Genomic DNA, 121,896 nt, shown 5'->3' on the forward strand with positions numbered 1-121,896 from the left:
CCTTCACATTTTATTTTCAGTTGCTCTGTTTCTTACATCTCTCACTCTAGCAAGCTTTGCTTCAGGTGTGCATAAGAGTTAGGCCTGGGGCTTCCCTCATGGCACAGTGGTTAAGAATCTGCCTGCCAGTGCAGGGGACACGGGTTCGAGCCCTGGTCCAGGAAGATCCCACATGCCACGGAGCAACTAAGCCTGAGCGCCACAACTACTGAGCCTGTGCTCTAGAGCCCACGAGTCACAACTACTGAAGCCCGTGCACCTAGAGCCCGTGCTCCGCAGCCACAGAAGCCATAAAGGAAGGAAGGAAGGAAGAAAGAAAGAAAGAAAGGAAGAAAGAAAAAGAGGCCTTACATGAGGGGGCCACAGCACTCTCCAGGGTGCCCCACTGTGAGTCAACAGTCCCACTGTGGGAACGGACCCCCTGGTGCCTGATGCTCTGGAGTCCCAGCCCTACCACTTCCCACTGTGTGACCTTGTGCAGGTTCCTTAACCGCTCTGAGCCTCAGCTCCTTCATTTGTAAAATGGGGACGATGGTAGTGGCTACCATGTGGGATTGCTGGGCATCGTAGATGAGGCAATGTGCATAAAATAATTTCATGCAGGACATGCCACATTTCTGTATTATCATTCTGGAGGAAAGGATGCTGTGAGGAAGGAGGGATGGACACTACTGCCCCTCGAGGCTACTTCTACGTGCTCCAGGCTGAACAGGCAAGAAGGACGTGACTCTCCAGCGTCACAGCGATCTTTCTGTCTCACATGCCTCTCTTTCTTTGTCTCTCTCCCTCTCTCCCTCTTTGTACCCACCTTCTCTCCATCTCTCTAGCTACCCCCCCCTTCTGTCTCTCCTCTCCATCTCTTGGTATGTCTGTTTCTCTTTCTGTCCATCTCTCTCTATCTCACCTCTTGTGAAAACACGGCCACCTCCTAATTTATCTCTCTTGGAAATCTGGTCTTGAAGGTACCTTCTTTCTTAAAGTGAGGCCTATGGGAGCACCGTGCGGTCAGCCTGTCCCCAAATAGGAGATCTCAGCTCCTTTCCTGTTGTTACCATTGTGTACATGTTTGTGTGTTTTTAAATAAAATGTTGACTTGGCCAAAAAAAAAAAAAAAAGAAGTCTCTCTGTATCTCTTTCTGTCTCTCCCTGTCTATCTCTTTACTTTTGTTCTCTCTCTGTGCTCCCTCTGTCTCTCTCTCTTTCTGTTCCTCTGTAACTCTGTCTGTCCTCTCGCCTTCTCTCTCTTTAATCTCTCTTGTTATCTCTCCCCTCTCCATCTCTCTGTGTTTCTCTGTCTCTCTTTACCTCTCTTCCTGTCTCACCTCCCTCCGTGTGTCCCTCTCTCTGTGTCTCCCTATCACTGCCATCTGCTCTGGGTAATGACCTGCTCTCTCTGTTCTGTCTTGGACTGTCTCTCTCTCCCCTTTGTCTCGCTGTCTGTGCATCTCACTGCTCTGGACCACCCCCCGCGCTTGCTCCTGGCTGGCTGGCCCTTGTTACTGCCTCGTCACAGCCACACCTGTAACCCATCTCTGTGTATCTCAGAGAGACTGCATTTCACTGTTTCCATCTTCTGTTCTGTCCCTTCCTGGCTGCTGAGAGCATGTTCTTCTCCCAGCCTCCGTCTGTCAGTTTCAGCCTCTTTTTGGTTTATTTCTCTACCTCTCTCTTTCTAAGTTTCATCCTCCAAATATTTATTGAGCAGCTGTTCCATGCTAGGCACATTTTGAGGTACTGGAGGTATAATGGTGACCAAGGCAGTGCACGTACCAGCGCTCAGGGGGCATTCTTTCTAGTGGGGAGACAGACAGACAGACAGAAGAAGCGTGACCCTGGCTGCCTGGCTTTTCTCCCCGGCCAGAGGAGTGCATCAGCCAGCCCAGGGGCAGGGACTCGGGCCTCTGAGGTTAGCTGGCTCCGCCCCGTGCTGGCCCTGATGATTCACTGCCCCTAAACAGGGACTGGGGGTCACTCAGGAAGCTAGACTGGAATGAGTAACCATTTGCTCACGCAACAGCATTCGTTACGCGCCAGGCTGGGGGAGACGAAGGAGAGTGGTCCCAGCCTGAGTGGGGCTGCAGTTCAGACATGCATAGCGTCTGCCCAGGTGGAGGAAACAGCTGTGGGGCGGTGATTTACCTCCACCCTTCCACTCCCTGACTCTGGCCTGCACACCGTGAAAAGCTACTGGAGCAGCTGTGGGATTTAAAAAAAAAAGTTTTTTTGAGCCAGCATCTGAAAATAGGGATCTTTTCTATAAAACTCGGGACTCCCAGCTTCTCTTGTAAAAATCAGATCAGGCGACACCTGGCTCGCTCACACAGGGCCTTAATTGGTTGCAGCTGTGTCAAGGCTGTCCTTAGGTGGAGCTGTGGCTTCCAGGTCCCCGTGGTGCCCACCAAGTCCTCTTGTCTGGCAGAGAGCTCAAGGTCTAGCTACCCCCGTGTCATCACAGAGCTTGTGCTGTGGCTCTACTTATATTAGAGAAATATTTCCCCGTAGTGTCTCCATCAAAAGTGGGAAAATGAAGGACACAGCAAAGGGATGTAGCAGCGCTCCGGCTTGCGAGCTCACAATCCTGATGAGTAGAAGCCCTCAGGCACATCCATCCAGCACCTCTGCCCTGCCTGCTATGCGGGGGGCCTGCTGCTCGAGGCCATCCACCTCCCTCCCCTGGGCTTCAAGCCCCCTCTGCCCGGCAGGCTCAGGAGCCAGGCCTCAGACAAACAGGCCATCCTCTCCCCTCCCTGGCCGTGGGGATCTCCTTGGGGCTTCTCTGGGGAAGCCCAGTGGCTCTTCTTTTCTGCTGCTACTACCCAGGGCCCTGGCCTGGCAGGACAGTGGCCAGCTTCGTGGGAAACCTATAGGAGGAGCAGGTGTGCCCATGACCACTGACTTAGGACAAAAGAAGAGGGGCAAGGATGAGCGCCCACCTTAGTACCAGAATTCCCAGCAGCCTTGGGCTTCCCACCCAAGAGGCTCCTTCCTCTGTCCCTTCCCCAGCTCTGCTGAGAGCTGGCCCACCAGCAAAGCCGGGCCGCGATGAGTGCAACCTAGCGGAGAGTGGGGGTGAGGGAGCACGTTTCAGACAAGTGACAGGCAAGAGACAAGTGGCAAGGGGATGAGTGACTTAGAAGGAGACACAGGGGCCGAGGAGGAAGCAGTTCTTAGCCATTTTCGGCAGACATTTATTAAGTGCTTACTGTGTGCCAGGAAGTAATCCAGGTGCTAGAAACAGCAAAGGGCCAGGAAGAGTCAGGGTCAGCTGCTGAGCTGTCAGTGACACTGCGCTGACCCTCGTTGACACAGGAACATGTTAACCCTTCAGGCACCACTCTGAGAGCCTGGGCTGGGTCCTTGGACGGGGCCTGCCTAGGCCCTTCCAGCCACCAAAAGGGATTCAGCCACGTGAGACCCTCTCCCTCTTCGTCCAGGTAGACAGGCACACAGACAAGCTCCCACACAATCCTCCAAACACATTCACACCTGACGTGCCTGGAACACACCTCAGACTTCGACACACGTGTGCACACACGCACACACACAAACACAGAGGCGCAGCCAAGCAGTTTCACGAGGAGGTGGCATGGAGGTACTGCCTACAAGCCGTGCTCTGAGTCACCCACCTCAGCATAAAACTGTCAAGAGCGCCCGGACATCCACCAGTTAGGGGTTAGCTTGAGAAGCTTTGGCCAAGTCTCTTAACAAAACGTGAAAAACGTAAAACTGAACAAGGGGACAACTGCTTAAGGCTTTTGCTTAGAGAGGGGGTTCTGAGAGGGGTAGGGGTCAGCAGAAACAGACCTCACTTCCTTTACTTGGCCACAAGGCTGTCCCGGTCAGGGCTGCCTAAAGTCTGTCCTGTTATATGGGCGGGGGAGGGTGGGTGTGGGTGGTCCTCATCCCCTGTGCTCTCTGCATTCCTCCAGGGTCATAAAAATAATGCTATCGCTTGTTAAGTGCCTATGAAGTGCCAGGTGCAACAATGTGCGACTGCTTGACGTCCATGTCCACCTAGCCTCCCGGGGAGAGTATTATTGCCATTTTACAGATGAGGAAACTGAGGCTCAAGACTTGCTTCAGGTCACGAGATAGTATGTGTGGTGGGGCCCCTAACCTCTGCCCTTCCCTCGCAGCCTCCCCAGCACAGGGAGATGGTCTCACTCTGGGAAGGGCTGAGGGGCTGGGAGCGGCCAGAGGCCCTGGTTTGGTCTTGGATCTGCCTGGGAGGCTGAGAAAGACTAACTTCGGGGCTGGACATGCTGCCTGCAGAGACCAAGGGCCCAGGCGGTGGTTGTGTGCCAGCGGCGGGAGAGGTCTGCTTTGCGGCGGGCCGCCCACGTGGAGGACGATACGCACCTCCTTCCAGACACCAGGTCCTCAGCCCAGGACTCTGGCATGAGGCAGGGCCTGGGTGGGACAGGCTTCCAGAGCCCTCCGGCTCACCCTGACCCCACCCCCACCCCAGGGGAGTGCTGCAGCCTGTGGAAAACCCATCCCTTCACTTTGGGGGTCCTGGGCTCCTAATCCTAACCCCACAGATAAGGCGCCTTACTGTCCCAGAGCCCACGAGAATGCACCGTATTAAACAGCCCCGGAAGCCTGACTCTGCTGAGAAGACTTCTCAGGGTTCTCCGACAGGAGCCCCTTACCATAGGGGATCCACAGCCTCACCTGCCCCCCGGTGGTGTGTATCTGTTTAAATTCGTGCAGGCTGATGTGCAAATGCATCGAAAACTCCACTGGGCTTTTTGTGCCGCTGTCTGGGACAGTCCTGCACACATACCCCCAATACTGGATGGCTCCCCATTTTCAGTGTGCTTGGGGCCCAGGGCAGCGGGATGCCCTCCTCACACTGCACAGCCCAGGGCCAGGACAAGGAGGGCTTGAGGAGAAGTTTTCACCAGGCTGACACCGGGTACAAGAGGAATAAAAAGAGAAACAGAACGGAACTCACAACCTGCAGCCCCATCTATGGCCTTTACGAGAGTGGGAACCTTCCCTAGTACAGGCCCAGGTAGCGAGAGCCACAGGCAGAGGCCAGGAGGGCTCGGAGGAAGCTAACCACAAAGGAACACCTGGACTCAAGTACAGGGAGACTAGAGAGGAGTGGGGCTCGGGGCCATGCTCCTGAGCCCGGCCTGGCCGCGCTCTTCACTCTGATTGAGCCCGCAGGGCTGGGCACGACTTCCAGCTCCTTCCCACCAGAAGCCTGGAGGAGGAGGACGAAGATGGAGGGCCGAGGCCATGTGGTCCCTGCCCCACCCCAGGGCACTCCTCTCAGGGGTTGGGGCGACCAGAAACTTGCTCCCCCAGGCTACCATCAGCCTCTAGGGCCAAGATGACTCTACTAAGTAGAGCTCACTCCACTCACTCCAAGGAAGCTCTTGGCTCCAAGAAACAGACACCTCGCCTGTGTTTGCTTCCCTTAGGCTGTTTCGCCCTGATCTCAAGGCCTGGTGGCCCCTGGGGCTGCTGCTCTGAATGGAATGTCCTGACCCAGAGGCTAAGAACCACAAATGAGTCCTGGCTCTCACCTTGGGCAAGTTACTCCACCTCCCTGGGCCTCAATTTTTCCAGCTGTAAATTAGGGAGGGTAGTATGAACTCCTGGCTTGTTAGCATGATCCAGTGATGGTAATGGGAAAATATGTAACCCATCAACCCTGTACAGTCAGAGCAAAATGACAGGCAAGGGAGTGGGGGGGCACCTGTGGTCCCCAACCCACCTGGTACCCTGCTCCCATTTTCATGCCTCTAATCCCCACGCACTATTGGCCCTAGACTATCTCCCACCCTGAACTCTCGTTTCTTAATGCCTGCTTCTTCCCCTAAAGTGCACACACCCTGCAGGTGGGTGGGAGAGAGGCCGCAGCTCCCACTTTGGCTGGGCTGGGCACTGCTGGGAACAGCACAGGCCATGTCTGTACAAGTTCAACATATCTCCCAGCTGGAAGGGCCCTTGCTAGTCAGCGCTTCCCCAAACTGCACTCCTTTATCAGTGGGTCTCAAATGTTGGGGGGGCGGGCGCCAGAACCACCAGTTGGGGCTTAGCAAAGTGTAGACTTCGGTTTCCCTCTAGGTCAGAGGCAAGTCCCAGAAGCTGTTATTAACCAGCACCCTGAGAGCTCCTGCTGCTCGTCGTCATTGGGCCCCATGTGGAGGACGGCTGTGATGGTTAAAGCCATCGCTTAGTCACAGACCACACCCCCCTGGAGAGGCACACAGCCCACCAGTGCCGCTCATTTGACCTTATCTCAACATTTCCCGAATCTGACTGTAACGCTGTTTTAAAAAATGAGAATGACCTTGACATCTCACAGAACTAGCATGCTGAGGAATGCTTTGGGAAATGTTGACCTCAGGCTCTTTTTTAAAAAAAAGTCTGTTTAAAACAAACATTTGCTTTTGAATATCTGAGTGGGTGAAGCCTAGGGAGATTAGGTGCATTCAAGGGGCTCGGGCCTGGGCCTGCCCCTGCCCCTTCCTGTTGCCACCCGTTCCTCCGCCACATCCTGCCTCTGCTCTCTTTGAGCCTGCGGCTCTCCTGGGGTCACCCTGTGTCCTGAACTTAGGAGGAACCCTCAGCATGGTTGACTGGTGACAGGAAGTCTGAGCAGGGATGAAAGGGGGTCAGGATTAGCCTGTCGGGCTGGCATAAGCAGCAGAGGAGGGGATGGCCACACTTCTAAGGTGTCTGCACAAGCCCCATTTGTTTGGGGGTGGGGCGGGGGAGGAAGGTCTTTTCCTGGCCCACTGCCCCTCCCGAGACAGCAATCACACCCAGAGAGACGGTGAGTCGCTGGGTACGACTGGGGCAGAAAATCTTGTCTTGCCTTTTCTTCTCAAGCTCAAAACAGGCACATGTAGTCATTAACTGATATGCTAGAAGGGGCATCCCTTACCAGGAGGAAAATGGATTTATTGCTTTATAAAAAGGAGTCTGATAAAACTTAAAAGGGGAAAAAAAGAACCAACCAACCACCAAAACAATTCACCTAAAAATCAACCCACCCCTCTCAGAGCTCCCAGGAAGCCTCAGACACATTTCTGAGGGCAGTCAAGGTGGGTGGGTTGGCAAGCCAGGCCCGCCTGGCGGAGGAAACGGGGCCTCGCCCGCATAAACAGCTCCAGGGCCCTTGGGAAGTCTGCCAGCAGGGGGCGCTGTGGCCCTGCAGCCTGGGACAAGCTCCCAACCCTGAGCGGGGCTGGCTCCCGGGCGCTGGGCTTGCTGCGGGCCTGGCTGGCTCCGCGGTGTCTCCGGGAGGATCAGGGCAGACCCCCAGCGCCCACATCCCACCCCCATCCCACACACATCTCTCATGCACAGGACACGCGCGCACAACCCACATGCACACACACCCCTAGGTCTCTCACAAATCCACCTTCCCACCTGGGCCTGGACCTCCACGTCTGTCAGCCACATCTTCACTTCCACCCCCACGAAAACAGCTGTGTGTGTGTGTGTGTGTGTGTGTGTGTGTGTGTTTGTGTGCGCACACATGCGCATGAGTGTGTTTGTGTGTGGTGCCCCTTTAATTCCCTTCAGGTCACAGACTGGACAGAGGGTGGCAGTGGAGACATGCCCCCGGCTCAGGCCCTCAGGGAGGAGGGAAGGGACTGCTGCTCGGCCCTGACCACAGCTCCTGAGCCACATGTGACCATCCAGCCCTCCATCCCCTCCCCAGGCTTTAAGCCAGGGGGCCTTCTCTACAGGCCTCGAACAGGAGGACAGGCCACAGGGGGCTGGAATCACAAAGGAGTTAGCACCAACAACAGGAAGCGGGTCCTTCCTTCCTCAGGCAGCTCAGACTGGCCGGGGGAGGAGGTGAGGGGCCAGGCGAGGCGGGTACAGACAGTGCAAGCCTTTGTCCTCAGCAGGCGTGGCTGGTGGACATGCAGCCGAGGGGCAGGTGGTGGGCAGTAGACGGCAGGCTCCTCTGCTTTGGCAAGAGGCGGAATCTCGACACACTGGGGGGAGAGGGCCTGCCTGCCCGGGGTCCTCCTGTCTGCTCCTGCAGGCACCATGGAGCCCCAAGGCTCCAGGGCCCCTCGAGGGTGGCTGAGCGAAGTCCGCAGCGCCTCTGCTTCCAGCAGGAGAAGCGCCTGACCGGGCCCTCTCCCATCCTTCCACCGCAGAGCTCCGAAGCAGGACCAGGGCCCTGGGAGGGAGCGAGGACTCCAACATGGTGCAGGACAGGATCCTAGGGGTGCGTGGAGGTCCTCTGGGGTGGGGAAGACACCGCTGAGTCACTGAAGCAAGGGCGGGACGCCACAGTTCCGAGGTGGTGGGCACTACACAAAAGCCTCCCGGTTGGACGAGCCATTGAGCTTGAGGAAAAGCTTGTCGTCCTCCCTCTTCTGCTGCAGCTGCCTCTCCAGCTGGCGCCGGTAGCAGATGAGGTAGAGGGGAAGGCAGAAGCCCAGCATGCTCAGGACAAGCAGCCCCACATTCACCTGGGGAGGCAGGGATGAGAGTTGAGAGTCGCCATCAAGGGCAGGGGGGAGGGAGGGAGCAGGCAGGGGCTGTGGTCTTTGCAGAGCCCAGTTCCAGCCCCTTCCTCGCTCTCAGGTTTGGGAATGGGGAGAAGGTCACAGGAGAGGAGAGGAAAAACAAACAAGGAGTTTCAAGAGGTTGGAGGGCCCGTCGTTCCACATTCCAGCAACAGAATTCCCCAGCTGTCCACAGGCCGGGCCACCATACTGTACTCATCTGAATCTCTGGGGGGGGTGGGGGGCGGGATTGGGACAAGCTCACAGCACCTGGTTAAGAATCTGGGCCTTTGGCAGGAGGAGCAGGGACAGCAACTTTGTTCGATTTACCCCAAAATCAGGTCCAGAAAGGACACTCTTCTCTTCTTGTCCCTCCTGCCCATTCACAAGGGGTCCCTGAATTGATCCTAACCAAAGTTCCAAACTGCCTGTCCTGGGGTTCTAGAAGCCCCCGAGTGATGCCTCCCAGCTCCCAATCAGCAGAGTGGGGCGGATGCCCATAACCCCCTGCACCCCAATCCTTCTTACCCACAGAGGGTCTCCTTGGAGGGGACCCATCATAGCCAGAAACAGGGGCTGCTGCAGGAGCGCGAAGAGTGCACTGACCAGGGACTGCAGGCCTGTGAGGCTGCCAAACTGCGTGGAGGGGTACCTGCCAGGGCAGTAGAGAACCTGTCACCACAGGGGCCATGCTCGGCTCCCCACATGCTCCTTCGCAGCCTGGCCCCAGGTGCTGGTGCCCCCAGGCTGCACCTCCGGTGGCAGAGAAGAGGTGGGAATGGGGTGTCCATCCTTGGACTGCTTTCTGCTGAGCAGATCTGCAAAGCGAATTTGTCTTTTGGACCAGCATGAGGCCCCGGAGCCCATGGGTGTCTGGCCAAGCCAAGCGGAAAATGTGGTGCCAGCAGGAGTCTGCAGCTTGTGAGCCAGGCCCAGGGAGCAGGTTGGAGGCTGGGCCTGGCTTGGCGGCACCCTCCACCAGAGGAGCGTTGTGTAATCACGGAAACATAGCATCACAGCCCTCGGACGAGTCCCTCAGACTCTGCCAGGGCAGCCACAACTTCCTCCAGGCCTGGGGGGTAGGTGGGGGTGGAACAGGCAGACCTGGAATGACCCCCATGGGATACTGTTGAGAGAGGGAGAGAGTTCTGGCAAAATCTTAGCCAGATTTTGCCAGAATTCTGGGGCCACGTCAGGTATCGTGGCCCCAGAGGTGAGAAGGGACTCCTAGCAAGGAACGGCTGGAGGAACGGGCTAGTCTTTGGTCAGAGGGAGACAGTGGATGGTGTTTGGGTTCCAGTGTGTGAGCCAAGGCCCGGCCCAAGGAGAAGGAACAACTATGGTTCCTTAGGCATGTGTGGCCTCTTGGAAAAGGAGGCAGGTTTCATTTTAGCTGAGGCCTAAGAAGGCTGTGGACAGAACCAGCCCTTTGAGGCCCTGGGTGGGATCTGTCAGGCACATCCTGGGCTCAGTTATTCACGCCACTGCTGCCGCTCAAGCCCACTTGAAGGTCACCGTTGAGCTGTGGGCAGCTAGAGCCCACCCCCCTGCCCTTCCCATGAGCAGCCAGAGGCAGCCTCAGAACCCGAGTGCGCAGCAGTCCCCGAGGCAACGACGAGCGGCACCTTGGCTGGGGCAACTGACTTCGTGTTAAATGCCAAGGCTTGTGGGCACCCAACTGTCTGCCCACTGACCCGCTCCTGCCAGGTATGGCCTTCCCCTGACACACCCGACAGAAGCCCTGGTACCTAAGGCCAGAGGATGAGCCCCAAGTGAGCAAGACGGCCCCCTTCAGGCCCTCAGTCCCACCAGGAACCTCCCTCAGGTCATTCCCTTACCCTCGGCCACCAGGCCACCCACAGCTCCCAGGACTTACACAGCGGCATAGAGGCCCCCGACGGCAGAGTGGATGAATCCTCGCACGATCGTGTGCAGGATGAAGGAGAGGATCTGAGGGAGGGAGAGCAGAGTTGAGCAAGAGACATGGAGGGCCTCACCTTGTCCCCTTGCCCCACAGCTCCTGGGGTCCTGAGCGGTGGGAGTACTGGCGCCCTGGAGTCAGCTTGTGCCAGCTTTCCAGGGCCAACTCCTGAACTGCCAAGAATTTTGAGCCGATTTTAAGTTAAACACAGTCACTACTAACAGTTCAACTGTAATAAATGTACAATTCAACAAATTACAGTTGACCCTTAAACACCACAGGGGCTAGGGTGCCGACCCTCCGCGCAGCCAACGATCCACATATAACTTAGAGTCGGCCCTCTGTATCCACAGTTCTGTATCCTCGGATCCAACCACCCACGGGTCACGTGGTACTTAGTATTTACCACTGAAAACCACCTGAGTATGAGTGGACCCACGCAATTAAAACTTGTGTTGTTCAGGGGTCAACTGTACGTTGAAAACAAAGTTAACGAATACTCAAAACCCAGCACATCCTAATTATTTTATTCTGTTTTACCATTAGCCGTGCTCTTAAGGTTTTTTTGTTTTTTCAAAAATTTTTTTAGTTTTGGCTGCACCGCACAGCTTGCAGGATCAACCGGGGATTGAGCTTGCGCCCTCAGCAGCGAAAGCGCGGAGTCCTGACCGCTGGACCACCAGGGAATTCCCGCTCTTAAGGTTTTTTGCTCTACTGTAAATATCGTATGATGGTGTGTTACTGTGTCTCTTTCCAACTCCACAGTTAGCGACACCGTATTGGCTGATGTCAGCCACGACGAGAGCACTTGCACCGCGGAAATTGGCAAACGCTAAAACCCAGGGCTCCCCCCATCCCGCCCCCGTCTAGAGTCTGCTTTTAAGTGTACGTATGGACATAGCACTAAGCAGGAGGTCACTAATCACCACTCCTGCCTTCGCGGACCTGAGGACTGTGCCCAGGTCTCCCTGCCTGGCCACCCAGGCCCTACTGGTAGATGGCTGTCCCTTTCCCCTCTAGCTCTGCTTTCCCGAGGAAAGGTCACTGCTGGCAAGCTTGGCAAGCTTAGCAAGCACTTGTTAACGATTCCTTAGAGCCACGAGCTGTCTCCTTTGCTCCCAGGACCCTTTGTTTGCTCTTTGCACACAGCCCTGCCATCGGGCTCAACAGCCAAGACCCGTTTCCGGGAATGTGGGCAGTGGAGGTGGCGAGGGCTGCTCTCTGCCGTGCTGCGAAAGGTCTGTGCCTGAACGTGCACCCATCCCTCGGCAGGCTCCGCTTTCCGCTCCAAATGCCTTGCTGCCTTTTCACAACTTGCCTTTCGATAAGAACTGGATAAAACACAAAGCAGATGACTGTCCTCACTGAGCATTGCCCCGCGACTGGACAAGGGTGGTCAGGGCAAGGGTCTGCCGGTCTTGCGGAGAGGGCCACCACCAGGAGGCCGGGAGGGCACCAGGGATGCAGCAATACTCCCATCTGGGACCGGTAGAGCCTCCCATGGTTTACTCTGGCTGCACGCGGTGTCGGCACAAACACATGGTAGCACCTGTGGGTGGTGCACACCTGGATGTTCAATGAACTTCTACGTGCGGCCACTTGTAGAAAGGGACTCTTGCTTTCCTCCTGGACCTGGTCCAAGATACCATCTGGACTTGGGTCACACCCATCTGGAAGCAACGCCATCCCTTTTGTCCCTTCCAAGTTCATACATTTGGGGATTAGAACTAGAACACTTCTGTGGACCTAAGGGTGGAGCCAGGCAGGTAACAAAATCTACCTTTCTCAAACTCTCTGCCAAAAGTCAGGTTCCAGAGGCACTGGAAATCTTGTGAGAAGGAATTAAACTTTTGAACCCAGATGCCAAGGGATCGTCGGTCTTGCTCCCCTGTACTGGAGGAGCAGACGTTCCCACCAACGCCACAGACTAGCCAGAGTTCTTTGGACATCAGACTTCAGCTGTTTGAGCGCATGCAAAACAAGCAACCACACAACTACACCACATGGTTCCAGAAATGGTAAGATGACGGTACTCGTGGTATGCAAGATGCCTAAGACGGAGAAGAATGATGCACTTTCGCAGACAAGAGTCTTCTGTGAAAGGCAATCTGCGTTTCATTTACACCTTGCTCCCAGCATCACGCACGTACAGAGCCTGGCAGGTAGGGGGCCCTTTGGTAAATCACAGCGGGCCGGTTGATAGGTTGGTTGGTTGAATTAGACAAATGAAAAGTCACTGTTCTCTTTGCTGAGCGAGCACTGTTCTCTCCCCCATGAGACATCATGCACCTTTCAGTCTCATCACCCCATCCCCCACCTGGCTTCTCCCTCTCCCCATACCCACCTGTAGAGGCAGGTTGGGAATGAGGCAAGTCACCCCAAAGCCCACGAGCAGCAGGTTTGTGAAGGCGAAGGCCCGCATGGCGTTGGTGATCTTCTGGATCTGCCGGTCCCGCTTCTTCTTCTTCTCACCTCTGTGGAAACGCAGAGCACACACCGGAGCTGGGGGCTCCCTGGAGGATGGGCTCTCCCAGGAAGCCAGGTCCCGGGAGTCACGGCTTGTGGACAGCGCAAGACTCAGAGACCACCCGCAAGCATGTGCTAGGGACTGTGGGGGCTAGACCAGCACGAGGGACACTCCCCACTGCACCCCCTGGACTGAGTGCGGAGTGTCAACCTCAGTGGAGAGGTCGGACGCGAGAAGGCACGAGGAGATGGGCGTCAACGCCCTGCGCTGCTTCGGCGAAGACTGAGGCCCGATGATGGGGAGGGAGAAGGAGAGTGCACCCCGGTCAGGATGTGGCAAAGCCTCCTTCACTACTGGCTCCAACTTCACCTGAATCCTGCAGGGAGCTGACACTAAGCCAGACAATAAGCCAAGAAAGGGAGTGAGTGGGTTTCTCCTTGGGCGGCAGGAAGGGGTGAAGGAGAAACGAATATGCGGCAGATGGAACTGGAATGGGCACCAACAGCCTTCTGGCTGTAGGACCTGACCTACATAACAGAGCATTCTCTGTAATTATTTCCCTGTGAATTCACTATGACTGATTCCAGCCTCAACACCCACAAAGATACCCCACGGACAACTGTATGACATCCAAGGGCTCAGAGATGCGCAGGGAGGCCCAGACCCACCACTCTCTCCCTATGTGACCTCAGGCAAGCCACTCGGACATCTAGCTTCAGTCCCCTCATCTGCAAAATGGGTCTAACTCATCGAGGTGCTGGGAGGCTTACCTGAGGTGTTGTGCATTAAGGGCTTGGCACAGGGCCTGATACAGTAAAGAGGAGCTTATGGTACTAAGGTGGAGTCAGAGAAGACAGCATTTAACTCATCCTCTGATCTTAGAGCCCAACCCTTCTGTAAAGTAGGTCCCTTGCTTAATTCTCACAGTCATGAACAGATCTATTGACATATATTAAGGTTATAGCCGTTTACTACTCACACCCAGTGGAGCAGACCTTGCAGGCAAACAGGACCACTCTGAGGATGTCTGCCGGTGTACTACTTGGGCTAAGGACAGGAGAGCAGCCCTAAAAGCAGGATGTTTGATAGCTGTCTGCACAGACCTTCCTCTGGCTTCTCTCCTCCTCTCTTCGAGCTCCGTGCCTCCCCAACTTTTGCATACAAAAGACTTTCCTTACAGAAGCAACAGACCAAAACGTGTGCTGAGCTGAGGGCGGGCAAGAGCAGCTTTGAGCACAGCCCTCTTTCGCCTCTCCTGCTGACTTTAAAATCTAACCCACCCACCCTGATGCTGCCTAACACCTGACCAGTGGGCTTCTCCCTCTGGGGGCTGGGGCCCGGGGCACGAGCTCCGCCTACGCACTGGTTGGCGTCTTTCTCCTCGGGCTCCTCAGGGGCATCTTCACACTCCTTCAGCCTCCAGTCCATGATGTAGCCAATGACGGGGGCTGTCAGCAGGCAGAGCAGCTGGAGCACACCGAAGATGGAGGTGTAGAGGCCCACTGAGGATAAAGACGGGCTGGGTCACGGGGGCTGCCGGCAGAGGCCTGGGGTGGGCGCTGGGCAGAGTCTGTGACCCCACAAGCCCTTCTGGGATCTTCTCCAGAACCGCCCCCTTGTCACTGTGGGTCATGAGGGGAGCCTGGAGACCTTAACCTCTGAAATCAAAGCCACCCTTTTCTTTTCTCCAAAGTCCTCGCCTATTTCCAAGAAACGGCTAACGAAATGCAGTATGTCACAGTGACTTCCCCAGAAGCTCCAGGAAGTCTCTCTGACTTTGGGAACCACAAAATTACCAATGCCTGGGACTGAGGTTTTGTGTGTGACTGGCCGTCAGTTTTCTGCCTCTAGAAATATACCAGGAAGGCACCACTCACAAGGGCACTGACGTAAGGGCTTCAATCTTCAAAGAGCCTTAAAATTATGATGGGATTTCTCACAGAAGCTGAATGTTGACCGCCCCACCCCCAAACACAGGTCTGGCCCAGAGGGATGTCTGGAGTTCAAGGAGAGGTGTTTCTCAGTTGAACAGAGACCGGCTAGGAGAGGATGTCATGTGTTCCCTGACAATCCCCCGTCCCCCGCCCCCACTGGCTTACCGGTAGCCATCACTGCATCAAGAAAGCAAAAGTGAAAAAGCAGAGAGGAGTGAGGTCAGCAGCAGAAATGTCTCAGGTTATTACAGGGGGATGGAGCATGGAGGCAGGCTAGCTCTGGGCCCAGCTCACATGCCATTTCCCACCAAGCCCCGACTCTCAAGAGTGCCCAGCGCGGGTGTCTGCGGACGTTTTCCTGCCGGCTGGGGCCTCACTCGTGTGCAGCTGGTGCCTCCTTACAAGCGGGCTGGTCAATCAGGCCTGTGGTGTTTGCGGGGGACCGTGATGGGGAAGCGGTGTGGGTGCAGAAGACCTGGCAGAACCTGGGCCTCATTGCCCTTGTTCCCTCAGAGGGCAAAGAATCTACCCCACACCCAGCCCAAGTATCTCACTAACCAGCGCTGGTCTCCCGTCCACCTACTGGCCCCCTGACCCTGATAGCCAGACATGTGTGTGTGCGTGTGTGTGTGTGTGTGTGTGTGTGTGTGTGTGTGTGTGTGATGTCAGGCACAACTGCTCAGAGGAGCAGGATGGGGAAAACCAATGCCCTGTCAGCTGCAGACCGAATTCCTGGCCCAACTTCCTCTACTTCTTGAAATTGACTTTTTGAATGCGGGAAACAGATGGAAAAAATGCCTCTTGAGCAGCAAGAGTTCTCAGAGAGTAAAAGGCCATGACTCAGCGGCAGGGAGATTTGCCTTCCAAGGGCCAGTGAGGGCCCTTCTCTGTACCCGTCAGAGTCTCCACCTGTCTGGGCCTCAGGGTTTACAATAGAGGGCAAATAGACACGCTAGGTCATCTCTCCCCAAAGTGTGGCACACAGATTTTAATGAATGTTACATAATAAAAGGGTTCCTGGGGTAGAAATATAGGGGGATATCATTGGACGAAACAAAGCTAAACAGGTTCTTTTTCTTCCTATCTTTGCGTTTGCTACAAATTTTTGCGAGGGCACGTGATAGGATTTTCCCACATTGCTTCACGTCCGAACACCCATTTTTGGAGTAGCACCTGCATTATCTGTGCCTCTTTGTTACCTTCCCCTTTTGCTAAGGCCAGGTTTCTCATCCTCTTTAAGAATGTACAGTGCCGGGCAGATCTTCCCGGGGGCGGGGGGGGGGGGGGGGGGGGCGGGGACGGGGGGGGGGGGAACCAACCCAAATGTTGCACACTAATGAGACAGCCAATAAAAAGGATTTACCAGATGTGTTTGTCCCGCTTAGGGATAACTAAAGCTGACTCAGCTCAGGCCCTGAGGAAGTAATGACTTTCTTTGTAGAATCAAAACCTCTAATCAGCTTGTGTGTTCTCTTGGAAAAGTGGCCCGTGGGTTATCAGTTCTGTTTACCAGAAGTAACAAGCCTGGACTGGATTACCCACGAGGAAGGCTCCACCTGGCTCTGCTTCCCAGTTCAGGGCACAGATCCTGTGCAGGCCCAGGAGCCCCAGTCTCCAGCCGCAGTAGCCCAGCCCCCATCTCGGCCCCCAGCCTCTCCACGCGGCACCCCTGCAGTTTCCTGGAGAATTCTTGGCGTTGGGTTTGACTGATAGCCTTTCAACAGGCTCTCAGGTGGAGTACCGTGTTCTGTGCCGTGTTTTCATTTACGAACACACACGTCAACCGTCCCCCTCAGGCAACAAAAAACACATCCCCACACCCCAAACACACGTAGTTATTTTAGTCCTCTCCTCCCTCCTAAACCGGGAAACTCCGACGGGGACATGAAAGGACAGTTGGGCCCGGCTGTGATGAAATGGCTCTGACACACAATCAGGCCCTTGGATTCTGCCATCTCACGGCCCTGCTGGTCCAGCCCAGCCGGGCAGTGGGCTGAACCTCAGGCGGGCAGGAGTGGCCACCGCTCATGGGCTGCGCCCCGGGGCCTGGAGGCCACCTACCTGCGTCCTGGTCGCCGCTGACCAGGAACTGGAGGATGTTGTTCATGGCACCCATGTAGAAGATGAGGCGCAGCTGAGTGACGCACATGGTGACCAGGCTGAGCAGCAGGATGGGGCTGAACACGCTCTGCATGAACGACGGGGCCGCTACGGGGAGAAGAGGGTGCTCAGGGAGAACCGGGCGGTACCGCCGTGGCCACGGCCCACCCGCCACCCAGGGGCTGGGCGCGTGGGGCTGAGAGCCCTGCTTTGCCGACCAAATCACGCTGGATGAGGTGGACGGCTGGACGCAGGAGTTAGGTCACCCAGCCGTACGAAACAAGCTGGGTGAGTCCCTCACGCTCGCTGACCCTTCGTCTGTACGGCAGGCTGGATGGTGCCACCGGCTCTTTGGGGATGAAATGGGGATTAAGGGAGATGGTACCCACAAAGCCCTCAGCGGGAGCTGGTCCCCCCGAGGGGGCTGCAGCTTCCACATCTGGACCAGCCTCCCCCTCCTTGTTGCTGGGGTGCGGGTTCAGGAGCCCCTGCTGACGGCTCAGGCAGGCTTGGGAGGTGGGGGCCGCACGCGGGTACCTGCGGCATCGGGCTGGCACTTGACCTCCAGGTCGACGGTGGACAGGCACAGCTTGTGGCCCTCCTGCAGTGCCGCCTGTTCCTTGGCGCTCCGCATGGAGCTGCCCACGCTGAGGCGGCGCCCGACCGTGGTCACCTGCTTGTAGAACTGCTTCCCAGTGATCTTGTGGTCGAAGCCCAGCCAGCTGAACTTGATCTTCACCCTAGAGGCCACAGGAGAGTGTCTGTCGCGCTGCCAGGGCCCCTCGCCGGCGTAGGGGTGGGAGCAGACCGCACGTCCACTTACGTGTAGTCCATGTCCTCTGGGCCCGGGAAGGGCTCCAGGGGCCAGTTAAAGAAGCAGTTGAGGAAAACCAGCCCGGAGCAGCCGGCCCAGACCACGAGCATGACGATGAAGGAGGCACCGAAGTCGTAGATGACCTGAGAGGCACAACGGGGTAGCGGTTGGAGTCAGGGCAGGGCGGCGGGCAGAGTTAGCAGAGGGAAGCCGGAGCGGGCAGCGGGTAGGGGCACCCAGCAGTCCTGCTCTCCCTGCGCTCAGCTGCGAGGGGAGGCATGGCCCCATCAGCCTGGGTGTTTGGTCGTCAGGCACCTGCATTCCAATAATCTTAGCTCGCCCTGGACCAAATGTCATCTCCTTGGAAAGGCCCTCCCAGACCACCCATCACTGTCACATCACTGGCTCACAGTGAACAGCCCTGGCTGAGGTTTTTGACTTCTTGATTTATTTCCTCATCTGTTACTAGGCCAGCTCCCTGAGAGGAGCCTCCAGCCTTGTCCACTGATGTTTCTCTAGTACCCTGAAGCATACACACGGTAGGTGCCAAAAAAATACTCAAGGAATGAACAGTTGGAAGTCTCGCTTTGCTCCTCTGTGAAATGGGTGTGACACTGGCATGTACCCTCATGGTGTCAAGGTGGGGGTCAAGCGGGTAGAGGGCTCAGGACAGGGCCTGACAGGTGAGAAGCCTGCAAGCCTGTTAATGTCATTATTGCCATTGATTTCCAGCACAAGAGTCCCCAGGGTAGCGGCAGACAGCAGCCCAGCTACCCAGGGAGGGGACCAGCAGTTAGACACGGAGAAGAGGAGGAAGGGGAACTTGTAGGCTCCTCTGTACTCCAGGAACTCGAGGATCCCTAAAATCCACAGACGTCTGGCCCCAGCCCCTCCAAGCACCTCGAAGTCCAGGTGGCCGGCCCATGTCTTTTTGTTTTGTTTTTTGGCCGTGCTGTGTGGCATGCAGGATCTTAGTTACCCAACCAGGGATCGAACCCGTGCCCCCAGCAGTGGAAGCGTGGAGTCTTTACCACTGGACCCCTAGGGAAGCCCCTGGCCCACGCCTTCTGTGACTCCTCCTCCTCTTGCCCTATGGCCTCTCCCCCTTGGACCTCTCAGGAAAGGGGATTTATTTGGTGCTGGTGCCACAGAAGGGAGAAGCCCCTTCTGAAGCCCTTTCAGGAGCAACAGGATTTGGAGCAGGAACTGGGACTGATGAACAGTGAGGTGTTTGCTCCATCCTGACCCTGTGTGACTTCCACGGGCTCAGAATCCTGCCTGGGAGGGAAACAGCTGAACCAACTTGGCTGAGAGCAGCGTTCTGGCAGTGGGGAGCAATACAGCCCAACAACAACAGACCTGGGGGTGGGGGGACTAGAGTTAGACTCAGGACTGGGGACAAACACTCACCCCCTTTCTGTCCCCAGGCCTGAAACGCAAAGGCAGCCTTCAGTCACACCTTGCAGTGATATGCTTGCATTTCCCAACCCCCCCCGCCCCCCCCACACAGCAGTTTTCTTTTCTTTTTTTTTTTTTTTTTTTTTTGCGGTACGCGGGCCTCTCACTGTTGTGGCCTCTCCCGTTGCAGAGCACAGGCTCTGGATGCGCAGGCTCAGCGGCCATGGCTCACAGGCCCAGCCGCTCCGCGGCACGTGGGATCTTCCCAGATCGGGGCATGAACCCGTGTCCCCTGCATCGGCAGGCGGACTCTCAACCACTGCGCCACCAGGGAAGCCCCATGTTTCTTTTCTTACCTCCATGGTGCCCAGGTGCATCCTCCCCCAAGATGGGGCTTGGGGGAAGGGGGGCCCAAGCACCCACAATGACTTCCCTCTTCTGGGAGCGCTGAAGGAGTCTTAAAAGAGGCCTCTGCTCAGACACTAGTACACACGCTCACCTTGACTCCTGGGAAGGTGACTGCTGAGGAGGCATAGGATCCAATCATCAAGGCAATAAACGTGGACCGAAGGTCACCAAACATGTTGGGCAGCTGAAAGATAAGAAGCAAGGGAGACTTCTGCTGAGAGAACAGACAGGGGACGGATGAAGGAGGAGGGGAAGAAAGAATCATGGCATCCTCAGGCACCATTTCTTATCTGCTCTCCTCCCTGTGTAATTCACGGGGGCATCGGTCCAGGGGTCGTCGCAGCTAACTGAAAGTTTTTTCTTCCCAGACTGAGGTTGATAAAGGAAGGGAGGAGAGTAATACAGAACTCAGACTCTGCACATGAAGACAGAGCTGGTAGACTTCCTGGTTGGCAAGCATCTCTCCTCTCTTCTCCGGCACAGGCCAGGTCCTTCCGCCTTTGCAGGGTTACAAGAAGATGCCAGCAAGCACAGCTGGGAGCCTGAGGCAACCCTCAAAGGGAGCAAGCCTGTTAGGAGTAAGAATCTATTTGAGGATGAGATCATTTTATAAATAAAAATATCCGTGTCCCAAAAGGACCAGATGTCAGCAAAGGCTGCTTTTCTTGCTGAGAAGAGTAGGTCTCTGGAAGGTGCCAATCAGAATTCTACAGCCCCCAGGGCGGACGAGGGGGCTGGCCCGGAAGTCCTGTGTCTGAATTTCTAGGTCCAAGGAGGGCCCTCCCCTTTTCCATCTGGAAAGGGTAACGAACGGCAAGAGAGGCTCAGGCTCTCTTCCCGGTAAGGCCGCTCTTCCCGTCTCACAGCAGCTTGCTCTGGGCCCGTCCAACACGACTGTGAAACTAAAACCCCCAGTGATTCCATACAAATCCAGACGTGGCATAACATGGCAACTCGGTCATGGATCCAAACAGACATGGGGCAAAGTGCGTCCTCCTCAAACGGCAGTCCTGGGCGTTCTCGCTAACCTCAGGGGCGCTCGTACCGTGTGCTGAAGGTTTCCCAGCCACACCCACAAGGTCCCTGGCATTGAGAATCGCTCCCTGGATCTGCCAACCTGTTCCACTGAACTCAGGTGTTTCTATGGACCTAATATATGTTCCCCTCCCCCTTCGTCTGGAATCATTTTGGGGTTTTATCAAACACGGACCACGTGATGGCTGCCCGCAAGCTAGTCTGCTGTCGCTGAACGGAGGCGGTTTGAATGTGTTTATTTACCTGCCCCTCATCATTTCTGCCTGTTCTGACCACAATGAAAAATGGAGGAGGGGCATCATCAAAATTTAAAATGTGCTTCAAAGACACCATCAAGAAAACGAACAGAGGCACAGAAGAGAGAAAATTTGTACAAATCATCTATCTGATCGGGCACCTGTACCTGCAGTATATAAAGAACTCCTACAACTCAGTAAAAAAAAACCATATATAACCATTTTTAAAATGGGCAAAATAGGGCTTCCCTGGTGGCACAGCGGTTAAGAATCCGCCTGCCAATGCCGGGGACACGGGTTGGAGCCCTGGTCCAGGAAGATCCCACATGTCGCGGAGCAACTAAGTTTGTGCACCACAACTACTGAGCCTGCGCTCTAGAGCCCGCGAGCCACAACTACTGAAACCCACGTGCCACAACTACTGAAACCTGCGTGCTACAGCTACTGAAGCCCGCGCGCCTAGAGCCCGTGCTCCGCAACAAGAGAAGCCACCGCAATGAGAAGCCCGCGCACCATAACAAAGAGTAGCCCCCGCTCGCCGCAACTAGAGAAAGCCTGCGCGCAGCTGTGAAGACCCAACGCAGCCAAAAAAATAATAAATAAATTTATTTTAAAAAATGGGCAAACAGACATATATGAATAGACATTTCTCCAGAGAAGACGTACAAATGGCCAATAACCGTATGAAAAGATACTCAGTATCATTAATCATAGGGAAATGCAAATTAAAACTACAATGAGATACCGCTTCACACCTCCTAGGGTGGTTATAATAATAATAATAAAAAAAACACAACACGTAATAACAAATGTTGGTGCTGATACAGAGCAATCAGAACCCTCCTACACTACTGGTAGGAATGTAAAATGGTGCACAGCCACTTTGGAAAACACTGGCAGTTCCTCAATTAAACACAGAGCTACCATATGACCCAGAAATTTCACTCCTAGGTATATATATACCCAAGAGGGATGAAAATATATGCCCATGTGTACATGAATGTTTATAGCAGTGTTTTTTGTTTTTTTGTTTTTTTGGCTGTACCTTGTGGCATGCAGGATCTCAGTTCCCCGACCAGGGATTGAACCCACACCCCCTGCAGCGGAAGCGCCGAGTCTTAACCACTGGCCTGCCAGGGAAGTCCCCATTCTTTATAATACACAAAAAGTGGAAACAACCTCCATGCCCATCAATGACTGGATAAGCAAAATGTGGTATATTCACACAATGGAATATTATTCAGCCACAAAAACAAATGAAGTACCGATACATGCTATGAATACAACATGGATAAACCCTGAAAACATTATGCTAAGTGAAAGAAACCAGTCATGAAAGAGCAAAAATTGTATGATTCCGTTCATATGAAATGTCCAGAATAGGCAAATCCATAGAGACAGAGAACAGATTAGGGGTTGCCTAGGGTTGGGGTGGAAGAAGCTGGAAGGAATAGGTAGAAATGCTAATGGGTACAGAGATGTGATTTGCGGGGATACGATTGATTCTGGTGATGACTGTGTAACTCTATAAATAAACTAAAAACCACTGAATTGTATACTTTAGGTAAATTGTATGGTATGTGAATTATGTCTCAATATCACTGTTAAGAAAAAAAAAACATGAATGAGAGACTTGAGATGTTTTGGGATCCCAGGATTTAAAAGGAACGTGAATTAATCTATAGTGTATGGCCAACAAAGCCATCCTATGGCATGAAGCCAGGGTGGCTCTCCAGCCTACCCGAAGAATCCCCAGCACACAAAGATCTCTTCTTCCAGCCCCCTGTGTCAACTCAGTCTTCTCAGAGAGGGATAGAGGGAGAGAGGGTTAGAGCATATGGAAACTCCCCCAGGCAAAGACAGAGGAAATGTGATGTGCTCATGGGGGCCCAGGCACATCCAAGTGAGCACTAAAGGTGCACAGTCTTACTCTTTGCACACCTGCCTCCCAGGTATGCTGTGGTTCAGAGGACATGCCTCGGTTTCTGAGCTCACATATTTGGGCTGTGCCACGCTGGCTACTCCAGCAAGGCAGCCTCAGGCATTTCTGGGGCTACATCTGCCCCAGGCAGAATCCAAAGATTAGTTCTGCTTGTAAGGAAAGAGGAAACTGTTCTAGCCTGGGATGCCACTCCAGCCTCCACAGGGCATGTGGAGGAAGAAATGGGTCAAAGAGGGCTTAGAACCCAACCAGAAGAGCAGATGGAGGACAAAAGCCACTCGGTGCAGTCAAGCCAGGAAACACTTTTGTTGCAGCTGTCACCTCTGGGTAAAAAGAGTGTCCCCAACTTTTTGACAGGGCGAGGGGATACTTCTGAAGAGCAGACTGCTTGCTAGGCAGCCCTTTTCCTTCTACCCTAACCCAAGCTAGAACAGAACAACAGGGGCTTGGGGCTAGTGGGCAACTCTGACCTCATCTTCTGGAGTCTTCTCCCCAGAACTGGATCCAGGACAGGCAAGAACGGGAAGCTGGGAGAGGAGACTGACTTGACATCTGGTCCTGGATGAGACACTTGCCCTCATGCCTGGAAAAGGGCAGTAACCTTGCAGCTGCCCTCCTTGCTTCCCTGCCTCTCCCTGCCTTGAACATTCTTTGCAACACCCTGAAAATTCTCCTCCCTAACATGTTATTTTAGTCAGCAGGGCCATTCCTAGGGTGTACAGAGCCTCAAGGCAAACCATGCTATGCAGCCTTCTTACCAACATGTACATCTTGTATTTAAATTACGATTATTTTTCCTGATTAGAAGAGCAATGCGTGTCCATTGTAAAACATCTGGAACAAAGTACAAAAAAAGAATGAAATAAAAATTCCCCTGATATAGCCACGTTACCATTTTGATATATTTCCTTTCAATCTTTTTCCCATAAATACCTATAGCTTTGTAACCAAACTGGGATCATATGCTACATATTATTTTATAAACTTTTTCTTTTTTTACTTGATATATTATAAATATTTTGTAATTTACTATTCATCTTCAACATAATTTGTAACAACTGTCCGGTATTTCCTTTTCTGGATGGTCTATAATTTATGCAACCATTTCTCTGATGTTCTCAGAGCCTTTATAATTTTTATCATAAATAACATTTTAATGAACATCCTTGAAGATAAACATACATGCATATAGCTATGATTTCCTTAAGGTAAATTCCCAAAAGTAGAATCATTTGGCAAAAGGGAATACACATTTTTAAGTTTTTGTGATACTCTGTGCCAAATTGCCTTCCAGAAAACTTACACCAGTTGAAATTGAAAAAACTTATATTTATTGATTGTTAATGACTTTGAACATTTTTTCTACCGTTTTTAAAATCAGTCATTTATATTCCTCATTTATATTCCTATTGTCCTTTCTTCCTATGAGGATGTTAATTTGTTCATATTGATTTGGCATAGGCTCTTTATATATTAAAGATCCTCACTCTTTGTCCATATACTGTAGGTATGTTTTCCTAGTTTGGCCTTTAACTTCTTAGTTCGTGGTGGGTTGTTTTTTTTTTTTTTTTCACCAATATAAGTGCTTAAATAGGTAGTCAAAGTCTGTTTCAGCTTTTAGGGACTACCTGTGTGTCAGATGAAATCTCTCTGAAAACAGTATCAAGGATGACCTTGACCAGCGAAAAACGCAAAGCATAAACATCCTGGCAGTAGTCAATGTGTGGTCACAAAATAGCAAGCACAGGAGACAAGAAGGTTTCCCTGGGGGCATTAATTATTTTTCATATGTTAATACTAATTGTGTTTTATCCTTTAAGCTACTTCCTTCCCTTCCTCCCAAAGCTGTCATGCCTGCCAGAGGAAATTTCCCCCATTTGCTGTGCCCAGGAGCAGCTCGATCAGAGGATTTTTCCTTATTATTAAGTTGTATAATAATGTAACATAGTTATGTTAATATACTAAATCATATAATAGCATTATTATTATAATAGCAACTATTATTATCCTAAAAGCCCTCAAAACATCCTTACCAGATAGGTGTCACTTTAAAAAAAAAAAACTTATTCATTTATTTATTTTTGGCTGTGTTGGGTCTTTGTTGCTGCGCGCAGGCTTTCTCTGGTTGCAGCGAGCAGGGGCTACTCTTCGTTGCGGTGCGTGGGCTTCTCATTGTGATGGCTTCTCTTTGTTGCAGAGCATGGGCTCTAGGTGCGTGGGCTTAAGTAGTTGTGGCACGTGGGCTCAGTAGTTGTGGCACGTGGGCTTAGCGGCTCCGCAGCATGTGGGATCTTCCCAGACCAGGGCTCGAACCCGTGTCCCTGGCATTGGCAGGCAGATTCTTAACCACTGCGCCACCAGGGAAGTCCCAGGTGTCACTTATTATCCTCACTTAATGGTATAAAACTTTAGGATTAGAAAAGTCAAGGGACTCCCCCAAGCTGGTAAGGGTCAAATTTGGAATTCAAAGCAGGTCAAGCTTACGTGCATAGTCACTGGGTTACTCTGTGTCTTGGAAAACTCACATGGCCCTTGGAGGGTACACACTTGATTTGGGGGACCAAGGCAATTACCCTTACCTCTCACACCTCTCTGCGTCCCTTATTAAGCATTTGCTCTCCCCACTAGAGATTTCTTATATCCTTTCCGATGCTCCTTTTAGACCTACGTGCCTCCTTCTCTCCCCTTGACCTTCCTTGGCCGACCTCCCCACAGTCCAGGGCCACACCGTCCGGTGGACTTGCATTTGGCTGTAGACTCTCTCTTTCATCTTCTTGTCTGAGTCTCCTCCCGCACTGGTCTCCACGTGACCCTCCCTCCCTCCCTCCCTCCTCCCTCCCTCCTCCCTCCCTCCCTCCCTCCCTCCTCCCTCCCTCCTCCCTCCCTCCCTCCCTCCCTCCTCCCTCCTTCTGCCTCTGCCTGACCTCAGCTGCTCATAATGGCCACTCAGAAGCCCTGGTGATAGAGTGAGTGGCGGCTGAGTACTGAGCAGAGCGCCCTAGTACCGGCTTGAGGGTCGGGCGGAGGGGCAAGAACCATGTCTTCTGCCAAGTAGGAAGCTGTAGCTGAACTGCAATGACAGATGCGGGGAAAACACTCAGCAGGGGCGGCTTCCTGACCCTGGGCTCACAACTGCACTTGCAGGTGGGGGGGCGCAGGCCCCCTCCCGGACTCTGTGTGCTTCCCACCACCACCCCTGCTGCCTCGGGGAGGACTAGGGCTGGAAAGGGCTCAGCCAGGCAGAACCGGCCCTCCGTGCTGGCCTGGCTCACACGGGGAGGCCATCCCTGCGTGAGCCGGTGGTGACTCATTCTCTCAGCCCCTGGGCTGGACTGTAAACAGGCTGTGTGACCTTCCCAGAGGGGAAAACAGCAGCTGCAGATGGCCCCTCCCCTGCAGTGCTGGCCACAGAGGCTGCTACTGGATGAGAATCACCAGAAGCCTAGGCTCCAGCACGGTGAGGGTGGGCCGTCCTCCTTGGAGGACCCTCTTTAAGATGCCTCTCTTCCCAGGGCCCCCCAACTCAGGCCTGGGGCTTGCTGGCAGGCGGGACAGAAAAGCCACTGTGTAGCCACCCGGCACCAACTTTCCAAATCAGTGATCTCCGCAGCCCGCCAGCTGGGGGCTCCCCCTGGTCCTCAGGGAGCAGCCGCAAGCCGCGCCGGGTGGGCGAGGGGCTGGCATTCTGGTCCTCAGGCCCCTTCCAGAGGTGAGCCTTGTCCTCAGGTGGCGGCGGTACACACGCAGAGCTCTGTGCAACCTGAACAGGCCAGGATCCAGGTGCCAGTCTGGACAAGCGGACTCGGCAAAGCCGGGCTCTTTTCTAACCCTTCCCAGCCAACAGCTCCAAGCACACACTGCCCGGAGGTCCTGCGGTCACCTTTCCGCTCCACTGCCGAAGGGGTGAGGCGGAGGGGCTCCACACCCCCAGTCACCTCATCCGCTTTCCCAGCCAGGTCCATCCCCGATGTCCCCACGACACGTTCTGTCCACCCCTGAACGAGTCACGTGCTGGGGCAACTTCGGAACGTGGTGCACTCTGACGGGTGAATTTTTCCCAAGCCAATGGTGATCAGCTGACTGCTTTGGGTTCTCAAGGCTCAGAACAGAAACCCAGAGGCAGAGCTGGCTCTGCGCACTGGGAGGGTCCTGCTCACCTGGCACCTGGGGCACGTAGGATGCCTTGGGGACCCTCTCCTGGCCTGAGCAGGAATGCTAAACTCCCACACACACCCCCAGGGGGCATTTGCTTCACTGCTGTACCCAGAATCCTCTCCTTCCCCTTCTCTCAGGTGTTTGAAGAGGGATATTTATTTCTCTTCACACCCAGATCCCAACTCCCGTGGGATCACTTCTTCCTCAGGTTCAAAGTAAGACTTCAATGAATCAAACAGGGAAAGCCCACAGAGAAATTTTTCATTAAGGAGCCTGGCAACATTTTGTCATCACTTTTCTGGGAGGGTTTCAGCTCAGAACTCCCCGTCTCACCCACACTGACAGGGGTCAGAGGAATGAAGTGGAAATGACATGCTCACAACACTGGCGGCATCTGTTCCCATCTCTAAGCAACCCTGGCCCCGGATCGTCGGATGGCGGCCCAGAGATGCCGCCTCCGCCACCGGCTGGTGTTTTCCTCGAGCCAATGAAGCGAGTTAAAGACCTGTGCAAATGCGAGGCCTTGAGCAAACAGAGCAGAGTGTGCTGTCCAGATGTCCAGGGGGGAGGCTGAGGCTCGGCACCTCGGGGTGTGCCCTGCACCACCAATGACCCGCACCCTCCTCCTCTGAGGGTGTCGCATTGCCCGGGGCCCTCTGCGGCAGGGATCTGGGAAAGCCAGTTCTAGCCATTAGCCCACCTGGCATGGGATCCAGTCTCTGCTCTAGGGGATGGGATCACCTATGAGTACACACCTCTCCAGCTCTGTAGGGAGGTCTACAGGCCTGTGGGGAAAAGGCATTCTGCCAACTTGGGGCCCCCTCTCCACCAATGGGGGTAGCAGCTCACTGTCTCTGGTCATCTTTATTTATACCACAGCCCATGCAACACAAAACCCCTTGGGACTCAGAAAAGTCCCCCAATTAAGATTTCCCTGGCAACATTCCCCCCAGATTCCCAGGTTATTACGGAGTGATTACCCATGGACCCAGAGCTGCTGTAGGAGATTTGATTTAGGAAGCTCCTAAAGGCGACCCTGAAGACTCCTTTGTCCCCCCAGTTAGAACATGGGTGGGAGACCCAAACAGAAAGTACCGTTGTGCTGCTAGCTCGGCACCTCCGGGAGCCGATCCTGACAGTTCTGCTTTCTCAAAGGCCTGGGCTGTGTCAGAACTAGATCCAGCTCTGCTCAGCAGAAGCCTCGGCCAGCCCAGGAACATTGCCCAAGAGCTCCAGCCCTGCCCTCACTGACCTGCTTCTCATTCCCCTTTCGGGGTCTGTTCTGGAGAGGCTCCTTATCTGAGTCCTCACAGGACAGAGGAATGCCCAAGGAGGTCCCTCAGGCCAGGGGCAGCGTGCGGAGGAGGAAACAGATGACATAAAAAGTGCTTAGGGGGCTTCCCTGGTGGCGCAGTGATTAAGAATCTGCTTGCCAATGAAGGGGACGCAGGTTCGAGCCCTGGTCCAGGAAGATCCCACATGCCTCGGAGCAACTAGGTCCGTGCGCCACAACTACTGAGCCTGCGCTCCAGAGCCCGCGAGCCACAACTACTGAAGCCCGGGTGCCTAGAGCCCATGCTCTGCAGCAAGAGAAGCCACCGCAACGAGAAGCCCGCGCACTGCAAAGGAGAGTAGCTCCCACTCACCACAATTAGAGAAAGCCCACGCAGAGCAACAAAGACCCAACGCAGCCAAAAAAAACCTTAAAAAAAGGTGCTGGGGCTTCCCTGGTGGTACAGTGGTTGGGAGTCCGCCTGCCGATGCAGGGGACGCGGGTTCGTGCCCCGGTCCGGGAAGATCCCACGTGCCGCGGAGCGGCTGGGCCCGTGAGCCATGGCCGCTGAGCCTGCGCGTCCGGAGCCTGTGCTCCGCAACGGGAGAGGCCACAACAGTGAGAGGCCCGCGTACCGCAAAAAAAACAAACAAAAAAAACAAACAAAAACAGGTGCTTAGGGAGTTGGGCCATGAAACTAGAAGGGGAGGGGGCAGGGGCTGGGGTGGGCATCAACCCTGCTTTCCAACAGGGGATTGTGATTGAGCGGCTTCTTGGTGCCTCTAGACCAAAGGTTGTTGGACTTCTTCTGTAAAGGGACAGAGATTAACTATTGTAGCTTTTGCAGGCCATGTGGTCTCTGTAAAAGACTTCACTCTGCTGCCACAGCACAAAAGAAACAAGTGGGAGTGGCTCTGTGCCAGCAAAACTTTGTTTACAGAAACCTGCAGTGGTCTGGATGTGTCCCGGGGGCTGCAGTTTGCTGACCTCTGCTCTAGATCCAAGAATGGGGACCTTAGAGGACGAGCCACCAACATCCCTTAAACAGATGCCTGCTAACCAAACGCTTCAGGTGATGATTAGATGGTTTTCTTGCCTGGTCACTATCCGGCCTGTGCAGCCTTTACCTCCCTCTGGAAGAGCCAAGAGCTAACAGGAACACTCCTGCTGCAGTGCGTTTGGCTTCACACAGACCTACTAGAGGCTGATGAAAGCAACAGACCCTCCTCCAGAAAAATGCACCTGCACGGCATGTGCGTGCACGTGCAGACACACACACACACAATTTGCTTGCTTGCTGAGAATCTCAAGGGAGTGCCCAGCCCTCCTGAAGCTTATTCATGGACCACCTAGAGGCCTAAAAAAACCTAGGGTAGGGCTTCCCTGGTGGCGCAGTGGTTGAGAGTCCGCCTGCCGATGCAGGGGACGCGGGTTCGTGCCCCGGTCTGGGAGGATCCCATGTGCCGCGGAGCGGCTGGGCCCGTGAGCCATGGCCGCTGAGCCTGCGCGTCCGGAGCCTGTGCTCCGCAATGGGAGAGGCCACAACAGTGAGAGGCCCGCGTACCGCAAACAAACAAACAAATAAACAAAAAACCTAGGGTAAGACCCCTTGCTCACTCAGAAACAGAACTAATTTTTTTGTATGTGAGAGAGGGCTCAAAAGCACACACAAAAGAGAGAAACAACCCTGTAAAAAAAGACAAATGACGCAAAGAAGCAATCACAGAAGAAATACAAATGATCACAAAAAAGAGGTGAAAAGATGCTCCATCTCACTAACAAGGAAAAAAATTTTAAATCATAGTATGTCAGTTTTCACCACATTAGACTGGCAAATGTCTGCATGATTAATGACAGGGCATCGGAAGGGGTGTGGAGGAAAACCTCTCAGACATTCTGGAAGGCTAGCATCTGTGTATAAACTTTTGGGAAGACCATTTGACAATCTATATTAAAATTTAACACATGCTGACCCTGGGGCCCAGCAATCCCACTTCTAGGAATTTATTTTACAGAAATACATGTACAGGGATGTTTACTTCGGCAGCATCATAAATCAGAAAAATTGGAAACCAACCCAAAAGCCCATTAGCGGGAAGCTGGTTACATAAATTATGGCACATCTGTATTATAGAATAACATGGAACTGTTTAATAATGAGGCCAATCTCCATAGTTTAAAATAGTAAGGTAGATTTCTAAGCACTGGCAGGAAAAGACATAAAAGATACGCTGTTAAGTGGAAAAGGCAAGTTGTAACAGTATTTCTTTTAAAAAGAGCAACATTAGTATATCCAGATTTTCTTATTTTTTTCATAATGGAGAGTTACATTCTAAACTGATGAAGTTAGGCTTATAGGATTTTACAGTCCATATTTTATATTTCCAAAATAGTGACTTCTTACTTTTTGTTTTATAATCATAAAAAAGAAAAGAAAAAGAATCCTTATGAGCCTACTAGCCTCCCCTAAAGGTTTCTTGGACAATAACTATGCACTCATTTTAAAGACTGTCTTCTTTTTTTTTTTTTTAACATCTTTATTGGAGTATAATTGCTTTACAATGGTGTGTTAGTTTCTGCTTTGTAACAAAGTGAATCAGTTACACATATACATATATCCCCGTATCTCCTCCCTCTGCGTCTCCCTCCTTCCCACCCTCCCTATCCCACCCCTCTAGGTGGTCACAAAGCACAGAGCTGATCTCCCTGTGCTATGCAGCTGCTTCCCACTAGCTATCTATTTTACGTTTGGCAGTGTATATATGTCCATGCCACTCTCTCACTTTGTCCCAGCTTACCCTTCCCCCTCTCCGTATCCTCAAGTCCATTCTCTAGTAGGTCTGCATCTTTATTCCTGTTAAAGACTTTCTTAAAGGGGATTCATGGTGTGGTGGTTCTTGTCTATTTGTCTTAGGCTTTATTACAATAAAGCAGCTTTCTGTATTTCAGAGCGTAAACTCCTCAAGGACCATCTCCTTCTTTTATCCCGAAAATCAGAACTGCCATCACATAGGCATAGTGTGGCTCAAATAACGGGGGTGATGCCAGATTTTTATTTTTCATTTTGATGAAAGAGGTGGTCGTGTTCACACTATCAAAAAACAAACAGAACCACGGCTCCTGCTTCACAATTTATACAACTTAGTGGAATCTGTGTACGTTTGACAGTTCTAACATATTTCTTACAGTTTCAACATTTGTTTTCCCCTGGGAATTTGAGAAGGAAGGAGATATATCCACTTTTTATAAATCTACCTGGTTAAAAAAATAAAAATAGGGACTTCCCTGGTGGCGCAGTGGTTAAGAATCCGGCTGCCAACGCAGGGGACATGGGTTTGACCCCTGGTCCAGGAAGATCCCACATGCCGCAGAGCAACTAAGCCCGTGCACCACAACTACTGAGACCACGTGCCGCAACTACTGCAGCCTGTGCACCTAGAGCCTGTGCTCCATGACAAGAGAAGCCACCTCGATGAGAAGCCCACACACCGCAACAAAGAGTAGCCCCCGCTCGCCTCAACTAGAGGAAGCCCTAGCAATGAAGACCCAACGCAGCCAATAAATAAATAAATAAATGTTCCTTCAAAAAAGTTAAAAAGAAAAGAAATAGTAGCTTTAAAAAAATAAATAAATAAAAATGTACAAAAGAGTACAAAGTCAATCTCCTTCACACCACCAGGGGCAAGGCAACCAGAGTTCCCGGATACGTGTGTGTCCCCCACTCCCCAAGCACAGCACATATGTGGTCCTGGGCCGAGCTTCTCTCACCTAACACAGACCCCACCGAGTGTTCCATTTCCATGGACCCAGACCCAGGCACTTCATCCTTCCCACCGGGTCAAAGTTAACACAGCAAAACGCAGGAAGGGTGAACAGAAGAGGCACTGGGCCAGGCCTGGCCTCTGGCTCACAGCCTGTAGGAAGGGGTCACAGAGATGTCGGTAGCTCTTCAAGCTCCTTACAAGAAGACCAGCAAGTCCCCAGAGCTCCCTCAAAGCTAAACGAGGGCCCTTCAACAGCATGACTCCTGACTCATTAGTGGAAAGAGAAAGCAGAAGTGAATGCATTGCAAATAAATAGTGATGGGAGGTATTGTTTCATTAATACTTTCTCAACGGGAAACTGAGACAGTCCAGACCTTCCTGTTGGACAGAGAAATCTCTCTGAAAGCCCAGCATTCTCACTTCTTTCCCAATGGCCAGCTCTGAAAGGCACGCCTGCCTGACCAGGTGAACCTGCACACAGCTCCCTTCTTCCTCCTCCTTTGACTTTCTTTTAACCCAGACCTTCCTGCAGCCTCTCCCATTTCCAAAAGAAGCACATTCTGTGGTGTTCTGGTGCTACCATAGAAACCCTCCCCAGAAGGGCTCCCTGTGCCCAGAAGGGCTCTCTGTGCCCCAGCATCTAGAAAACCCAGCAGAGAGGCAGCCTATGTGTTCCCCAGAGTTTTTCATTCAGTCCCGAACAAAGCAACGGTCAGGGGCAGGGTGATTCCAAGAGAGGTGTGTTTTAAGGTTGCACTGTTAGCAAGAAATCTCTTGCCGCAGAAAATATGAGAAAAGAAAGCAGGCGGCAGGTTTTCTCTCCCGGGTCCCGCCTTCTCTAGGCACATGGCTCCCTCGGCACCTCAGTCATGGTCCGGAGGCAGGGGACCGGCCACTCCGTGAGTCCCGCTCTGCTGCCTTCCTTTCTGCCTGCAGGACCTCCCCAGCTTGGGAGGCCGAAGCTGGCTTTGCTGCCACAGCTTCACCACCGATGACCCTCTACTGCTTGGGATATCCAGGCAGAGGCAGGCAAATGGAAAGCAAGGAAATCAAAGCCAATAAAAGCTGCCTCAGGTTCACAGAAGATGACTGAACTAGGGATCTTCCTAAAATCATTGGTACTTACTGTTAATGAGGTGAATGTCATGCACATCCCACCAAAGCCATTCAGAGCCAGGGCGATGAAGATGAGCACGGAGAGGGCTGGAACGAAGCAGAAAAGCTCCTAAGTGGGGAACCACGGCTGAGCTTCAGGGAGGCCGGGGCCTGCCCCAGTGCCGGGTAAGGAGCCGGCTCCGAACAAACGCAGTTGAGTGCCTGACAAGCCATCAGGCGTTAGTGCCGGACACCTGGGGAGCTGGCCCAGCCTCTGCCTCATCCTCCTCTTGCCTATTTTATGGAGCTTGGGCTCTTGCAAAAGCTGCATCCCCGTCCTCCTTTCTCCACTAACCTTAGCAGCAAGGGAGAGGCCTAGAGAAGCTGCTTCAGTGAAACCAAAAGCACAGGTACCCAAGAATCAGGAGAGGAGCTGGATAAGGTTTTGGTGAAACTCAAATCCCATTTTGGTGTTTGTTCTAAAAGTCCCTGCAGCATCAGCTCCACCTGAACAGGGTTAGGGAACAGGCAGCTTCCAGGTTATTTTTAAAGTGCTGGCCTGGGCTGCCCCAAGGGGCTCAGCTCGTGACCTCCACACAGGCCCCTGCAGCTGGCCTAGTTCTCCAGTTGGCATCAATGAGGCCATGGGGGACTGGCCTGGCTCGGCAATGAGATGGGTGTTTCTCACCCCCTGGGAGCTTCTCTCAGACCTCTGTCTGGGGCCATTATTTGGTTATCCAGCCACCCATCAGAGATAAGTCACTGGGTAAAGGCCTAACAGGTGTCCCTCTAATGTGAGCAGTGAGCACCAGGCCTGGCCCAGCTTTCTAGAGCAGGTGGGTCTACAGGCACCTCTGGGCACTCTCTCCCCAGTCCCTGACAAAAGGGTAGAGGAAAAGCTTACTCACAGTTTGGGTTACTTGCTCCATATGCAATCAACAAGCAGGAGACAGCAAAGCAGGCACTAAAAAGAAACAGAAACAGTACATTGTTATTATTAATATTGCTTATTTGGAGGTATTGGTTATGTGTCAGATGCTTTCAGAAAATTCATATACATTCTTTCATTTAATTTAACAATTCTACAGAGTATAACTGGCTCCATTTTACTGATGAGAAAAATAAAACTCGAAAAACAAAAACAAGACAATGAGGTCCTACTGTCTAGCACAGGGAACTATATTCAATATCCTGTGATAAACCGTAATGGAAAAGAATATGAAAAAGAATGTATATATATGTATAACTGAATCTGTTTGCTGTACAGTACAGTAGAAATTAGCACAACATTGTAAATGAACTATACTTCAATAAAATACATTTTTTAAAAAACGGGTATTCAAATACTTGGAAAAAAACAAACACAAAAACTAAATTCTCCAAGGTCTCCTAGCTAGCAGGTGGCTAAGCTGGAATGCAAGCCCCAAAGCCAGATCTGGTAAACACCCCGCTGCACTGCCCCCTCCATTCCCCAGACTGGAGCGGGCCAAGGCTGTGAAGCGAGAGAGGACACAATCCATTCCCCAGGCTCCCATGCCCGCTCAGCAAAAGGGGATGGACAGAACCCCACCGGGCAAGGGGCGATGAATGGCAGCTTCCAAATCCCCTCTGCCTGGCTCTAACCTGGGGACCAAGTCTGCTTATGCTCCAAAGAATGAATGAAACTGGTCCCCCACTCATTCCCTTCAGGGCTACAGGCCTCGCTCATTGCAAACCACTTCCCTGCACGATGCTCATTTCCAATGGGACTGGCTTGGGGAGTACCTTGGCCAGAAAGGGCCAGCTGCTTGGTGGACTGACCCTGGGACTGGCAATCTGGAGCTTTATAGCCCAGGAACACATCCTAGGAGGTACATAAGATGACCCACTAAGGTACCAGAGGTAGGGAAATACTATTTTACAATTTTATAATTTTAGAAATTTTATAATTTTAAATCTCAGCCACTTTAATTTATATTATTTGTATATGTATCATAAGGCACATAAAACGCCATATGAGACGATGGATGTTCCCTAACTTACTGCGGTCATCATTTCATGATACATGTGAGTCTGACCATTATGCTGTACCTCAGTCTTATACAAGGCTGTACGTCAATTATTACCTCAATAAAATTGGAAGAAAAAATAAATTACATAGAACATTAAGGATGACATATGTGGGGGCTTCCCTGGTGGCGCAGTGGTTGAGAGTCCGCCTGCCGATGCAGGGTCTGGGAAGATCCCACATGCCACGGAGAGGCTGGGCCTGTGAGCCGTGGCCGCTGAGCCTGCGCATCCGGAGCCTGTGCTCCGCAAGGGGAGAGGCCACAACAGTGAGAGGCCCGCGTACCGCAAAAAAAAAAGAACACTGGTTTCCAGTCTTTCTGATCTTACACCTCCATGAGAAGAAAGAGTTTGAATACATACCTCTAATATAAGCACATGGAGTTGTCAATGATATACACGTACATCATTCTTTTTTTGTTTGTTTGTTTGTCTGTTTTGCAGTACGCGGGCCTCTCACTGCTGTGGCCTCTCCCGTTGTGGAGCACAGGCTCCGGACGCGCAGGCTCAGCGGCCATGGCTCACGGGCCCAGCCGCTCCGCGGCATGTGGCATCTTCCCGGACCGGGGCACGAACCCGCGTCCCCCGCATCGGCAGGCGGACTCTCAACCACTGCGCCACCAGAGAAGCCCCAAAAACCAGTGTTCTTAATGACAAGCGATTCCAGGCCCTCCAGGCAGGCCTGAGCCCTGTGACATTCATGCAGATCGGCACAATGCAAGGGTCACAGTAGCTATTGATTTGGTTGCACGTGGGGTAGGAAGCCCGTCCTGGGCAGGCCTTTAGGGAGCTCCACAGTGCACCTGAGAGCAGGTACCAGGATTACCCACAGTGGGGAATCTCAGCCCAGGGGTCCCACCTGCCCACCCCCACCCCTAGAACTGACCTGCCCAGCAGCCTGAGCTTCCTTGGGCCGTACTTGTCCATGACGATGCCCAGAGGCAGGGTGATGGCACTGAGCAGGAAGGAGCCCACGGTGAAGGCCAAGTTTAGCATCTCATCCTGGGCCTTGCAGCTGAGCCAGCCATTCATTCGGCTCACCTCCTCGTGCTCCGGCTCTGCTGTGCCCCCCACTGTGCCATTGGTGACATTCTCTGTGTGTAGAGGGAGGGAAACCTGACCACAGGGTCGTGGCAGCGATCTCCAAAGATCAGAGGGGCAGATGCCCACCCGGAGTCAGCCCACTGGGAATGCCAGGGCTGAATCTGGCTACCCCCCAGCAGGCTGGGATGTCTATCTGGCCCAAGCTCCCTGGAGCCATAATGCAGAGATTCTTCACTTCTGAGTGGGGGTCACAGATGCTTTCGAGAATCCAATAAAGGAAGCTCCGCTCCTGCTCTTTAGAAAATGCACAAAGTCTTGCCCACAGTTTCAGGGCCTTCAGGCATCCCCTGCAGCACCCATGAGCCCCAGGTTGGGATTCCCATTCTAGAGTAACCGACACCTAGAAGAGTAGGCCTCGGGACCCAACCCAGGCTGTGAGTGGGACCCCAGGCTGGCTAGAACCTCCTCTGCAGCTCTGTCCATGGAAACAGTCTGCAGCCAGTATACAGGAGGCCAACCCTAGACCACCTGGGAAGGATAAGCTGCTGGTCTCACTGCGCTGCCCTTGGTCAACCGAGGGGAGGGGTGAGTAGGCCTCCTTTACTGCCCAGTACGGCAGATTCCTTAAACACACAGCCCCTGTGCTCAATCCTCCCCGATGTTCTCACAGCATCAACCACCACATACACTGTGTCATGGAAGCCCTTGGGAAGGGTTTTTGTTTTGTTTTGTTAAAAAAAAGAAAAGTCCCAAGTAATTTGCTTTCACTTGTTGAAGTGCACCTTTCTTCTTCTCGCTGGGGTCATGATGTCACTGTCCCCTGTGGCCACGCCTGTGCTGTAATCCCAGTCCTTAACGATACCCTCCAAAGTCCACCTGGCACCAAGACAACGAAAAGACGGAGGAAAAAGTGCTGCAGCAGCGGAGGGTGGGAGGGTAGAGGATAGGCCGCCATGTGGCGGAGGAACCCTCTCGTCTTGGGAACTGCTAGTTAAGAGATGCTGACTAATCCCGCAGAGGGAGGAGCAGCCTCTGATGAGAGGTGAGGTGGCGCTGGGAGACTCAAGGAAATACCTCTCTTCAGATAACTGCGTGCCTCCTGAATGCCGCCCTCTGGCACCAGGGTTATAAATCTGAGGTGTGCAAGGCCTGCCCGGGTCTCTCTCGGGTGTGACCCAAGGTTACGGGAAAAGATGCACCTTGGGTGAATCATGCTATATGCCAGCCTCTGACCAACAGGCCCTGCAGGGGGCACGTTGAGGGTGGGGTGCAGGGACCTGGCCTCTGGGTTCCAATTTTGGTTCCTCCACTTCCTATCTGTATAACCTTGGAGAAGTGATTTCGTCTCTACCTCAGTTTCTTTATCCGTAAAATGGGCAGAATATAAAAAATCATCTACCTTTCTAGAGTTTTGAGGAAGATAAAAGAGAAATCCAGATAACATTCTAGAGCTCACATAGGCATAGAAAATGCTCAATAAACAATAGCTAAAAGTTGTCATTACTACTATTACTACTCCTCTCGTTGGCTCGGAATGGGGGTAATGGCTGGCAGCACAGCTGGACACACTACTAACTGGGAGCAGAGTTCTGTAACTGACCATTCATCCACAGCATGAATTCATATCTAGTCTCCCACTGGGCTGGGGGCCCTGAAGGACAGGGACTGTGTTCTAGTCACCTGTGTCTCCAGCACCTCCCCTTGGTCCTGGTACACAGCAGTTGTTTACTGAATGAATGAAAACAGTGGCATCAGATCACATTGGCCAAAAGGATCAAGAGAGAAGAAATGAAACAGGACACATGGAACCAACCTGAAGACAGAGGGGATCGAAGGAGATTATAGCCCCAATGTTAACCTCCTGAAGCCAAAGACATAAAACCTAACAAGCCAGACTCTCAGCGCCCCCCACCACTTTCTCTCAGCTTTCCAAAAGATGCCCCACCGTGCTGGCAGCCAAAACACATGACAAACAGGGTCATCTGAGCCCATTAGGATCCAGCTCAGAACCGTCACACACACTGCCTTAGCCAGCAGGCCTGAGCTGCTTGAACACAGCAAGGCCGCTTCTGGAAAAGCAGAGCTGCTTCACAGGTTGGCACTGGTTTCGGGTGTCAGCTCTGCCAGCAGCAACAGGAACTGGAATGTAAAGCGGGAGGACAGGGTGTCCGCAAAGCAACGGCCACCTCCAGGTTGGTGTGCAGGTGCAAACAAACAAAAGAGGTGCGACAGAGTGGATGGGGGGGGAAGGGGGCACCCCCAGGTCTGGGATCGCTGGCTTGTGAGAGCACTAGAGGACGCGAAATCACTCCGGGCTGGGAGTGCTGTGGGATCTGCTGCTACAAGCAGGGAGCCATGATCGGATGGAGAGCAGAGGAAGCGAGGCAGCACGGGATCTGAGGAAAGGCACAGGGTGTTCTGCTCCCAGCTGCCCCAGAGAGGAACCACAGCTGGACCTAAATCCATGACCGTACTCCCCGAGAGAGAGAGAGAAGATGAAATCCCAAGGCAACGTACATATGCAAGGCAGACTCCCTGATTTGCTCTAAGTGAAGATGGGGATGAAAACATCTTGAATTGTTTAGAGATCTGGTCACCCTGTACCTAGACAGGGGGGCTCAGGGGGAGAGAAGTTAGAGTGGAGGGAAGGGAATCTGTCTCTCCCATCTTTCATCCTAGAGCCGCTATAACAGAAGCAGGGACCTTACACTTTTGGCCACCAACCTTCTCTTAAATCCCTGCCAATGGGGCCACCTGGCCCTCTGCCCTCCTAGCTCCCGGCAGTGATGTCCAGCAACAAATGAGCTGGGGGTGGAGGCGCCCGGGTGGCCTCTCATCGGCCCAGGGAGCAGTGCGAGAGTGCCCCTCGCCCCAGAGGGAACCAAACCTTCTGTGAGCCTGAAGCTTTGTTGGCAGTAAACAGCCCACACGAATTATCACAGATCCAGCAAATGCCCAAACACAGTCACACCCAGGCTGCTTCTGTCAGCTCTGCTCCCACCTGGGCCACTGTGGGCCAGACAGACCCAAACAGATAAGCACACAGGAAGTGCCAAGCCCCCGGGGTGCCCCTCTGCTCCCAGCCTAGACCTCAGGCCTCACCCCGGTCCAGGCTGCTCTGTACCTCACCTGCACCGGCTTATTACAGGTGCGGCCAGAGTGGCCCGTTCCGGCCCAGCCCAGCCAGGGAAGGTGAACCAAGAAGACAGGCAAGGAACTGGCGTGTCCAGAGTGTGCAGAGAACAGGCGTAAGGCTGCTTAGGAGGAGACCCGGGGCAGGGAAGAGAGAACAATGCCTGCCCTGTTCGGCCCCACTCACAGAACTCACACACGAAATCCTTACAGAGAAAGCAAGGGAGAAAAGAGGGTGCTGTGGTCCCCCTGAGGCTCCCCTAACCTCCCTGGATCAAGGAGGGGGCTCCCCTGACCCCAGGGAAACAACCCAGAAGAGCTGACCGTACGATGCTCAAGGGAGCAAGGGGCACCGGGTTGGAGGCCTCTGCAAACCCGAGCTGCGCCCCCAACCCCCAGAGCGCAGGCCTCTGGACGCCCTGCTGTGGTCTCTGCCCCAGGATCTCCTGTCTCTCTCAAATCCTTAGTCTATCCGGCAACAGGAAGCAGCATCTCAGTCTGGCAGGGGGTATGTAGGTAAGAGGTCAGCCTCAGACACAGCAAACCGAGGCAGGACACAGTCAGAGGACCATGCCGGGTAGGCCAGGGCCCAGCCCCCACGTTGTGACCGCAGAGTGCTGGCGTGCGCTGGCCACTGTGCTCTGCGCTAGTGGTTCCTGGGTCACCGAGCGCCATCCCACCCTCACCCCATGTTCCACATCCAGATACCAGGAGTGTCAGAGCAGATGAGTGTTTCCCCGAGGTCTCATAGACAGTATATGGGGAAGCTGGACTTGAATCCAGGTGGTCGGACCTCAAAGCTCCTGCTTTTAACCTTCAGGCTGTGCTGACGCTGTACCACCTGGGTTAGAGGCATTTCAGAGAGAAGATGCTGAGGGAAGAAAGACGCACAAGGCTATCAGTGTCGGGGCAATGCCAGGTGGCCCTTAATGTCACCTAGTGAGAATGGGACTGCCCCCAAGATGCTCCCACGAGGTCCCTGAAAGCCAACCAAGCTGGACAGGACCTTAATGGGACACCAAGAAGCCAGGGAGGGCCAGCAGATGTGGAAGAGGGAAATTAGGTCATGGAAAGGAGGCAGGCAGGGTGGGTGGGGAGGGCCAAGGGCACCAGCTCCTTTGTGACACGTCCCGAGGCTGGAGGGCCCAACCTGGATCCCCAAGTACCGAGTTAAAAAAAAGAAATCCAAAATAAACTGGGGGGAGAGAGTGAAAACAGTCCTATTCGCAGCAAAAAAGTGAAAGGACTTCCCTGGTGGTCCAGTGGTTAATACTCCCCAAGCTTCCACTGCAGGAGGCATGGGTTCGATCCCCGGTCAGGGAACTAAGATCCCGCATATGCCACGCGGCGTGGCCACACACACACCACACACACACCACACACACAATGTGAAACGATGGGTTTTCAAAAGCTACCACCAGTGGCCTTTGAGGGTGGGAGGAGACCATAAAAAGGGAGGGCCGTCAAGTGGCACGGACCATCTCCTGTCCACATCTGCAGCCTCGGTCCGGCCTGGTGGGGACCAGGCCTGACCCTGCTCTCTCAGGGTCCTGGGGGCCAGCTTCCTGCTTTGTTTCAGTGAGGGGTGCCACCCCCCAGCCACCACAAGCAGAATAACTGTGGTAGTCAAGAGCACAGAACTGGGGTCTGCCTTGGGGTCCATGGCTGGGCTGGACCGTGGCTTCCTCGGGCAGAGGCCACGTCTCCCCCCTTCAGGACGCCCACCCAACCCAGCACCTGGCGTGTGGCAAGCCCTCAACAATTCATGAGAGGCTAACAGGTGAATCTGACCATCTCTTCTGCCTCAGGGGCTTCTTCCTGCCTTGAGAATAAAATCCAGTCTCCCCAGGGGCCTGCAGGCCCTGGCCCCTTCCCAGATCTCCAGTAATCTCCTGCCCGCCTGTCACTTCTCTCCTCTCGTTCAAAACACAGCTTACCCCGGAGGCTCACTGCCCGCTCCTCTCCTGAGTCACCCCTGTGGCCCTCCACGCTTCTGCCTAAATATCACAGAGCCCCCCCCAACCAAGTTGAACCAGATCCCCACGGTGGCTCTCACCCCAGCACCCTGCTCTCTGCTGGGGTCGGACCACCACTTGGAAGCATGTAGGCCTATGTGTGATGACTCTTAGATGCTGGCAGACTACAGACGCCCTGAGGGCCCGGATTGCTCTGCACCCAGCAGAGCCCCTCAGAAAATGTTTACTGAACGTATAGGTCAGATGAAAGAGGAGATTAAACATCCACAGGTAGCACCAGGCCCCTGAGCTGACCCTGTTGAAGTGGGCCACCGGTTGACAGAGGAAATGAAGAAAGAGTTTGGGTGTGGGTGGTGACAGCGGCCATCCGGCGGCCAAAAGGACACAGTTCTGGAAATGCCGGGGCTGGGAACCCAGTCGGTCTCCTGTCCATTCCAGCGGGGAGTGGGGGGGCAAAGCCAAGTGCCAGGCCCAGGTCCCCAGCCCCAGTCATCCATCCTGACTGTCCGGGAGACAGGGATAAAGAGCTGAGGGGAAATGGAAAACCCAGCTCTTTCTTTCTGTCTCCCACCTCGACATGCTGGAACCGGACACCGTGTCTGTCGCTGGATTCTGGCTGGAGTCCCGAGAAAGAGTTCTGAGAACCTTTCAACAGGTTCAGGCAAATTTTCTTTCGAGAACAAACCAAAGCGTCAGTCCTAAAAGCAACAAAAAGCTGACAAATTTGCATTTCAGTCAGCTGTAGACTGGTCAGCTTTTCACAAGCTGAAGTCAATAAAGGTAATAAATGGCCTAACCGCTTCTCTGCACTTCAGCCGTCCCCCAAGCATGAAAATATTAGGCCTAAGCAGAAATCTTGATCCTAAATCCTCCGGGCACACCCAGCCAGGCAAGACACAGGGACTCCTGGCCCCAAAAGGCAACAGGTTACTCCAACTCCAAGAAACAAGGAGCAAGGAGGCCAGAGAGATAAGCTGTGTGGAATCAGCAGGCCTGCCCGCCACGGATGCTGGGTCAGCGGGTTTGCCAGATAGTCAGAAAAACCAAAATCAGAGGCAGGAACAAAGGCACGGGATAAGAAGTTGATGTTCAACCCACAATCCTGACCCTTCACCTTCACTTTGGTTTACAGGAGGGACCAGGCAAGCCTCTCAAGGGCTTAAACACCAACTCAGCACTACGTCGGCACAATCTCCGGGACTCCTCCCACTTCAAAGAAGGAAGAAGCCAAGGCTGAGGCAGGAATGAAGTGACCAGCCCCAGCGCTGCCAAGACCATAAAATAAATTAAATCAGTGGACAATGTGGGGGAAAAAACACTAGAATCGGACCTTCTGATACCACAGTAGGTCCAAAAAAAAAAAAAAATTGACTACAATAGTCCTCCAGTCTGGATGAGATGCTAAAAACTTCATCTGGGGGTGATGCTTCCTTCTGTTTTTTAACCCCTCTGTGCAGCCTGAAAGAATCCATCAGAGGCAAGCAGGAAGGGCCATGAACTACAAGGAGAGGAGAGAGGGAGGGAGAGGAGGCCCCTAACACTCCAATCTGTTCCCTTCCTGAGTCATTAATCTCCTAACATCTCTTGAGCAAAGCAGAAAGCTTGTTTAAGGAACAAGGTCTGAGTGACTCTCCCATCTCCCGAGATTTCTTGCTGATGTGGGGAAAGGTCTGCCAAGAACCCTAAGGTTATTAGGAAATATTTCTGAGTGGCTAAAGGCTAAAGGTTATAAATGATATACTCTCTGCCCTCAGGCAGGCTCAGCATCCCCTCCCTTTCTCCTGTCCTTAACCTCTCCCAGCTGAAGCTTCCCTAGTGACTTGGAACGCTCAGGAATCTCCTAGGAAGATCAGAGTAGGAGACCAGGGAGGGTTCTACACGGGCTGACAGGCAGCATGAGCGGGTCCAAAGCTTTCTCTTCCCTCAAAGTTAGAACTCTAGAGAAAAAAAAAGGCATGCTGGGCTTCCCTGGCGGTGCACTGGTTAAGAATCCACCTGCCAATGCAGGGGACACGGGTTCGAGCCCTGGTCCGGGAAGATCCCACATGCTGCGGAGCAACAAAGCCCTTGTGCCACAACTACTGAGCCTGTGCTCTAGAGCCTGTGAGCCACAACTACTGAGCCCGCATGCCACAACTACTGAAGCCCATGTGCCTAGAGCCCGTGCTCCACAACAAGAGAAGCCACCGCAATGAGAAGCCCGCACCACAAGGAAGAGTAGCCTCCGCGCGCCGCAACTAGAGAAAGCCGCACGCAGCAATGAAGACCCAATGCAGCCAAAAATAAATTAATTAATTAAAAAAAAATTTTTAAAAACGCATGCCAGTGGTGTGATTCAGGGAGTCAGATATGGGCTATTTCCATCCAAAGGAACTTGGGCAGGGGCTGCTGACAAAAGTACTGGGGAGAGACATTACTGAGTTCAACCCTTAGGTAGTCACTGATGGGGACAGAGAGCAGAGGAAAACATTTCCTATCAAGGTTGCCTTAGGAAGGTGGGTAGCAGGGTAGTGGGTGAGAGGCACTTGGGTCCCACTGATTGGCTGAACCCCACTGACCTTCAGCATTCAGAATCCTTTCACAAGGTCATCGGGTGTGAACATAGGGGTGGGGGTTAGATTTCTTGTAGACAAGCATCCTCAGCCTTCATTCAGCAACACCAGTGTGTAGCAAAGGGAGAGGACAGACCTAGTGTCCTTTCCATAAATATCCTCCTTACCTCTCTCCTCCCCCCACCCCCATGGGGGTAGAAGGCCACTGAGATGTTCTCACAGCCTGTGGGAGGAAATGTCCTTTGGAAAATCATAAAGCAGCAAAAATAGACAAGAAATTGTATCCGAAAAGCCTTTTAGAGACTCCATGATGGCCTGACAGAAAAACATCTAGATTCTAGATGAACCTTCCACCGGCTGGAGGCCAAGCCACTTCCTCTCTCCTGCTGCACCCCAGCTACTGAGTCAGGAGTTCCTCTTTCTTACAGTCAGAGAGCAACATGTTTACTGCAAAGCAAGTGATGTGCCAGGCACTGGGAGGAAAGGAGTCCAGTCATGTTCCCAGGTGGTGGAAAGAACACCCTGGACTTAGGGATTCTGGATCTATTACAGTCTACAGCTGTGCGGCCTCAGACAAGTCAGAAGATCTGAGACTCAGTTTCTTCAGCCACAAAACAGGGACAGTGATGTGTACCCAGCACACACTGTGGGTGTGTGTGAGCTGGGTGAGGATCAAATGGGCCTTTTGCTAACTAGGAGGTGCTGCGCAGTGAGGCGGTCTTGCTGGCTGGGTCTACACCGCCATCCCCCCCCTCCCAAAGCCCCCACTCCAGGAACCACCCCGAGTTCGAACACCCGGCTCACCTGGCTCAGTACACAGGTAGGAGTAAAAACCCTCCGACTTGAGCATGATGAGCAGCGAGCCCCAGCCCAGGAGGACTGCCGAGAAGAGGAGGTTTTCCAGCACGGCCGTGCAGGCCATCCACCAGCGGCGCCGATGGGCAGTGGCCAGGGTGGGCGCCATGGCGAGGCGAGGCGAGGCGAGGCGAGGCGAGGCGCGGCGGCCCGGCTCCGGCTCGGGCTCCGGCTCTGCAGCCGCCTGCGCACAGACCTCGGCGTCAGCGCCCGGCACTATGCAGCCGGGTCGGCCAACCCGGGCCGCTGCCGCAGCGCGTGGAGCTTGTCACCCCTCTGCGGCCCGGGAGGCAAGTGCGCGCAGCAAGGAAGCCCCAGCCCTGCCCGTACTCTGGGCCACCCTCTCCGCCGCTGGCTCGGCCGCCAGCCCGCAGCTCCAGGAGAGCCGCCCCGGCCAGACAGGGAGACTTCTCCCTCGGCTCACTCGGAGGGAAACTGAGGCATGGAAACAAGAAGGGACTAACGTCTGCTCAGGGACGTGGACTTAGTCCTGGCTCCCAGAAGGATTGACACAGCCTGGGGGTTGGCAAGGGAGGCAGCCTGAGGTCCGGATACCTGGGCAGGTGCATACCTGAGGGCTGCCACTCCCTAGGGCCCTCACTGGCGCCCGCCCGCCGGCTCTGGAGACCCTCTCCCAGACGGGGCTCCCTGAACCACAAGATCAGCGCACGGAGTTCCAGAACGGCCCGCCCACGGCCCGCTCATTGGCCTGACGGCACAGGAACTGCCGCGCCATTGGCGGCTGTCTAGGTCGCTAGGCGCTGCGGCCACGCGAGCCCCGCATGGGAGAGGAGAAGCCGGTTCAAACCGGCGGCGCGAGTCTCTCGCGCGACCCCGATCCGGGACCGTTTCCTCGGCAATTAGCTCGTTTCCATGGAAGTGGACCCCCGTCCCTCCATCCCCCAGCTCCCTCCTCGATTCGTCAACTCTTTCCTGGAGGCTCCTCATCCATTCAGTCTCTCTCCTTTCTCCTTTCCTCTCTTCTTTACATCTTCAACCTACGCCCTTATTCGTGCGCCTTCTGCCCCCCAGCACCCAAGCCCGGGGCCCAGGTCCCCCGGATCCAGCTCACCCGGTTCTTACTGGTGTGTATCGGGCCCGGCCGGCGCCTTTTCTGCCCCCCTTTTATTCCAGCCCTTTTATTCCGACCCCAAGATGAAAACACTGCCACACGCTGATTGGCTGAGTGGGGGCTGGAAACAGGCTTTATCCAATCAGCAGCTACCCGCCCGCCCCGCTGCGAGCAGAAGCCGGTTCCGGCCGGACTAGGAGACAAACAAGGGAGCTGGGGGTGCACCGGGACCTGCGTTGGGCGGTGTTTTTGGTCTGGTACTTTAAGCTGGAGTCACAGCCGGGCCGGGAACCCCCAGAGGCATTGCCCCATCGCCTCTCCAGAGCCTCGCCCCGAAGCCCTGTCTCTGGATTGGGTCCCCTGCTCGGCGTTCCGGCTCCCTCGGACTTCCCCTAGTTGCACGCCGGTCCGCCTCGCTCACCTAGCTTAGCTCCCGCACTCCGCTCTCCTCCGGCCCGCTTCGTCTTCCCCAACTTCTCCTGTGCCTTGGGCACCACGCCCGATGCTCTGGCGCCGCATGAGTCGTCCCGCTCCCGCCACTTCCATTGCCTCCCCACGCAACGCTGCCATCCTGTCTGTCTTGGGCTTTGTGTCCTGAATCCTGGCTCTCCTGCCCCTAGTAACCCTCATCCAGGCGCTGTCTGCGCATTCTGGATCCCCTGACCTCTCTCTATCCAGGCATGGTGTGCCTCTTCCCTGCTCTCCTGATTCATCGACCCCATTTCTGGGTGCCATCTGCCCGGTCCCTAGAAGGTGTCCCTCGGGGATCCCCACGTGGGAGTTTGGGGCTTATCTGCCTCCTAGAACGTTGTTTCCTCGGGTGCCGCATCCAGACTCTGACCCCCCGACCCCACCCCGTTCCCTCTCTCCTTGGTCCCCTCGGGGACCTTCACCCAGACCGGTCATCTTGGTACTCCCTGCTGGAGTTGACCACCCCATTCCCACTGCCCGGCACCACCTCCACCCCCTTACTCCCCATTCCCTGACATCTCCTTCAGGTTAGGGCTCTCCCTGCAGGTTGACGCGGTGGGCAGCGCCAAACTGCAAAGCACAAGTCAGGTCTCCCGGAAAGTGCGCGTGGTCGGGAGGGCTCCAGCCTCCTGCTCTGATCAGCGACCTGGACATGCCCCGAGGAACTGCCAGGGCAGGGGGATGGAACCTAGGCCCTGGAGGTTCAGCTCCATTTGGAGGATCTCCCCCATCGGAGGCACTAGGCCAACAACTTCGGAAGGCCTTCGGTCTCCCGCAGATTCAGCTTGGTCTCTCTGGCATGCTCTGGGAGCTGGCCTTGTCATCCCAGGGCTGTGGGAGACCCAGCAGCCTCCTGCTCCACGTCCCTGAGTCCGAGTGCGCCCCCTGCCGCCGTGAACCCACCGTTGGCAACCTTGCTCAGACCACGCCTGACATTGTGGGCTTGGGGGATCCTGGCTGGTTACCTATCCCGTTCATCTCACCCGCTCGCAGGGTTGTAACTGTCTCTTGACTAACTTCAATCTTTCCCTCCCTCCCTCCTAGAGCCGCCTGCCTGAGGGCTGTCTCCAGGCAGTTGTTCCATACACATTTCTAAACTGTTTCAAACACATCTCTGAAATAGTTCACTTTCTCCACCCCCACCCCCCAAAACTGTTCCTCCCATCCTTTTTCAGATAATAGCATCACTACCTACTGAAGTCAGATACCGTGAACCACCTTTTCAACAAATATTTGTTGGGTACCTGCTGTTATTCTCCCTCTCCCTCCCACCCCCACCCCACCCAGACAATCCGTATCTCCTAAGTGCTTATCTAATTTGCCCATGTATGTCTATGACTGCAACTGCTGTTCATCCAGGTTCCAATCTCAGCCACTCAAATCCATCTCTCCACCGCACTCCATCCCAGTGAGCTATGTAAATCTGACCTCTGCTAAAATGCTTCAGAAACTCTTTACCATTTGTCCTGCAGGATAAAGTTCAAGTTCTCCAACCTGACCTACACAGGCTCCTCCCCCACCCTGGCTGACTTAAGATGTTCCAGTCACATGGAATTGCTTGTAGTTCTGCAGGTGCTGTTCTTTCACCTCTGACCCTCAAACGTACTCCCTTCTGGAACAGCACCTCCTCCAGGAAGCCTTCCCTAACTACTACTCACGATATTCTCCATTATCTTTGTCCACTGATTGCTTTGTTTTACAATCTGTTCATCTGTTTGTCTCTCCCTTTTCCCATTGACTATGAACTCTTTGGAGGCACGAACTGTGTCTTATTCAGCTTTGTATTGTATTATATTGTATTCTGTATTAACCAGCCCTTAATACAGAAGAAAGCACAAAGCAGATGTACAATATGAGTTTGTTGAATGAAAACATGAATAAATGAAGAGGAGAAAGGTGTCAGCTTCTAGGGACAAAGGACTCAAAGCTGGGAGAACGATGTAATGCCAATAATAATGAACCTTTATTGAGAGTCAAAAATTTACTAGGTGCTTTACATACTTTGTCATTTAATCCCTACTATAACCTGGGATATAGCCATATCTGCATTTTTCAGATGAAAAAACAAGTTTTAAGTAACATTTCCAAAGTCACAAAACAAGTATGTCAGAACTGAGATTTGAATCCAAGTCTAATTTGAATGAAATTCTGGGTTTTTGTTTGTTTGTTTGTTCTGGCCGAGCCTTGTGGTTTGTGGGATCTTATTTCCCCAACCAGGGATTGAACCCGGGCCAGGACAGTGAAAGTGCAAAGTCCTAACTACTGGACCACCAGGGAATTCTCTGGGTTTGGGGTTTTTTTCAGTCTTTTTGTCAGCAGTGTTAAAGGCAACACACCAGCACTGCTGGCAAATCATAAAGAAATAAATTATTATGTATAAAATAAGCTACAAGGATATGTTGTATCAACACAGGGAATGTAGCCAATATTTTATAATAACTATAAATGGAGCATAACCTTTAAGAATTGTGAATCACTATATTGTACATCAACTATACTTCAATTAAAAATTCATAAAGAAATAAAACCACTAAAGTACTAAAAGAAAATGTAGAAGATTATTTCACTGATTTTAAGGTAGAGAAAGCCTTTCCATCTTTCCATTATGCGTGACATTAAACCCAGAAGTCAAAAACAAAAAGACTTGTCTAAATTTAAACTTTTAATTTCTATGGAGAAAAAGAAGAAAGAAACTATAAACAGCATTAAAGACCAATTACAAACTGGGCGAAGAATTAATATCCTTGAGCAGAAATAGAAACGCAGATGTAGAGAACAAACGTATAGACACCAAGTGGGGAAGTGGGGGTGGGATGAATTGGGAGACTGGGATTGACATATATACACTAATATATATAAAATAGATAACTAATGAGAACCTGCCTGCTGTATAGCACACAGGGAACTCCACTTCGCTGTACAGTAGAAACTAACACAACATTGTAAAACAACTGTATCCCAATTTAAAAAATTAAATAAAAATAAAAAAGAACATCCTTGATATAAAGGCACTTATAAATCAATGAGAAAAAAATGAACACCTCAATTGAAAATCGGGGAAAGGGCTTCCCTGGTGGTGCAGTGATTAAGAATCTACCTGCAATGCAGGGGACACGGGTTCGAGCCCTGGTCCAGGAAGATCCCACATGCTGTGGAGCAACTAAGCCCGTGCACCACAACTACTGAGCCTGCACTCTAGAACCCGCGAGCCACAACTACCGAGCCTGCATGCCACAACTACTGAAGCCTGCACGCCTAGAGCCCGTGCTCTGCAACGAGAAGCCACTGCGATGAGAAGCCCGTGTACCGCAACGAAGAGTAGCCCCCGCTTGCCGCAACTAGAGAAAGCCCGTGCACAGCAACGAAGACCCAATGCAGCCAAAAATAAATTAATTAATTTAGAAAAAAAGAAAAAGAAAATTGGGGAAAGAATATAACCAAATAATCTATAGGAAAAATACGAATAACTTTAAAGATATGAAAAGAAGCTCAGTCTTAAAATAATCATAGAATTCACATTTTAATGATCTTATTTTTTTCACTTTTTTTAGTGATTCAATTATATATATATATATTCTTTTTTTTGGCTGTGCAGCACGGCATGTGGGTTCTTAGTTCCCTGACTAGGGATCGAACCCCTTGTCCCCGGCAGTAGAAGCGTGGAGCCGTAACCAGTGGACCGCCAGAAAATTCCCAATATATATATGTATTCTTTTTCAGATTCTTTTTCACTACAGTGTATTACAAGATATTGAATATAGTTCCCTGTGTTATTCAGTAGGACCTTGTTGTTTATCTATTTTATATATAGTAGTGTATATATATTAATCCCATACTCCTAATTTATCCCTCCCTCCCTCCCCTTTGGTAACCTTAATCTTGTCTTTATGTCTGTGAGTCTATTTCTCTTTTGTAGATAAGTTCATTTGTATTTTTTTTTAGATTCCACATGTAAGTGATCGCATTTGATATTTTTCTTTGTCTGACTTACTTCAATTACTATGATAATCTCTAGGTCCATCCATTTTGCTGCAAATGGCAATATTTCATTCTTTCTTATGGCTGAGTAATATTCCATTGTATATAGACCACGTCTTCTTTTTTTAAAATAAATTTATTTATTTATTTATTTATGGCTGGGTTGGGTCTTCCTTGCTGTGTGCAGGCTTTCTCTAGGTGCTGTGAGAGGGGGCAACTCTTCGTTGCAGTGCGTGGGCTTCTCATTGCGGTGGCTTCTCTTGTTGTAGAGCACAGGCTCTAGGCGCACGGGCTTCAGTAGTTGTGGCACGTGGGCTCAGTAATTGTGGCTCACAGGCTCTAGAGTGCTGGCTCAGTAACTGTGGCTCATGGGCTTAGGTGCTCCATGGCATTTGGGATCTTCCCGGACCAGGGCTCGAACCTGAAGTCCTAGGCCACACCTTCTTTATCCATTCATCTATTGATGGATACTGATGTTGCTTCCATGTCCTGGCTATTGTAAATAGTGCTGCTGTGAACATTGGGTACACGAATGATACCATTTTTGATAGTTAAAAAACACAAACAGGCATTCCCTGGTGGCGCAGTGGTTGAGAATCTGCCTACCAATGCAGGGGACGCACATTCGATCCCCGGGCTGGGAAGATCCCACATGTCACGGAGCAACTAAGCCCATGTGCCACAACTACTGAGCCCACGTGTTGCAACTACTGAGCCCGCATGCTGCAACTACTGAAGCCCACGTGCCTAGAGCCCGTGCTCCACAAGAGAAGCCACCACAATGAGAAACCTGCACACCACAAGGAAGAGTAGCTCCAGTTCGCCCCAACTAGAGAAAGCCCACACACAGCAATGAAGACCCAACGCAGCCAAAAATAATAAAAAAAAGAAAAAAATTAACATTATATATATAAAAAAAAGAAGATACTTAATAACAACAGAAACCCCACAAACAAAAAACTTTTATCTGGGGCATTCCCTGACTGTCCAGTGGTTAGGACTCTGCGCTCTCACTGCTGAGGGCCCAGGTTCAACCCCTGGTCAGGGAACTAAGATCCCATAAGCTGCTTGGCACGGCCAAAAAACAAAACCCAAAACTTTTATCTGTACAAAGAGTTTAACTTTTTAATAATTAAAAATGTTATTACTTTAGTTATTTTTTGTGCGTGCTAAAATAATGAGATATCACTTTTAACCTATCAGATTGGGTGCGGGGAATAGATGCCAACATAATTTATGAGAACACAAAGCCATTCAACTTTTTCTGGAGGGCCAATTGGAGTAAATACTCAAATGTTTAATTTTCTTACCCCATAACCCAGCAATTCCACCTCCAGGAAGCTCTTCTACAGAAAACCTAGCACTGATGCAAAAGGAAATGTAGACCGAGTTGTCCACTGCATCATTTATTGTATCAAAACAATTAGAAACAACCCACATCCCCATAGGCAGGGGATGGTTTAAATAACCTGTGTTATTTCCACATGATGGAATCCCATGCAGCCATTTTTTATAAAAAGAGGTAGCTTTATATTTACTGACATCAAAAGATAGCCAGGTTATATTGTTAAGTAAAAAAGCAAATTGCAGAACAGTATGTTGTTTTATTTTCATGCGCACAGAAAAACATTTGAAAGGAAGCATCTAACCTGTTCATGAGATTCTCTGCACACTGGGACGGAGGGACTTGCTCTTTATTTCCTGACTGGCTAATACAAGTATGTGAGGAAAGTATTCAGAACTAGACCAACAGGCACTCCGTGAAAATTAAGTCTGGCCCCTCCCTCATCCCCCAGAATCCTCTGGGGAGAAGAGAAATCTCATTTTTACTCTAGACATGTCTATAATGTTAGTACTTTTTATTTTTAACGAAGAATATTGCCTATTATAATTTTAAATATTCAACCCAGTGAGAAAGGTAAAAAGAACGTTCACTGTAGAAAATTTGCAAATTATGCAAAAATTTAAGAAGAAAATAAATATCTACCACAATCTCATCTCCCAGAGAAAAATGCCATTTGGTGCCTTTCCCTCAAATCTTTTTTTGTTTTAATTTTTTTTTGCGGTATGCAGGCCTCTCACTGCTGTGGCCTCTCCCGTTGCGGAGCACAGGCTCCGGACGCGCAGGCTCAGCGGCCATGGCTCACGGGCCCAGCCGCTCCACGGCATGTGGCATCTTCCCGGACCGGGGCACGAACCCGTGCCCCCTGCATCTGCAGGCGGACTCTCAACCACTGCGCCACCAGGGAAGCCCCTTCAAATCTTTTTTATGCACATACATCTTTTTTAAAAAAGTCTGTAAAAGAGTCACAAAATAAACACCAAATGGAAGAATTCTAAACGTATTCTGAGACCAAAAGGAATGAAATTTGTAAAAAGAAAACTTACTTTTTACACGTAGCAGGATAGTGTGAACATGCTCCCATATTAAATATTCTTACACAACCTGATTTATTATGGTTGTTTAGGAACCTTTCATAAGGAATAGCTCTTTAATTAATCTTTCAGCATCAAACATTTAGGTAGTTTCCCATTTCAGAAAAATGTTTTGCAAATGAAGGAAAGAATAGCCTTTGGGGGCAAACAGAGTACAGGACAACAGAGAAAAAGTCCCTGCAGCCATCTCTTTCCCCTTCCTGACCCCATCCTGTGGGGTCTCTGCTCAGGCCTTCCAGACCCACTCCCAGAACATGGCCAGGGCCAGAGCCAACTGGCCTCCAGCTCTGACATGTCCCGGTGGAAGTGCAGGGGCTCCAGCGTGTCTTTCCTGGCCCTGGGATCTTTTCCCAGCACAAAACACCATCGAATTCGGGGCAGTTCGGATGCCTAAGCACCATCCAGTCTTCCCACTCACGAAATTCAAGGTCCTCAGGGCTCTGGTGGCCCAGAGATGAGTACGACATTCTCATACTGGGGCTCCTCCTGCCCTTCCTCGTCAGCCAGCTTCTGGGGATCCTGTTCTAGGGGACCACCCTCAGGGACCAGCTCCTGGCCCCTCCCTGAGCTCTTGATGCCATCCCCTAGCCCCCTGGCCACTTCCTCTGGCCCAGTCCCTGCAGACTCCAAGGCCCCAGTCAGCTCCTCACTTGGGGCTGAGCTGGAGCTCTGATCGGCAGAGCCAGAGGCCAGCCCGGGGCTGCCCTTGTTCCGACTCAGGGCCCGGCGTGGAGGCTTGGGGATGGCACTCTTGACCTTAGGCTCTGCCTGGCCTTTCTGGAAGCTACCAAAACGGCGGAGGACAGACCGGACGGGGCCCTCAGATCCCCGGGGTGTCCCTGCCAGCATGTAGATTGTGGTCACAGAGCCCGCACTCTCCTGGACACTGCCCTCAATGGCTTCCACGCGTTCAGCCACCGTCCGGCCACTGAGCGGGAGCCGGTGGCGGCCGGTGGCTGAATCCCTGGGGCTGGTGGCACCAGAAGGGGCCCCGTTCATTTCTGCTTGCTCTGGGCCTGTGGACTCCTCGGCCTCCTGGCTTTCAGGACCTGGCTGGCCCCCCCGGGAGAGCCTCTTGGGCTTACGGAGAGGGCTGGAGAGCTCCCCGGAGCCTCGGCAACTCTGTGGTGCAAACTTGGTGCCTTCAGCAAAGGAGACCGATGGCCGCTTGGCCCGAGCTAGGCTGGAAGTGCGCGGGATGGCAAACGGCGTGGAGGCATCCTCGGGGGGAGGGAAGGGACCTCCGGTCAGGCTGGCCTCTGGTGACTCTGCTTGGGCCACAGGGACCATCCCTGGCAAAGGAGACAGAAGAGCTTGGCCAAACCTGGGCTGGCTACCCCAATCCATCCTGCTTACCCAGCTCAGCATCTTCTGGGAGGCCCCTCAAATGGGGCAAGGGAGAGGGTGAGGATGCAGAGAGGCAGGGGAAGGGCCTATTCAGGCAGGAGCTACTGCTTCTACCCTCTTTTCTCACCACCCACCCTACTTTGCACTAATGTCACACCCTAACCATGCTAAAACTCCCTCAGCGCCACATGGCCATGTCCCTCTTACCTCTGGGCCTCTGGGTATACTGTTCGCTCTTCCTGAAACATCATTCCCAACTCTCCCTAACTTTCCCAGGGCTAATTCCTACTGATTCTGCCAGGCTCAACTCCAATACCACCAACACCGAGACATCTTCCCTGACTCCAGTCATCCCTGACGTGGCTGGATTCCGAGCCCCGACCTGCATGTCCCCCATGAAAGCATGTATCACTCTGTCCCACATGTGTCTGATTACTGCCCACCAGACTGCAGGCTTGGGGAGGACAGGAATCTATCTTGTTCTTTACTGCATCCCACTGCCAGGAACTGTGAAGGGCATGGAACGGGAGCTTGATACACGTTTGTTGAAGGAATAAAGGAGAGGCTGTGATGAGCAGGGCTGCTCAGGGGCTGAGTGGGCTGTTTGGGGGCTACCTTCTTGGGGTGGCACGCAGTAGGCAGGATCCTCATCCTCTTCTCCAGACTCGGGATCAGTAGAGAAGGAGTCGTCTGAGGCCCAGCCAGCCGAGGGCGGTTCGATGAAGCTATGGTTGAAGGGGATCTCCGGATCATGGTGCGAGACTGAGGCGGCAGGGGGAGGCTCTAGGTCAGGCGCAGAGCCCCAGGGGAAGCCCTGTCCCCTTGCAGCCCCTGACCCTCAGCACCCACTTACCTGTCACCCAGGGAAGCTTGTGGCTGCTGAGGGAACCGCAGGGCAGTGCAGAGCCCAGGCTGGAGGTCAGTGCCCCCCAGACCTGCAGCTTCATCCTGGACATAGCGGTTCCATCTCTCGCTGGCCTGAGGGCACGGGAGAGTCATCAGTGAGGGAGACCCCGGTTGGGGCGGGACGGGGGCAGCAGAAAAGGGCCAGGACCATTCTGGTCCCGGGATTTGTGTGACAGAGTGACCGTGTCTACTTCACTGACTCTCTGTGACTACAGAGTAAAGTCCAAACTACTGACCCTGAGATCTGGGCCTGTCGCAGAGGGCAGCGTGGCTCCAGAGTCACGAGGCAGCAACTGTGGCTCACACTTTGCCTCTCTGGGCCTCAGCTTCCTCATCCGTAAAATGGGGACAACTGCTATCTATCAGAACTTCTTTTTTTTTTTTTTTTTTTACGGTATGCGGGCCTCTCACTGTGGTGGCCTCTCCTGTTGCGGAGCACAGGCTCTAGACGTTCAGGCTCAGCGGCCATGGCTCACGGGCCCAGCCGCTCTGCGGCATGTGGGATTTTCCCGGACTGGGGCACGAACCCGTGTCCCCTGCATCGGCAGGCGGACTCTCAACCACTGCGCCACCAGGGAAGCCCTCTATCAGAACTTCTTTCAGGACCCAGCACAGCACCAGCTACCTGGTGGGGCTGCCCCAAAATGCAGCAGTGTGTTATTATCATCCCAGCTGAGCCCAGCTCACCTATCTTTCTGGAAGTGACACCACCTCCAGGAAGCCCACTCTTGTCCCCGCCCTGAAGCTGGAAGTGACAGCTTCAGTCATTACCATTCCTCAGACAGTCTGTGCACATGTCCTGGTCTTCCTGTGAGGGGCTTCTCCCCACCTCCAGGCTCTATGCCCCGGGGTTGCGGGGAGGCTACTGGGTCTGCTGGTCTGAGGATGCCCCACAGCACAGAGGGGGACATGATCAAAGGGTAGTGCGTGAACTAATACGAGCGCACAGGACAAAACCAAGAGTCCAGAGAACCGGCCACGGGCTCTGCGTGTGCCAGTGACTAGCTGGGTCACCTTGTCCTCCTGGGAATTGAGAATGCTAATCCTCCTGCCCCACGTGCCCCGCTCCAAACCTCCATGCTGCTGTGAGCCTCCAAGGTGCTGAGAAGTATGAAGAGATTTTGTAAAGGAACAAAGCTCTGTGCAAGGAATATTCCCCGCTTCCCCACAGCAGCCTGCAAGCTCAAGTCCCTCCTCGCCTCTCCTTTTCTCGAAAAGCCACATTCTCTGCTAAACCACTGCTCGGGCTTTTATGGCACTCTCCCTTCTGAGGCCTGGTCTCTTCCCCTCCCTGCCCAGAGCTGTCCCGTTGCTTCTGCCTTCTGCCATCCTGGTGCCCGGGGCCCCCTGCTCACGCGTGACTCAGAACCTCCCCCACTGAAGGCTTCTGAGGAGGGCAGATGGCTGACCTGGTGTCTCCAGGCCACAGCCACTGCCAGCTACCTCGTTACCTCTGACCTACGTGTGTGACAAGGCCAGCCCATCCCCACCCCTGAAAGGAAACCAGATGCCACCTTGCTTCCACCCATGGCCTGAGCTGTGGAATCGGGAAGGAAGGGGCCAGGGTTCACCTGTCCTTGGGATCCAACCGGGCAGCCCAGCAGCAGCAAGCACAGCAGGCGATGGCCAGGAGGAGAAGCAGCAGAGGCACAAGAATGCCCGCAAGGAGGGCGGCATCCTGACCATGAGATCCTAGGGAGAGCCAGGGACGGGCGACTCTTCAGGGCCATGTTGTCTCCCATACATCACGTCTCATCTCTAGCTCTGAACTGCCTACTCTGGGGAGATCCTGGGAACCTTCCACCTGTGGGCCCCTCCCGCTCTTCTAAGAGATGTAGACTCTGCTCAGCCTGGAGGCCGCCTCCTCCAGGCAGCCTCCCCACTGGTCCTCTCCCGACGGTCCACGGCCTCTTCCGCAAACTCTTGCCCTCAGTTCTCGGGCCTGATGAGACATCCCGGTGTCCGGCCCTGTCCGCTCATTTCCTGGGTGCTAGCCTGGTTTCCCAGGGGACAGAGGCTCTGTCACATCTTCAGGGGGCCCCAAAGCACCCATACAGATTTCAAGTAAAGAGAACCCAGCCTCTCTGGCAAGTAATGAGGCCCCGGAGCCCACGTAAAGGGCCACTCTTTCCCCGGTTACTTCTCCCTGTGCCCTTCTTTCCACCTTACCCAGCTGGCAGGCCCCAGAGATAGGGTGGCAGCTTTCCTCTGGACATTCGCAGGGAACAGAGCAGTTGTTTCCGTGGAAGCCAGATGGGCACGAAGTGTTGCAGCTTTGGGGTGACAGGAGAGACAGGCTGAAGGCTGGGTGAGAAGGCGTGGAGGTGGGCAGGGCACAGGGGAGGGTAAACTTCTGGGCACTGCTTCCCACCCCCTGCCATACAGACTTCCCTGGATGATGTCCACGCGGATTCCCCTGACCTCTCAGCCACATTCTAAGCACCCCTAGCAGTGTTTGGAAGAATCCCTTAGCCCCCAAGCCCATCTTCCAGAGAGACCACCCACAAACTGCCCCCTGGCTCCCAGGCCCCCCAGGGTGTAAGCCTCAGTCAGGGCCCACCTCTCATGAGCCTCATCCCTTGCCCACCTGGCACTAGTGTGAAATAAGCAAGACGCCAATGGAATCCAGAGACACTTCCTCAGGGTTTGGAGGTCTGAGCCATCCCCAGCCCTGCCCCTAACTCTCTGGGCCTCGGTCCTCTCCTCTATAAAATGAGGTCTCTTCCAGTTGATACTACATTCTATCCTATAGGTGGGAAAAACCTGACATTGGAGATAGTGACACTGATTATGTTTTTGCCACCTGAAGACCTTAGGGAAACAACAGTGGGGTTTGGCGCCCTCCTCCTAAGTAACTTCTAGTTCAGGAGCCAGGCCTTTTAGATTAAGCATCACTCTGACCCTCCTTTGGAAGATGCAGGCCCCACAACAAGAGGAATAACTTCTTAGTTATGAGGATGCTGGGTGGGAATCTGGGAGATGGAGAAGCCCAGGAAGGGAAGTTTGGGAAGCAGATTGCACAGAGGCCCGACCTAGGCCCCTGCCTCCTTCCAGGGCCCCAGTCCTCACCTGGGCCCCCAGTAGCCGGCGTTGCAGACACACTCCCCAGTCACAGCATCGCAGGCCCCCCAGACACAGGTGGGGCAGGTAGAGCCACAACCCTCCCCAAAGGTGCCAATCGGGCAGGGGTCTTCACACCTGAGGTGAGGCAAGACTCAGAATGGGGAGCAGGGCAGGCCTGGACCCCACAGAGGGGCCTCACCCATCTGCCCACACTTGTAGATTCAGAGACCCAGTTGTCTACTTTTCAGCAGTGAAGCTCAGGTGCAAACAGGGCCTTGAATTTGAGGCCAGACCCAGTAGGTGACAGACTACAGATCCCTGGACGAGAAGAGGGCGGGAAGCCTGAGTGGTGAGGGAGCTGGAGGAAAACTGTGCCCAGGGCCCCATTAGCACCCATCTCTCGCACCTCAGTCTTCCCCAGGAGGCGGGCCCCCAGGGCTGTGTGAATGTATGCGTTGCGGGAGGAGGCCACTCTCCCTGAGGGAGCCGCTGCGGTGAGGATCTAGAAGGAAGGTATACCCTCACCCTGAGCAGGCTGGCCCCCTCACCTGGGCCCCAGCCAGCCAGGGTCACAATGTCGACAGTGCCCGGTGTCTGGCTGGCAGGCCTCCCCAAGCCGGCAGTGGGGGCACTGCTGCCTGCAGCTCTCGCCAAAGGTGCCAGGAGGGCAGGGCTCGTGGCACTGAGTCCCATTCCAGCCGGGCTCGCAGGACTCGCAGCTACCTGTGTCTGCAGAACATGGCTCATTCTGCTTGCAGTGGCCACAGCTGGGAAGAGAAAGAGTGCATGCAACACTAGGAGAGCCTCCCGGTGCCAGCTGGGCCACTCAGGCAGGTTCGAGCCTCAGCTGCCCCGTGTTGTACAACAAAGAGGCTGGGCAGACTATCTCTGTGGGCTCTAGTAGGATTCCAGCCTTTTCCTAACCCCTGGTTCTGAGCCCCATCCTTCCCTGAGTCCCAGAGTCACCAGGAGCTCCCAGCCCAGCCAGGGAAGCCAAGTTACGACCTCAACCTCTGCTTCCCTTCTGCCCAGGGTTCCCCTCCTCCCCTTTTCCCCTTCCCCCATTCCACCCATGCCATCTCGGAGGTCTGGCGTGAGCAGTTTTCAGTAGTGTATCTTCTATGCCATTTTATGCATTATGAAAACGCATAAAATGTCTGTTTTCACCACTAGAATTTTATCTTACATTTTTCCAGTTTTATTGAGTTATAATTGACATCTAGCATTGTATAAGTTTCAAGTGGTCAGCATAATGACCTCCTCACGTATACACTGTGACATGATTACCACTAAAAGTTTAGTTAACATCCATCATCTCATATGGATACCAAAAAATGAAAAAAAAGGTTTTTTTCCTTGTGATGAGAACACTTAGGATCTACTCTTTTAGCAACTTTTCCAATAAGGTTTATCTTATCTTAATATCTCATTGATCCTTACTTGAAGTTTTTCCCTCCAGAGACTTAATTATCTGGGATCACGTGCTTGGATCAGACTCATTAGTAGGGTGAGGAAGGGAGTTCATAAAATCAATTTAGCAGATCCTGACCAGTATTGAAAGAAAGAGAGAGAGAGAGAGAGAGAGAATAGAAAACATTTCGGTGTACATATGTGTGTTGTCTGGTTAAGTTTTTACTTCAGTTAATATATATCGCATCATATATTATATATGAATGGGAGGTAAAACATTTCTTACTGTGGGTGGAACTGGTCAAAGTTTGAAAGCCATTGAGTTTCAGAGGGACCTTGCAATCCTTTTGCCACAATGTCGATTCTTTATCTGTTTCTACGGCTTGCTAGTAGTAGTATTTTGTTTAACAGTAAGCGGATGAAAGCGGTGGGCGAGGCTGGACTTTAGGGCGTCGAGGGACTCTTTTTCCCCTTTCACCCCATCCTTGTCTGTTTCTGCGCAACATTCTCCCTGCGCCCCCGGCTCATCCCCTTTCCCTCCCGTTCTCTCCTCTTCCTTCTCACGTCCTCCTCCCTCCCTTCTCTCCCGCATCCCCCGTTGCCCCGGCTCACCTGTCGCGGCACTGAAGCCCGTAGCGGCCTGCGGGGCAGGGCAGCTCGCAGCGCGCGCCGCGGAAGCCGGGCGGGCATGTGCACAGGCCGGAGGCGGCGCTGCAGCGGCCGCGCACGCACTCGCAAGGCTGCCGGCACTCGGGGCCCCACCAGCCGGGCCGGCAGGCGCAGCGGCCCGACTCCTGCGCGCACGGCGAGCCGTGGCAGGCGCAGCGGAAGCTGCAGCGGCGGCCCCACCAGCCCGGCTCGCACAGGCAGGAGCCGGTGGCCTGATCGCAGCGCGCCGCCGCCGGGTTGCACTGGCACGGGCGGCGGCACGTGGGCGACCACCAGCCGGGCTCGCAGCGGCACGCGCCGGTCTCGGGGTTGCAACGCCCGTGGGGGCCGCAGGCGCACGGGAACTCGCAGCGGTCGCCCCAGCGGTCGGATTGGCAGTGGCACACGCCCGTGGCCGGCTCGCACTGGCCGTGCGGGTGGCAGGCGCAGCTCTCCCGGCAGTCGGGGCCCCAGTACTGGCCCGGGCAGCCTGCGGGGTGGGGGGAAGGGAAGGGGGTCAACGGGCTCAGGGTCAGGCGCTACGGATCCTCGCCCTGCGCCCCCTTCCACAAGGAAGAGGTGGGGAGCCGGGCCCGCCCTCTAAGAGCCGGGGACAGCCTGTCCTCCTGGGGCACAGCTTGCTTCCTGCCCCAGACTCTGAACTACACAAATCCTTACCACTGGCCCAGCCTCCCACTTCCACATTCCAGAACACACTTAAAGATCACGAGTGGATGGGCTTCCCTGGTGGCGCAGTGGTTGAAAGTCCGCCTGCCGATGCAGGGGACACGGGTTCTCGCCCCGGTCCGGGAAGACCCCACATGCCGCGGAGCGGCTAGGCCCGTGAGCAGTGGCCGCTGAGCCTGCGCGTCCGGAGCCTGTGCTCCGCAACGGGAGAGGCCACAGCAGTGAGGGGCCCGCGTACCGCAAAAAAATTAAAAAAGAAAAAGATCACGAGTGGCAAAGGGCCTTGCCCAGAGTCACCCAGAAGTGGGTGTGCCTTCATTTATGCCCCTCCTCCCCTTCATTGGGTTCCCCTGTGTCTTCCCCCGCCTGGATGCTGCCCATCCGGGTCGAAGAAGAAGCCACATTCCCCCCAGTGTCTCCTCTCAACCCTGACTCCTAGCCAGGCTGCCCTCTGGCTAAACTGCCCACCAACCCCTCTCCCATGCCCCACTTTCTGCCAGAGAGGAAGGACATTCCAGTCACCCTCCACACGCGCATACGGGGAGACCAAGAATGCATCCATTCTGCAGTTAACGGGGATCCACAGCATCTTTCCGGAAGTTGAAAGGGAAGATGAATGGCCCAGAACTGAACCTGTGGGAGGGCTCTGTGGGTGGGATAAAAACCAGATGACTCAGGACATCCCCTTAGAGTGCGTCACTTCCTGTCTCGACCTCAGTCTCCTCAGCGAAGCTTGGGGGGGGATTCTGGCCCTGCTGTTCTAAGATTACATTCCTACAAGCTTTGCCTCCCCTCTCCCCCAGTCCTGCCCGGCAACCTCATCCTTCAGGAGAGACTCAGGACTCACGCGAGTTGCACCGGGCCCCGAAGAATCCAGGTTTGCATCGACAGAGGCCTGGTTTCACACATACCTCGTCTTCCCGGCAGACATCCAGCCCCTCGCAGATGGCTGAAAAACACCCCACCCAGGTTGGAAGGACTGGGGTGCGGCCAGGGGACACTCTGCTCCTTTCACTGACTCCCGGTGGCCTGTCCCCCTCAAGAGCTGTTTCCCCAGGGCTGGGGGGTTGGGTCACGGCATGGACCCTAGCTCTAGGGCTCAGGAGGGCAAACAGACCCCAGGAGGGTAGGAAGGAAGGGTCACTGGGCTCTGTCCTCCCTTCTCCTCCGGTGGGGGGTGCATCCTGGCTACTTACGGGTGGTGCATTCTCGATCATTCTGCCTCCAGCCTGGGCAGCAATGGAGCTCAGCAGAGGGGCTGTGGGGCAGAGAGGGGTCAGCCGGGGGGCAGCCTGGCTCCGCAGGTGGATCACTGTCTCCCTGAGACATGGGATGCTGCCTCAGCCCCATCGGGCAGGCCTGGCCAAGGGTCACAGCCCCCGTGTCCCCGACCCCTTCCCGCTCTGTCCCTGGCCATCCCACCATCTGCCCCCACTACCCACTAGGCTGTCCCCGAGCCCCTCTCGCTTTAGCCCCTCTTTCCTCATGTCCTCCTCCCCCCCATCAAACCCCCAGAAGACCCACCTGCTGGCCATGCAGACGTGCCGCCCATTGGGGTCCAGCTCAGACCCCTGGGTCCCCCGAGTCCAGAGCAGCAGCAGAAGGAACAGGAGCCCCAGCCCCATGGCGGCCAGTGCAGTGGGAGGGCTTGGGTTAGTCTGGCCCCCACAGCTCCCAACCCCCTCCCTGCTTCCTCCCAAGGCTTTTCCTGAGGAAACCAGGCCGGAGGGGCGGGCTGCCATGAGGCACCTCCCTGAGAAGTTGGGCAGGCGCAGAGAGGACCAGACACCAGCGTACAGAAAGGAAAAGGAAGGCCAATGGCGAGGGCTGAGCAGGGGCTTCAGGGTCTGGTCTCAGTCTGGTCGGGGGGCAGGAAGATAAGGCTGTAAGTTACGGGTACTGGGATAGGCGAGGGGGTGAGCCATGGATACCCACTAGGTCACACTCCCCAGTGGAGGTCCACGCTGGGAGAAGCCTCCCCAGCCAGTGACAACCAAGGGGAACTTCCTGGCAGAGCTGGGCAGGGGCAGACCACTGACAGACAGACATGGAGCAGTTTCTGGGTATCACGGGCAGTTGCTTTATTACATTAGCTTAGGCCATCCGTACAAACACCTGGGAGGGAGGTAGTCAACTCTCCATTTCGTGGATGGGGAAACTGAAACTCACAGAAGCAGCACTTTTATCTGGCCCTGGAGGCTTGGCACAGAGATACAGGAAGGAAGGTAGGTTGAGCTCCCCGTCACACCCTGGCTCAGGCCAGGGTTAGAAAAGAGCCTGGGGAGGGGGGGGAAGGAGGGAGCCCTGTCCTCATCTGAGGTCACACGTCCACCCCCAGACAGACTCCGGAGTCAGGCAGGCCTCTGGGGCAGCTGAGACCCCTCATGAAGATACTCATCGAGAGCAGAGCAGGGCCGGTCAGGAGTTGGGGGCTGTCAGGCTGCCCCCAGGCTCCACGGGGGTGGCTGTGGAGCCTCCTCCCCTCCCCGTATTCTCGCTGGTAGCCGCAATGCTGGCCTCAGCCTCAGGGGCCTCTGTTCCACCCAGACACCACAGGCCCAAGCTGGGGGGAGAGCCAAGAGGTGCTGTGAGCCTGGATGCCAGGGAGGTCAAGGATAGGGGCCGAAGGCAGAGGGTGCTGTAAAAAGGGGACTCAAGAGGACGACAGGGCAGCATGAGGCAGGGGGAGGTAAAGGGGCCACCAGAGGAGCGGGAGGGGACGGGCATGCTCAGAGCTCAGGGCGGCTGGGTGAGCCGCAGTGGAGCGGGAAAGGTGGGGTCCCTCCACTCCCACCACATTTGTCCTTCCTCTTCCCCCAACATACAAACTCTGTATTCTGGACTCAGGGGGTGGGGGCTGGAGGTGGTCTCCCTTATCCCTGGAGAGCAGGAGCCATGAGCCATCCTCATCGTCACTGAGGCAGAGGAGAGAGGAGTTGTGAGGGTCATTTGTCAAGGCCCTGAGGGACAGCGGGACTCCAGCTATGTTCAGCCTTCTGTGCAGCCCCCAGGAGCAGGCAGGGGAGGACAAAGAGACTTCAGGGGCCCCAAAGCTAGAGACAAGGAAGAGCAGGGGAGACGGAGGACAACTAGAGGATTCTTTTTCTTTTTGGCCGTGCCCCACGGCGTGCGGGATCTTAGTTCCCCGACCAGGGATCGAACCCGTGCCCCCTGCAGTGGAAGCACGGAGTCTTAACCACTGGACCGCCAGGGAAGCCCCCTCCTGAGGCTTTTTATTTTCTAGCCTGACACACAGCAGGCCCCTGACAAGACTGCAGATACAGCCTTACCCATCTGAGAACGAACAGATATGCAGCCAAGACAAGAAACCGAAAACTGACTGTGGAGAAGCAGAATCAGCAGGTTTCTTCAGCAGGATGTACAGGGAGCACGGCAGGTGGGAGCAGTGCGATCCAGAGAGAAGGGTGCTGGGCTCAGGACGGCAGGCTCAGGGGATGACCAGGCCAGGTTAGGTTCTAGAAGTGACTAAGCTAGGTGACAGGCTCAAGGTGTGACTAGATTGGGGTGACAGGTACAGTCTGAGGCAACAGGCTCAGAAGGTGACCAGGCTCAGTGGGAATGGAGGCAGGGACTTACCTGCTCTCTGCTTCCTCTGGGGTCCCTAACATCTTGGCCTTGATCTTCCTTCGTTGCTTCCTGATAGCCACCTTCATGGCTTCGAGCAGAAGCCCGGGGACCCGGTGGTCTGTGAGCAGCTCCCTACAGAGGAGGGGGAGGGGCAGAGAAAAAGCAGTGGGGATGCCAAGAGTAGGTCTCGTCCCGACCTTAGTTTAGATGTCACCCCTCCTAGGAATACTTCCTTGATGGCTGCTGTGACCCTTTGCAATGGCCCACCCCGTGTGGAAGAAGTTCCAGGAGGGCAGGGGCTTTGCGATTCTCGTCCTCCAGTGCCCAGCACAGTGCCCGGCGCACGACAGGGTGGATATATCGATGACCCAAAGAATGAGGAGCGTGAACCGAGGCCTGGGAACAGGTGCAAGTGGTGCCCCCGAGCCTCCCCACCCCTGTCCTGAGCCCTCACCGCTGGAAGTAGGCCAACTCCTCCTTCAGCAGGAACACATTGGCTTTGAGCTCATTCCTCTCCTGAAGGATCTGTTCAACCTCCTCTCGACTGAAGCCGCACTGCCCTACCTTGGGGGGGCGTCCTGGCGACGGCAGGGCATCCGCCTGCGGAAGGACAGGCTTGGTCAGGGGGGCGCCTCGGTTGGAGAGGGACGCTAGAGGGTGACTGGCAGGGAGACTTGGGAGGCCAGGGCGCTACAATAGATGCCAGACCGGTGCTCTGGCTGAGACTGGGGGCGGGGGCCGGCTGGGGGCGCACACTCGTGCCACCTTCCAACTTCCCGGTGGCCCTAACTACGCAGCACAGCAAACCTTTCCCGAGTGCCGGACCGGTCCCTGACCTCATCCGGCACTCACCCGGTCCTCAGGGGTCCCCGGGGCTCCTGTGCCCGCGGCTGCCGTCTCGGGCTCCTGCCTCTGCTCGCACCTGGGCGCCGCGGCCTGGCCGTGCGCCTGCTCTGGCGCGGGCTCCAAGGTCGCTTCGCGCCGCCGCTCTGATTCGCTCTCGCGGTCCCGCGCGGCGCGCAGCTGGGTTTGTACTGCGGCCAGCTTGTGCCGCAACTCCGCATTCACCAGCAGGAGGCGCTGCAGCTGCTCCTGCAACTGTGGGCGGAGCAAAGGGGGCTGGTGGGCGGGGCGCCGGAGGGCCGGGAAAGCCCCGCCTCCGCACGTCGCCCCGCCCTGCCCTCACCGCCTCAGTCTCCTGGCTGCGCTGCCGCAGGTCGCGGTTGTGCGCCCGGAGTTCGTCCCGTTGGCGGTCGGTCACCTCCTTGAGCTGCCGCAGCAGAGCGCGCTCCTCTGAGGAAGGGGCGTTCTCAGCGGCGGCCCGCGGGGAGAGGCCCTGAGCCTCCCCGACCCCGGTAGGCCCGCACTCACCCTGTGGCCCAGAGCGCAACTCTCTGCAGAGGCGCTCGTTCTCCTCCCGCAGCTGCCGCAGCTCGAGTTCGGCCTGCTGCGCGGATACCTGCAGCTGGAGAGGCCGCGCCGTCAGGGCCGGGCCCCACCAGCCCGCGGGCGGCTACGGGAGGGCGCCGTGACTCACCGAGTCCGGGGCGGGCCCCACGGCCGCCTTTTCCAGGAGCTCCAGCGCCTGCACCACCAGCGGCACGAGCCCGGCCGCCGCCTCCGGCCCGAAGCGGCGCGCCAGCTCCTTCAGCTCAGTGCCCAAGGCCCCCGCTAGGTGGTACACGAGCTCCGCAGCAGTCCCCGACCCCGCGGCCACCCGAGGCCCCCAGCAGTGCGCCCCAGGCCCCACCCTCCTGGGCTCCATGTCCCCCGAAGGCGACTAGGGCTGCTACACCCTCCTCCCCACAACTGGGGAAGGAAAAGGCCAACCAGTCCTGGCCCAGGAAGCAGTTTAGGACGGCAGAGGGCGGGGTAGTAATTAAGGGGAAAAGGCTGGGGAAGGAGAGTCTCAGTGCCCTGCTCCCTGTCCTGTTCAAGCCCCCAAGGTCACAGGAAGCAGGACAGCCAACTTCCAGCCAGGTGTCCAGGAGCTGAGGCTCAGGGCTGTAAGTGGTCACTTTCGACAAGCCCTCCCCACAGTGCCCACACCAGGCTCCACCCCTGTGTCTGGAGTCATGGGGCCTGACTTGGCTGCCAACTCTCCGGGCAAGAGGTCAGAGGTAGGAGAGCTGTCACTGGCCTCAACCAGACGCAGCCGACTGTCCAGCCATGTGCCTGTTTCCAAGACAGATTGAGAGTGACACAAAGCTTAAAGGGCTAGGCTGGGCACCACAGCTGCAGACTGCTCCAAGAGACGTTGGAAAGTGGTGAGTGTTCCCAAGTATTTTGGAGGGAAATTGGCAAATGTCGTCATGGCAGCAGGAGTGTGAAGGCCCAAGTCCCCTTCAGTTCTCTGAGTTTAGAGAATATTTACCCCCATAGCTCCTGAATATCAGGGGGCCTCAAGGATCAGTCCAGCAGCTTGCTGTGAACAAGTCTGGCCTCTGCCACCCTTACACCCAGAATTCGAGCTGTAATTCGAGGGAAAAAAAAAAACCTCAACAACTCCTATTTATACAAAATTTATTATACTTTGTTCAGAATTACAAGTCACCACGAGGTCAACAACATAAGCACAAAATAGAGGAAAATGGGGCCAAGCTGTTGAATGTCACCAGCTTGTCTGTGAGGGTAAAAGGCTCTAGCCTCTGGGGAGTCTGAAGCAGGAGGTGAGGAGACAACTAGGCATAGAGGTCCTCTCGGTCCGCAGAGTAGACCTCGCCCTCCTGCAGGAGAGCAAAGTTGAGGAAGTGGGAGGGTCTGTGCACCTCGTGGTAGAACTCTTTGGGGTTTGCCAGCTGTAGCTCATACTTCATGTTGGGATCATGCCGAACACCTTGGAGTAGAAGGAAAGGGCCAGTGTTGACAAGGTCCACCTGCCTCACCCTGCTGGGTCCTGGGCCATCTCCAAACCAGAGCCCGGCCCTAAGTGCTAAGGGTGATGGCCTAACCCCAAGCCCACCATCCTGTGTGCCCCGCCACCACCCCACACGCTGCCTCACATACCCATAAAGTTGTAGTTCCACGAGGACTGGGCAGGGACCATAAAGAAGCCAAGGAAGCGGTCTGACAGTAGCATCTGGACCCTCTCGTAGTGCGAGGGTAGGTAGCCCTTGGGGTTGTTGCCCTTGTCTGTGTTCTGGCGGCCCCATTCATAGCCACTGGGGGTCAGCTTGTAGGCTGTCAGGGTGCAGGAGCCTGGTGTGAAGCTGGAAGAGGAATGAGGACAGAGTCAGCACTCAGGCCACCATTCCTGGGCCCTGGCCCGCAATGCCTGCCCCATCGTACTTCCTCCCAAGGCGGCCCAACCCCACCTGCAGGTGATGATAATGGTCTTCTCGCCATCCCAAGATGGGTTGTCAGCCATGATCTTGGCATGGGTGGTGACATCCTGGGGTGACAGCTGGGGGGACTCATTGGGCTGAGTGTGGATCCAACCTAAGGGTTCCATCTCCTATGGGCAGAGCAGTGAAAAGCTATTTAGAGCCCCGTCTGCAGACAGGAATCCCACCCGTGAGAGTAACACCCCTGCTTTCCCTCCACCACCTTGAGAGCAGAAAGCCCCGGTTCTCCTACACCCCCGCTAACCTTGAGGTACTCATGCTGGGGCAGCTGGCCAGGCAGGTGCACAGTCTGGTGAGTGCCCCACTGTGGTACCATCACGATGCAGCGGATCTCCTTCACCTGGGGGTTATCTGGTGGGCTCACCCCATAGAGGTACCCTGCAATCTGGAGACAAGGGGGTCAAGAGCCAAAGAGATTCTTAGTACCAGCCCAGATTTGGGGCTGTCAGCCCTGTGTTTAATTCCCTTCTCCGAGAACAAGGACAGAGTTTCTCAAATGTGGCCAGAATGTCCTGCATCAAAAACGCCTGGGGGTGCTTATTCAAAACGTTAAAACACAGACCTCACCTCAGACTTAGCACAGCAGAATCTCAAGCGGGGTCCAGGAATCAGCACTGCTCACACATTCCCCAGTTGATTATTTAAGTATTTAAGTACAGTGTCCATAAACAAATGAGCACACAAGCACAGAGCTCATGCATTTCCACAAACTGAACACATCTATAAAATCAGCACTCAGCAGTACTTTAAATTTTACATTGTCATGAACAAAGTAAGAAAACTTGTGTTCCTATAAACTCACCCAACACAGGATACTAACAATCTTCAAATTCACCAAACTGAGGCCACAAGTTGGTGTTTTATAAAAACATGATTCTCCCTGATTACTAGTAAAGTTGACCATCTTTTCATATATTTTCCAACTTCAGTTCCTTTTCTGAACTACCATCATACTCCTTTGCCCATTCTTCTACAGTTATCTTTTATAAAAATCAACTCTGAGAATTCCCTATTCTAGATCCAAACCCACTATATCTTAAGAGTTATGCAAATATTTTCTTCCTGTTTTTAGTTTGTCTTCTGTGGTACCCCTTTGTCACACACAAATTATTAATTTTGATGATGGCTTTGTGTCTTGTTTAAGAAGGTTATCCTAACTTTAAGACGATAAATATTTTCTTCTAATATTTTACTACAGTTTAGTATTTTACGTTCAGATTTGTACTCCACCTGTATTTGACTTCTGTTAAGTGCTATGAGGCAGGGATCAAGCCTCCTTTTGCTGACTGTTTCAGTATCATAAGGCACGCTTAATCCCACAGATGAAGTGGGATCCTCAGGTGATACAACACATTTATTATATACACATGAATCTGTTTCTATATATCCTCTTCCAATAACTTCTAGGCCAAAAATACATCATTTCTCAATTGCCATAGCTTTATAATGTTTTGGTATCTGGTGGGGGCCGAAACCCTCCTCCCTCCCTGTTTTGGCTATCCTTGTATATTTACTCATCTATCAATTTCAATAACAGCACCTCCAGTTCCAGGAAATCTCAGGTGAGTTTTAGGCACATAAAATGTTTGGCACACACTGTGGCCTAGCTGAACAAATACATACTCACTTGGGCCCGAAGGTCAGATATGCAGATAAACTTCTTAAGCACGTTCTTGGGAAGAATATAGGTATAACCAGTCTCCTTGATGTCATCAGATGAAACATAGATGTGATTGGTCCTTAAGTGCAGGTTGGCGGCAGAGATGGCCCTGAAAACAGGTAGGGAATGTTGGCATTTCTCAACTCAAGCACCTCAGGTAGCACCAGAGGCCTTTCCATCCCTACCCCTCTTGCCCCTTATACTACCTGACCCTCCATTCAGTCTTAGATGAGAAAGTCTGGGTCTCATAGTTGCTGGTGGTAGAGGTGATGATTTCGTCACCATGCTTGTTGACAGTACGAGTCTGGGTTGCAGTCAGCTGTGACTGTTCCTTGGTCTGCTTCTCAATCTCAGCTATCTGCTGCCGCTGCTGTGATGGTGCAGAGATCTCCATACCCAGGATGATGTCTCGAATTTCTGATTGTGTCAGTGATGCCACATTCACACTGTGGGGACAGTGTGGGTCACACCACAAGGATCCCTTCCCCTTGGTCACTTACGTCCCAATGGCAAGGTGTAACTTGGTGGGACAGGAGAGCCCATACTTTGACCCCAGATAATCTTCAACTGACACTTGAAGTATGAGGTGGAAATACACTAATACGGATAAGATTTGTCACATCCCAGGCTGGCCCTGTGCCTGTACACCTTTCAGCCATGCTCAAACCTGCTCAGCATCCGTACCTCCCACTTCTCCTCAACAAAAAGTGCCCTGGAACTGGAAAACTCTCAAAAACGGAAATCCTAGAACAAGTTCTCAATCACAGTTGATGTGTCTGCACCCTTACTGGGTGAACATTTTTGGTTGCCACAATGACAAGGAAGGAGAGAGAAGGAAGGTGTCTGTGTGTGTTATTAGCTGTGTTATCTGGGGGTCTGGGATGTTAGAACTTCCTGCAATGTATGGACAGTAAGGAAACGCCCTGCTCAAAATGGCAACAGTGCCTCTGCTAAGGAATAGCGCCCAAGTGTCAGCCTGAGCCCTGAGACATGAACACTTCCTATACCATCTGAAGACACTGCCTACCTACCTCTCCTCTGTAGGCATCTCTAGGACAATTTCTTGAGAAACTTCTGAGCTTAAAATGTTGCAAAAAACCAAGAAGGCATATACTGAGCCACCCATTTTACCCTTTTTGGATCTCTCATCTGTATCCCCACCACTGCTCACTTGTTTTTCTTGCCGTAGTCAGCCAAGATAAGGTCCTTGAGCTGCACCTCCACCTTGATCCACTCCTCGTCAGTCAGAGTGGGCCAGATGTGGTGTGGTTCTGTGATCGTAGTCTTGTCTGGCTTCAGGATGACCTTCGCCCGGTCGTTGTTCACATGCAGGGCACGCAGAATCAGGATGAGGCGGGAGAAAGCCTAGGGAGAGATGTGGCAGCATGGGAGGGGGTCGGCTACTTGATGTTCTTCCCCTCTCCTCCAGCCTATCCTTTCAGGAGACCCAAGGACCCATTTCAAACCCTACGGTGCTCCCCTCACCATGAGTCAACTTGATATGCAGAGTCACTGGCCCATGCACAGGCTGAAGATGTGAAAATGGCCCCATAAGAGGCCTGTGGGACAACCTAAGGCACAGAACCTTCCTGTGACCCCAAACCCACTCCTCTTAGAGTGACCCTCCCTCCTCGTGAGGTGGCTTCATACCGTGTAAGATGAGATAGTCTTGAGCCAGTCATCATAGAGGTTAAAGAGAACCATCTGCGGCTCAGTGGCTTTAAGGATGAGATCCCCAAACTTTTCCACCTTGAGACAAGCCTGGAAGGGGAGCTGGAGCTCTGATCCTTTGATCACAATATTGGGGAAGTCCAGCAAGTGCACCTGAGACAAGATCAAGTCCAAGTTTAGAAACAGAACCAGCAGGTCTCAGCCCTCTTGCCTTCTACCTCATTCACCACCTCTCACCTCCAATGGATCGAGCATGCCTTTCCTGGTGACAATGATCTGCTTGGGCTGCTCCTCCACTGGTAGAGATCGGATCAGGGCAGCCACCTCCTCAGCTGTCTTCCACTTAGCCAACTAAAAAGCAAGAGCGAAGAACATGGAAACTGAGTCTCCACCCTCCCAGGTCAACTAGAACAAAAAATTCTAGTCTTAAAATAATTAGACTATGTTTCTATCACACACTGCTGTTGGATGTTAGGTACTTCAGAGGTATAGAAAAAACGTCCAATGGTCTTGCCCCAAAGGGTGTTTCAACCTCGCTGGCCAGACAAAGCTCACACAATGCCACGAGCTAGTATTTGATTATATACACGCTATGTCAGGGACAAGAGAAATTAAGGCTAAGGTCATAAAAAGCTGCACAAATAAAGAAGTCTTAAGGGATGAGTAAGACAGTGATTAACAGAAGAGAAGAGTTCATTCTAGAAGCAAAGACCTATAAGCAAAGCCACAGAGGTGGAGATGCTCATCAGGGTTTGGGATACCAGGATCCTGGACTGACTGCCGGAGGAAACATGCTACAGAGGAAGAGGAACTGTGGCTGGACAGGTTACAGGCCAACCAGATGTTAAGCATCTAGGAAACCAAAAAGTTAATTCAGCAAAAAGAAAGGGGCTGCCAAAGGCTTTGAGGAGGAGAAGAGATTTGGTGAAAATGACATTTTAAGAGTGCTTGTTCCCTTTAGAAAGATGATTTTTCATAGCCCTCTTCAAGATAGGTTAGAGATGGGAGATTCAAGAAGCAGAGACGCCAGCTTGTAGGTAATGAAGGACCTCAAATATTCTTGGACCTCTTATAGAAGAACACTTCCCAAGTTAAGTAATTCAGGAAAAAAGTTTAAATGAGATGTCCTGAATCTTACAAAGAGAGAGACAGGAGATTCTCTCTCTCATATACACACCCCCCACATACCAAAGAGTAAGAGGCAGCAAAGTTCGACAGCCTCTCTACCCTTTAACATGCTCACCTGCCCCAAACGCTTCTGTCCAGCCCACACAGATGTGTGAATTATCTTGAGAAACAGCTGCCCTGTGCGTGGGTTGAAGATGAAGATGGCCCCATTGATGGGCTTGGTGGTCAGGTTCCCTTCAAAGGTCTAAGGAATGATTACATCAGTTAGCACAGTCTAGACACAACCAGCCCGCCTTCCTCGCAATATGCACGCACTTGCCCGGCCACCGAAACGCTGCATCGAACAGGCATACACAGAGCCCCACACCCACACGCTGCATCTAACTCTCACCTTATGGATAGTCACTCTGTAGACATTCGTGTCATCCACAAACCAGATAATCTGGTTGGAAAAGAGTTCACCATAGTTCTGAGAGGACAGATAGGGCTCAGTGGGCTCAGATGAATAAAGCTGCAGCCCTTTACGGATCCGTTCACGTAACACATACAAGGCAGGGTTTGCCTTCATGATCTTGGCCATGGCCTGCTGTATGAGGGGCTTGCTGCCAGGGAACCAGTTTCCATAGGCACTGTGAGGGTGGAAGAGGCAAGAAAGGTTAAGACCAGGCTGGCAGTCCCAGGAACAAGGCAAACTGCGACTCTACAGAGGAAGAAAAGGCTGTTGGTCAGGCTGAGAATGAGTGCCTGCTCATGTACATAGAGGCAGGGAAGAAAGAGTCAGTGACACCAGTGGAGGAAACGGCCAACCTCACCTCACCTGGGCAAACTAAAAAAACACGTGTATATTAAAGTACGGGGCAGGGGGGAGGGATAAATTAGGAGGTTGAGATTAGCATATACATACTACTATATATAAAATAGATAATCAACAAGGACCTACTGTATATAGCACAGGGAACTCTACTCAATACTCTGTAATAATCTATATCAGAAAAATATCCTAAAAACAATAGATATATGTATACATATAACTAAATCACTTTGCTGTACACCTGAAACTAACACAACATTGTAAATCAACTGTACTGCAATGTAAAATAAAAATTAAGGGACTTCCTTCCTGGTGGTTCAGTGGTAAAGAATCCGCCTTACAATGCAGGGGATGCAAGGTTCGATCCCTGCTCCAGGAATTAAGATCCCACATGCCACGGCGTGTCTTAAGCCCGTGTGCCACAACTACTGAGCTCTCACTCATTCCTTAGACCTTTGAAGGGAACCAGACCACCAAGCCTCTCAATGGGGCCACCTTCATCATCGAACCTCAACTAGAGAGCCTGCGTGCCGCAAACTACAGAGCCCACACGCCACAACTACAGAGCCCACGCACTCTAGAACCTGCGTGCTACAACTAGAGAAAACTCGCACACCACAACTAGAGAGAAGCCCGCGTGCCACAACGAAGAGCCCGTGTGCTGTGACTAAGACCCGACACGCCCAAAAATAAATAATAAATAAAATACAATAAAGTGTGGGGCTGATGAAAAATATCAATACATGCTTCTGAGCCTCAACTTACCTATGCAGGTTATAGGCCAGGTCGATGGCAATGAGCACACCTGTGGGCGAAGGGTAGATACTCATGTTGTCTGTGGTGTAGTCCAAGAACTTGGCCCGGGCGTAGCGCTCAATGTCATGGGAATCATAGTCCCCCCAGCGCAACTGGATGTCAATCCAATACTTCTGAGTGGTGGTGCTGTCCATCACATCCCTGAGGGTGGAAAGGGGTCAGGAGTCTAGGCTTCCAGGAAGACACTGGCACAACCAATATCCCCAGAGCCACAAGAACTCTCAATCACTACGTCTAAATCTCAAAACCAACCCCTCTGCCTGTTCCAGATCAGCAAGACCCACCAGAGAATTAGCAGACCTGGCTGAGGGTGTTAACAGAATCAGGGGTAGAACTTGTTACAAATTAGAAAGAAAGGCAACCAGGGACAATTTCTAAAGTAGTGCTGCTAGAATAGTAAAACTAAGCTTCTTAGATGCCTAGGGCTGGGTCGTAAGGCACTTACTTAGAGTCTGCCAGCAATGAGGGCCGGGAGACATTCCACTTATAGGAGGCAAAGAGCAGGATATCTGCACAGGAAGAGTTCATCTTATAGGACTTTCGGGGGTGGATTGTCTCCTTTTGTACTGTCTCAATTTCCAGTGCATCCAGTTCCTGATCAAACACCTGGAGGCAAAGGTGGAAAGGTTATGACTGGTCATGGAAGCCCACTTAGAATGCGGGCTTATAGAACTTAAGACAATGTGGCACCTGGGACCACAACAGAAGTCTCATCCTTGGAGCTCTGAGGGTGGATTTCCCATACCCAAAAGAGAGAGCTGACCTGACTTTTCGTGGCATGCTCTCCCCTCAATTCTAGCCCACCTGACACAAGTCCATAACGATGCTCTCGTGGATCTTCTGCCACAAGTGAGCTCGGAAGATCTGGATGAGAGAGATCTTCAGTGTGGGGATCTTGCCGTGCATGAAGATACCTGTCAGGTCCAGCTGCACCTGAAAGCCTACGTATACCTGACAGGAAAAAGAGAGCGACACTAGAGACCGAGAGGTTCTCAGGACATAATTAAGGAAGTAGAAACTCTTGTTTTTAGCTTCCCATCTCCCATGTCTATCAATCACACTCACGTTGGCTCGGTTGATGGTTGGGGACCACCAGAGGGTGAATCTACGATTGGGAATCTGGTTCAATCCTGATCGCTGAGCATTGGTTAGTTTCTTCCACTTCATAGACTCCTCAAAACCACTGGCCTTCTCCCTGGGAAGCAGAAGAGACCAGGTAAAGTGACGTCCTGCCATCCCCCAGAACACTGCTGACCTCCTGGGGTGGCTGTGTGGGAAACACCGCAGTAGAACACAAAAGCATATGAGGGATGAGCTCAGAGGGCTGTGACCTGTGAGAGGTCACTGTAAGGGGAGAACAGAATCCTCACCAGAAAAGCCCCTCCCAGGTAGGGAAGTAAGTGCCCTTGAAGAGAGTGTGTTCCAGAATGCCTTCCACACCACCCAGGGCCTGGATCATGTCTGTACGGTAGTTGTTCAGGTTCCAGAGCTTTCCATCATGCCGCTGGTGTGTCCACCAAAAAGGGTTCTGCTTCAAAACCTAGATGGCAAGGTAGGTATGGTGAAGCTTCTGGGTGCCCACTGTTCCAGGTTCCCAGCATGGCCACAGACTCTCCTAATTCAGGGAAAATCTCTCCACTATCCCCTCCACGTACCTGGTACTGCTTAAAGTCAGTTCTGACACGCCAACCCTTATCATAAGCCAGTGTGTGCCGGTCCTTCTGGAAGAGGGTGTTGATTCGAGGAATGCCACGATCCCATGAATCCTCTAGATCTTCTAGGGTCAGTCGTCTGCCAAGGAAAAAAGATCAAAGTTAAAACAAATACTCATATGAAGAGTTCAGCATTCCTCCCTGGCCAAGGATAAACAGGGTCAGACATACAACCTACTTCCTTGACTCCATAAAAATACGGCATGCTCTACTCCTGACCTCCAGGCAGGACTCAAAGGTCACACCACTTAAAAGGACTGCTATGCCCTCCTGGATGCCCACCTGTTCTGCGCAATGGCCTCTTGTCTCTTGAGTGCATACTCAGCCCAGACCCGCTGAGAATCAATGAACTCACTCTCCCAGGGCTGTATGTAGCGATACAAGTTGGGAATCAGCTGGTCTTCTTCATGGCTCATTCCTGAACGAAAGTGTGTGATACCTACATCTGTCTGCTTGGACCACCTGTTTGGGGACACACCAAGATTAGAGAAAAAATAAAAACTGAAAATAAAGAAACATCTCCTTCCCTCAGGGTCTAGCAAGATTTTCAGCCAAGTCCTACCTGAGGTCAGATTGGGGGATGAGCACATGGCCCATTGAGAGCATGCCAAGTCCACCCAACTCCTTAGGGGTGTAGAACACGACAGGGGGGAAGCGACTCGGCATCTTGGAGTTGAGGCCAATCTTGATTCGTGTCTGGATCTTGTTCTCACACTTCACCAGCAAGTCCAGGAGCTCCTGGGTGTTCACCACAGCCTCCCGAAAGTATGTCATAAGGCCAATAAGAGCTGTGTTCCACTTATTCACAATCTGAAGATAGTGAAAAAGAAGTAAATTATAGATAAATCATTGCAGGGACAGGGTGTGTGGCTAGGAACCACCAGATACAATTAGTTATATTCTCCCTAGTTCTCAAGAAAGATTTGAGCTCAATGTCATTAGGGAAGTGTGTATAAATCAAAATCACTATGAGATACTACCTAACACCCACTGCAATGGCTATAAGATAGTTACAAGGATGTGGAGAAAATGGAACTCTCATATACTGCTGGTAGGAATATGAAATAGTGCAGCCACATTGAAACAGCCTGGCAGCTCCTCAAAAGGTTAAAGAGAGTTACCATATGACCCAACAATTCTACTCCTAGGTATATACCCAAGAGAAATAAAAACATGTCCACACAAAAGTATGTACACAAATGTTCACAAAAGCATTATTTGTAATAACCAAAAAGTAAAACAAATGTCCATCAACTGACAAATAAACAAAATGGTGTACAGCCATATTATGGAATATTATTTAGCCATGAAAAAGACTGAAATACTGATGTATGCTACAACATGGATAAACCTTGTAAACATTATACTAAGTGAAAGAAACCAGATGAAAAAGGTCACATACATGATCCATTTATATGAAATGTCCAGAAGAAACAAATCCACACAGACAGGAGGTAGATTAGGGGTGGCCAGAGGACTGGGGCAGGGAGGGACATGGGGAGTGAGTGACTGCTAATGGGTATAGGGTTTCTTTGTGGGGTGATGAAAATGTTCTGGAATTAGTGGTTATGGCTGCACAATTTTATGCATATAATGAAAACCACTGAATTGTATACTTTAAAAGTGTGAATTTCATTTCAATAAAAACATAAAGTTGGGCTTCCCTGGTGGCGCAGGGAAGATCCCACATGCCATGCGGAACAGCCAAAAAATTAAAAAAAAAAAAAAAGCTGAAAGAATTTCCTTTAAGATCAGAAACGAGACAATGATGCCCACTCTCACCACTTTTATTCAACACATTATTGAAAGTCCTAGCCACAGCAACCAGACAAGAAAAAGATATTAAAGAAATCCAGGGACTTCCTTGGTGGCGCAGTGGTTAAGAATCTGCCTGCCAATGCAGGGGACACAGGTTTGAGCCGTGGTCTGGGAGGATCCCACATGCTGCGGAGCAACTAAGCCCATGTGCCACAACTATTGAGCATGCGCTCTCCAGAGCCCACGTGCCATAACTACTGAAGCCCGCAGGCCTAGAGTCCGTGCTCCATAACAAGAGAAGCCACCGCAATGAGAAGCCCTCACACAACAACAAACAGTAGCCCCCGCTCGCTGCAACCAGAGAAAGCCCACGCGCAGCAACGAAGACCCAATGCAGCCAAAAATAAATAAATAAATATATTTTTAAAAAAATTCCAAATTGGAAAAAAGTGAAACTGTCACTGTTTGCAGATGACATGATATTATACATAGAAAATCCTAAAGACACCACCAAAAAGCTATCAGAACTCATCAATGAATTCAGTAACATGGCAGGATACAAAATTAACGTAGAGAAATCTATTGCACTTCTGAATACTATCAGAAAGAGAAATTATGAAAACAATCCCGTTTATAATTGCATCAAAAAACCAAACCAAACCAGGGACTTCCCTGGTGGTCCAGTGGTTAAGACTCCATGCTTCCAATGCAAGGGGCACAGGTTTAATCCCGGTTGGGGAACTAAGATCCCACATGCTGCACGGTACAACCATGGGAAAAAAAAAAAAAAATCTAAAAAACAAAAAACCAAAAAAACCCAAACCAAACCAAACAACAACTAGGAATAACTCAATCCAAGGAGACAAAAGACCTGTACTTGGAAAACTGTAAGAACTTGGTGAGGGACTTCCCTGGCGGTCCAGTAGTCAACTCCACACTTCCACTGCAGGAGACATGGCTTCGAGTCCTGGTCTGGGAAGATCCCACATGCCACGGAGCAACTAAGCCCGCGAGCCACAACTACTGAGCCCACATGCCACAACTACAGAAGCCCATGTGCCTAGAGCCCATGCTCTGCAACGAGAAGCCACCACAATGAGAAGCCCATGCACCGCAATGAAGAGCAGCCCCCCACTCGCCGCAACTAGAGAAAGCCCGTGTGCAGCAACAAAGACCCAACACAGCGAAAAATAAATACATTAAAAAAAAAAAAAAAGAATATTGTTAAAATGACCACACCCTCAAGTCCATCTACAAATTCAATGGAATCCCTATCAAAATAGCAAAGACATTTTTCACAGAAATAGAACCAATAATTTTAATATTTGTATGGAAACACAAAAGACCCTGAAGAGCCAAAACAATCCTGATAAAGAACAAAGTAGAAAGTATCACACCTCCTGATTTCAAACTATACAAAGCTACGGTACTCAAACAGTATAGTCGTGGCACAAAAACAAACCCATAGGTCAATGGATCAGAATAGAGAGCCCAGAAATAAACCCATGCTGTTATGGTCAATTAATCTACAACAAAGAAAGCAAGAATATACACTGGGGAAAAGACAGCTTCTTCAATACACGGTGCTGGGAAAACCGGACAGCTAATGCAAAAGAATCAAACTGGACTTTCTCACAACATACACAAAAAATAAAGGCAAAATGGATTGAAGACTTAAACGTAAGACCTGAAACTATAAAACTCCTAGAAGAGGGACCTCCCTGGTGGCACAGTGGTTAAGAATCTGCCTGCCAATGCAGAGAACACAGGTTCGAGCCCCAGTCCAGGAAGATCCCACATGCCGTGGAGCAACTAAGCCCATGCACCACAACTACTCAGCCTGCACTCTAGAGCCCACGAGCCACAACTACTGAAGCCTGCAGGCCGAGAGCCTGTGCTCTGCAACAAGAAGCCCGTGCATTGCAACGAAGAGTGGCCCCCGCTCACAACTCGAGAAAGCACGCAGCAATGAAGACCCAACGCAGCCAAAAATAAAATAAATAAATTTATTAAAAAAACCCAAAAACTCCTAGAAGAAAACACAGGCAGTACTCTTTGACCTTAGTCTTAGGAATACTTTTTTGGATATGTCTCCTCAGGCAAGGGAAACAAAAAATTAAGAAATGGGGAAAAAAATAAATAAATAAAAAGAAAAAAAAAAGAAAAGAAAAACAAAACAAAACAAAAAACAAACGGGGCTTCCCTGGTAGCGCAGTGGTTGAGAGTCCACCTGCCGATGCAGTGGACACGGGTTTGTGCCCCGGTCTGGGAAGATCCCACATGCCGCGGAGCGGCTGGGCCCGTGAGCCATGCCGCTGAGCCTGCGCGTCTGGAGCCTGTGCTCCGCAACGGAAGAGGCCACAACAGTGAGAGGCCCGCGTACCGCAAAAAAAAAAAAAAAAAGAAAAAGAAAAGAAATGCGACTATATCAAACTAAAAAGGTTTTGCACAGGGGCTTCCCTGGTGGCGCAGTGGTTAAGAATCCGCCTGTCGATGCAGGGAACGCAGGTTTGACCCCTGGTCCAGGAGGATCCCACATGCTGCGGAGCAACTAAGCCCGTGTGCCACAACTACTGGGCCTGTGCTCTACAGCCCACGAGCCACAACTACTGAAGCCCGCACACCTAGAGCCCATGATCCTCAACAAGAGAAGCCACTGCAGTGAGAAGCCTGCACACCTCAACGAAGAGTAGCCCCCGCTGGACGCAACTAGAGAAAGCCCTCACGCAGCAACAAAGACGCAACACAGCCAAAAATAAATAAATAAATAAAAGCTTTTGCACAGCAAAAGAAATTATCAACAAAATGGAACGAAAGCTCACTGAACAGGAGGTGATATTTACAAATGATATATCTGATAAGGGGTTAATATGCAAAATATTGGGTTGGCCAAAAAGTTCGTTAAGGTTTTTCCATAACATCTTATGAACGAACTCTTTTGGCCAACCCAATACAAAGAACTCATACAACTCAACATAAAAAAAAAAAAACAAAAACCTGATTTAAAATGTCTATGCGGCAGAGGAGCTGAAGAGACATTTTTCCAGAGAAGATATAAAGATGTACAATAGAAACATGAAAAGATGCTCAACATCACTAATCATAAAGGAAATGCAAATCAAAACCACAACGAGATGTCTCCTCACACTTGCCAGAATGGCTATTTTCAAAAAGACAAGTAACAAGCGTTGACAAGGATGTGGAGAACAGGGAACCCTCATGTACTACCGTACCACTGATGGGAATGTAAAGTGGTGCAGACACTATAAAAACAGTATGGAAGTTCCTCAAAAAATTAAAAATAGAACCACCATACAATCTAGCAATTCTACTCCTGGGTATTTATCTGAAGAAAACAAAAACACTAATTCGAAAAGATATGTGCATCCCCATGTTCACTGCAGCATTACTTGAAATAGCCAATATATGGAAGCAACTTAAATGTCTATTGATAGATAAATGGATAAAGGAGATGTGGTATGTATACACACACACACAGAAATATTACTCAGGCATAAAAAAGAATGAAATCTTGCCATCTGCAACAACACGGATACTTGGAAGGGTGGGGGAATGAGTGAAATAGTTGAGGGAGACTAAGAGGTACAAACTTCCAGTTATAAAATAAGTAAGTCATGGGGATGTAATGTACAGTATAGGGAATATTATAATTTTGTGTGGTGACAGGTAGTAACTAGACTTATCCTGGTGATCATTTTGTAATGTGTAAAAATAGCAAATCACTATATTGTTTACCTGAAACTAACATAATATTGTAAGTCAGTCATACTTCAAAAAAAAGAGAAAGAGATCTGCAAGTTCCCTGGTGGCCTAGTCGTTAGGATTCTGGGCTTTCACTGCTGTGGCGCCAGTTAATCTCTGGTCAGGGAACTGAGATACTGCAAAAGCTGCACAGCGCAACCAAAAAAAAAAAAAGAGAGAGAGAGAGAGATCTCTGAAGACCCATGAAGGGATCCATTTGCAGGCTATAAAACTCCGAGGTCGTGCTTGCTTCGGCAGCACATATACTAAAACTGGAACGATACAGAGACGATTAGCATGGCCCCCGTGCAAGGATAGCACGCAAATTTGTGAAGCATTTCATATTTTTTTGTTATACAGCAGCAACTAACACAACAATGTAAAGCAATTATACTCCAATAAAGATGTTAAAAAAAAACAAAACAAAACAAACCTCCGAGATCAAAGAAAGAACCACCACCAGACCAGTAAGCTGAACAAGTCCCACAGCTCACATAAGGTTGACAACAGTTTGTGTTCCCGCCAGCCATACAGAGACTTCATAATAAATGGGAATTAGGTATAGTCCATAGAAAGTTATCAACTTAGTAGTGGAGATAAATTAGCCCCAGAAGAAAGGGTGCTCTGGATTCACTGTAACTAAGAAGCTTAAAATTAAAAGCAAGCCTCAAAAGGATCAAACCAAACCACAAGTTACTGAACTGTACACCAGAACACAACCCAACACTCTTTAAAGGAATATAACAAAATCCATAAATCAATATAACTTACACAATTTCTAGCATCCAATCAAATATTGGATGCATACAAAGAAGTAGGAATAAATTACCCAGAAACAGAAGAAAAATCAATCAGTACAAACAGACCTGGAAACAACAGATGATGGAATTAGTAGACAAAGATCTTACAACAGCTATTGAACGTTTTATAATTATGCTTGAGTATATAAAGAAAAACATGAACATAATGAGGAAAGAAACAAAAGATGTTAAAGACCCAAATGAAACTTTTAGAGATAAAAATTACAATATCTGAAATTTTAAAATGTACAGATGGGATTAACAACATTGTAAAGCTGCAGAAAAAATAATGAAGGCAAAATAAACACTTTTTCTGACAAACAAAAGCAGAGTGTATTCACTGCCAGTACACCTTTACTACAAGAAATGTTAATGGAAATTCTTTAAGCAGAAGGAAAACAATACCAGATGGAAACCTGGACCTATATAAAGTAATGGAGAACACCAGAAATAGTAAGTATGTGGGTAAAATGTAAAAGACATTTTTTTTTTCATTTTGTAATTTCTGTAAAAGATAAAAAGGCTGTTTAAAGCCAAAACAGTAACAAAGTATCACTGTGTTTATAATACAGGTACAGTTAAAACATATAACAAAAACACTACAGGGACTTCCCTGGCCATCCAGTGGTTAAGACTTCTCACTTCCATTGCAGGGGGCACGGGTTTGATCCCTGGTCAGGGAACTAAGATCCTGCATGCCGTGGGGCGTGGCCAAAAAAAACAAAAACAAAAAAACACAAACACTACAAAAAATGAGGAGGAAAATGAAAGTACATTATTGAAAGGTTCTCGTACAATATGTAACGTGATACTAGACTAGTGGTCACAGTAAGTCAGAGATGTATACTGTAAACCCTAGAGCAACCAATAAAAAACAAAGAAGTGTAGTTAATAAGCGAAGTGTGGAGATAAATTAAAATCATACCAAAACCCCACTCAATCCAAAAGAAGGCAGGAAAATGAGTTACTCAGTTTTCCTGGGTCTCTCCCACATATATATGTTATGAAACTTTCGTTTGATTTTCTCCTGTTTAAAAAATAAATTAAAAAGAAGGCAGGAAAAGAGGAAAAAAGCTGAATAAAGAACAAAGGATGAGATGGCAGATTTAAACTCAACATTAACAGTCATATTAAACTTAATTGGAGTGTTTAGACTATTTGTAAGGCAAAGATTGTTAAACTGAATTTAAAAAGCAAGAACCAATTAAATGCAATCTATAAGAAGTTAACTTTAATTATAACGACACAGATTAAAAGTATAAGGATGGAAAAAGACATCCATGCACACACAAAACAAAGCTAGAGGGGCACTACTGATATCAGACAAAGTAGACTTCAGAACAGAGAATATTACAAGGAATAAAGAGGAATATTTCATGATGATAAAGGAGTCAATTCGTTAAGAAGATATAGTAATTCTAAATATACTACATACTTAGGGACTTCCCTGGTGGCACAGTAGATAAGAATCTGCCTGCCAATGCAGAGGACACGGGTTTGATCCCTGGTCCGGGAAGATCCCACGTGCCATGGAGCAACTAAGCCCGTGCGCCACAACTACTGAGCCCGCATGCCACAACTAAAGCCTGCAGGCCTAGAGCCCATGCTCCACAACAAGAGAAGCCACTGTGAGGAGAAGCCCGTGCACAGCAACGAAGAGCAACCCCACTCGCTGCAACCAGAGAAAGCCCACGCACAGCAACAAAACCCAACGCAGCAAAAAATAAATAAAATTAAATCTTTAAAAAAATAAATATATTATATACCTAATAACAGAGCTTCAAAATATATGAAGCAAAACATCATGGACCTGTTTAAGCATAAGATTCAAAAAAAAAATTAAATAATTATGCCCAACAGTATGAACAATACATATTTCTTGCTGGGGTGTCAACAGAGTTGCTTCTATCTATTGAAATGTCTATGTGTGCATCAGTTGTAAAGTTCATTTCTAATTCTAGCTGTCTCTTCAGGTACAATGATACAGCATTCCACCTGGCAAAACTCCTTGGTCATCACCCATATGCAGGTTCTTGGACAAAAAGTTTGTCAGTTTGCATTTTGGTCTCAATGAGATGGCTCCCTACTCCCCTAAGCCTGCTAATCTCCTGATGACTCTTTCCTGGTTTTCCACCTGTAAGCCAAGCCAATTATGCTTTGCCCAACTTTGACTAAATATTTAAAAGCTACCAGAGCAGTCTGAACTTCAGACATTCTTCTGTGCTCAAAAAAGATATAAATTTCTGAAAAAATGTCATGTGTCTTTATGTTATAAGCTTGGATGTCTTTAACAAAGTGAATGGTGTCTCTAAAGCCAAAATAAAAAGAGGAACCTGAAAAGGGAAATAAATCCACGACTTATGACAATCTTCTCTCAGTAACTGATAGAAATAGACATAAGAAAAAAAAAGACATAGAAGGACTTGAACAACACAATCACTTGACTAAACTTAAATGACATTTGTAAAACCCAACAAAGCAGAAGACAGATTCTTTCTCAAGTACACGCGAAGGCAGTCACTATATATGCTAAACCATAAAACAAGTCTAAATACACTTGAGAAAACTAAGATCATAAAGGGTGTTTTCTGACCATAATGGAATTAAACTAGATACTAATAAAAGAAAAACACCTGGAAAACCCCTCAAATAATATTTGAAAATTAAACAACATACTTCTAAGTAACCTATGGGTAAAATAAGAACTCATAAGAGAGGGACTTCCCTGGTGGTCCAGTCGCTAAGACTCCACGCTCCCAGTGCAGGGGGCCCGGGTTTGATCCCTTGTCAGGGAACTAGACCTCACATTCATGCCGCAACTAAGAGTTCGCATGCTGCAACTGAAAGCTCCTGCATGCCATGACTGAAGACCCTGCGTGCCACAACTAAGACCTGATGCAGCCAAATGAATAAATAAAATTTAAAAATACATATATAATTTGAGTAAAAAAAAAAAAACAAAACGACAAAAAAAGAACTCACAAGGGAAATTAGAAAACATTTTTAACTGAATGAAAATGAAAACCTATCAAAATTTTGAGGGATACAGGGCTTCCCTGGTGGCACAGTGGTTAAGCATCCACCTACCAATGCAGGGGACATGGGTTTGAGCCCTGGTCCAGGAATATCCCACATGCCACGGAGCAACTAAGCCCCTGTGCCACAACTACTGAGGCTGCGCTCCGGAACCCACGAGCCACAACTACTGAACCTCCGTACCACAACTACTGAAGCTCGCGTGCCTAGATCCTGTGCTCCACAACGAGAGAAGCCACCGCAATGAGAAACCTGGGCACCTCAATGAAGAGTAGCCCCCACTCGCCACTACTAGAAAAAGCTGGCACGCAGCAACGAAGACCCAACACAGGCAAAAATGAATAAATAAAAAATAAATTAATTAAAAAAAAAAAAACTTGAGGGATGCAGCTAAAGCAGTGCTTTTATTAAAAGGAGATTTTTCAGCACTGAATATTTCTATTAAAATGAAAGGTCCAAAACTGTCATCATCTAGCCTTTTACCTTAACAAACTAGAAAACTAACAGCAAATTAAACCCAAAGTAAGCAAAAGAGCAGAATCAATGAAATCGAAAAGAGAAGAATAAAAATCAATGAAACTGGGCTTCCCTGGTGGCGGTTGAGAATCCGTCTGCCAATGCAGGGGACACGGGTTCGAGCCCTGGTCCGGGAAGATCCCACATGTCGCAGAGCAACTAAGCCCATGCGTCACAACTACTGAGGCCCACGTACCTAGAGCCTGTGGTCCGCAACAAGAGAAGCCACTGCAATGAGAAGCCCGCACACCGCAATGAAGAGTAGCCCCCATTCACTGCAACTAGAGAAAGCCCACGCGCAGCAACAAAGACCCAACACAGCCAAAAATAAATTAATTAAATTAAAAAAAAAAATCAGTGAAACCAAAAGATCAATCTTTTTTTTTTTCTTTGCTACGCGGGCCTCTCACTGTTGCGGCCTCTCCCGCTGCGGAGCACAGGCTCCAGACGCGCAGGCTCAGCAGCCATGGCTCACGGGCCCAGCCGCTCCGCGGCATGTGGGATCTTCCCAGACTGGGGCACGAACCCACGTCCCCTGCATCGGCAGGCGGACTCTCAACCACTGCGCCACCAGGGAAGCCCAAAGATCAATCTTTGAAAAAGAGAGCAACCACAAAATACCAAACGATATAATCAACACTTTAAGGTAAGGAATACTTTTGCTAGGCAATTCTTGAAGTGAAAGCCCACACTGGCTGGAGTTATCACAGGAATTAGCCTTGAGCAAATAGTTTTCAGACAGGCAGGATGAAGTGACTCCTGGATGAGGTAACAGCCTGAATCAAATCACAAAAGCAAAACTGAGCATCTAGCTTGTGCTCAGGATGAGACAACCAAGGCAACAGACCTATAGCAACGAGAGCGGAGAGCTGGGGACCAGAATGGGCTAGATCTGGGAACAAAGCAAATAGACTTCAGTAAGACAACTCCGAGTCTTAGTAAGTTCTCTGACTGTATTTGGTCCTTTGAATCACAAGCTGCATGGTTTGTATCACAGAACACTCCAGTTCTGCTGCAGTTACCGGTGCTTTATTCCCATTAGGGAGTAAGTATGAATTCCCAAGGAGTTATCACATTCCTTTAAGAATAGCAGAAGTTCCTGGGGATGAGGGGAGGCAAGAAAGAGAATAACACTGAGTGATTCCATGTACTAGGTACCATGGTAAGAACTTCACACATACTAAGTCTTCATAAAAAAAACAAATTCAATTCACATAACCTGCCCATCATGGCACATGACCAACTTGGATGGGAATGTGGAAAATAAAACTGATGTTAGAAAAAAAACAAAAACAAAAACAAAACTGATGTTAGGATGATGGGATTCTGGGTGTTTTCTGGGTTCTGTTAGTATTTAATTTCTTTTTACTGTAAGTGAAAACGTAACTGGTAAAAAATTAATGGGAACTTTTACTGTGTCCTTTTGAACCATGGTACATTAGACAACAAATTTTTTCCATCTAAAACTAAACACATAGCTGGGGCAGGGGAGATGAACAGGCAGAGAACAGAGGACTTTTAGGGCAGCAAAAATACTCTCTATGATATTAATGATGGATATGTGTTCTTATACATCTGCCTAAACCCACAGAATATATACCACCAAGAGGGAACCCTAGGGTAAACTAAGGACTTTGGGTGGTTATGATGTGTCGATGTAGGCTCATCCTTGGTAAAAAAAAAAGGTACCACTCTGGTGAGTCATGTTGATAATGGAGGAGGCTCTGCACATGTGGGGGCAGGGGTTAATGGGAAATCTCTGTGCCTTCCTCTCAATTTTATTATAAATCTAAAAGTGCTCTAAAAAAACAGTTTTCAAAAAATACATAATGTAAAATAAAAGTCAAAACAAAACAAGAACAGAGAAATACATCTACTGCCAGGCAAAGATGTTCTTTTCCTCTTGGCTTTAGACTTTAAGTCATCTACACATGCTTAAAGGATTCCCTGGTGAAGGACAGAGAGAATGCTGTTTGTGGGAAGACAGGGAACTCAGCAGGAAGGTGGCCTTATGGTCCTTCATAAGCTAAAGCTAAGTAGGCTGCACCTTGTAAGTCATATGATCTAATGTGGTGCATTTCTATTTTCCTTCTGTTATTCCTGGCCCATATCAAAGTCTTGTTTAAATGTTCCAGTCTTATTTCATAGCTACTACTAGGACTGAAGGAGTCCTGGCTCGAAGCCTGGGCTACTGCACTGCATGTACATAAAGCAAGAATGGGGGTAGCACCTAAAGTGCCCCCGTCAGTAATAACTACAAGTGAGTCTGGGGGGAAGGACAAGAATAGCGCCATAAGGTCCAGCCACCTCTAGCCCTACTGGAGATTTCCCTTCTATTATCAACCTTGGAGGACCAAGAAATTTTATTACAAGAACTGCTTTACCTTAACACACCTCAGGAAACAAATTCCAATACTGTACTATCTGATCATAATCTCTGAGATGCCTCTAATCAATGACAGCAAACATTTATTACAAAATCTGTTGAGTAATATAGCTTATTATAAGCATCATTTCTCGCAAAAGCTCTCTGAGCTAGCTAGCATATCAGTACCCCCATTTTATGGATGAGGGAACTAAGGCCCAGAGTGGGTGAGTGACTTAACCCAGATCCCAAGAGTAATGTGGTAGAGCTCTGACTAAACCTAGTCTGACTCCAGAACCCATTATTCTAAGGACTATATTAAACTGCCTACCTGACCTCTGACAGTCCTCCTTTACTCAGGCTCTTACCTCTCACACATATATTCCTTTGATCCCTGTATTTTTTCCTGAGGCCACTGGCCTCTTCTGGTCTCTTCCTTCTCTCCCTCCCAATATCCAGGATTCCAATAGGGGCCAGCACCCTTGATTCCCCTGCATCCAACCCCTTACCACTCCACAACAGCCCTCTGGCAAAACCCTAGCCCTAAATCAGCACTACAATCTATCCACCTTCTCCAGCCCGTTGCTGAGAGCTTGAGAAGCTGAGAAGTTCTGGGAAGAGCCCACACTCACTCAGTTGTCTTCACTCTCTTAAAGCCCTCAGTGCAGTTTCTTCAACAATCGAATCCCACCCTCACCACTGTGCTCAAGTCCAGCACCCCCTGCCCCTCACTCCAGCCCAGGTGAAGCTGAAAAATGCAAGGTTTGTTATAACTTCCCACTAAACTTATCTATATTCACAACTAGCAGACCTCTTTCTACTAGGTTCAGAGGATGCTTCCCTGTTTTCCCTTTACTCTACCCCTGCGGAGCAGACACCGTTCCACCACCTACCAGGATTCTCTGCTGCACTCTGAACTGCTACTGGCTCCTTACTGTACACATACTCCCATCACTCCCATTTTAAAATACCTGCCTTGACTTCTATCTCCCTCTAGGTGGCGTCTAATGTCCCTCCTCCTCCTCCTGCTCTGGCAAACTGACAGTCCTTGCCGTCTCCACTCCCTCACTTCCCATAAAGCCTCACCCACTGCAATCTGGCATTTATCCCCATATTCCTGAAACAGCTCTTGCTAAGGTCATCCATGACATCCTGACTGCCAAATCCAATGGATACTTCGGGCCTTATCTGACTGAAACACACTTAGGCAACTGACACTGTTAAGTGCCCATCCCAATTCCTGACAGGCTTGGCATCCATGGCCCGGCGCTCTCCCAGTCTGGCCGTGCTGCTCAGTGTTCCCTATGGTTCCAAACTCACCCCTCTGCTCTTCTTGCTCCTTACAATTTCCCCAGATAATCTTGCTCACTCTTGAGTTTTCAACCATCTCCTTTATATTGAGAGACTCCTAAATCTGTATTTGCAACCCAGACATCTTCCCCAAGCTTCAGATTCCAAAGTTATCTCCACTTGGACATCCTATAGGAACCTCTAAGTTGCCCCTAGTCGCTCTTACTTTCTCACCTCGTTTCTCTCCCTGGAGCTTCAAACTCATAATGCTTTTCATCAAATCTAAGAGGTACCACTAAATACACACACACATACATGTATTTTGGAACTGAAGAAATACGATATAAATAAGTGTCTGCTGGAACCTCTATCTGCATGTTCTCAGGAACGTCAAACTTTTTATATCCTAAACTAAGTTCATTTATCTTCTCTCCTAAACCTGCTCTTCTTTCTGTAGTCTTCCAGTTGATGGCACCAACATTCACCTAGCCACCCATGCCAAAAACTGAATGTTATTTTGACTTCCTTTCCCTCTGGCATTTCACCAAAATGAAGCTCTGCTGACTGTACCTACTATTTATCCAATCTGTTCCCCTCTGCGTACGTTCACGGTTCTCATCATCTCTATCTGGACTTCAGCAGTAGTCCCCAAACCTCATCTTTCCTCCTCCTCTTCTGAATCCATCTTCCCCACAACTGCACGAGTGAACCACCTAACACGGAACGGAAATCTGAAAAAGTCACTCCCATGCTCAAGACCCTTATGGAATTTTATTTTTGGCCACGCCATGCGGCACGCGGGATCTTAGTTCCCCAACCAGGGATCAAACCTGTGTCCCCTGAATTGGGAGCCCAGAGTCTTAACCACTGGACTGCCAGGGAAGTCCCCTGGGACTCTTATGGGATTCTTAACAAGGCAGCTGATGCTCTCCATGATCTAGCTCTGCTTACCTATCCAGCCTCCATCTCCTCCACAGTTTTATTGTTGTAAACCCAAACTTTTTATGGCCTCACATGTACCACGCTGGCTACCTCTTCATACCTCTGGCTGAAAGAATGCTCTCCCTCACCTGCCTCTCACATGTTATTTCCTTCAGGAAGTCTTTCTCTCTTCCTCTCCCAGACTGGGCTACAGTCATGAACCTGAGGATTCTCATAGATTCCCAAGTAACACAAGAGCTCTATAAACACATTGTACTGTAGTTCTCTTGACTATGCACTGTCTCTCCAACTAGGTAGTGAGCTCTTGGAAGGCAGAGACTGTATATCACATGTAGTGTGTGTGTAACACCTTGAACACAGTGGCTATCAACAAACACAAATGGAATGAATGAGTTACACAATTCCTGTTATCTGACTCTTGGACGATATAAACCAACCTAAAAAGACAAAACACTTTTTCCCTGCACTATACTCAAAAAAAAAAAAAAAAAAAAGTATCATGAGGGACTTCAGGTAAGGAATATTAAGATAAAAAAAATGTGTCCTTGGGCTTCCCTGGTGGCGCAGTGGTTGAGAGTCTGCCTGCCGATGTAGGGGACACAGGTTCGTGCCCCGGTCCGGGAAGATTCCACATGCCGTGGAGCGGCTGGGCCCGTGAGCCATGGCTGCTGAGCCTGCGTGTCCGGAGCCTGTGCTCCGCAACGGGAGAACCCACAACAGTGACAGGCCCGCGTACCGCAAAATATAGTATCCTTAACAGAACTATTACTAAAAAATTGGAAACCTTCTTTATATGCTGCATATTTAAAGGGATATGAAGGCCAGAAGGAGAGAAAATGTTACAACTAAGAGTTATTCTAAGAGAAACCAGGATGACGCGATTTTTTTTTAATCCACGGAGGCATTTTATTTCTATGTATATATAACGTTCCTAGAAAATGAATACTCCCTCTGTGTTTTTATGTCTTGCTTCTTTGTGGTCCACAATGCCAGCTGAGTTGTCAGTACAATGAAACCAAACTGATGGAGCAAGAGCAGAATATTCTGCTATTTTTCTAGATCTTTGAGTTGCACAGCAAATCTGGGGCTGATCACTTCACTTGTTTAACTTGCCTGTGAAATTCACAGGTTTGCCCGCTCTGTGATCATCAATGATTTCAAATTCACCAGTGTAACCCTGCCTCATTATTACAGTTAGAAACTGGACAGTGACTCTGGAACACAACCTAATAACAACCTAGCACTTCCCTCTCTTTTTGGCATTACTGATGCCCTCGAGAGTATCAGCCAGGACATTCATGTGCACCATTAGTGGAATGGGAAGGCAGCAGAAAAGAGCAAGGCGACTTTTTAAACCTTGCAGAAACTTAAGCACACACAGTTAACAAATCCTCAGATTACTCTTTTTCAATTCCAGCTGCCTTCGTCTGGGCCTTTGGAAACAAGCGAAGGGGACATAAACACTGAGATACAGCTCATTATACTTGCTTCTTAACATGCACATTACGTTACGGGTCAAAAGATGAACTGTATGACCTGGAAAACAAGTCTGGGGACAATGCAAAAATGGGGCTTTCTGTTCAAATTTAAAAATCCAATTTCTACCCTGACCTTAACTTAGAATCATCACAACTACACAGAAGTAGGCTATAGATTTCCTACAGGGAATTCTCAGGAAACAACTGTGAGGTGATGTGACCCTCTAAGCTGCTGTACCGTAAAGCATGGAGACTAGTACACTGGACACAGTTGGGAAAAAAGGAGAGCAAAGGAGGGAAGAGCTGAAAGGGATGTGAGACAGACAAAGGACACTACTGCTGTATGTACCTTGGTGAAGGTGGTGGAGCCAGAGGCCATCAGAATTTGACGCACACGGTTGTGGAAGCGCTGCATTGACTCATCATCCACACGCAGGAAACACTGAGCTGTTCGCTCCTTAGTAACCTAAACCATAAGGTCAAGGTTAACTATCTCTGGAACTGCCACAGGAACAAGAACCACCACTGAGCCCTACCCTCCCAACAGAGCTCAACCAACTAACAATGAAAAGGTGTGCAGTATGCCTCACCCCACCTACGCAGGATGTACAGGCATGGTAATGCTACTCCTACTACCCCCTGGTCCCGCTCCAGGCTGTACCTCATTCTGTAGGTTCCAGACCCCATCCTTGTGGGTGAACTCCTCATAGCTGGTGCGGCATTTAGGCAGGATGCGGCACTCAAAACCACACATGTTGAACAGCAGGTTGGGGTTGTCCTTACTGTACACGGACACGAAGCTGTTCTCCCACTGAACTGTAGTCACTGAGCGTGGCAGACGGTTCTTGATGTCCCAGAACACTGCCCGACCCCTGCCCACAGAGAACATAGGGTCACTTCAGTCTCCTAGAAGGAACTTCCCTTCAAAGGCCAGACTGATGATATCCCAACAGAGTACACCCTCCCACCCAGGACACCACCTTATAAATTCCCTCTAATTGTCCTCTGGGTCCCTCAGGTTGATTCCAGCTCCCACGGCCCCAATTTAGACTCACAAGTTGACATCATGCTTCATGAGGCGCATGCGGGCGTCTCGGGGCCAGCATTTCTTGTTATTATAGCCAACGATGTTTTCATTGTTGGGGTCAGGGTGCTCTGTCAGGTAACGCTGGATCAGGTCCCGAGCCTCATCTGCTGTGAACCTACACCAGACAAGGTGCGACGCTGAGGGCCAAGCACACTGCGACCTCACGAGGTCTACAGCTCCACAGACGGGGGCCACCCCCAACCTGCACCCTACTCACAGGACTTCATCCCATTTTAGAGCCCCAACCCAGCAGCAAGTCAACTAAGGTACAAGAGCTGCTTCCAGAAGCTGGGCATGTACCTCAACACCCTGCAAGGATAACAATCCAGGCAAGGCCTCACCTGAAAAAAATATGGATGCGATCGATGTATCTGCAGAAAAGACGGATGGGGTGGGCAGCCTCAGTGGCTATGTCTTGGAAACTGAGAAAATCGTTTGGCATCTGAGGGGGACCAGCCATCTCACTGGCCCGGTGCAATCCCAACACAAGCAAATCCATAACCAAGCCATAGTACTGTACGATGAATGAGGCAAACTGCAGGCCTCTAATGATCCCATATGAATTCGTATGGTTCATGTCCTAGAAAGAAAGACAACTCTTGACCGTGGCCGAGTCCCAGGCTTCTCGGGGCCCATCCTCTTTTGCCCTCCCCACGGCAAACCCCAACTCAGTGGGCCAGACAACCACCCCTCCCCCAATTCCTTGCCACCCTGCCCCCAAGACACACCTTGTAGTTGATGACTACGTTGTTCTTGGCTGTCATGTAGTCGGCTATGTTGTGGTCCACGATGAGGCGCAGCAGCCGATTAAGCAGGGTCAAATCTATCTTCTCATACATCTTCTCAAACCGGGACTCCAGCATGACGTTGCACTCGCCCTCACTTGTCTCCCACACGTCCTGCAGGTTGTTGATGCCTGAGGAGTAGGGAACACACGTCTCCAGCAGGTTGGAAATTCCGTTTCAGAACTAGTGCCTACAGGAGCTATCACATTCATAACCCGATCACACACCCCTCTATTCATTCATCTGTACTGCTAGGCGAGTCCGCTGTGCTCAGCATAACCTCAACACCGTTTCCTGGGTACCAGGCACCAAGACAGGAAACGAATTATGCCGACTGGATGAGAAATTTCACACGGAACTTAATTCATCTCCCTTCCTCAAGGGCAATCCCAGAAAAGCTTTACCTTGGCACCACTTGTAAACGAGCAGAGGAGGTGGTTCTGTGTCAGCAGGCTTGATCCAGGGTGGGAAAAGGCGGCGCTTGTCAGCTTCATACCACAGGTACTGGTCCAGGTAGGCATCAGTTATCTTCTCCAGTGGCTCCACATCATACACTGGCACCAGGTGGCTATAGAGATCCATGAACTCAATGCCCACCTGTGGGACAAGGAAGCTGGCTCACACCAACCCCCCAATCATCTGAGGCAACCTGCCACCCTGGGTGCCATGAATGAATCACAAAGCCAAAGGAAAACGTGGAGGGTATCTGACTCACTTCTTTAAAGGCTCTCTGTGTGAGGAGGTGACGCTTGATGCGGGACAATGCCTCGTGGGGGTTGTCATAGGCTTGCTCGATCAGACCTAGCTCCTCCCTCTGCGACTGGTTTAACCGAGACTTCACACTAACAAGGCAAGAGTAAAGGTGAAAGGGAAAACCAAGAGGAAGCCATCCCCAGAAGGCCTTCTTTCTTTGGACTCTGACGATGATGCCATTCTTCCCTCGTGACCTCCCCACAGGAGCCTGTCTACTCTACTCCTCACCTGTAAGCTTCCTTGAGCCGCTCCAAGGCCAAGATGAGCAACTTGGTGTCATGCTTGTAGGAGAGTGGGGGGAATGGGATGGGTGAGAACCTACGGCTTTCCAGCCAATGCACAGTGGTGGTATACACTGCCACCGCTTCTTCTGCTGTGATGTAAGGCCCGTCCTGCAAAGTGGACATGAGAATTAGCTTCCCACCATAGCCCAATCCCACCAGGGCAAGGTATGGTCCCAACTTCACAGTCCACCCTCCTGCCCAGCCCCACACACCAAGCCCAGCCTACTCTGCCCAACCTTTAGGTAGTTGTGCTGCCGCTCTTGTTCTGCCTTCAGGTAGAGCCGAGTGAGGCGTCCCAGGTTCTTTTTGCAAACAGTCTTGTCTACAGTGGCCCCACGGCGGATCCGTTCTCGGTTGTAGTGCGCAGTGTTGGTCCACCAGTCAGCCTTGGCCTTCACGTATCGAAGGATCATGTTCTCTATAGGTGTTGGCAAACCAGGGACCTAAAAGTGCAAAAGGCACAATGAAAAAGTGATGGGAGCCATGTGCCCCGCTACGACATTCCAGAAGTGGTAATCCTGAGCACAGGAAGATGATGTCTATGCCTCCTCGGAGCTGGGGAGATGCCCACCTTCCAGGGAATATTGGCCTTCCAGCAGCGCCAGGCTTCACTGAGGTGTTGCAGGATTGTCCGGGCCTTGTTCTGTTTGATCCCCTCAGGCATCATGTCCAGAATGTCATGCATCACAGCTGCCCGAAGCTCAAGGTCAAAATGTGACTCCACTCGCTGCTTTGTTACGGTCTTTGCCACCCCCTTTGAGTGTCGGCCTAGAAGTGAAAGTGAGTAAAAGCAAGATTTGTTGCTCCTAATAAGCGTCTCTACCTGCATGCCGTCGCTTACCATGGTTATAATGAAATCAGTAAGTATAAACAAAGCCCAGCACATGCAATAAGATACGTCAGATATTCAGAACTACGCTTCTGAGGAATTTCCATCCTGTAAATGCTCGATAGCCTCAAGGCCCCAAAGCGAAGCCCAAGACCCAGAATACGAGGTCAGACTCATTGGAGACTGGGTCTTAGAGGCAATCCAACAGGAAGGGATTCTCAATCTCGAACAAGGACAAGGGACAGTACAGGAACACACGTGATCTACCCTTGAAGTGATAATGGGAGAAGCTGGACACGGAGAAAACCACTTACCTTCAAACTGCCGGGCCAGGAGGTTACCCAGCCATCGCTCCAGCAAAGGGGTGATGCCACGCATGAAAAACAGCCAGACTCTCCAGCCAGCAGCCCAGAAACCACAGCCAGGGCCCTTCCCTACAGGGCCCTAGGAGTCCAAGCAGAAATCAGGAATACAAGTTAACAATGCATTCAGACAACAACAGAAAATTGGGCAGAGGTGAGGCAAAGAGCACACGTATGGCAGTTAAGGGAAAAAATGGGAAAACTCTGAGACCTCCATATCTAAAATGGAGTAAATGAAGAAACCAGTCACTGAGATTCTCTATTTAGACCCAAAAGTGCGCTTTGAGGGGAAGTGTTAAGATTCACGAGACGAGGGCAGTAATGAAACAGTCAGAGCCTCTCTCCAAACAGGTGCCTGGAAAGAGTCCTGACTCAATGTAAAAATTAATACGGATCTGAGAACATGAATATACGAGGGCAGGGTCCTACCGTGTTGAAGCGGTAATAGATGAGATGCTTCAGGTCCTTGCACATGCGAATCTGCCGCATCAGCTTATATTTGTACCGGTACATGCCCGTCAGCTGCCCCACGTGGGCAAAGATATACTGCAACCCATCTGCCAGCTGCAACACAATTGCCCCATCAGGCTTTAAGCTAGAGCCAGATCCACGATCAGCCCAGGCTTCACCCAGCTTCTCCACCTGGAGCCAGGACTGAGCATTCCTAGCCTCACCTGGAAGGCATCCACATTGCCCAACCGATACTGCACATGACTGTCCACCACCAGCTTAGTTAAGCGCAGAACCTCTCGACACAGATGGAAAGCATTCCCAAAACGAGATTTCTTTCGTTCCTGGAAATGAGGCCAAGGACAGAAACAACATTTGCCAGCAATAGTCTGGACTGGATGTATGCCCTCCTTAGAGGCCAGAGCAAAGCCAGTCTATCCCTCAGCCCAGGAGACCCCTAAGGTCCAACGCAGGTACCTTGGTGGTGAGCGTCTTGACAGGCTTGAGGTTGAAGTTGTAGTCCAGGTGCAGATAGTTGAGATTTTTACGGTGAATGAGAAGGTTGAGCATGTTGTAGCCCTGGCGGCAAACCTGTAGCCCCACCTCCACCCAGTCCAGCTTTGTAGACTGAAAGAATTTGGTGGCTTTGAAGGAACGGAACAGATACCTGGGGTGGGAATAAGGAATGAGAGCTAGACTCCTGATCATCTCTGGAATGGAAAAAGTCTGAGCAGGGGCCCTAGGGCACCTCACCTCTTCTTCTGCGCTTTAGGGGGCCGGTGCTTCAGGGCATTCAGCACATAGTACTTAAGCAGCTTCTGGTAGGAGACCCTCACTTTCACAGGCTGCCCAGCAGGACAATGCTCCCGATACCTGAAAAAACAAGCCCACCAGAGCCTGGCCCATCTCTCCTTCCAGCGCTCTGCTAAAGGATGTACGCCCACCTAGCTGGAGTCTTTCCTCCTGTACATCCACTACTATCCCCCCAGGTAGAAGTCTTACCAGTTCTTGACAAGGGGAATGTCTAAGGCCCGGCGGGTGCGACCAGAGCGTAGGTTGAAGGGCCGTGGGGCCCAAAGCAGGGCAATGCCATTGGCTGTATTGTCTGTATAGAGGGGTGTGTCTTTCAAGAAGGGCTCCACAAACTCTGGAAGCTCAAACTCCTCGTCGTCATCTGGCAATGGTTCCTGACTCTGAAAGAAGAACCCCCGAGGGTTTATTTAGCTCCCGCTGATCTGGGCAGACACTTGGGATCAGAGGGAAACTCTCTGGGGCCAAGTACAGTGGCTACATCTGCCATGGAAACTGAGCTGCCTGACAAGAGAATCCCTGAAGGGCCAGGGCAAAGGGGACCAAGGGAGCAGAGAACAAGGCAGGGCCAACCAGGAAAGCAAGCAGCACTCCTCACACCCCAACTGGCTCACCAGCAGAAGGTCTCCTAGGGGATCCCCCAATACCAGGAAGAGGTGAACACTGCCATCACCTTCTGTCCAAGCTCCAAAAACTGGGCTTGGGGAAGGAGATCTGTTCATGTTAAGAACGTAATGGAACGTGGATCAACATCAAAGACATTACGCTAAGTGTTAAGACCCAGCCACAAAAGACCACATACTGTATGATTCCATTTATATGAAGTGTCCAAAATAGGCAAATCTACAGTGACAGAAAGCAGATTAGCAGTTACCTAGGCAAGGAAGATTCAAGGGAAATAGAGTGACTACTAATGGGTGCAGGGTTTCTCTCTGAGGAAATGAAAATGTTCTAAAATTAACCGTGGTGATGGTTGCACAAGTCTGTGAATAAACGAAAAACCACCGAATTATCCACTTTAAACGGGTGAATTGTGTGGTAGTGAATTACAGCTCAATGAAGGATTTAAAAAAAAAAAAAAAAAAAAAACCACGTTGGAAACAGACCAGAATAAGACCACATAGAGTCCCAGAGGAGAAATGATAAAACCCAAATGGATAATCATAGAAACAAGATTATACCAACAACTTGGTCTGAGCCAAGTGCCAAACTCTCACGTTAGCTTACAGCTAGAGGGGAACATTTAAGGATGGAAAACATGTCTCCCTCTAGCTGAATTTTTATCTAGTAACGCTTCTCGGACAGGGAGTCTCTCTTGAAGAGCTGATGTCAAACGTCCCTTCCTCTCACCTTGACAGAGTGCCTATGGGAAATTGGGTTGATCAAAGGATCAAAGTAGAAAGCTGGCAAATCAGGATCCTCAGTTTTGATGAACACAACATTAGGAGTGTGGTACCTAAAATGAAAGAAGAGTCAGCCAAGGTTCTCCTGCCCTGGCCCAACCTAAACGCCCACCTCTCCTTTCCCCCAGCTGGGTTCTAGCTCTCTCACCAGGTGAGGTGGACATGGTGTGGAAGGTTGTTGTACAAGTAAGGAAAAGCAATCTTGTACTCAGTGCGGATGGGCTGCCGGATAATGATCTTGTTAATATCATTGAATTCATTCCAGTCTTCATCCCTAGGGTGCAAAATCAAAGATGAGCAGACTAGTTAGGGCAGTTTGGAAACTACAATGGGATCTCAAGGATCAAGATGAGATTTTATGGGGCTTCCCTGGTGCTGCAGTGGTTAAGAATCCGCCTGCCAATGCAGGGGGCACGGGTTCGAGCCCTGGTCCGGGAAAATCCCACGTGCCACGGAGCAACTAAGCCCGTGCGCCACAACGACTGGGCCCGCGCTCTAGAGCCCACGAGCCGCAACTACTGAGCCTGCGGGCTGCAACTACTGAAGCCCGTGAGCCTAGAGCCCGTGCTCCGCAACAAGAGAAGCCACTGCAGTGAGAAGCCAGTGCACTGCAACAAAAAGTAGCCCCCGCTCATCTCAACTAGAGAAAACCCGGTGCAGCAACAAAGACCCAACGCAGCCAATCAATGAATGAATGAACGAACGAATGAATAAATAATTTTTTTTAAAAAAAATTTAGATTTTATTTAACCCAAGGTGCCTAAAATCTCTGCTCTCTCCAACTTACTGTAGGTTGATGTCTCTGACAAGAGGCTCAAATTTGGGGCCTCCAGGAATGGCCATATTGAGTGCCTTGGAGGTAAAAAAGGCCTTCAGATCAAACAGATAGAAGTAATTGTCATCTACCAAGTCTGTCAGGAGCTGATTGGCCAGGCGGTAGAGAGTGGACATCATAGGTAGTGTGAACTGCCAGCGCTGGTAAGTGGAACCATTCACGTACCTAGGGAAAAAAAGAGGCCCACGTCAGCTAGGTACGCTAGCTAGCCAAGCCATACTACCCGTTGCTCTCCCAGGACCCCTTCTGAAGTTCCAAAATACTCAGTTCCAAAACCCTCACAGGAGTGGTAACTCCAACCATCACTCACTTCCGGCTGTCCCTCAATGGCTGGTGGTCATAGAACCAGTCCAACACCGGGGCATCTTCCTCAGGGTCCAGCTCTAGCTGAATTGCCTCCAGTGGTTCAACATCTAGGATGTTGTCAGCATAGTCCAAAGGCGGCTCCTCATCATCAAAAGGGGGGAAACGCATCCTCTTGAAATGCCTCCTGTCTCTTTTTTCTCGACGCATCATAATCCACATTGACCTGGAAGTCGACAATGTCACATAACGGTTTATACCCACTGCCTCCACAACCACCACCACCACAAACCATGTTCCAGCCCTTCTCACCCCCACTGGGAGATGTAGACAGGTTCAATAACCCAGGGAATCTCATTGACAAAGGAAATGGCTCCAGTGATGTGGTACAGCACAGGCACATCCCGAATCTGCTCCCAAGGCATAGGCATGTTCTCCAGGAGTTTGAGGACTGCATGGGGCATGTACTTTAGGGCACTGCAACAACAGGAAGACAGAGGATTCGAAGTGACAAGGTGTTCTGCTACCTGTACCATGCAGAGAAGCCACAAGGTAGCACAGTATCACATTCCACAGAAAACCGGTCTTACAGTCCAAACCCCCAAAGTTAGTACACAGGCCCTCCGTGACCAGGAACTCTGCCTCCCCACCTCCAGCTGTGCCACTTTGCTTCTTAAACATCACTGTCCCACAATACTGGGTGTCAGTCTCTCTAAATCAACAGCTGTTCCCTTAACAGACAGCTTTTAGGCTACCTCACAGTCTATTCTCTCCGTAGCTTTCCATAAAAAATAATAAAATATTTACCACACTTTACTTTAACCATTGTCTATTATGTCACTAGGCTATAAGCTCCAGAACGACCATTACTTCCTGTTCACTGCTATATCCCTGGCACACAGCACAGATCTCAAAAATATTTTTGAAATAAAACTTCCACAGCTGCCTTAGACCAGTTCATTAAGTGGCTAACAATTTTTAAAAATAAATTTATTTAATTATTTTATTCTTGGCTGTGATGGGTCTTCGCTGCCGCGCGGGGGCTTTCTCTAGTTGCAGCAAGCGGGGGCTACTCTTTGTTGAGGTGGGCGGGCTTCTCATTGCGGTGGCTTCTCTTGTTGCAGAGCACAGGTTCTAGGCACGCAGGCTTCAGTAGTTGTGGCTCGCGGGCTCTAGAGCGCAGGCTCAGTAGTTGTGGTGCATGGGTTTAGCTGCTCTGTGGCATGTGGGATCTTCCCGGATGACGGATCGAACCCTTGTCCCCTGAACTGGCAGGCGGATTCTTAACCACTGCGCCACCAGGGAAGCCCAAGTGGCTAACGTTTTTGTGTAAAAATGGAAAAGGGATCTGCTAAGGTATTTGTAGCTGTACTCATCCACCTTGGGGACACAGAAAAACAAGAGTACAAAGACCTCAGGAGTTAACTACCCCCGAACCTGAAGATTCTGGTCACTTAGGAATTACAGGAAACAGGAATATACAGGTGTCCTGCTCTGGGCTTTAACCCACTCAAAGATAGAGACATCTTATCAAAGTATCAACAGGACAAATTAAAAGCTCCAGGGTTTCCCTGGTGGCGCAGTGGTTGAGAGTCTGCCTGCCAATGCAGCAGACACAGGTTCGAGCCCTGGCCCGGGAAGATCCCACATGCCGCGCAGCAACTGGGCCCGTGAGCCACAACTACTGAGCCTGCGCGTCTGGAGCCTGTGCTCCGCAGCAAGAGAGGCCGCGACAGTGAGAGGCCCGCACACGGCAATGAAGAGTGGCCCCCACTTGCCACAACTAGAGAAAGCCCTCGCACAGAAACGAAGACCCAACACAGCCAAAAATAAATAAATTAATTAAAAAAAAAAAAACCTCCAGTCCCAGATCAGGAAAAAAAATCAGGGCAATAAAGAACACAACTGAGAACTCTCCTACACTGTTGGTGGTAATGTAAATTGGTACAACCACTATGGAAAACAGTATGGAGGTTCCTTAAAAAACTAAAAATAGAGCTACCATATAATCCAGCAATCCCACTCCTGGGCATATATCCAGAGAAAAACATAATTCGAAAAGATACACGCACCCTGATCCTCACCGTTGCACTGTTTACAATAGCCAGGACATGGAAACAACCTAAATGTCCATCGGCAGATGAATGGATAAAGAAAATGTGATACATCTATACAATGGAATATTACTCAGCCATAAAAAAGAATGAAATAACGCCATTTGCAGTAACATGGATGGACCTAGAGATTGTCATACTGAGTGAAAAAAGTCAGACAAATATCATACGATATCACTTATATGTAGAATCTTAAAAAATAGTGGTACAAATGAACTTATTTACAAAACAGAAACAGAGTCACAGATGTAGAAAACAAACTTATGCTTACCAAAGAGGAAGTGGGGGAGGGATAAATTGGGAGACTGGGATTGACATACACACACTACTATATATAAAACAGATTACTAATAAGAACCTACTGTTGGGACTCCCCTGTTGGTCCAGTGTGTAAGACACCGTGCTCCCAACACAGGGGTTCAGGTTTGATCCCTGGTCAGGGAAATAGATCCCACAGGCATGCCGCAACTAAGAAGTCCACATGCTGCAACTAAAGATCCCGCGTGCCGCAACTAAGATCTGGCGCAACCAAAATAAATTAAAAAATATTAAAAAAAAAAAAAAAAAGAACCTACTATACAGCACAGGGAACTCTACTGAATACTCTGTGATGACCTATCAGGGAAAAGAATCTAAAAAGCAGTGGATATATTATATACGTATAACTGATTCACTTTGCTGTACAGGAGGAACTAACACAACGTTGTAAATCAACTACACTCCAATAAAGATTAATTTACCAAAAAAAAAAAAAAGCAAAACTGGAAGATCTGGAAATTATGACGAAATTCCAGTTATTTTCTCCCTTCTTTGATAACCACTCAGATGAGCTGTCACAGAACATTAAAGTCCCCAAATGATAGAGCAGCTATCCAGGACTGAAATGTAAGAGACAGGGAGAAGCGAAAGGCGCCAAACCCCAAATGAAATACTTCCAGCATGTTCCTTACCCCAAGTACACCCTTTTGTCATGGCGAAACTTCCTGTTGGTCATGTCTCCATGGTCTCGAATGATCTTCCTGACATGTTCTGGAGGCATGTCTTCCTTTTGAGCATCCACAAATCCAAACTTCCGCTTTTCCGCATAGCGCTTGGCCTGCAACTGCTGCCATTTCCGGGCTACAAGGACACCTCAGTTTAAAGAACGGCACACCCTTACCCTAACCACCCCCGTCTCTTGCCCTAGGGTAATCTCCTGTCAGGACGTATGACAGAGGGCAGGCACCGGGCAGAAGCACTCCCTGACAATTCTCTTGTCTACTCGCTCTGCTTTATTTTTTTTTCTTCATCACATTTATCATTGCCTACCATTTCTGTCATAACATAATTAAAGTTTTTTTTTTACTGTCCATCTCCCTCATTGCAATTTAAACCCTGCAAGGGAAGGGGTTTTGTCTGTATCGCTATTGTATCCTCATTGTCTGGTTCAGGGCCTGCAAATAATAGACGCTTTTACTTTTTTTAAGTAGATGTTTTAGAGACTTGATTAGATGTAAAAAATAAATGGGGGCCAATAATTGCACTAACACCTAATGTTTTGACACTTGCCAAAACGGGGAAAGGGGCTAAACCCGCTGCGCGCACGCGCACACCCGCCCCCAGGCGCCGCTCCCGCACGCTTTCTTCACCTTTCTCCTGAAGCTTCTCCTCCGACATGTAGTCTGGCAGCGGGGCTAGAGGGCCAGGCACCGGGTTACCCGGCCCTCGGTAAGGAAATACTCCGGCCATACCCGGAGAATCTGGGGAGCAGCGGAAGAAAAAAATTAACGACGGGGCCCGGGCCCGCAAGAGGGGCAGCAGGAACACGTCGAAACCCACGGCCTGCAGTCCCGCCTCGCTCAGAGTGCGTCCAGCCCGGCCCGATCCCTCCGGCCGTTCAGCCCGACCCCAACCGCGCCTCCCGCAGCCCGGCCCTTAGAGCCCGCCACGTACCCCTACAGCCCCTCACACAGACAGCCGCTTCCCTGCAGGGCAATGGCGGCAAGCCGACGTCCCCTCCGCGTTGCCAAAGCCAGGAAGTGCGCAACCCGGTTTCAGCAGTTGACCCAATAGGCGCTGGTGTGTTCAGACGGATTAGAGAGCTCACCAGTTAGAATTGCAATTCGTGCCGGAGGGGGCGGATCCACGGGCGGAAATATTTGGACGCGAGGGGGTGTGGTCGGAATAGGCGGAAGCCCCGCCTTCCGCGTTTCTGGAGCTGTTTCTGGGGCCTCAGCAGCGGCTCGCGTCCGTCCGATAGAAGCCCAGGCTTCCAGAGTTTTACTAAATTTGTCGAAGTTTGCACCTTATTCTGTGTCTAGTCTCGTATATGTAAACTTGAGGTGCAGTATTAACTCCGAGTCAATCAGTGTTTTGTTCATGCATTCATTCATTCATTCAACAATCATTTACTGAATGCCTACTATTGTATCAAGCGTTGGGTGGGGGGGTGAAGAGGGGAAGGGGGTGGGGGCGCCGGGGGCGGGGGGCTGGGAGGGGGAAGCCAACCTCAAGGAACTCCCCAGGAAACTGAGTGGGAGACGAGAACCCAGGCTCTCACAATGTCCCGTGATGGGAATTCGGGGCCAGGGTATATAACCCTGCCTATCATGTCAAGGAGGAGTTAGTCAATGAACCTACCGAAGTAAAAGAGGCCTTGGGGAACAACATTGCCGAGTGTTTTCCCCCCCTCCATCTCCATTCCTATTTTCTCTCTCTGGCAACGACTACCCTATGAAGTGTATAATGAATACCCTATAAATGCTTCTTGACTCCCTCAGGCTCTGTCTATGTCTTGCTGCTTGAATTGCCCTCCATCTCCTGCCTTCCTTGTTTTAATTTTCATGCCTCTTGCTCTATTTTCTGATAACAACTTTGACTTAACAGATAAGTTTGTTTGAACTCACACCAAGTTTATTATGGAGGATGCAGAGGACTTGTAACCCATACAGGTTCTTCATCTAGTTGGGAATTTGGGACTCAAAAGAGAAAATGAGAAGTATGCAAAGGAGAGTCCAGGCAAATACCGACTGGTGTGGAGGTTCATATAGTTCAAAGAAGAGAGAGGAGCATTATTAAAGATGTGATGGAGGTGGGGGATATGAAGGATTTGAGGAGGTAGAGAAAGAGGAAGGAAAAAGGAATCCCAGGTGGTGGTAACTACTAGGGTTAGAGTTTACAAAGAGAAACAAGCATGGCATATTAGGAAAACAGGCAGCCAATCAACCTGGCTGCAATAGAAAGTGCAGCATCATCTTTATGATGTTCATCATCGTCACTGTAGTGAAGTCCTTACCACTTGTATAAGGTCCGCTATGTGCCAGGCATTATTCTAGAACCTGGTAAAATTCTAATGTCTGTTTTCATTAATAGTATTGTACTAATGTCAATTTCCTAGTTTTGATTGTCCTACTATCGTTATGTAAGAAGTCCTCAAGTGTGTGAAGAGTACACAGGAACTCTCTGTACTATTTTCTAAACAGCATTATTGAGAAATAATTTGCATTCCATAAAGTTCACCTGTTTAAAGTATACAGTCCAATGTTTTTTAGTATATTTACAGAATTGTGCAATTATCTCTACCTAGTTCCAGAACATTCTCATCATTCCCGAAAGAAACCTTGTACTCCTTAGCACTCACTCCCCACTTCCTCCCACCTCCTACTCCTCAGCTCTAGGCAACTACTAATCTACTTTGTGTCTCTACAGATTTGCTTGATATGGGTATTTCATATAAAGGGTATCATAGAATAGTGACTCTTGTCACTTTGTGACTGGCTTCTTTTACTTAGCATGTTTTTGAGGTTCATCCCTGTTGTAACACATATGTATTTTCTTTGTAGAAATGTCTTTTCAGATCCTTTGCCCATTTAAATATTGAGTTGTATTTACATATTTTAGATACAAGTTCCCTGTCATATATATGATATGCAAAATTTTTCTCCTGTTTTTTGAATTATCTTTTCACTTTCTGGATGGTATTCTTCAAAGCAAAAAAGTTTTTAATTTGCATAAAGTCTAACTCATCAAATCTTCTCTTCTATTGCTTGTGATTTCAGTGTCAAATCTTCGAAATCATTGCCTAACCCAAGTCACAAAGATGTAATCCTATGTTTTCTTCTAAGAGTTTTATAGTTTTAGCTCTTACCTGTAGGTCTATGATTCCCTTTGAGTTCATTTTTGTGTGTGGTGTGAGATAGGGGTCCAAATGCATTCTTTTGCATGTGGATATTCAGTTGTCCCAGCACCATTTGTTAAAAAGGCACTCTTTCCTCTCTGTCAAAAATCAGCTGACCAGGGCTTCCCTGGTGGCACAGTGGTTGAGAGTCCGCCTGCGATGCAGGGGACACGGGTTTGTGCCCCGGTCCGGGAAGGTCCCGCATGCCGCGGAGCGGCTGGGCCTGTGAGCCACGGCCGCTGAGCCTGCGTGTCTGGAGCCTGTGCTCCGCAACGGGAGAGGCCACAACAGTGAGAGGCCCGCATACCGCAAAAAAAAAAAAAAAAAAAAAAATCAGCTGACCATTTGTTTGTTTCTGGACTCTCAATTATATCCCATCGATCTATATGTTTATCTTTATGCACTCTGTGCTATTTTTGCAACTTCCATGTGAGCCTAAAAGGTATTTCAAAATAAAAAGTTAATAAATAAATCAGCTAAAAAAAAAAAATAAAAAAAAAATAAATCAGCTAATTTAACCCTCAAAACAACCTTACAAAATAGGTATTATTATCCTCATTTTACTTATGAGAAACCCAGACTCAGAAAGTTTGAGTAGGGACTTCCCTGGTGGTCGGGTGGTTAAGAAACCGCCTTCTAATGAAGGGGAAGCAGGTTCGATCCTTGGTTGGGGAACTAAGATCCCGCAAGCAGCATGGCAAGACCAAAAAAAAAAAAAAAGGTGGAAGTCCAACTCTCCCCTTGGCCTCTCATACACATGTACACCCTTCTACTACCCCACCCTCTCAATATGATTACATTATTCTTTTGGTGAGACTAATACTCAATATTTACATAATTGTGTATGCTAGCCCTTATATAGCTAGCCCTTATATAGCATTTACTCTGTATTAGGCACTATTTTTAAAATGCTTTTTATGTTTATTTTTTTACTGAATTATAGTTGATTTACAGTGTTGTGTTTTTTTAATTAATTAATTAATTAATATATTTATTTTTGGCTGCCTTGGGTCTTCGTTGCCTCACGTGGGCTTTCTCTAGTTGCCGCAAGCAGGGGCTACACTTCCTTGCGGTACGTGGGCTTCTCATTATGGTAGCTTCTCTTGTTGTGGAACTCAGGCTCTAGGCATGTGGGCTTCGGTAGTTGTGGCACACCGGCTCAGTAGTTGTGGTGCATGGGCTTAGTTGCTCCGCAGCATGAGGGATCTTCCCGGACCAGGGATTGCACGTGTGTCCCCTGCACTGGCAGGCGGATTCTTTTTTTTTTGGGGGGGGGGCGCTGTGTTGGGTCTTCATTGCTGAGCGTGGGCTTTCTCTAGTTGTGGCGAGTGGGGGATACTCTTCATTGTGGTACACATGCTTCTCACTGTGATGGCTTCTATTGTCGCAGAGCACGGACTCTAGGTGTGCAGGCTTCAGTAGACAAGCTGATGCTTGTCTACAAGAAATCTAACCCCCACCCCTATGTTCACACCTGATGACCTTGTGAAAGGATTCTGAATGCTGAAGGTCAGTGGGGTTCAGCCAATCAGTGGGACCCAAGTGCCTCTCACCCACTACCCTGCTACCCACCTTCCTAGGCAACCTTGATAGGAAATGTTTTCCTCTGCTCTCTGTCCCCAGCAGTGACTACCTAAGGGTTGAACTCAGTAATGTCTCTCCCCAGTACCTTTGTCAGCAGCCCCTGCCCAAGTTCCTTTGGATGGAGATAGCCCAAGTCTGACTCCCTGAATCACACCACTGGCATGCCTTTTTTTTTTTTTTTTTTTGCGGTACGTGGGCCTCTCACTGTTGTGGCCTCTCCCGTTGCGGAGCACAGGCTCCAGACACGCAGGCTCAGCGGCCATGGCTCACGGGCCCAGCCGCTCTGCAGCATGTGGGATCCTCCCGGACCAGGGCACGAACCTGTGTCCCCTGCATCGGCAGGCGGACTCTCAACCACTGCGCCACCAGGGAAACCCTGGCATGGCTTTTTAAAAATTTTTTTTAAAAAATATTTTTTAATTAATTTATTTATTTTTGGCTGCATTGGGTCTTCGTTGCTGCGTGCGGCTTTCTCTAGTTGCGGCGTGCAGGGGCTACTCTTCCTTGTGGTGCGGGCTTCTCATTACGGTGGCTTCTCTTGTTGTGGAGCACAGGCTCTAGGCACGTGGGCTTCAGTAGTTGTGGCACGCGGGCTCAGTAGTTGTGGCTCACGGGCTCTAGAATGTAGGCTCAGTAGTTGTGGTGCACGGGCTTAGTTGCTCCACAGCATGTGGGATCTTCTCAGACCAGGGCTCGAACCCGTGTCCCCTGCATTGGCAGGCAGATTCTTAAACACTGCGCCACCAGGGAAGCCCCCCAGGCACTTTTCTAAGCACATTAACATTAATTCATTTACTTCTCATGATAATCCTATTATTATCATTCCATTATACAGGTGAGGGTACTGGGGCACAGAGAAGTCAAGTAACTTGCCTAAGACCACATAGCTAATAAGTGGAAAATCTGGGATTTAAATCCAAGTAGTCTGGCTCTAAAAGCCATGACCTAGTGTACCCTCCCCAGCTTTCTGTGAAGGACACAGTATTGGAGTGCGTGCCCAGCCTCTGAGATGATCATTTATTTCCCAGCTCTTCAGATACAGCCCTACCCCTTGCTAAGGATCCAGGCTACAGGGAGGAAACCTGCACCTCCACTCACCCTTCCCCCTAAGGTTTTTTTTTTTTTTTAATTTATTAATTAATTAATTTGGCTGCTCCGAGTCTTAGTTGTGGCCTGCAGAATCTTAGTTCCCTGACCAGGGTTTGAACCCGGGCCCCCTGCACTGGGAGCGCAGAGTCTTAACCACTGGACCCACCAGGGAAGTCCCCACCCCCCTTAAATTATTATCTCTCCCACCCCTCTGTCGAGTGCACTCACCCCCACTGCCTTCTATCTGTCCTCAGTAATTTACATGAAGTTAAAATGTAAAAAAAGAAAAAACAATCATGCAAAAAACTTTTATTATGCCTGTCTACACAGATGGTACCCACAGATCTGCAGCTTATTCAAGTAGTAAGCTATGATTACATTTATTTTCCTATGCAACTGTTTGTTTTGCCCATAGTTAATAGCTGCATTCGCTTGGTTTTCTACGGACTCTGCCAACTTCTCCTCTGGCTCTTCATTAGTTTTTAAATCTCTTTTAAAATGTTCAGACATATAAAGTAGTCTATCAATTTCACCTTCCCCCTCAAAAAAAAGTCTTTCCCAGAGCTTTGTGACCTGCTGTAGTATATATCAGTTTCCCTCTCTGCCGGTTGTACAGCTCTCTTCCTAGGATCCCCCTTCACCAATCGAACTGTGAAGTTCTTCTCTTCTGTGTTGGATCTCCTGTTTTCTATATCTGGGTCTTCCTTTTTCTTTTTTTTACATCTTTATTGGACTATAATTGCTTTACAATGTTGCGTTAGTTTCTGCTGTACAACAAAGTGATTCAGCTATATGTATACATATATCCCCATATCCCCTCCCTCTTGCACCTCCCTCTAACCCTCCCTATCACACCCCTCTAGGTTGTCATAAAACATCAAGCTGATCTCCCTGTGCTATGCAGCTGCTTCCCACTACATATCTATTTTACATTTGGTAGCGTATATATATCAATGCTACTCTCTCACTTCATCCCATTTTACCCTTCCCTGCCCCCCTGTGTCCTCAAGTCCATTCTCTACGTCTGCGTCTTTATTCCTGTCCTACCCCTAGGTTCTTCAGAACCATTTTTTTCTTAGATTCCATATATATGTTTTAGCATATGGTATTTGTTTTCCTCTTTCTGACTTACTTCATTCTGTATGACAGACTCTAAGTCCATTCACCTCACTACAAATAACTCATTTTCGTTTCTTTTTATGGCTGAGTAATATTCCATTGTACATATGTGCCACGTCTTCATTATCCATTCATCTGTCGATGGACACTTAGGTTGCTTCCATGTCCTGGCTACTGTAAATAGTGCTGCAATGAACATTGTGGTACATATCTCTTTTTGAATTATGGTTTTCTCAGGGTATATGCCCAGTAGTGGGATTACTGGCTCATATGGTAGTTCTATTTTTAGTTTTTTAAGGAACCTCCATACTGTTCTCTATAGTGACTGTATCAATTTACTTCCCACCAAGAGTACAAGAGGGTTCCCTCTTCCTTTTTCTTGATTGTCTCCCTCATTTTTTTTTTTTTTTTTTTTTGCGGTACGCGGGCCTCTCACTGTTGTGGCTTCTCCCGTTGCGGAGCACAGGCTCCGGGCACGCAGGCTCAGCGGCCATGGCTCACGGGCCCAGCCGCTCCGTGGCATGTGGGATCTTCCCGGAACGGGGCAAGAACCTGTGTCTGCTGCATTGGCAGGCAGACTCTCAACCGCTGCGCCACCAGGGAAGCCCTGTCTCCCTCATTTTGATGGAGTGTATTTTCTAGCAGTTTTCTGAGAAGGGTACATGGAAGATAAAGTTTTTTGGACTTTACATGTCCGAAAATACCTTTATTCTGCCCTCATACTTGATTGATGGTTTGTCTGGGTACCAAACTCTAGTTTTAAATAATTTTCTTTCCAATTTTTGGTGAAATTGCTCCATTGCCTTTTAGCTTCTGGTGTGATGTTTAGAAGTTCGATGTCATTTTGATTCCTGGTGTTTATACATAACTTTTCCCTCCCCTCTGAAGCATTAATCTCAATGTTCTGAAATTTAATTCTGTTGTTGCTTGATGTGAATCTACTTTCTTTCACTATTCTGGGAATTCCATGGATCCATCAATATGGCAACTTGTGTGCTTTGGTTTTGAAATTTTTCTTTCATGATTTCACTGATGATTTCTTTTTTATTTTTATTTTATTTTTAAGAAGGAATTTCCATCTTCAGGAAAAAACTTTATTTATTTATTTATAAATTTATTTATTTATTCATTTATTTTTGGCTGTGTTGGGTCTTCGTTGCTGTGCGCCGGCTTTCTCTAGTTGTGGCGAGCAGGGGCTACTCTTCGTTGTGGTGCGCGGGCTTCTCATTGTGGTGGCTTCTCTTGCTGTGAAGCACGGGCTCTAGGCGCGTGGGCTTCAGCAGCTGTGGCACGTGGGCTCAGTAGTTGTGGCTCGCGGGCTCTAGAGCGCAGGCTCAGTAGTTGTGGTGCATGGGCTGAGTTGCTCCAAGGCATGTGGGATCTTCCCAGACTAGGGCTTGAACCCGTGTCCCCTGCATTGGCAGGCAGATTCTTCACCACTGCGCCACCAGGGAAGTCCTTTTTTTCCCCTCAGTTTTCTCTTTCTGGGACTCCCATTATTTTGATGTTGGGTTTCTTGGACTGGTACCATGATTGTCTCATTTTTGTCCCTAATATCTTCTTTCTGGGAGATTTTCTCAACTTTATCTTCCAACTCTTCCATGAATTTTTCATTTCCAATATCACACTTTTAAATTTCATATACTCTGTTTAGTTCTGTCTGAATTCTTTTTTAAATTTTGGTAGTATATTATTTCATGTTTATGATATATTCCCTTATCTCTCTGAGGAAAATGAGTTTTACTGAAGTTTTATTCTCCATGAATAATCTTTGCTTTCTCTGTGTTTTCCCATTTTTTCATATTCTACATATTTCATGTTAGAGGCTCTCCTCAAGTGCTCATAATTGGTCCTTCAATTAAACTCGTAATAAATACTTCCAATGAAAAGACAGAAAGATTTGACCTAATTGTAGGGGGAGGGTCATGGAAATGTCTTTAGGAAAAGAAATGTTGGAAATGAGCACTGAGAATGTATAAGATAAAGGGGGTGGAATAGGAGGAGGGGAGCCAGGAAGATGGAAACAGGGGAGAATGGGCAGCCTACCAGGCATTGGGCGTTGTCTGTGCAAGGTCCTGAGAAAGGAAGGAGCATGGCATACTTTATTTTATTTATTTATTTAGGCTGCATTGGGTCTTCGTTGCTGTGCGCGGGCTTTCTCTAGTTGCGGTGAGCGGGGGCTATTCTTCGTTGCGGTGCGCGGGCTTCTCATTGCAGTGGCTTCTCTTGTTGCGTGCAGAGCACAGGCTCTAGGCGCGCGGGCTTCAGCTGTTGTGGTACATGGGCTCAGTAGTTGTGGCTCACGGGCTCTAGAGCGCAGTCTCAGTATTTGTGGCACACGGGCTTAGTTGCTCCGCGGCATGTGGGATCTTCCCAGACCAGGGCTCGAACCCGTGTCCCCTGCATTGGCAGGCGGATACTTAACCACTGCACCACCAGGGAAGCCCCCATGGCATATTTTATAAACTGAATAAAGTCACACAAAGAGTGAAACAGGGAATTCCCTGGCAGTCCTGTGGTTAGGACTCAGCGCTTTCACTGCCGTGTCCGGGGTTCAAACCCTGGTTGGGGAACTAAGATCCTGCAAGCCACGTGGTGTAGCACAAAAAAAAAGAAGAAAAAAAAGAGTGAAACGGAAATTACCATGAAATGAATCTGGAGGGTAGACAAGGGGAGACCATGAAGAAGCCTACAGGTCATATCATGAATTATGCCCCTACCTAATAAAGGAGGAGCCACTGGATGGTATTAAGCAGGGGAATGACATGATCCAATTTGTATTTTAACAATCACAGGGGCTTCCTGTGATTAAGAATCCACCTGCCAGTGCAGGGGACACGGGTTCGAGCCCTGGTCCGGAAAGATCCCACATATCGTGGAGCAACTAAGCCCGTGCGCCACAACAACTGAGCCTGTGCTCTAGAGCCTGCAAGCTACAACTACTGAGCCCGCGTGCCACAGCTACTGGAGCCCGCACGTCTAGAGCCAGTGCTCTGCGACAAGAGAAGCCACCACAATGAGAAGCCTGCGCACCACAACGAAGAGTGGCCCCCACTCGCCGCAACTAGAGAAAGCCCGCGCGCAGCAACGAAGACCCAACGCAGCCAAAAATAAATAAATAAATTTATTTAAAAAAAATCACAAACTGACCACTAAGTGGAAAATAGTCATGAGGCTATCATCATGTCACCCAGGGTAGAGATGATGATGACTCCAACCAGGGTGGGATAAAAAAATGGAAAAAATGAATGAATGTGAAAGCCATTCTGAACTCGGTGATTAATTGGACTTGTGGGGGGGTGGGGGAGGTAGAGTGCCATGGCTTGAGGATGATTCTTTTTCTTTTTTTTTTTTGTGGTATGCGGGCCTCTCCCGTTGTGGAGCACAGGCTCCGGACGTACAGGCTCAACGGCCATGGCTCACGGGCCCAGCCTCTCCGCGGCATGTGGGATCCTCCCGGACCGGGGCACGAACCCATGTCCCCTGCATCGGCAGGCGGACTCTCAACCACTGCGCCACCAGGGAAGCCCGAGGATGATTCTTAAGTTCCTGTTTTATACAGTGAGTTAAGGGCAGTGCTGTGCACAGACCAGGAGCATACAGGAAAAGGTGCAGGTCTGGGAGGAAATATGCTGGACATCCCTTGGATGTCAGGATGCAACAATCCCCTCCTCTCCAGGTTGTCAGATCATTCTTAGTCTGTGGGTCATTGGCTGACCCATTTCTACATCCCTTACCTCTGGTCTCCCTCCTTTGGATAACTCCAATTTTTCCAGCTTTCCACTTTAACGAAATCCTCATTGCAGGCTCCCCGTAGCCTGGTCTCTGACTTGTTTACTCTCTATTATATTTCCTATGTTCGAGCACATAGTAGGATGTTCATAAATACTTGTTGAAAAGAGAAATAAAGTGGAGTGTGCCAGTAATAGTTAGAGCCACAAAATAGAATGGCACATCTTCCTGGATCGTAAAACTGACAGTTTCACTTGACATTTTGTAAAATTAAAAAAAAAATTCAAATATTATACTTTTAAGTTATTTCAAATGTTATTTTATATTAAAAGAGATAGATAGGAAAAGATTTTGAAGCAGAATGCAAAGTTCACATGAATTTTTAAAATTCAATATATGTCAAGGAAATGCTGCTGCAGCTGCCCTAGGCTAGGCTCCCCCCGCATTTCCTCCATCCCCCCAGTCCCCTACCCTTGCTTGCTGCCAGGGTGGAAATATTTGGATTCTAGGAAGAGCCGGGGTTAGGGAAGGAAGGGCAGGAGCTTGAGAAAAATGATGGTTGGACAAGCTGCCGAGGAGAGGGAGATTAGGGCTGACTGGCAGTGCTTCCCTGGGCCAGTGCAGCAGCAGTAATTTGTGGCATCCCTGTTTCTGGGCTTCTCTGTCCTCTAGCAGTGCCCTGACCTGGGATCCGGGACAGAGAGAGCCTCTGTGCCAGTCTCTCAGCCTTTGGGATTAGCAGTGCCAAGCGGTGAAGTTCAAGGAGGTGAAGGAATCCTTCCGAAGGCACAGGCAGGCAGGCCAGAGTGAGCGGGCATAGTTTAGCCCAAAGGAATCATTTACCATCCCTGCAATGTCAGTTACTACCCCAGAGCCTGTTTTTGGGGGGGTTTGGGTGGTGGTAGGTGGGGAAGAACCCCTGCAGGGCCCATCATTTCCACTACATTCTTATCTCAGTTGAAAGAGCTCACTCAGTCTGAGAATCACTTCCTTGTCTACTTCCTGTGGAAGGTGTGGCCAGGGAAGTTTTGTCCCCCTCCTGGTTAGAGGCAGGGAACGAATGTGCTCTCAACACTGAGTTAACACTGTTCACGTCTGCAGGGGAATGCCGAAACGGACCTCTGCCCTGCACAGTTACCGCGTTCCTGAAAAGTGCAGAAATCGATACGATACTTGGTGAATAGAAGTCTGGCTTTCCAACCGAAGAAGCATCCTGACTTAAAAATACCACCTCAGACGCAATAAATCTGATTTGATTGATCTTCAGTTGTCAACTTTCTACCTTGAAGTTTCTCCATTCCTCAGCCTTCCTATAAAGAAAGGGGCAAAATAGTGTATAAGGATCCCTGGATTCTACTTCTGGCTGTGCCACAAACTAGCTGGGTGTACTTGGATAAGTCACTTAACTTTTCTAGGCTTTAATTTTCTGTAAGGGAATTCCATGGTGGTCCAGTGGTTAGGACTTGGCGCTTTCACTGCTGGTGCCTGGGTTCGATTCCTGGTCAGGGAACTAAGATACCACAAGCCAAGCAGCACAACCCCCACCCAAAACAAAGATTTAAAAAAATGAAATGGTAAGATAATCTTGAAGGTGATGTATTAATAAAGACTCACTGTTACAAGCAAAAAGAATTAACTCATACTCAAGCAAATCTGGGAGTTATTTATTTATTTTTGGCTGCGTTGAGTCTTTGTTGCTGCGTGCGGGCTTTTCTCTAGTTGCCGCGAGTGGGAGCTACTCTTCGTTGCAGTGCGTTGTGGCTTCTCTTGTTGTGGAGCACGGGCTCTAGGCACGCGGGCTTCAGTAGTTGTGGCTCTTTGGCTCCAGAGCGCAGGCTAGAGCTCAGTTGTGGCACACGTGCTTAGTTGCTCCGCGGAATGTGGGATCTTCCTGGACCAGGGCTCGAACCCGTGCCCTCTGCATTGGCAGGCGGATTCTTAACCACTGCGCCACCAGGGAAGTCCAAATCTGGGAGTTGTTTGAATTGTGTAACTGAACGGTCCAGGGGAAGTTCTTGCTTCAGGCAGGGTTTGATCCAGATATCTAAATGATGCTAGAAATCTCTCTCCATATTTGAATTCTTTTTTTCTGTCTTGGCTTCATGCTCAGGGAAGCTGTCTTACACCAACCTACTGGCTTAGCAATGTTAGTACACAGTGCATCTCAGCCAAAAGTTGTAGCAGACAGCAAGGTGCTGAAACTCATAGCTTTGTTTAAGTCATGAGCTCATCTCAGGGAAAGAGGATACGGTGTTCTGATTGGCTACGCCTGAGTCACATGCCCTTTGAAGGGGGAGTGATAGAGGAGCTAGGCAGGTAAAAATAGCAGATGTTGGACACAGGTGATATCATAGAAAATAAACATACATATGGGCTTAAGTCCAGGCCCTGTCACTAACTAGCTAGGTAATCCTGAGGAAATTACCTTGGTTTCCTCATCTGAAAAACAGGATGCGTCTCTATTGTGTGGGATTAAATGAGAGAAGGTATCCAAAGGTACCTCATGAGGTAGGAGCACAACACATGTTCAGCCTAGGGTGCTATGACTTTAAGTTAAAGATTCTAAACAAATACTTTACTTCAATAAAGGAGCAGTTCTTTAAAGAATAACTTTCCTTGTGTAATCTCCTGTAGAGTGAGGGCTCCTAATCTTCAGCCGAACAAACACAGATTTGATATTCAACAATGCTTTGACAATTCAGTTATGGAGATTTCTGTTTAGAAAAGAAAAAACTTTCTTTTTTTTTCTGGCCACACCGCATGGCTTGCGAGAATCTTAGTTCCCTGACCAGGGATCCAGCCCTCGCCCTCGGCATTGAAAGTGCAGAGTCCTAACCACTGGACCGCCAGGGAATTCCCTAATTTTCTTGTTAACTCAAGATAAATTTAGCTAAAAGCCTCTTTTGGGTTCAACTCTTGGCATTTGAGAATCACTCTAAATTGTCTGAATCCATTCTCTTGCTCTAAATCCATTCTACTGAATACATTTGATTTGCTTTTTCATAGTAGAGGATCTTAGAACACTTTAGAGCTTTTTTTTTTTAAAATACATTTATTTATTTATTTATTTATTGCTGCATTGGGTCTTTGTTGCTGCGTGCAGCCTTTCTCTCTAGTTGCAGCGAGCGGGGGCCACTCTTTGTTGTGGTGCGCGGGCTTCTCACTGCGGTGGCTTCTCTTTGCTCCAAAGCTCGGGCTCTAAGCGCACGGGCTTCAGTAGCTGTGGCGTGTGGGCTCAGTAGTTGTGGCTCATGGGCTCTAGAGTGCAGGCTCAATAGTTGTGGCGCACAGGCTTAGTTGCTCTGCGGCATGTGTGATCTTCCCGGACCAGGGCTCGAACCCCTGTCTCCTGCATTGGCAGGCAGATTCTTAACCACTGTGCCATGAGGGAAGTTCCCACTTTAGGGCTTTGTAAGGTCAAAGAGTTAGTGCCAAGAGATCTTCTCACAGCAAATGCTGGATCTTCCATGATCCAGCATGCATTATGAACTAGGATACCACTGGAGCCAAGAAAAGTGACTCAAAGTAACCATACTCACAAAAGACTGATGCTATTATTTGTATAGCAATTTATTAATTTTTGATCAGGATAGTGTTCTGAGACCATAAAATATCAACGTTTCCCATCCAGGAAAGCCCCTCCCCTGTGCCAGAAGACAGAATTCATTAGCCAGTAGCTCAGTAGGCATGGATGGAATCAGTCTTGAGGACCACTTCACTGGGCCATGGTGAGGTCTGACAGCACCACCATGGTGACCCAACTCATTGTACCAAATACAGCATCTGCCAACCTCTGCAATTTTGAGCTTCTCTTTTCCAGGCTCCCAGTTGACTATTGCTCTTTGATTCCCATCATCTCATCTCTATCTGGTCCACCATCTATAACTGGTCCAGTTGATGAGATGTCCACTAAATTATAATCACGATCCTAGTCCTGCCTTCCTGAAGTTTCACTGGGTCTCCATGATGGAAATTTGTGTGTGATCCCAAATTCTTCAAGTGTCCACTTATGTCCTACCTGCACAGGTAGCTAATCCGTTCTTGTATGGGTTTTACTAGTTAACCCATAGAAATAGCCATATTTCCCTAATGGTCAAGTTCTTGGGCACCCTTCATAGATACTACCAAGTCTTCCCAAGAAGGGAACCCACTTGGACCATGAATTCATGGCAGTGGCAAAAGAAGAGGTGTAGGGCTGGGAATGAATCAATATTGACATGAACACATAGGGAAGAGATTCCTCCCATGGGTCTGTCACATTTCTTTTTCTTTGAAAGCTGAAAACAATGTTTTCATTAATCAAGGCATTTGGTTAAAATAGCAAATTGAGGTTTGAAGATACTACTTCTGTTAAGGACAAACTCTGACAGAGTTCTGCTTTGTTTCTCTACCTCAACTTCCACACCTTTGCATCTCTGGTTTTAGTCTGATTACATTCAAACCCTCTGCTCGTTTTCTGCCTGCGTTTACTTCCAACTGTCGCAGTTTCTCTTCAGTCTCTGTTCATCATTTTCCCCCTTTGTGCTTTGGTTTTAATGACTCTCTGATGGGGATATCTCACAGTCCCTCTCTCTCTTTTATCCCGTCTCTACGATGGTTTTTCCTCTCTCCATCTCTGTGCTCCCTCCTTTTCCTGGTTCCTTCCTCTGGATGTTAATTTCACCATTCTGCCCTCCCCCACCCCCGTCTTCTGTGCTTCTCTTCAGTTCCTTTGCTTATTCTTCTGTCATTTCACATCCCCGATTCTTACTTCTCATCGTCCTACCAGTCTCTGCCTCTCAGTTCCTGTCAACCCCTGTCTCTGGGTAGTGCACTGTAGCTGTTTGTCCTTTGTCTTTCTGCCCGTCTCCAAATCAACATATTGCCTGCTTTTTCTGTCAATGAATCTTTCCATTGACTGCCTCCTCCACCTTCTGTTCTTCTGCTTCTCAGCTCCCCTGACTCATCCCCCTCATCTCTATTTCCACCTCTCTCTCGTCTCCCTCTGCTAATCTACCAGCCACTATTACCTCTGTCTCCTGGGAGTCTGGTGGTTCCTCCTTGTCACTCACTCTCCCTGTTTCACTGTCTAGACTATCTGTACCTTCCACCTTTGGGATCCCTTCCTGTCAGTCTTTATTTCCATTTTGCTTGTCCTCTTTGTTTATGACCATTTAACCAATTCTATGATTTTCGTTCTTCTCTGCATCTATAACAGACTTTCTCTATTTCTGCCAAGGATTCTGTCTTGCCCTCCATCTCTCTTCGTCTCTGTAGCAAATCTTTTTCTATCTGTCCTTCAATCAGTATATGTCTGTTTCTTTCATTCCCTTTGTCTCTCTCAAGCTCCACTTTATGCGTTCATCTTCCTGTCTCTGGCTTTTGCTCATGTACCTTTTCTGTGGATAATTAAGGGTTATCTATTTCTGTCCATTGTTTAGTAGAATAGCAACTTTAATCTGCTTACTTCCCATAACCTGGAAGTTCTGCCTGAAGAAGGGAGGGGTCTTGTGCAACAGAAAAAAATGCAGTAGAAGTAGCAGGGGAGAAAGGGGAGCTTGCAAATGAATCCCAGAAGAGAGTCAGATATTCCTTAATTCCTCTGCAGCCGAGCGGAAGCCGTACCTCGTCTGCTGCTGCCTCTGCCCTCGTTCTTCCATGAAAGCCTGGCCCTGGGAAGACCCTACACTGGGCACCCAGAACGGGTGGTTGAGTTCCTGCTATGGCTCTGGACTTCACTACAGTCCTGAGAAGACAGACCTAGCCCCGTGCTCATTCCTCTAAGAATCTGCATTTTCTTTGAAGAGGTCAGAAGACACTAAAAAAAAGCAAAAGGAGCATGCTCCACACAGTAGGACTAGGGTGAAGTACAAACAGAATAGTGTGACTTTGAGAACCAGAAATACCACCAGCAATTCTTGTGGTCCAATTTCTTCTGTCTCTTGGCAACCGTTATGTCCATCCCTACTGGCTACGCATAGCACCTGTTCACCTGTTGTGCCCTCCTCCCTCTGCCATAATTTGGTCATAGGTGAGGTCTCTCTTCTCTCCAACCCCACCCCTTTGGTACTAGATCTCTCTCTGATCCTAGTAGGACTTCATCTTTCCTCATCCGTTCCTGTGCTAAAGCGAAGGGTCTCTGTTCCCATTGGCACTTTCATCCAGCTTCATGCATCCTGCCACCCTTTATTGGTAACACAGGCTATACCTCTGGAGTTAGTTTGCTGGAAAGGGCGGTCAACTGATGATGGGATTCAGTGAACAACAGCTCAGGTTCCCACCCATCCATGAATATTAGCATTTCTTCTCAGATCCTAGGAATGCAGGAGTTAGCCGGAAGAGGAACTGAGATACTGAAAACCCAGTCCAGGCCTTACCCCTGGGGGACAGTGCATTGAAGACCACCATCTCCTTGTCCTGGTTCTACCTCCCCCAGGACTGGCAGAGGAGGAGCCTGAGGCTTTTCTTCAGTCTTTCAGGCTGAGAGTAGAATCATCCCTGGTGACAGGCTCACCATCGCAACAAGTCCTGATGCCCTTGGTTTCCTTGTGCTCAGGGATGGGTGGGCGGGGCCGAGACCGCAGGACATCACTGACCAAAATGCGGACACCCAGTGTGATGCTCGTAGCACCCACAGTGACCAGTCCAGTTCCACCAAGGATGACCAGAGCAATAGGTACCTGGTGGTGTTGCTGGATCAGCCACAGACTCATCCATCCCAGTGGAACCAGGCGGAAGAGGGCCAGGGTAGCCAGGGTGGCCCAGCTAGTCACACTGAAGGCCAGGGATGCGGCCTGGCGAGAAAGCAGCAGCAGCTTTCGTAGGTGCAGGCAGGTGGAGTTCAGTTCCAGGAGCAGAGACACCACAGAGAAGCCCACATAGTGGCCAGAGAGAATGGCGGTACTGAGGCAGCTCACTACCTGGGGAGCCAAGGTCAGAGGTCAGAGGACCTTCCATGACCTACCACCCATCATGTTCCAATATCCCAGTCCTTGAGAGGGGCTCCCAAGCATTTTGTGGCACCCCTCCCCGAAACCCAACCTTATGCTTAGCCTTATGGTAGGGGCCTGAATGGGCTTGAAACAACCCTTCCATAGAATTGAAGCAGGTTTGGCGCCTAGGCTGTCTCCCCTGGAGCTGTAGCATCTGCACGGAACCCCACCCCCTTCATTTGCATTCCTGTGCTTTCACACCCTATCCCCACGCCCTATACTGGGGCTCCCTCTTAGAAAAGCTCCATAGTCAACGCTTCCCACACCTGTGGGAATACAATCTCCGTAGACAGTGCTCAGACTCCTAGCAGTGGCCAGCAGTCAATCCCCTCACCCCCCAATTCAGCCTAAGGTTGGGAGCATCAAGCACCAGCAGGGCTCAGACTCTCTGGGAAGTCATAGGACAGAAAATTGGTGAGAGATTGGGGACCCCAGGCTAGGCATCCCTCCTTTCCTGTCTTGCCTCTCCCCAAGTCTCACCACCAAATGGTGACAAAGAAGTTCCCAGGCCTGGCCCAACGTCTGGTTCCACAGCATGTCAGCTCCATCGGCTAGGAAATAACCTGGGGGCAAGTAGGGGAGGGTGGTGTTAGGCTTCTCCCAAGCCAGCGTACAGTCTGGAGAGGAATCTCCACTCCCTCCTTTTCCCAGCTCTTGAGTTTCTCTCAGTAAAGCCGCCAGAAACATTTAACCCCATCGCGGGCCGGGCCAGGGAAGGAGACCCCACCGTTGGAAGGTTGTGCCCCACCCCAAACCGGTTCAGCCTTCCCTGCAGACTCACCCACAGATATAGCTACCAGCACCAGGGCCCAGGGCGGGTGGCCATGAATCGGGTCGGCGGCCATCTGAGGGTACAGCGACAGCCTGGAGGAGATGGGGGAGCCATGGTCAGCGTCTGTGCAGACCCAGATCTTATTCTCCTGCCGTGGACGTATCCACACCGCCCACCCATCTACATCCCCACCCCAGTCTCAGACTCTCGAGGCCTCACATTGATTCTAAAGGTGCCACCGGGTCTTCTAATCTCAGCCTTCCACCCCTCTCTCTCACCCTCACCACGGTGCCTCCCAAATCTCTAAGTCCCGCACCCGAGTAGCGCCCCGACCCCCGTAAGCAGGCTGTGAACCAGGGAGACACAGATGTTCCGCCACTTCCAACGGTCCTGGGCAGCAGATCCCGGCGTGGGCAGAAGCTGCAGCCCCCAGTGCAGCCCCCGGAAGGCGGCGAAGGAGGCGCCGGTCACGAGGAGCCCAGAGAGCGCCATGGCCTGGCGGGCTGGCTAGGTCCGGATCCGTCCCTTGGGCTCCTGAGCTCTCAGTCCCGACACATCCAACGCCCCCTGCGGGGACTGCGAACCAACTTCCCGGCAAGGCTGCACCCCTGGACTCCCCCGCCCGCCCCGCCTACGGATTCCGCCTTAACTTTTCCAGGGCTCGTCCACGCCCCCAACCCCCGGCTGGGTGGTGATTGGAGCAGCCGTGGGCCACCGCCCCTGGAGCCACAGCAACCGATCGTGTCCCGCCCCAGCGGGGGATGTCTGGTAGGGGGCTTCCCGGGACCAAACCCTGAAACGGAGCTCAGGGAGGCTTTCCGGGATGTCGATAGGGGTCTTCCCAAGCCCCATGTGCCCCGAAGTCCTCGCAAATCCAGAAATGGGTGACTAATCTCACCTGACACTCCCAGAGGCCCAGCCCCATTAACTTTCCCCTCCTTTCCCCTCTCTAACCTTTCACCTGCTGCTCTTCCGACCCACCCCACCCACGCAGCCCTGAAGTTAGAGGCCAGAGCAAACCCACTCCCACGTGCTTACGCCTCGCCACCAGTCTGCCCCGCGCCCCACCCCGGTCTCGGTTGTGGGGAAGGGGGCAGCTCACTTCCTTAGAGCCACCACTTACG

The 121,896-nt window shown here is 50.5% G+C and overlaps 5 protein-coding genes, 1 non-coding gene and 1 pseudogene across 8 annotated transcripts; 1 reads left to right on the forward strand and 6 right to left on the reverse strand.

Annotated features, from left to right (window-relative positions):
* Positions 1 to 8,294: 8,294 nt before the first annotated feature.
* On the reverse strand, positions 8,295 to 44,748 carry SLC43A2 (solute carrier family 43 member 2). 2 transcript variants are annotated; one of them, XM_065896748.1, is made up of 14 exons: positions 44,589 to 44,748; positions 35,967 to 36,174; positions 33,943 to 33,998; positions 33,066 to 33,142; positions 19,626 to 19,718; positions 17,738 to 17,871; positions 17,452 to 17,654; positions 16,876 to 17,022; positions 14,980 to 14,991; positions 14,244 to 14,382; positions 12,758 to 12,887; positions 10,369 to 10,442; positions 9,021 to 9,144; positions 8,295 to 8,456 (listed from the first exon to the last, which is right to left on the reverse strand). In XM_065896748.1, the coding sequence occupies exons 1-14, from the start codon at positions 44,746 to 44,748 to the stop codon at positions 8,295 to 8,297; spliced, it is 1,719 nt and encodes a 572-aa protein (XP_065752820.1). The 2 variants fall into 2 exon arrangements, with proteins under 2 accessions (XP_065752820.1, XP_065752821.1); XM_065896749.1 differs by lacking the exon at positions 14,980 to 14,991.
* Positions 44,749 to 53,028: 8,280 nt separating this feature from the next.
* On the reverse strand, positions 53,029 to 62,282 carry SCARF1 (scavenger receptor class F member 1). 2 transcript variants are annotated; one of them, XM_065897282.1, is made up of 11 exons: positions 62,182 to 62,282; positions 61,854 to 61,915; positions 61,505 to 61,606; positions 59,935 to 60,460; positions 58,461 to 58,679; positions 57,919 to 58,047; positions 57,019 to 57,122; positions 56,421 to 56,541; positions 54,797 to 54,921; positions 54,559 to 54,705; positions 53,029 to 53,888 (listed from the first exon to the last, which is right to left on the reverse strand). In XM_065897282.1, the coding sequence occupies exons 1-11, from the start codon at positions 62,280 to 62,282 to the stop codon at positions 53,029 to 53,031; spliced, it is 2,496 nt and encodes an 831-aa protein (XP_065753354.1). The 2 variants fall into 2 exon arrangements, with proteins under 2 accessions (XP_065753354.1, XP_065753356.1); XM_065897284.1 differs by having other exon boundaries at positions 53,844 to 53,888; positions 54,559 to 54,668.
* Positions 62,283 to 62,967: 685 nt separating this feature from the next.
* RILP (Rab interacting lysosomal protein) lies at positions 62,968 to 66,010 on the reverse strand. The gene is given in 9 exon segments (XM_065898040.1): positions 62,968 to 63,041; positions 63,044 to 63,089; positions 63,479 to 63,572; positions 64,255 to 64,377; positions 64,700 to 64,845; positions 65,098 to 65,343; positions 65,432 to 65,538; positions 65,617 to 65,710; positions 65,783 to 66,010. Coding segments are annotated over 9 exon segments (1,158 nt in total).
* Positions 66,011 to 66,751: 741 nt separating this feature from the next.
* Positions 66,752 to 103,275, reverse strand: PRPF8 (pre-mRNA processing factor 8). The gene is made up of 42 exons (XM_065897880.1): positions 102,978 to 103,275; positions 102,300 to 102,468; positions 99,548 to 99,712; positions 99,243 to 99,461; positions 98,885 to 99,097; positions 98,246 to 98,371; positions 98,045 to 98,150; positions 96,887 to 97,077; positions 96,638 to 96,757; positions 96,362 to 96,551; positions 96,109 to 96,228; positions 95,864 to 95,998; positions 95,387 to 95,516; positions 94,815 to 95,011; positions 94,480 to 94,686; positions 94,188 to 94,351; positions 93,922 to 94,048; positions 93,611 to 93,803; positions 93,150 to 93,337; positions 92,763 to 93,001; positions 92,390 to 92,536; positions 91,996 to 92,206; positions 91,684 to 91,800; positions 75,950 to 76,197; positions 75,670 to 75,849; positions 75,331 to 75,466; positions 75,046 to 75,215; positions 74,741 to 74,870; positions 74,480 to 74,626; positions 74,121 to 74,281; positions 73,625 to 73,816; positions 72,440 to 72,677; positions 72,164 to 72,292; positions 71,158 to 71,271; positions 70,900 to 71,073; positions 70,421 to 70,614; positions 69,456 to 69,695; positions 69,217 to 69,358; positions 67,834 to 67,974; positions 67,560 to 67,699; positions 67,252 to 67,454; positions 66,752 to 67,081 (listed from the first exon to the last, which is right to left on the reverse strand). Exons 1-42 carry the CDS (start codon positions 103,075 to 103,077, stop codon positions 66,927 to 66,929), a joined length of 7,008 nt encoding a protein of 2,335 aa, XP_065753952.1. The 5' UTR covers positions 103,078 to 103,275; the 3' UTR covers positions 66,752 to 66,926.
* Positions 81,150 to 81,256, forward strand: LOC136139549 (U6 spliceosomal RNA). The gene has a single exon (XR_010657073.1). It is a non-coding gene; the product is annotated as a U6 spliceosomal RNA (small nuclear RNA).
* Positions 90,788 to 91,165, reverse strand: LOC136138344 (small ribosomal subunit protein uS8-like; annotated as a pseudogene).
* A 16,200-nt stretch (positions 103,276 to 119,475) lies between the features above and the next one.
* On the reverse strand, positions 119,476 to 121,264 carry TLCD2 (TLC domain containing 2). The gene is made up of 4 exons (XM_065897879.1): positions 121,089 to 121,264; positions 120,782 to 120,864; positions 120,481 to 120,563; positions 119,476 to 119,928 (listed from the first exon to the last, which is right to left on the reverse strand). The coding sequence occupies exons 1-4, from the start codon at positions 121,262 to 121,264 to the stop codon at positions 119,476 to 119,478; spliced, it is 795 nt and encodes a 264-aa protein (XP_065753951.1).
* Between the last annotated feature and the right edge of the window lie 632 nt (positions 121,265 to 121,896).

This window comes from Phocoena phocoena, chromosome 19 (genome assembly GCF_963924675.1).
Source record: "Phocoena phocoena chromosome 19, mPhoPho1.1, whole genome shotgun sequence".
NCBI classification, from domain to species: domain Eukaryota; kingdom Metazoa; phylum Chordata; class Mammalia; order Artiodactyla; family Phocoenidae; genus Phocoena; species Phocoena phocoena.

What these genes read in the sequence shown, in the direction of transcription:
- SCARF1 (XM_065897282.1), bottom strand. Translation starts at nt 62,282, where the DNA reads ATGGGGCTGGGGCTCCTGTTCCTTCTGCTGCTGCTCTGGACTCGGGGG. An exon ending in GCCGGCTACTGGGGGCCCAG is followed by an intron (nt 57,123 to 57,918) that starts GTGAGGACTGGG and finishes GTCACCCCAAAG; the next exon opens with CTGCAACACTTCGTGCCCAT. An exon ending in CTCTGGGGCCTGCCAGCTGG is followed by an intron (nt 56,542 to 57,018) that starts GTAAGGTGGAAA and finishes GGCTCTCCCTAG; the next exon opens with GATCTCATGGTCAGGATGCC.
- PRPF8 (XM_065897880.1), bottom strand. Translation starts at nt 103,077, where the DNA reads ATGGCCGGAGTATTTCCTTACCGAGGGCCGGGTAACCCGGTGCCTGGC. An exon ending in ATGAAGCATGATGTCAACTT is followed by an intron (nt 92,207 to 92,389) that starts GTGAGTCTAAAT and finishes CTCTGTGGGCAG; the next exon opens with GGGTCGGGCAGTGTTCTGGG. An exon ending in CAACCATCAACCGAGCCAAC is followed by an intron (nt 74,627 to 74,740) that starts GTGAGTGTGATT and finishes TTTTCCTGTCAG; the next exon opens with GTATACGTAGGCTTTCAGGT.
- TLCD2 (XM_065897879.1), bottom strand. Translation starts at nt 121,264, where the DNA reads ATGGCGCTCTCTGGGCTCCTCGTGACCGGCGCCTCCTTCGCCGCCTTC. An exon ending in GGGGTCGGGGCGCTACTCGG is followed by an intron (nt 120,865 to 121,088) that starts GTGCGGGACTTA and finishes CATCTCCTCCAG; the next exon opens with GCTGTCGCTGTACCCTCAGA. An exon ending in TTCTTTGTCACCATTTGGTG is followed by an intron (nt 119,929 to 120,480) that starts GTGAGACTTGGG and finishes TTGGCTCCCCAG; the next exon opens with GTAGTGAGCTGCCTCAGTAC.
- SLC43A2 (XM_065896748.1), bottom strand. Translation starts at nt 44,748, where the DNA reads ATGGCGCCCACCCTGGCCACTGCCCATCGGCGCCGCTGGTGGATGGCC. An exon ending in AAGCTCAGGCTGCTGGGCAG is followed by an intron (nt 33,999 to 35,966) that starts GTCAGTTCTAGG and finishes GTTTCTTTTTAG; the next exon opens with TGCCTGCTTTGCTGTCTCCT. An exon ending in TGACATTCACCTCATTAACA is followed by an intron (nt 19,719 to 33,065) that starts GTAAGTACCAAT and finishes CTTATCTTTCAG; the next exon opens with CTGCCCAACATGTTTGGTGA.